We start from the raw sequence: 144,179 nt of genomic DNA, 5'->3' as shown, positions 1-144,179 counted from the left end.
GTAATTCCAGTAACAGAGGAGAGTATCAGGTATTGAGCCTCAGTGGAGAGGCTGGCCTTGACTAACAGCAGGGAGAATACATCCATGCTAACAGAAGAGAGGTGGGTAGGTGGGCAGTTGTGATAATGAGAGCCTGTGTAAGTTCTTTTTTGATTATCTACCGGATAACAAGCACAGCAGGCTGCGTGAGTATAAGCACTGAGTGATTGCTTGAGTGACTTTTGTGAGGGCTATGATTTCATCAGGAAAGTTCACTAAAGCAAAGAGGGAGCCAAGATGTAATTATAATAATGGAACTTGGAGCTTGAGCTGGAAAGGAGGCAAGAGAGGATATATCATTGGGAGAGATATCTCAGGGACACTGAGAGTATGGATTTTAGATCCTGGGGGATTGTAGAATTGTAGAATTTGGGATGAGGGAATGAGGAAAGACCCTGATGTTGCAAATAGGGAAAGATTGAAGGCAGGAGAAGAGGACAACAGAGGATGAGATGGGTGGATGGCATCAACAACTTAATAGACACAAGTTTGAGCCAACTCCAGGAGATGATGAAGGACAGGGAAGCCTGGCGGGCTGCAGTCCATGGGGTTGCAAAAAGTTGGACGTGACTGAGTGGCTGAACAACAACAAAGGAGTGAACGAGAAAGATGAGAGGCCATGGTCAGGGAAAGGAATATTTGAAATTAAGGTTTTGTGAGGGCAGCAGTTATTGGTAGCAATTAAGTGAAGGGTATGACTGTAGAAGTGAGTGGCTTAGGAAGAATGGCTGATGAAATCTTTGGAAGAGAAGTCAGGAACTGAGAGCACAAGTTAGTGGAAGGATCATCTCATTGGATACAAAAATGATTTAAAATTGAATAGGTGTAGTATTAGAGAGAGTGATCATTATCCAGACATTAAGATTTCACTAAGCAAGTGTTGAGTACAAGATTCAAGAGTGATGAGACAGACCTTTCATCTTTCATCATGTTTCAAAGAACATGAAGACCTTTCCTGAGGTTCCCACCTGACTGTCACTAAGGAAGCAGTTGTCCTTCATAGAGTGGTATGACTCAGAGCGAACACACAGATACTCTATTAACTTGAGCCAAGAAGAGGTCTTCAGTGATGTGGTCTTACATGGAGTGGGCTAGTTCCCTCTGAATTCATCATCGTAGAACCCAGTTGTTCTTTCATCTTTAATCAGAAGACCTCCTTAATTCCCTTTATCAGAAAAATATTTTAGTACTTGGCCCATCAGATTCAAACTTAACTGTGGAACTTATTATTGCATTTCATGGCGTTCTTTTGTGATCTTTGTTCCAGCTTTTCCCCACCTGCCTATTTATAAACCCTTTCTTGTTGCATGCATGCTAAGTCGCTTCAGTTGTGTCAGATCCTGTGACTCTATGGACTGTGGCCAGCCAGGCTCCTCTGTCCATGGCATTCTCCAGGCAAGAATACAGGAGTGGGTTGTCGTGCCCTTCTTTAGATGTTCTTTCTGACCCAAGGATCAAACCCACATCTCTGGCATCTCCTGCATTGGCAGGCAGATTCCTTACCACTATCTCCACTTGGGAAGCCCAAACTCTTTTGTGCTTCCCCATTTTTCTATCTTGTTTCATTCCTTCATGCAGTGAATGAATGAATAACTGTCCACATGCCTGTGACTTCCACTTTTCTTTGAAAGTACAGCATTCTCTCGTTCTGTACATTTTCTGAAATACTGGTCACCTACCAGTTCTGCACATCCTTGGTGCTCTGCATTCTGAGCTCGGTGAAGGTATGTGCTTTGCAAGTTCTAGTGACCTTCTCTTCATCCTGACCTTCTGTCTTTGCAAAACTCACTTGAGAACTGCATCTGAATCATAAATGACTCTTAACTGTTTCTAGGACACTTCTAAAGTCAACATTGTTTTGGGAGGGATGGTAATAGTCATACAGTATTTGGAGCCACTATAGTTGTTCAGCCATTGTATAGGACTAAAATGCAAGTTGTAATTAAATCTAAAGCCTTAGCCTTAGTATCTTTGAAAAGCAAAGCTGTTTTAGATTTGTGGTTTTAGAAGTGGCTATTTGGTTCTCTGTAAAATAAAATATATACATATGAAATAGATATAAATAGAATGGGATCACAATTAGTGACACACACCATCAGTACCATTGGGATTATTACAAATTATAAAATTGCTATTTCTCTTCTTTTCCTACAATGTAGAGATATTGCAAGGATTTTAAAGAGTAATATTTTTGTCCTTTTTATGGGAAGCAAATGCTGTGAATCACTGAAGAATACATGATTTAGATGAATGAACTTTTCTTAACAGTTAAAATCATTCATTATTCATTCACACCCATACCGTTGGTTATTTCTCATGCCCCACTCCAAGATTCAGTCTTCTTGTTATTCTCCTCAATCTCCCTTAATATGGTTCCCACCACCTGCAGTTTCTGAGGCAGTCTGATAGAGGGAAGAGCATAGGTTGTGGCATCAAAGCGTTGGTATTTGAATTCTGACTTTGTAACTTATCAGCTATACAGTGTCAAGGAAATTACAAGAGTGCTACTATCCTCTACTTTCTTATTACAGGGTTACCATGTTAATGATTGTAATGTATTTGAAAGTGCTAGGCATCTCACATAATCAGTAGGTGCTCAACACATATGCATTGATAATACTTTATCATTTGCTCCTTGATTTTGGACTCAGATGCTTGGTTTGTTTTCCTGTTTTATGTTTTTCTGGCCCCCTCAAGTCTTTACTCCTTTTTCTACTTAAGCACTTTTTTTTTGTCTTTGTTTTTGCTCGACTGGTGAGGTTGTACCATATTAGATTAGCTATATGATTGCAAAAGGAGATGTTAAAGAGTCTCTCTTTTTGGCAAAGAGGATCTGAAGGAAAGGTACTAATAACATGTATGACAAAATTAAATATTTATGAGGAAGAAGGAAAGATGACATAATGGGAATCTGAGTGTCAGCTGATGGTGTAAAATTTTCATACACCCAGAGTCTAGAAATGTTCACACTACCACAGGGTGAAAGTTTGGCAAATAACATTGACTATATTTTTTAGAATCTGTCAATCAATTCAATTAAATAATTTCCTATTGTTTTCATATAGCTATGAATACATAATTTAAGACAGGTAATTTTATTTCTTAATATGTCTTCCTCAGCACATAGGCACAGCATAGAATTAAGAAAACTCTCTAAGAATGTTTGAGAACTAAGAAGACAGAAATTGATCAACCAACAGCCAGAACTTAGTACCATAGTGTTTTGATTGTTTCTTTTTGATTCTTCATTTTTTTTAAAAAGTATTTTGATTCTTCCTTTTTTTTTAGACAATGAAAACAAAAGGGCAGGTGATTTGAAATTAACACTTTCCTATCTGGACTTTTTTTTTTAATTTGGCTACATATTGTTAGAGTCTTTAATCATGTATTATTGAATTAAAAACCAAACCAAGTAATCACCATCCTTACGTGATGAAATATGTGAAATGAAACTCTAAACAGAAGAGACAGTTGAAACAGATTAGTTTCCAAGCTCAGTTTTCTCGGTTGATATTGTCTTTTCAAAACAGTTGGGTATTCCATGTCATTAAAATAGCAGGGAAAAAAGAATATATTCTGCCTGACTGTGTCTCTTTGGTCATCTTTTCACACTCTATTAGAGGCTTTATCTGACTTTTGTATTCCAACTTTATTGTATTTTTCCGGTGCTAGAAAAAACTTCAATGAGGACATGATAAATGGCCATATTAAATTGGATCCCTCGCCCCTTTTTAATTAAATTCATTTAAAGTTAATTTTGTAATTTTACTTCAGTAAACCATCTGACTCCAGATGTTGGATGCACTTTTTCTTATTTCTGTTCCCACATAATTGTACCTGTAAAAGATTTATAGCTGCAGGAGACATTTTGGAACCTTTCAGAGCATTTTTGGCATATGTTTCATGGATGACTGGTAACATGAGCAATTAACATCCTAAAATGTTGTTCTGCTCCCCAGAATAATTTTAATAGGATAAGTTACTTTTATTAGCTTGAACTTTAAACAAATAATCATCTTAAAGGAAACATTATCATCAAAATATCTCAGTTGAAACGGAAGGCCAGCTCTCAAAGGAAATTGGTAAGAGTGGGGAGAAAAGACCCTCAGGCTAAAAGAGCCTTTAACAAAGACATAAATAAGAGGTGAGGATTGGCCTTTTGCTAAAATAAGAGCTATGAATTCCTGTTCCTTCTGATTGACACTGAGTCACTGTAATATGTATGTTGTACTGCATATATAATAGAATGATGGGTCACACCTCTGTCCTTGGGGAAGATTTAATCCTGGCTTTCAGTGATAGAAAATAGAGAACCACTCAAGCATCATCTACTTTGAAGGAGACCAAAGATGGAGATTCTCATAAGTATATTTATATGTTTAAGGAACATATAGTTGCCATGAAGCCTAGAACTCAGACTTTTTACTCCATTGATAAATGATCTTTACCACCAGCTCCTCTCAGGCATTCTGAAAACAACAAACAAGATCACTCATAGCTAAGCTTTCTTGTTATAAGAATTATTTGAATGCTTATGCTCATTCTGAATCTGCCTTCTTGCTTTCTTAGTCAAAACACATCTAATAACATAGTTGATAGCTCACCTGGGACCTTGTCTAATGAAATTTCTAGTCCTCATCAAAGAAACATAGATGACTACAATCTAACCTTTAGATGACAACTGAAGAAAAACAGCAACTACAAATCCACAGGATAGAGGAATCAATTTCTTCCCTCAAGTGAAAAATTATGCTTCATTTTTTTATATACATCATTGTGTCTTGATGTGTATGAAATATTCACACTGCAATAAACAAACTAGAGTATGGATTTTTGCCCAAACTTAAGGGATTTAGCGAGCAAATTATCATTCTTTTCTTTTACAGTCTTGCTTTGCCAGGGCAAGTATTTATCTGTGCATTGAGGGTGGGAGTTCTCTAAAAACGATGGTGTTTGACATTACTCATTACTGTCTCCGATTTCTCATTTTGCTTTGACTACCAAATGAGACTAAAACCATTTAAAAATAACACCAATCACTGGGAGCAGGAAAAAGGTGTTTGTCCATAATTGACCAACAAGAAACTCACAGTCTACCTAGTTTCTATAATAACATAACAAAACAAGCTCACAAAGTGATTGTTATTTCAGACTTTTACAACTTTACTAAATTTTAAATGGAAAATCAGTAAAGGCCTAGAGAGCAACCAACGTCTGAAGCAGCAAATGGCACATGGCACATAGAGTATTATGAAACTGTAAGTTACTCAATGCACTTGTTTAGAAAGGAACTAGACTAATTAGGAAAGTGCACTTAACAGATAGAGTGTGTAATGACTATTTACCAGTATGTCTGATTCCTGCTGGGAATTAAAAATATATGTCTACAATGGAACTATAAAGAGAAGAATTTGGAATACATATGAAATGTTAAAACACTACATACATTCTAAATAATAAAAAAGTAATTCATTTTGAAAAGTTTAACATGCATTATGCTTTCAGTTACTTCTGGAGATCATGCATGATGAAATAAAACAACTTTTAATGAAATACAGTTTTTACCTACCATAAATCTTGGTTAAATTAGGGCCTGGAGTAAATGTCTGAGATGCTATATCCTCAGTTTATTTTAAAATTTGTTTATTTATCCATTTATTCACCTACTATCTACTGTACACGTTTTGGATCAAGGCAAGTGGCAGAACTTGAAAACCCTGAAATAAAAATCAGAGATGGATCCTACTGCTCTCATCTGAATGAGAGAGAGGAGACTATAAATCATTAAACAACAATGAATAAATCTTTTAAGAAGAGGTTGAAATGAAGCGTTAGTCCTTTATTGTTACTTGGATCAATTTTCTAAGTACAAAGATTACTATAAGCTATAACCTGACATCTTATACACAGGCATTAGTTTAAAAAAAATGTCTACATATGAGAGATACCCCTCAACAATATTAGTCAATGTTAATCCTTCTCATCCCTTGGGAAGTTGGTACTGTTGCATTATGGTATAGGTAGAGTACATCTGAATAAGATGGATGAATTCTATCTTTAACTTCTCTGTTGGCCTACAAGGCTAATGGGGTAATGGAGTCCCCCTCCCACTAAGGAATGTTAATTCCTTGTTCTGTGCTTTAGCCCTTTAACCTCTTGGAATAGTACTGCTGTAGTTTGACATCCCTCACCTTCTCTTGAAATGCTACAGGAATTTATTTCACTGGACTCGAATAGTAAAGGAACTTGTCTTTCACTTCCAAGTTTTCACAGAATGCAAGGGACTTTGGGGGCATTTCTTCAGTGAATAATCCAAAGATCCAAAGTCTCCCTTCTAATTTTCCAGCCCAGTAAACACTTGTTCCAATTGCTCTTGGTCATTCTCTGCTGGAGATTTTTGTGTGTGTACTGGCTATTGGTAGGTGTTCCATAACAATTGGGGTTGGGAGGAAGCCCTATAAAAGACTCCATGTTTTTGCTATTATGTACTAATAAAAGGGCTTCCCTGATGGCTCAGGGGCCAAGAATCTGCCTGCCAATGCAGGAGATGCAGGTTTGACCCCTGGCTCCAGAAGATCCCCTGGGAGGAAATGGCAACCCACTCCGGTATTCTTGCCTGGAAAAACCCATGTACAGAAGAACCTGACAGGCTCCTCTGGGGTCACAAAGAGTCAAACACAACTAAGCAACTGAGCATGCATGTACTAATAAATGTTACTGTGTCTACCTATCTCATCCCTTGAAAGCCTTTCTGCAATTTTATGCTATGTTCCCAAATTCCAGAAGCATATCCACACTGATTTTTATATTACCTAAGACCTGAGGTAGCGTCGTGCAAGAGTTTTAACTGTAATATTTTTTTCTGTTTTATTTGATAGTGCTGTCTAGTGATTCCCCGTTTTGTCACATGGATTTGCAGAACTTCTGATGTAGAGGAAAAAACAATGGATTCAGTTTTGATCATCAGTACCCTGCATGGAAGTATTTGGATTAATTGAACCAACTCCATTCTGACCCTGTCATGTGGGACACATGAGGATGTGGTCTGTATCCAGAGAAAGATAAGGCCTTAAGACCATTGCTGCTAAAATCTTTTTTTTTTTTCCCCAAGTTAAAAGGCATGGAGATAGAGAAGGAAATATTTGAAGAAAGACTTGGGCCTTTTATTAATATTTTCTTTAACATATAAAAGCGTATTTGTGATGTGTGCTTCCTGCCGGGTAGGGAAACTCGATTTCTCTGTTCCACATACATATGTAATGCCAAGCATTTTTCCCCAAGTGGAGCCCAACACTAGCAAGGACTAGTTTCATATTTGCTTTGTAATATCCTAAGGGCTGCTGTGATTCTTATTCTCGTTGCCATTGTGGTAATGAACTGTATAAATTACACAGTTTTTCTCTGCCAGATGCAACTCATAAATCTGAAGAGAATATTTTCTGTTAAAAAGACATAATGATCATTTTACTCATAGAGTTTAAATGGTAGAAATCACACGCTTTTTTATATGGGTTAAACTATTATAAAAGTAAATTAATAACCAAAGTACCAAATGCAATTTCAAATGCCAGTAGGGTATAAGACATATTTGCATTTTCCTTTGTGGTCTTATTGAAGTAAGATACATTTTCAATGTATCATTTCCTTTAAATGATTTCCTTTAAAGACATGACATCATTTCCTTTAAAGACATGACATAGCAAGAATCCACAATAGGAAACACTTTAGTAGGGAGAGAAGAGATGCTGATAGAGATCAGAATTGCCCAAAGTGTGTGTCCTGGGACACAGATCTCAGGAGATATTGGTCAGTATAATGACCCATTGGTCATATAAGTTTGAGAAACACTTCTCATATTCCTGCTATATGCTACATTCTCTGCAGTCCAAAAGGTCTGGGAAATGTTGCACTCATGGAGAATCCCAACACACAACAGTATACAACAGTAGGTTAAATGCTCCGAGAAATATTGCAGCTTAACACTTTTAACCTATTGTTTCCCAAATTTATTGGACTTCTTTTGTTTCTGTTACATTTTATAGCATCCCATGGAATTATGATTCCGTGGAAAACACTTTGGAAAACATTGGTTTCAGTAATACTAGCTTTTACATATTATACGTGAATTACTTTAAAAGGAGAAGAAATACACACATGAGAAAGAACATTGAATGTGAGATTAGAAAACCTCAGTATCATGTAACAACCTCAATGGAAAAAGAATTTGAAAAAGAATAAATACATGTATATGTGTAACTGGATCACTTTGCTGTACCACTGAAACTATCACAGCGTGGTTAATGAACTCTACACCAATATGAAATACAAAGTTAAAAAAAAAAAAACTTAGATTTCTGCCTGCGTGTTGCTAAATGACGTTAGGAATATTTCTTAAGCTTGCTGTGAAGTGGGAATAGTGTTATCATCTCTTACTCACAGGGGGCTACTAGATCCAAATTCTAAAAGAAACAATACTCTCATTCGTGGCCTTACTACCACTGCTACTACTATTACTACTACTGTCTGCAAAAGCTATCCCTCAGAACTAGTCAAGAAATTCTTACTTATCCTGCTAGACTCCTTCCTGATTCCATGAACTGTCTTCTCAATTCTCTTTGGAGGCTAAGGGAAATTGTATATTAGAAAAAAAGAGAAACTGCATCTTAGAGAAAAAGAGAAATGGGGTGTACGAAACAGGATAATCAAATACGTTTCTTCCAGATAAATTACTTTGAAATAGTTAGCTCCCTAGGAGATGTACACGATTCAGATGTTTTATCAGGTTGCACAACAGACTTAGCTAAAAAATATAGAAAAAGAGAGAAGTTGAGTATTATATTAGCAACCACAATACATAGGTGAATTTAGATGTAATATTATTGTCCATCTACCTGCCCATATTGCAACCAATTTAAAGAGAACAGCAATTAATTAACCTGTGAAAATTTATTTAGCACATATGATGGAATATGAAATGCTCAGCACTATGGGAGATAAAGAGAATAATATAATTTTTGTGTGTTAATCAAAAACCTTGCAACTGCCCTTGGGGAGCCGTTATGAACACATGGTGTAAATACTGATCAATCAATCCCAGCTTTGCAGGAGACCAAAATATTTCCAGTTATGACTACATGCTGCATTTGCAAGAGCAAATGGAGTTTTAAGAATAGAGAGGCAGAAAAGTCTTCAGGAAGAGATTTGGGCTTCAGCTGGCCCTTAAAAATTGGGTAAGATGGCTGTCATGACTTGTCTTCCCATCACTTTGGTATCTGTGTACATTGAGTATTTTAGATACTCAGATACTCAATACAGATGTGTTACATAATTGGGTGAGTAGACAAGAGGAAGGAAGGATGGAAGGAAGGAAGGGAGAGAGGGAGGGAAGGAGGGAAGAGGGAGGGACAGATGGAGAACAGTTAAAATAGGACATTCCAGCTCTTGAAGATGTAGAGCAAGTACTAGTATATGCCAGGCCTCCTGTAGAGCAGGGGTCCCCAACCTCTAGGATCCGATGCCTGATAACCTGAGGTGGAGCTGATGTAATAATTGTCAAAATAAAGTTCACAATAAATGTAATGAGGTTGAATCATCCTGAAACCATCCCTCCACCCCATTCCATGGAAAAACTATTTTCCATGAAACTGGTCACTGGTGCCAACAAGTTTGGGGACCACTGCTGTAGAGGCTATGTGAGCCCAGAGCCTGCCCAGCCCTCAGGAACAAGCAAGCTGGAGGCAGCTGTGATACAGAGTAGACAGAACCGAAGTTACCATTAGGACTTGAGAGCTGCTCAGTCCCCGGCTCTGCCACTCCTACCTGTGTGGCCTTAGTAAAGCTTACATTTTCTGCATCCTCTTATACAACAATGTGCTCTCTTGTCCGGGTTCTTGTAAGAATTAAATCAAGGTCTGGGAAGTTCATTAGTAAACTGTTAGACAGCTGTGAGACAGTCTTGTTATATACGGAAGAGATGAAACTCCAGGAGGTCATGAAATATCCAATCTAACCAATCCTTCGAAAATCTGGTGTGAAGTTCTGAGGGATTTTATTTGACGTAGATTTGCAATATCTGTGAGAGGGGTGCTATTACTTTACTTCATATTTTTGGTAAGATAATATAACACTAACAAAATTGTGTACTTGGCTCTACAAGAAACCCCTGCCTGAGAAGGAGCATAGTGATGCAGACGGTATACTTCTGAGTGTTTTATGGTCAAGACCTCTCTGCTGGGTCTTGTTGAAGTCCATCAATAACTAAAATAGCTTTAAGAGGATTTGTTTTTAAGGTGTCTGTTCTTGGTCTCCAGGAGTTTTAAGGCTTTCAGATTTGTGGGACCAAACCCAATGACTTTCCCAATAATTAAAAAATTCAGAGTCTGTGGACCTAGTGGTCACTTAGCAGACATCCATGAAAAGGTTTGCTTACCTTTTTCGTGCCTTTGAATGATGTATCTCATATAAAGTGTCAAAAGTGTCTTGTGTGTTGGTTCGGAGCTAATCCCTATAAGGGGCCCATACAGCTGTATCTGACAGTGAGAGGCTCCTGTGGCCTGCTAGTGTGCTTTCTGACCTGATTCAGCAGCCACTCACCTGAGTATCTCCAGACTTTCACCAGGGAGGGGAAGTAGCGAAGATGCCGTGTGCCTGTGCCAGCTACTCTTTGATTTTAACATTAAATTCTTACTCTTCCTTCTTTCCCGCTTAACCCCATTCTCCAAGGAATCTCCTTCTTGGTATGCCAAACCATTTTCCCTGCTACAGAGAGAAAGAAAGAGAATTCCTTTTTGCTAGCATAGGAGCCTATGGCTAAGGAGGAGGGGAGCAGTCACATTTGGCCTGGGGCCCGTTTTTACTTGCATGATTACTGCCAACTTTCACTTCCTCAGTATGTGTTTGTTTTCTCCTTGTCTGTGATCATCCAGGAAGTACTTTTCTCTCTTTGGCATCTCATCAGGGCAGGGGCTGGTCTGGGAAAAACAAGTTAATTGTGCCTCCTCCAATATAAAACATGTATAGTTTTTAATGAGGCATATGGAAGGACAGAAAACTTGGGACAGAGATAGGCTAATGTAAGCAGGGTGTCCCATTTGGCAAGTCAGAGAGTTCAGTGTCTGTGCCTGGAAGTGCTAAAGCAGAGTGAAGAGACAGGGAGAAAATGTGTAAAATGCTGGTAAACAAAGAACATAGGTTTCCTTTCAAGGTTATAATTAGCTCCCCCTGCCTCTGTTCCCACCCCAGCCTTACACATGCCCAAGGTAATGTCTCAAAGTCCAGATGAATGTTGTTAAGATATGAAGATGGCTACATACCTTCTGAGATGTATGTATACATTGTTTGTTTGCTGTCTATAAAGATGCATTTTTTTTTTTTAAGAAAGACAAGCATAGAGAAGTTATAAATGCCATCTCTTGAGAAGACTACCAAGACTCTGTCAAATGCTGCCTCCCTCCCTCACTCTTCACCAACCCTCTGCCATTTCAGCAATGTGGCTTCTTGGATGGGCTGGGGGCGGGGTACTGAAATGCAGTATTGAGCACTCTTGCCTGGGAAGCCCAAGTCAGGCCCTGCAAAGCTGTCTCAGTCAGGAACCCCAACCACTGAGTCTTCTTGTGAAGCAAGTTACACAGGCATGTTCCGTGGATCACAGATTGATGGTCATTTCTGTAGCTATTAAAGAACTAATGGCCTGGAGAGAGATTAGACTCTGTTTAGGACTCAAGATATGATTTTTCCTCATCTTGGTTGAAACAAATTTTTACTTTAAAAAATTCTTTTTCTTGAAGAACACAGATGAAACATACTCGGTGCATGATGTGAACACCTGGCTATGGTGAGATACCTGTGGCTGTGAAGTTTGGGGATCACTTTTTCCACTACATCATTCTAGACCTCTGTTTTGAGAATAGATGGCTATTAATGTGCAAGACATTTTGTAATGTGAGTCTTAAGCCTTCTCTTTAAAATCTTTGATTTCTGATGCTTTTACCTTATAATTGGGTATCATCACGATTATTACTTTATTAAGTTAAATTTAATAAATAATAAACTAAAATTTCATTTAGAAGAATATCCTTCAAGTTAGGGCTTCCCTGGTGGCTCAGCAGTAAAGAATCTGCCTGCTAATGCAGGAATTGCGCATTTGATCCTGCATCCCAGGCCAGGAAGGTCCCCTGGAGAAGGAAATGGCAACCCACTCCAGTATTCTTGCTTAGAGAATTCCATGAACAGAGGAGCCTAGTGGGCTGCAGTCCATGGGTTCCTAAAAGAGTGTGACATGGGACATGATTGAGCGACTAAACAATAGTCCTTCAAATTAACATTTAAAAGCACAATTTGAGTATAACACCAGTTGAAACACTATCTTTTTCTGCTTCTAACATTGCTTACAGTCTAAATGGTTCCAGGTCCACGCTTTGCTCTGTATCCTCATTACGAACATAGTTTTCTCTCTGCTTCTCTTTCCACTGTTCAGCAAACTTGCATCCTCCCACGGCGATCCCAGATTGCCCACAAAGCATAGCTTCCTAGTTGGCTGGATGGAGCTGTGGGCTGGACATGGGGCTGGCTGGCAGCATTACCGCTGTGGGTAGCAGGGGTAGTTTTGTCATTGTGCCTTAAGGTCCAGCATGTGAACTGAGTGAATCATGCTGACCTCAATTCCAAGGGCATCCACAAAAATGCTTCTTGGGTGATGTTTTCAATACTCCCTCTCGATTCACATGCACATAAGAACTGAACAGTTTAGACAGATACAGTGCAGTTGAAAATGCCTCTGACATCAAGATACATCTTATGTGACTAAAAGATATCTTAGTGTGTCTGTTGAAATAAGGATAATAATTATGAATAAGCCTCTTATTTATTTCATAAAGGTGTGTATGCACAGGACTTTGTATTCATTGAGACAACCTTGATATGTGTTAAAAATATCAATGGCTTCTTTTTATTCATTTAAATATTTACCCCAACCATCATCAAGGTGACATGGCTCTGCTGGGATAGGTTTTTGTTGTGATGAGCAATGCCTGAGACTGTTGAGGCTTAAACAACATTTTCTCCTTTAAGAGGAGAGCTGCATGTTCACAAAATCATTAATGAGTCTAAAAAAGCCAAGAGTAATTTCAGACCTGGTAATGCCCTCAATGAAAACAACTGGCAGAAGAGCCAATGTTCACTCTACAGAACTATAAGTTTGATTTTAAATTCTCTATAATACAGAGATAAGAAGAGAGAGTAGAAGGAATTCCCTGACTGTCCTGTGGTTAGGACTCCATTCTTCCACTGCAGTGGGCACTGGCTCAATCCCTGTTTCGGAAGTAAGATCCGAAACAGGATCTTTTTTTTATGGGTAGCCAAAAAAAAAAAAAAAAAGAAGAAGAAGAAGAGAGTGGAGAGGGTAGGGGGATATTTCTGTGAATAAATATGGCATATAAATATAGACCAATAGAAACAAAGCAATTTATGTTTAGGTTGGTGAATTTTAGAAGGTGGGATCTTTTCTTATTAAAATCTGACAGCTTTCTGATTCATTCTCTCCTTACCTTCTCCCTCTTTATGTGTGTGTGTGTGTGTGTGTGTATGTGTGTGTGTGTGTGTGTGTGTGTGTGTCCACGTGCTTGTGTGCTAAGTTGCTTCAACTGTGTCCAACTCTTTGCAACACTATGGACAGTAACCCACCAAGCTCCTCTGTCCATGGAATTCTCTAGGCAAGAATTCTGGAGTGGGTTGCCATGCCTTCCTCCAAGGGATCTTCCCAACACAGGGATCAGACCCACTTCTCCTGCAGCTCTTGCATTGCAGGCAGATTCTTTACTGCTGAGCCACCTTGGAATCCCCCTTTATATTTCGTTATTGTTCAGTCGCTCATTTATCCAACTCTTCAGCTTCAGCATCAGTCCCTCTAATGAATATTCAGGACTGATATCCTTAAAGATTGACTGGTTTGATCTCCTTGCTGTCCAAGGGACTCCCAGGAGTCTTCTCCAACACCACAGTTCAAAAGCATCAATTCTTCAGTGCTCATCCTTCTTTATGGTCCAACTCTCACATCCATACATAACTTCTGGAAAAATCATAGCTTTGACTACATGAACCTTTGTTTTCAATATATATACACATATAATATATATATATATATATATATATGTAATGTACACATATACATAATGTATATTAGTTTGGTTCAGTTGCTCAGTCATGTCTGACTCTTTGCAGCCCCATGGACCGCTGCACACCAGGCTTTCCTGTCCATCACCAACTCCCACAGCTTGCTCCAACTCATATCCATCAAGTTTGTGATGGCATTCAACCATCACATCCTCTGTCATCCCCTTCTCCTCCTGCCTTCAGTCTTTCCCAGTATCAAGGTCTTTTCCAATGAGTCAGGTCTTCACATCATGTAGCAAAAGTATTGGAGTTTCAGCTTCAGCATCAGTCCTTCTAATGAATATTCAGGACTGATTTCCTTTATGATTGACTGGTTTGATATCCTTGCAGTCCAAGGGGCTCTCAGAATCACAGTTCAAAAGCATCAATTCTTCAGCGCTCAGCTTTATTTCTAATGTGTATTATATATACATATATTTTCACACACACACACACATGTATATAGGTGTATACATCCGCACACAGTTAGTAAGTAATCAGCCAAAAAAAAAAAGGCTGAATGACTTGACTTTGCCCAAGAGGAAACATAATAGGCAAATGTGCTGAAGAGATCATGTGACCACACTTGAGATGAAAAAGCAACTTTAAAACTAACCTCTCCAAATTATTAGTTGGTTTTGGCATCCCTTGTGAGGACTCCTGTGATTTCCACAATGAAACAATTCAGCTTAGAAAAGCTGAAACTCTAAATGATCAAATGTAAGTTCATTTTGCTTTGGTGAGAAGTGTACATTTTTTAGATGTGAAAAGTAATTTTTAAAACTATGAAATAAATAGGCCATCAGTGATTTCTCAAAAATATAATAGCTTATATTTAAAGAGTGGATAAGATGATTCATTTATTACTTGTGAATGGATTCTTCCAATGTTTGTAGGGTACTCAAAAAAAAATTCATTCATTCCACAAAAATTTTCTGAATCTTTATACCAGAGATTGGGCTAAGCGCTGAGCTATAGTGGCAAAGCACTATTTACAGGCTATAAACAAACTCTAATCTATAATTACCAATTGTGATAAATGCTATTTGTTCTTTAGTATTTTAGATATTATCACTTCCATCTTAATTATACTCAATTTCTTTTGCTAAGCTTTTTTCAAGGACAGTGCAGATGTAAGTTTGAGTCAGGCCTTGGGTTATTTACATTGCTGGAATACTAATAAAAGGTAGTACATTTATTGATTCTTACACATATATCCAAGCATCTTACCATTGTAAAGTGTGCCTTCTAAACAACAGCTTGTCATACAGAGTAACAGCAATAAAAGCAACAGTGGAGACTTCAGTGACATTTTATTAACTGATTTCTCCAGCTAGGATAAATAATGATTTTTTTTTGCCTCAAAATACCAGGGTTTAGATTTTAATAAATATCAACCCTTTGTATAGATGTTTGTGTGATTGCTGAATTTAATGTATCTTTTGCCTTGTTTTTCCAGAACATTTTTCTGTAGAGCACTGCAATTCAGTGTTTCATAGATTACACATTCTGGACCTCAATTTTAGTTGAGGTTAATGATTATTGAGAAAAAATAATTCACTGAAGTTGTGGAGTATAGGAAGAGTCTGATTTACATAGATAGGAGCATACTTTCACTACCTTGGAGTCCATGGGTAACTCTTAGTCTTCTGGCAAAACATGATGGAATAAACATAAAATATTACTTGGATGTCAAAATTAATTTCATTATAAGATGTGGAAAAGATTAAGAGAAAGAAATCATTAGCTCTGTGATAGTTTCATTCTATCCAGAGCTCCCTTAATGTTTTTGAAAATGTAACCTATGAGATGGGCATGCAGTGATTACATCAAAATTCTGAGTATTAAGATTGTTAGCAAGGACATAAGTTATTATCTCAATAAATACCAACATCCCAAAAAAGTAAACTAAAATCATAAATGACTATGTGAAGGTGGCAGACTAAAAGTGAGAAAGTCAAATATGAAGCAATGACAGCCATCTAGACTCGCAAGGATGAAGCCTCAGTTACGATGGTTAACAGAAAGGGAGAAAAGTTATGCAGTAAACCTTGGGCATAGTAGTTTGGTTTGGGGACTGAAAGAGAATAGCAAAAATAAGATAACTGTTGTTTCAAGTCTGGTAATGAATATTGAAAGGGCTGACAAAAATAACAAAGTTGGGATGAAGCAGTTTGAGAATAGGAGTTTAATCCTATTGAAATGTGTATGTTCAGGATTGCCCAGATTGACATATCCCACAGTTTGACAGTGACTTGACAATGAAGCCAAGGAAGAAAGGTTCTGGCTCTAAAGGAATAAACTCTCTGAATCAAAGCAGATACTTTTTTCTTCTTCCATCTTCTATCCCTCTGTCTCTTCTTGCTACATGCCATCCTGATCATTTTCTGCTGTTTTCCTTATTTTGATTGCCTTCAGGAGCAGTGATATATAAATATAACTTTGTTTTCCTCAGCCTTCAGAAAGATTAACTAAAGGCAGGTGACAGACTATTGGACTGAAGCTAATTCATGAGTCAAATCTGTGTTTGATCCAACTTTGTATCCTACGCAGCATGTAAGTAGTGTTTGGTATATAGAATTCATTCTGCAAATGAATAGTATGTGGTCCCACATGGCATAACTCCCTCTGAATCATATGTGAGGTCCCATTGACTAACCCAGAATCAATCCAAGGGCAAGGCCCAGTACACAAGAGGAATATGTGTGTTTATATCAGTGTGTTCTTTGTAAGAAATATGCCAGATGGGAAGAAGAAAGGAGCCTTCCTTTGACCTTTAAGAGGGACTAAACACAGCTGGTCATCAGAAACAACACACACACACATATACACACATAGACTACAGTTCTTTGACAGCTTTATCTTGATCCCAAAGAAAGATAATAAATGTTAAAAGTAAATCACTGGCTTGCAAGTTCATGGAGAATGGTCAGATTTTAAACTCAACTGTGTTGGAAACACCATGTTCAACTTTCAGTCCCTTTTTGTGCTTTGCCGTATTCTTCATAGATTTTATGGTTTGCTGTAGGTGGTAGGGAAGTGGGGCTTCTTAGAAGGTCATACTTAAAAAGACTGCTTCCCTGAATGAGGAAGAAAATATTCTAAATGACAGTCTGAAATTTCTGTGAGGTTGCTACAGTAGAAGCAGCCTGGTTTCTAGAACAGTCAGTCCCTGTCTTTGATTCCATGGATCCTTCAAACCATTAGTGACAGAGATGATGTTCTCCCTCTCCTGTCGCCTTCTTTCATGATAAAATTTGGCATTATGGTAGAAACTCTGTTTTCCACATGTACCTTCTGTTCTGTAATGTACACACTCACAGGCCATGGTGAGAAACAAAGAACTGCATATGGCAAATCTGAAGATGTGCGATTCCCTATGCAAGCAGGCCAGATTCATCTCCTTCTGAGCACGTTAGCTAAGAGAGGTGCTGAGGTGGGCGTCTGCTGACTCCTCAGAACGCTCTGGCTCCGTTTGCCTTAGTATGATCTGGATCTTGAGAGAGGAAAGCTCTTTCTGGATAGAAGCACTACTGACTGGAATAAGTCGATCCTTTCACCTGATTTTTACGAAGAAGTTCAAGGGTTTTTTGAAATGATTTCCAACCAACTTCTGTGTACATCTTAAAGAAGAATCATGCTGTGGGTTCTTTATAAACAGAAAGATGGCATAGAAAAGAAGAGTACTCACCAAATACTCCTTATACTTCCGAGTAAGTATCCTTGCAGTTTAGTAAGAGTGATATGATTGGCTTTGGCCTAAGGGCTCTCTGAAGGAGGTGGCATGATTCACTTTAAGGCTGAGGCAGAAAGAAGCCTATGCTCAATTAACCACTCTCTTATCACCAAGGAAGCTGAGTGTTCCAGCACTTTGGTCTCTGATTAACTCTAGAGAGGATAAGTCCCCACCATATTAGATAGCGTTGTTGTTCAGTTGCTCAGTGGTTTCCAAGTCTTTGCGACTCCATGGACTGCAGCATAGTAGTAGCAGTATATAAATAAAAGCTTCACTTCCTATGTTAAGATGCTGAGATTTGGAGGCTGTTTGTTACCACGTCACTGATAGCCTGACCTGGTTAATACAGATAATAACCATTTGTGATTCTTTAATAGACTCTAAATGATTGATACATATTTAAAATATTTATCTAAAGTAAAAATTTAATCTTTTCAAACCTATGATGTAGAAAAATACTGTGGAAAAATGATGGCTGGGAACCAGCATTAAAAATTGGTGGTTTGGTTGTCCCTCACTGAAACTTAAAAGAATATTCTTTTTCTCATCCTAAAAGAGGAATTTTCAGTAGTTCCTTAGTCAAATACCTGGTTAACCCATTGCCCTCTTGTGCCTATTCCAAATTGTTTTCTGTGCCTGTGCAGATTATTTTGAAGAACATCTAGTCTCCTTATCGGCTTGGAAGGCTTACAGTGATCTTGAAGACAAGGTCTTGTCTTACTATGCTTTTTATCACTAATAAAGTCCATGATCCTGTGGAGCAATATTAAACGTTTACTGTTGAATAAATCAACATGCCAAAATCATTGGTTTTCTACAAGTATGTAGGAAAGATTTTGAGTAATCAGTTCCAATCCAACCGAAAGTCAGTTGTATAGACTTCCCTTTGCACATTTACCTACTTAATATTAATTCTATTCCTTCATCCTAAATTATTTCCCACCTTCACAGTCTGAAATTAACAAAGGAACTAAGCAGTATCTAGTTATTTAAGTGGAAAAAGAAGTGATCTGCCACCTTGAATACCAACCTGGATGACTGGCTAGCTCTTAATCATTTTCATTCCCTCTGACTGAAGACCTGACTTCAGGAGGCCTGTGTAGCACTGATTTATACGAGTCAGAGCCCAATGCAAACAATCCAGCCAATCTGCTATAATTACTAATTTTCTTTATTCCTATAGGTGAGACAAAATGAAAACTTTGGGCCTGACTTTTGTTTTTTTTCCAAAAAATGTGCTACATTCCCACTCTTTCTGTTCTTTGCTTTGACACCATCACAGATAACACCCTAAAAATCTCTTTGACTCAAGAGCCAACTATAGTTCATTTTCTCACTCTGTGCCCTTGTTGTGACTTAAGCTTCTACCAAAATCTGCAATGAGTTAGGGGGTGACTTATAAAAGCTATTTCATTCTTAGGACTTCTAATTCATGACTGCTAACAAATTTGGGTAGTGTGAATGAATTGTCTGGCATCATGTATTCTAAACTGAATTTCCAATCTCTCCCCACCAAATTCATTCAACTTGTCATCTTCTCCATGTCAGTTGCCCAGACCAAAGTATCCTGGAGTTAAACTGTGATGTTCTCTGCTTTTATGTCTCACATATAATCTTTCAGAAAATCCTGTTGACTCTATATTCAGAATGTATCCTTAACACTACCCCTTCTCATTGCTACCACGGTGGTGCAATCTTTCACCATTCTTTTTTTCAAATTGGAATAGAGTTGCTTTACAATGTTGTTAGTTTCTGCTCTACAGTGAAGTGACTCAGCTATGTATCCCCTCCCTCTTGGACCTCTTCCCAATCCCTCTGCATCCCACCCATCTAGGTCATCACAGAGCACTGAGCTGAGCTCCCGTGCTACACAGCAGTTTCCCGATACCTACCTGTTTGACACATGGTAGTGTGTATATATCAATCCTATCTCCCAATACATCCCAGCCCCCTGCCCCTCCTGTGTCCACATGTCCATTCTCTACATCGATGACTCTGTTCTCGCCCTACTAATAGATTCATCTGTACCATTTTCCTAGATTCCACATGTATGTGCTAATATGCCATATTTGTTTTTCTCATTCTAACTTACTTCACTCTGTGTGACAGACACTAGGTCCATACACATCGCCTCAAATAACCCAAATGCATTCCTTTTTATGGCCTAGTAACATTCCATTGTATATATGTACTGTTTCTTCATCCATTCCTCTGTCCATGGAGTGCACTAACCTTCTGAATAGTCTCTCTGCTTTCTCTCTTGATTCCTCAGAACCTATCTCAGCACTACAACAAGAGTCATCTTTTAAAATGTAGTAAAGACCTTGTCACTCCTCTACTCAAAATGCCATAATAGATTTTCATCTCACACAAAGTAAAAGCCAGAATCCTTATACAGCCTATTTGTTCCTATAGGATTTAACTCCTTCTTATATCTCGCCTCTCCTCTCATAAAATCTCCCACCTCCTTGCTCATGGTGCTCCAGCCACACTGGTTTCCTTGCTGTTCTGAAGCCCTCTTTACATGCTCCTGCCTCTAGTCCCTTGTACTTGCTCTTCTTCCAACATGTACGTTATTTCCACAGATGGCTAGGTCCCTTGCCTCCTTTGCTGCTGCTGCTAAGTCACTTCAGTCGTGTCCGACCCTGTGTGACCCCATAGATAGCAGCCCACCAGGCTCCTTCGTCCCTGGGATTTTCCAGGCAAGAACACTGGAGTGGGTTACCATTTCTATCCCCAATGCATGAAAGTGAAAAGTGAAAGGGAAGTCACTCAGTCGTGTCCGACTCTTTGCGACCCCATGGACTGCAGCCCACCAGGCCCCTCCGTCCATGGGATTTTCCAGGCAAGAGTACTGGAATGGATTGCCATCTGCTCAAATAACACTTTTTATGAGGCCTACGCTGATCATTGGTCATTGTTCTCACCCCAAGTGTCCCTTATTTTGCTTATCCACTTAAATGTCTCATTCATTTCATTTGTTGTTAGCCTGCCTCCTCTAGAGTGTAAACTCCATGTGGGAAAGGATTTTTATTGTTTTGTCTTGCTGTTGTGTCTCAAATGCCTGCAACATTTTCTGTAACACAGTAGATGTACATTAATATTTAGTGAATGCATTTGATACGTGACTCTCTCCCAGCAATATTGTGCAGTAGGTAAACTGCTGGAGCCTGGGGTGGGGGCAGTGATCAGCAGGGAGAGAGTGACATTTTAGGAAAGAGTCAAAGGGGAGAGAATAAAAACATCTGAGTCTACCAGTTTAAAGAGAGAAGCTGAAAAGTAGACACCTGAGAACTGGAGCTTTGGCAAAATTTTAATTTCTGATTTCTGTTCAATGAAAGAAGGAAATCACCTTGTATTCTTTGCATGTTATAATTGGAGCACTGTGCCAATTAATTTGAACGTGTACTCTGGGAAGTATTGCATTAGCAGTGTTTTATTTCTGTAATCAAATAATAGCTATGTATCAAGATGTGAGTAGTTTGTGTACATATTTAATAATGTTTGTGAGTCAGAACACTCCTATTTAAAAAAGTCTGTATAAACTGAACACTTACAGTTTCTGTATTTATACAGATCAGTTCTTTAGAAGTCTTTAATTATAAGCTCTCAAGATTCTGTGCTTCTGTTTATATAGTTACTAGAAACAACTGATAGATTTGGGCCTGAGCTGTGCCAACACTACAATTTTGGCTGTACTTTCTTTTCTGAATGTGTGAACTCTCCTTTGCAGGGAGAATTTATCATGTGACCTAAGTGGTGATACGATCTGTACAATATCCTCTTGGCCATGGTGTATCTTTTCATTACAGGCTTTTCCGTGTGGGATTTCTCATTCACTTTGCAAAGGCAGAGCTAAAAGTAGACAGTGCGTTATTGACTAACCGCTGATGCTGTTCACACAAATGAACACTTTATACCTAATTTCTGCCCTGTGGGTTTAGAGGCCAAGTTCAGCAGACAATAAAAAATCAGATAAAAAGTAACTGTGAGGTCTCCAAAAAAAACTAGGCTCACTTAAATCTCTAAAAATCCTTCACCAAGATACCACTGAAAAATTTTTTTTCTGAAAGATCACAGTTGCCAAGAGGAATTTCAATACAAAAAGGATGCTAGTTTCATTTGACAGAAGTATTCCAAGCACTAATGAAAAAGAGGGAAAAATATAATCCATCCAAGATACACTCTCAAGTGACAGGGAATGTCAGCCTCTAACATTTATTGAGTACACACTTTATGACTGGAGAGTTACATAAAAGCAAGTTGCTCAGATGTAAGTTGAACTCTTGAGAACAAAAGGAAGGATGGAAACCAGGGGGTGGTCAGTATGCTAGATCAGTTGTGACTGTGTTAGAGATTGAATGAAGACAGCCATTTCAGAAATAAGAGAAGAAACATGTCCAAGACCTAAGAGTAAGATAAAAATATAGAGACTTGGCAGAATGGAGAACAGAAAATGAGAACTTAAAGATGGCCTCCTGTGAGTAAGGACACAGAGAGGCAAGAGATTATCCTCATCATCAGTAAAGCCAAAGAAAATGACATGAAAGGGAGCGTTTGTTGTAAACTGGGAATAGTGATTCTATAACGAACTTGGCTGTGGTTATATTTCACTTATTATTGGCAAGAAATCTGCGTGATGACAAGCTGTAGCCAATAAGAAATATTGGGCTGAGGATTGCATTGGGAGAGTCGGAGGCAAACATGGTTTGGGTGGGATTGTGGGAACTGCTGACTGGAAGGGAACAGAGCACTGAGGGAAAAGCAGTGCAGATGAACTTAGAAGAGAACATTCATTCATGCTTGAGGGAGGTGGGAGAGCCGGTTTTTAAGGATGGCTTCCACAGGCATCAAATTGGAAACGAAAAGAAGTGTACACTGTTTCTGAAGATAAAGTCAAGGAGATGGTGTCGAATGATATCTAAGATAAGAGAGGCTGAGCTCAAGAACAAAATGGGCAAATAAGTCAGGTCATTGGTGACCTCTGTGGACTTTTTGTTAATCAAAATGAAATGTAACCAGATTGTCTGGGATGAAAGACATGATGAATACTTAGAGGCAATTTAGTGAATACATGAAGGCCATTTAGAATATATGCATTCAAATAGCTTACCATGTAAAAAGAAAAAGAAAGTGAGAATTGTGATGAATTTTTGTGGAACCTGCAGAGAACCGATTGTTGGGATTCATATTAGTAATTCTTTTCTTGACCTTTAGGAGACCAAACATGACAACCATGCTATCTGTTTGTAGTCATCTTGGATATTACTTACTCCTTCTTTCTTTTGCCCTTGAAATTGCACCATCCTCTTATACTCTGCTTGACACTTACCTTTTCACGCTATCTTGTGAGATTAATCATAAATAATTTCCTATTAGCTTTTAGACACTCTCCTTGTGTGTGCGTAAGTCATTTCAGTCATGTCCGACTCTTCACAACCAATGGACTGCAGCCCACCAGGCCCCTCTGTCCATGGGATTCTCCAGGCAAGAATACTGGAGTGAGTTGCCATGCCCTTTTCCAGGGGACCTTCCCAGCCCAGGGATCAAACCTAAGTCTTCCTGCATCTCCTGAATTGGCAGGCAGGTTCTTTAACACTAGTGCCACCCAGGAAGCCCAGACACTCTCCTTACATCATACTCTTTTGCATCTCTTCAGGAATCTATTTTGGTCTTTCTTATGTATAAGTGAGTGATGTCATCTAAGTAGATCACATATTCTTCAAGACAGATGTCTCTATTTCCTGGTCAATTATGTCTAATCCCCAAATATGTTTTTTACCTTGCAGCAAACATTTAATGAAAAAATAATCAGGGAAGTGAAAGACAAATTAAACAGAGAAGGGAAATACCAAACAAATAATGCTGGGGAGAAACTATAGAGTGGACCAAAAGTCTGAAATAAAAGAAAAAAAAAAAGAAAGAAAGAAATTGTGATACAAATGGGGAAGATGGGAAGAAGGTATAGTGAGAAATGACCAATGCAAAGACAAAATGAACTGTTCTTGTAATAAGCAAGATAAATTATATGTTTATTACTTTAAAAGAATGTAGACACAATGTCATTTATATGATATCTTGATGTACCATTTGTCTTTTAAATGTTTATGGGCAGGAGTTTCAAAATGCACAGCTGTTTTTTCAGTCTTAGATGTTGCATGGTTTTTGGCAACAGCAGGTCCCAGTTGACTGGATAAAACTGGCCTTCAAAGACTCCATGTACTGAAAAGTTTTATAGAATCATAGCCAATACACTTTATTTTTTAAGAGGGTTGACTTGAATATATTCCAAATTTGGATATATGGGAATATCTGTTTATACAAAACCTTTCAATTCAAAGAATAAATCAGAGAAAGCATTTGTAGCCTGTCTAAGGCTGATTTCTGTATGGTCCCTTTGGTTGGGAGGGAGTATAGGAGTGGGACAGTCACATCTCTACACTGAGAGATCACTTATGGCCCTGAATTCCTTAGTTTATTACTGATATTTGTATACCTAAATAATTAGCCAAGTTTTTAGCTGACAGATTATTAGCACTTTCTATCTAGTTTACACACCTTTCTCATCATGTACAATTTGTAGCATTTTGAAAGCAGCTAAAATTCTCCCTAATTACATTCGGTATATTATAATTGGAGTAAATAGCTTGGAAAAAGATTCTGAATAACTAGCAAACCCTGAATTCACAATACATTGACAAGATTTCTGCTGAAGTTTGGTTAAAACCAGTTAATAACATTCTGTATATTATACACATCAAATTCTGAGAATCAACAATGTTTTCAAGGTTTGTGACTGTCTTTTTGATAGTCTTTGAAACACTAGAACCCCAAGATTTCCCCTCCCCTTCCTCATCCTTTGAGAGGCGTGAGCTATAGTCATACTGTCCTACTTTCAAAGGATACTCTTTATGACGTACAGAAAAGGGAGACTCAGTCACCTCGTCTGTGTCTCTTTATGTCTCTATGGCTGTGTCTCTTTAGCCATAGAAAATTTTACACCTATCCTACCCCACAATCCTGAGCAGGAAGAAATCCTAGCCTGCATTTGTTGGTCCTGAATTCCTATTTCTGCTTTCTGCCACCAGCTAGCCATATGACCTGTGCCACTAGATCTTCTTGAGCCTCTCCCATTTTTTATCATTCTAATGAGAGTAAACTTGCCTGCAGATTATGAAAATATCTGTGGAAGTGCTGCGAAAAGTTTATAGCTTTAAATATTACGAGTTGACATTGTTTTAACCACCTTTTAGGGCAGAAAGTGCTATAAAAATCTACAGTACTGTTATCAGCTAGATTAGAATGCCGAGACTAACAGTACCTTAGTTTTGGTCCTGTGCTGCACCAGGACAAAGCCAACCTTTTTTGGGTGTTGATTCATAAGCTTTGCTCTGAAGTAGGGAAAACCCTGCTTATATACAGCAGAACTGTAAAACCTATAAATCTCTAAGAATTCCAAATTGACTAGAGTTAGTATTTATTGTCCCTCGCCTCTAAGCCTTTTGTGTGTGTACCAAATAGCGTTTTCCAAAACTGAAACAGGAAGGATAATCCTTCACTAACTGGGTACAGTTTCAGATTTTTACAAAAGAGTTCACTCACTAGAAAATTAGCTTTCTTCTGCCAGTGATGATAGAAAACTGCTTTACAATTTAGCAAATGAATATGTTGTTAATCGCATAGAATACATTGACAAACATGTCTCCGTGTGACAGATGGTATTTCCAGAGATGGTCACGACTATATCTCACATCCAAACATTTCTCCCGATGAGAGGTGGGGTCTATGTTGTACCCCCTCCCCTTGAAACTTGGCAAGCTGTCATGACTGTGTTGGCCAAGAGAGAACAGTTAAAATGACCTTTTAAGCCAAGTTTTAAAAGACAATGTCATTTTCACCTAGCTCAGTGGAAGTAATTCCTTTAAAGCCTTTGGCTGCCATTCAAACAGTCTGGCTCTGACACTACCATGCTATGAGGAAACCCAAACTAGCCCAGGGGCGGTGACCACATGGAGACGTCCCGAGACTCCATGAACAGAAAGATGACCGACCAGCTTCTAGCTAGCACCTGCTGTCTCAGCTCCAGTCACCATCCAACTGCAGCCTCACAGAGACCAAGCCAAACCACCCAGCTGAGCTCTTCCCAAGTTCATGGGAGGTAATAAAATTATTACTATTTTAAACCTCCAAATTTTGGGGTATTTTTTACAGTGCTAAATAATTAAAGACATGGAAAAAATTAACATTTATGTTAAATTGTTGTTGTTAAAACCTTAAGGAAAAATCCTTTACCAACTTTGGAAGTTCTGCAGCTTTTTGAAGGTAAAGGGATACATTTGCACATTAGGTAGTTTAGGAAATTACTTAGTTATGGCCACCTGTCACGGAAGTTTGTCTTCTCAGAATATCTAAGAACATTGTCTTTATTAATAGCCCAGTTTCTAGATAAAAGTGAGTGCAAAAAAAGGAAATAGAGATGATAAACAGATGATCTAGAAGATAATCAGTGTCTTTGGGATGTGATCAAATTCCAGCTAGAGGCTCACTTACCTTTAACTTATTTTTTTATTGAGGTAACATTGGTTTATAATGTGTATAGATTTTTTGTATGCAAAGTTATATTTCTACTTCTGCATACCCTACAGTGTGCTCACCACCAAAAATTTTGTTTCCACCTGTCATCATACCGTTGATCCCCTTTACCCATTTCACTCTCCCCACCAAACCAAACCAGACCACATGCAAACAAACACATAGATGCAGAGAACAGAACAGAGGCTCACTTACTTTTCAGAGATGTTCACAGCCCCCATTCTGGTTATGATCTGCATCTGGCTGAGATGTGACTGTGCTGTTGTCTTTCTCACCAATGACTGTATCTTGGACCTTTCCCCCATACTTGTTTGCTATATGCAGGAGAATAACAAACTCTAATGGAGTTTATAATTAATACACACACACACATGTGCACACATACAGAGTTACTAACAATACAAATTATGACCCCCAGATAAGTAGTATTGATAGTTAGGCTGTGGATATTCAAAAAGGAGAAGATTCCATGTTAGCTAGAATGACTAAGGGTGACTTGTCAGTGGAGGTGGAATACATAAGTCTTCAATAAAGTACTGGTGAGTGAAGAATAGCTGAGAGTGTAGAGTTAGCTGATTTCTTTTAACTAAACTAAGATAATTCCCATGACACCAGGATAAGCTGTCAAGGTTGGAAGACTACTTCTTCACCCTTAGTCCTTTAAGTGTTAGAAGTACATGCCATCACAGAGATAATGGAGTAGATATTCAGTTTCCTCCAGAATGAGCTGAACCAGTTCATTTTTGGGGATAACTAGTGAGAATTGGACTGTGAAGAAAGCTGAGCGCCGAAAAATTGATGCTTTTGAACTATGGTGTTGGAGAAGACTCTTGAGAGTCCCTTGGACTGCAAGGAGATCCAACCAGTCCATCCTAAAGGAGATCAGTCCTGGGTGTTCATTGGAAGAACTGATGCTGAAGCTGAAACTCCAGTACTTTGGCCACCTCATGCAAAGAGTTGACTCATTGGAGAAGACCCTGATGCTGGGAGGGATTGGGGGCAGGAGGAGAAGGGGATTACAGAGGATGAGATGACTGGATGGCATTACCAACTCGATGGACATGGGTTTGGGTAAACTCCTGGAGTTGGTGATGGACAGGGAGGCCTGGCATGCTGCGATTCATGGGGTCGCAAAGAGTTCGACATGACTGAGTGACTGAACTGAACTGAATTGACTGAAAAGATTACCATACACCAGACAAAATTCATATTTACATCTCAGATTTTTAAAATATTTTAACTTATATGTTGTGCTATGGTCATATTATCATTATCTTATAATACTGTCATCAAAGAAAACCTGTGGAAAATAGGAAAAAGAGAAAGTACCTAAAACTCAGTCATCTTCCCACCACAGTGACATGTCAACTCTTTCACATCCAGGTCTGTTCAGGATGTACCCGTTCTTGCATCTGTTTTACATATTGGCAACTATGGTATATACCCATTTGTAGTCTATACTTGTTGATTTAGTGTGGTAATTTCTTTAGTACTCATTTAGTAGCTTAAATTTAGTAGCATAGTATTCCTTTATTCTATGTGCCATTATTGAGCCATTTCCCTTTTGTATGATGCTTAGATTATTTCCAGTTTAGTAAGAGGGTTATTTTTTCAGTTTTTCATTTTTACTATTCTGATTCAAATTTACAACTTAAAACAACAACAACAACAACAAAAAACCATGGCATTTCAGAAGTCAAGGCCTGTTCTCCTTCCCCTCATCTTATGTTCATTTCCGCCATTCAAGCTCCATATACATGACAATATCATTTTCAAAAGGTTATGTTCAAAGGGTGATATGGCTTACTCTGACACAAGTTATATCAAGAATGCTCTAGCAACACAATTTATACTTGGTTATAGATAAGTGTTAAACGTAAAAGTAGTTTGGTTCACAAAGAATGCACGGTGATTACCTTCCTCTTCCCTTCTCCTAAAGGAAAATAGGTGATCTTTGTGCAAGAGGAAATAAATAGGTGTGCACAACTGTTTTCTTTCCTACATGAAGATTTCCTCCATTCCTCACCCACCCTCTGCTTCTCACACTCCACTCAGCTCTGAGTGGAGTGATCGGCTTTGGGTGAGCAGCCTTGCTGGTCTCTTCCCTAACAGCCTGTCCCCATGCTTGGTGGAACAAAGAAGCAGTGATCATTTCCAGGAAAGGAAGGCCTCCTCCTTGACTTGTGTGGGGGTATCTAAGAGAAAGAGCCCCTAGTCCTTGGGACTGCCAGACTGCACCACTGGGGGTGTTCCTAGGATGTATCATTCTTTATGGGTCCCAGGGATGAACTTGAGTGTAATTTTCTTAGTGTATTTATTCTTTTCTTTTTTTCTTTTTAGCTTTTTTGGTGAGGCCACGTGGCATGTGGAATCTTCCCAACCAGAGTTTGAACCTGTGCACCCTGCATTAGAAGTGCAGAGTCCCAGTAACCACTGGACTTCCAGGGAAGTCCCGGTGTACATATTCTTACAATCTGTAATTGCATTGCCAAGTTATATGTATATACTATATCGATAAATTATGCATACATTTCAATTCTTCTGTTAACAGAATGGGTGTTTAGGGCATTTGTAAGATATGAGCTACTAATGTAAATATCTGTTTAAGACAGTAGTGGTCACTTACTGTTAAAACTTACTAGCAAGCCCCAATGGAGTTATAGCTAGTGTGTTCAATTAAATGTAACATTCCTAGTTTATTTGTAACAATGTTCCATGGAAGCATGCTGCGAGTGGGAATATCATATGTCATGTGTGTTGTAGTGATTTTGAGAACTGCTGTTTAGAAATACTAAGCAAAGTGATAAGGAGTTCAACAGGCCTAGTCCATTCTAAAATACATTTGCCTTCTTAAAAACCTTCAGTAATTTCTACTTGCATACAGGATAAAGCCCAGAAATCACAGCATGACACAGAAGGCTTTCCATGATCTTTTCCTTGCCTAAATGCCTGGCCTTTTTCTCCCGCCATATCACCACAGACACTCTGTGCTACAACTGTCTACTCAGGTCTCCATTTCTTTCATAAAACTTGATCTATTGTTTCCTTTACTGGAATATTTCACTTCCTTTAACATACCTGCACTGCCATTTATCCATCAAGACCCTCTTGGTTCTGTCAGCATTTCCTTTTTGAAGTATTCTCATCCAGCAGGGCTTCCCAGGTGGTGCTAGTGGTAAAGAACCCACCTGCATTTTCACTAGACATAAGAGATGAAGGATCGATCCCTGGGCCAGGAAGATCCCCTGGAGGAGGACATGACAACCCACTACAGTATTCCTGCCTAGAGAATCCCATGGACAGAGGAGCCTAGCTGGACAGAGGAGTCCATAGCGTCTGAAAGTGTTGGACACAACTGAAGCAACTTAGCAATCATGCTTCCAGCATAGTTGACCCCTTTTCACAGGTACCTCTATTGAAAATGGCATACATCTGCTTTCATACTTCTCTATTATTGTGAATTTAAACTTCTGTCACCCCCTCCATTATTTCAAGCTTTTTTAAGGCAGAACCTGTGACTTACAGGCCTCTGGTGCTATTTGTGGTTCATAGGATCACTCAGAGAATGTTTGTTGAGTGAATGAATGACCTGGCAATGTAGCTGGATCTTAAAGCCAATGGCCACACGTAGGTAAAATAACACCCACATCCAGTCTTTTCAAGTTACATGGAACACTTCCTTCTCCAAAAGAGTGTGACTAATGTCTTCTCAGGGTAGGGTTAAAACTGTAAAACACTTTCAGAGAAACCAAGAAATCCACCCAATTATACTGTGCTTGTTGAAGGACACAAAATTTTCCAAGCTAGGCTTCAACAGTATGTGAACTGAGAACTTCCAGATGTTCAAACTGGATTTAGAAAAGGCAGAGGAAACACAGATCAAATTGCTAGCATCTATTGGATCATAGAAGAAGCAAGATAATTCCAGAAAAACATTTACTTCTGCTGTGTTGACTACACTAAAGCCTTTGTGTGAATCACAATGAACTGTGGAAAATTCTGAAAGATAGGAATACCAGACCACCTTACCTGCCTCCTGAGAAATCTGTATGCAGGTCAAGAAGCAACAGTTAGAACCAGGCATGGAACAATGGACTGATTCCAAATTGGGAAAGGAGTACGTCAAGGCCGTATATTGTCACCCTGCTAATTTAACTTATATGCAGAGTACATCATGAGAAACGCTGGGCTGGATGAAGCATTAGCTGGAATGAAGATTGCTGGGAGAAATATCAATAACCTCAGCTATGCAGATTATACCACCCTTAAGGCAGAAAGCAAAGAGGAACTAAAGAGCCTCTTGATGAAAGTGAAAGAGGAGAGCGAAAAAGTTCGCTTAAAACTCATCATTTAGAAAACTAAAATCATGGCATCTGGTTCCGTCACTTCATGGCAAATAGATGGGGAAACAATGGAAACAGTGACAGACTTTATTTTTTTTGGACTCCAAAATCACTGCAGATGGTGACTGTAGCCATGGAATTAAGACACTTGCTTCTTAGAAGAAAATTATGACCAACTTAGACAGCATATTAAAAAGCAGAGACACTTTACTGACAAAGGTCCGTCTAGCCAAAGCTATGGTTTTTCCAGTAGTCAGTTGTGGATGTGAGAATTGGACCATAAAGAAGGCTGAGTACCAAAGAACTGATGCTTTTGAACTGTGTGTGGTGTTGGAGAAGTCTCTTGAGAGTCCCTTTGGCAGCAAGGAGATCAAAAGTCAATTCTAAAGGAAATCAATCCTGACTATTCATTGGAAGGACTGATGCTGCAACTGAAGCTCCAATACTTCGGTCACCTGATGCAAAGACCTGACTCACTGGAAGAGACCCCGATGTTGGGAAAGTTTGAAGGCAGGAGGAGAAGGGGACGGCAGAGGATGAGATGGTTGGATGGCATCACTGACTCAATGGACATGAGTTTGAGCAAGCTGTGGGAATTGGTGATGGAGAGGGAAGCCTGCCATGCTGCAGTTCATGGGGTTGCAAATAGTCGGACACGACTGAGCAACTGTACTGAACTGACTGAAGGACATAGAAACTACCCTTGTCATAGAGGCACTAACATTTGCTTCATGAACCCTGCCTTCCTGACGGTATGTGCTGTCTACTCACCTACCCCCTCCTACAGTTCTGTACTTCTTTCAACATATCCTCAGTCCAGGCCGAAAACCCAGTGTATCATGAATCCTGGGCCTTTCTTCATGTCTGTGTGGCAGCTGAGTGAAGAAGATGTGGCTGTTTTCCAGAAAATAGGCTGAGTATGACCTGAGCTCAGCCATGGGCCAGGCTGCGATGCAGGCTATGCTGGGAGGCCTCTGTTGCCTATGGCATGGCCTTGGCAGTGTTTGGAGATTCTGGGTGCTGGCACCTGAACCCTTAACAATAGGGCACACTCTTTAAGCAGACAGCCCTCCAAGGAATAATGCCAGATCAATTGGTTGTTTCTCAGCCTGGCATATTGATGGAACTCAATAACATTTGTCACATGAAAGGGTGCATGGATCTATTTATCACTGTGTCTTCCTGGTAGCAGGGCTTCACTGCAGAAAGAAATGAGGGCCATGGGACTTAATTTGGTGACCAGAGAGGGGAAGAGAAAGAAGCAAATAGGGCTGAAGGAAGGGCCCGGCTTTGGCATTTTGCTCGGTTCACAAAAGGATGCTTGTTGTGAAGGGACTTGTTCTGCTGTAGAAGCCACTGAGGTTGATACCTCCCTCCAGGGAGAGGACTGGAGTCTTCAGCTTTGTTCTAGAGCAGACCCTGCCAGTGACTCAGGCAGGGAGGATGTGACGAATCATCTTCACCCTACTATCCTACCCTTTCTGGGGGTCATGATGCCTTATCCATCCAGAATCTCACTCTAGCAAAGAAACAGACGAAAACTCACCCTCTGTCCCTTTACTTGTTGTCAGAGACAGTTGCTGCTGCATGCTGCCATGACTGCAGGTTTTGACTCCTGTCTGTGCATATGTTGAAGAGATCATTGGGAAGCAAAGAAAAATCCTAGACAGGATGCAGTGAGTGAGCATGCTTTCCAATCTGGGCTGACTTCTCCCAAACCAGGAGCCTGGTGATTTATTGACATGTGGAAAAAAGTATTAGCACTATGTATTCACATCTTGCTTAAAAATAAGACATGAATTAAGCTTTACTTATATTAAATATATATACTTTATGAAGTATTTTACTCCAGTATATTTTACTCCAGTATGTATACTGGAATAAAATACTTTAAAGCATATTTTGTTAATGGAACATATGATCAAAAATGCTGATATCCATTGTCTAGACAATAGTAAGGTGTATGTGTGTATAGCCAAAAGGATCTGACTGAGGAAGGGGCTGAAGAATCTGATGCAGAGATTTGGCACAGTCATCCATCTACATTTAAAAGAGGGTCCCATGTCCTACTTAGAATTGTAGGAAAATCTTTCTTTCACAAAATGCTTTGAACCTGGATGACCCAGTTCATGAAGATTGTGTTTGCCCATTTATGGGCTGACATGTGAGCAACTGTACTGCATTATTTATAAGGAAAAACAAAGTATGCTGAGCTCCTCCTCACATACTTTATCTTTGTGAAGAATGAGGCTTCACATCATATGGGGAATTTGAGATTCTCCATGGCTCACTGACAGTGTCTCATTACCATCTCTTATCAGACATCCTGGACAATCAGGAAAATATCATTAATTTTTTAAGAGACTGAACATATAATGCAATTGAGCACAATCCTTCCAAAGGAGTTATTATAAAGCCCTTTATTCATTGTAAGAAAATCCCTAAATATATATTTATAATATGTATTAAAATTCTCTAAAGCATATTTAGTCGGCAAGTTCTATGTCTAGCTATCCCAGAGTACTTGTTTTAAAATGTTACAAAGAATTAGTGAATCTCCCAGAGACAACACAGTTTCCACAATTATGAAGTCAGAGAAAACTGTTTTGAGAGTGGCTTACCTCTAGGGACCGTTTGGCACCATTTTAATTGTCTTTTTAAAAATAGAATTAGAAATGGATTAAAGAGAACACCTCTGGTACCCAGTGCACAGGCTAAGATCCTCCCAAGGTAAACTTACCTTAAATACATGTTTAATAAATCAGATAACCCTAGTTAAAATAAACCAAAATATCTAACTCATTCATTCCCCGTTCTGCCTAGGAAACAGAGGAAACAGAATTTCCCAATGTATTCATTCAAGCCATGGTTATTTATTGATTCCCTAGGATGTGCTAGATGATGCTGGGTATGATGCTCCTCTCATAGCCCCCACCACCCACCCCAGTATGGTGGGCACTCTGCTTGTCAGTGACACCTTGTTAGTGCGTTATAGTCAGCTGGTTCCTAAAGCAGGGTGCTGTCCTGGGAGCCCCCGAGAAAGGGGTTAAAGGTACAGGATTCTCTTCTCAGAAAGGGGTTCTTCCTGGCCATGCCAGATAGCTTCTCAGTTTTATGGGCTTCTCAAATGTCCCGATTTTCAGGTGTGTATGCAGGATATTTTATATGGTGACTTCAAGGGATTTCCCTGGTAGCTCAGCTGGAATCTGCCTGCCATGCAGGAGACCCTGGTTCAAATCCTGGGTCAGGAAGATCCCCTGGAGAAGGGATAGTCTACCCATTCCAGTATTCTTGGGTTTCCCTGGTGACTCAGCTGGTAAAGAATCCGCCTGCAATGAGCTAGTCCTGGGTTCGATTTCTGGGTTGGGAAGATCCCCTGGGGAAGGGAATAGCTACCCACTCCAGTATTCTGGCCTGGAGAATTCCATGGACTGTATTAGTACATGGGTTGCAAAGAGTCAGACACAACTGAGCGACTTTCACCAGCATACTTTATTTCAGTTATAGAAGGGAAAGGATAGTTTGACTTAAGGGACAGTGTTTTGGGATATGAAATCTTAGAAATTATAGACATTATCCAATCCAGTCCCTTCTTATTTGAAAGATGAGTGTATTGGGGCTGCCCAGAGACGTATATGACTTCTTCAACATAACACCCCCTCATAGCTATTGGGAGGGGGGAAAAGGACTAAAGACAACACTAGAATATCTTACATGGTCTTCATCCTTTACTGTGTTGCTGCTCGACAGGCCATACATCACTCCCTTCCTCTCATATCTTTTTTTCAGAGATATATTTCCTTATGTAACATACTGGGAAGGTTAAAGCCCACAGAATGCTTTGTAGAGAAAGTGCTAATGTAGAACATGATGCAGCAGCTCTCCTGGACCCTTTTGCACAGGTTGAGATATTTCTCCCTGGTATGCCCTGTGCAGGAAGATGCAGAAAAACACAAGGTTGTGGGAGGATTTTACTCTGAATACCAAGGACATTCTTTGGATACCAGGGACGGACTCTGGGGGCCCTGTGGACCACCTGAAATGGAATGTAGAATTGGTTCTGGGTGCATGTTATTAGGGAGAGAATCAAAAGCTTCCTCAAAGATATCTGTGATCCCCCATAAGTTTAAGAACTACTTGAGTAGAATCTTGGTTAGGGTTTATGGCTCTCTGGGATGGGATGCTGATTGGAGGTATCGGTTTACAGCTTCCCAATACAGCAGAGTTCTGCAGATGTCATTTTCCTCCTATAAATGTAAGCAATATATGGGCCTGAGGTTGATAATGGGACAAGGAAACCAAGAAATGACTATTGAAATGGAGGAGGTTTACATGGGAGAGCAGGTGGCTTCTCCTTTCCCTTCCCTACAAACCCAACTCATTTTTCCTTCCTTGCTTGGAAATTTTACTTAGACTTATAACCTGGATTTCTAACAGTTGGGAAATTTCATCTGATTTCAGTCTTCCCTTTTTTCTTGCTATTTCCATTACCTTCTTCTCTTTTCAAATTTTAAAAATCTTACCAGATCCACCAAAGTAGGGTGGTTATATGAGGCCATGGGTAGTAGGAGGGATTGACTGCAGAAAAGTTGGAGGGAATTCTAAGGGTGATTAAAATGTTCTTGATTATAGTGGTCACTGAAAAGCACACTGAAAGTGGATACATTTTATTTTATGCAAATTATACCTCAATGTAGTTGACTTAAAACAAAAACCCAAAATTGGATTGTTGTTCACCTGGGTTCCCAGCTGATCACTTCCTTTTGTGAAAGCCACTGGTATTTAGAACTGGTACCTTTGTTTTGTGCATACTTAGATCTTCTGTCTAAGTACATCCACTACTTCCTTTCCTGGCGCACCCCTGTGAGCCTCTCAGTTCCTTAGGGCACAGCCCACAACTTGCCCTTTTCACACTTCCTTGAGTTCTCCGTAGCTGTGAGCACTACATTAAAAAATGCCAGTCACTAATAATAATGATGAGGCAAATGAAAGAAGTCCTTCAGTGTCACTAAATCACATGGAAAATTGTCTTCATTGCATTTGCAGAAATTGAAGAAGGGTATGTTTCTTGATTAACCAAAGAGTGAATTCAAAGAAAGGCCAATGACTTGCAGTTAAGCCCCAGCTTTGGCAGTTAATCTATGTGTTTTGGGAAAGTTATTTAATTTCTCTGAGCTCTACTTTATATCTTTAAATGTAGGAATAAGAAATATTTGTGTTATCTACCTCTTCCAGACATATATATGGAGATACCTCCACAAATTATAAGACTATATGCAATTAGTGTTTTTATAGTGTGCAATTAGCTAATAACAATAATCTTTTCTTCTAAAAATAATTGTTTCTTTTTTCATTTAAAAAATATTGATCTTTTTAACAAAAGGAAGCTCTATTATTGAATTTTATTAGGGCAGTTTTAAAAAATATTTCCTAAAACTTCAGGAATACTTTTATTATGCGATTATGGAAGTAAGCATGAACAAGTATTTTAAGTTATAAATAGAAAATTCTGTTTGATCTGTTTCTTCATTTTGGCATATTTGGGAGATCTTTACTTAGTGTCATTACCATTAGAAAAATATTAATTTGGTCTACTCAAAAATGTATATTTCAATTTCTGTTCAGTTGATTTATTATGTTTATCAACATCAAATAATAATATTTATTAAATAACAATATGAACTTGTTTATATTTTTAAGTGAAAATATTTACAGTTGAAATCACCTCTATGGATGGTTTCTGTTTTAGTTGATTTTTATGATCTCATTATTTCTTAAATGTTACTCTCTTCTTTGTAATTCATTTAAAAAGAAAAAGTAAAGCTCAACCATAGCAAATAAATTTCCAGAGAATCATTATCATTTGTTTCAAATTTGGTTTTTGAAAATAAATCTGTGCTTTTTCAACTTTGTTCAGGATCTAAAACAACTCCAATGTTTGCCAAGTTAGAAAGTAAAATATTAGGAGAAAATTTAATTTCCAAGTTCCCAAAAGGTCATGTAGAAGCAAATGAGGAAGATAAATTTAATTCATTCATTTTAAATAAAAATGACTTAAATGCCCTTTAGAAAAAACACTGTTTCAATAAATGTGTTTTAAACGGAAGTGACAATATCTATTGCTTTAGGAACAGATATGAAAAAAGTAAATCAACAATGATAAGCCCCACATAATAATCCACAGTGAGTCAGTAGAGGTTATGACAACAGCGGCTTGAAGGGTACAAATCGACTATTAAAATGTCTGAGTTCATTATGTGTACAAAAGCTTTGTATCTACTGAGAGGAAAGACGTGGGAATGGTACTTAGGGTCTATCTGTATTTCATGTTCAGGATAGAGTGCACTTTTAAGTAGTAATAACATGTCTGTGAGTTTTCAGTTTTATTCCATGAACTAAAACAAATAGTCCCACTCCACAAAGAGGCAGAATCAAATGTCACTGATTTGATTTATTTTAAAAATCTTAATCACAGGAACCACTTCTAACAACTCTTTTCAAAAAGATGGCATGGGAGGGGGTGGATCAAGAACTACATAAGTCTCATCCTGTGACCCAGACTGATACTCCACACACAAGTTTGAAAACTATTGAAGAGGAAGCCACAACGTAGAGAAATCCCAAACAGAGATCTGTTGGAAACAGGAGCCCTTCTGAGATGAGACCCAGAGAGCCATACTCTGCGTAAAGCTCATTCCCTATTGCTAATCTCTTTAACCATGAGTATCTTGACGTCCTGGTGATTGTGGCCACCATTGCTTCATAGGACTACAGAACTAGTGAACAAAAGCACGCTGCTGCCCAACTAATGTTCTAAGTAATGCAAGGCCTATGCTGCAGCCAGTGGAGAACACACAGTTTTAAACAGTGCAGCTTTCATGCCTCATGCAATACAGCCGTAAGAAAACAATAACAAAACAGTACAGCGTTTTCATGTCCTTACTGATCATAAATAGCCTGGTGGGTGTACACTAGGCTCTATGCTAGTAAGATTCAAATATGAATCACAAGCTATGAATCTCTGTCTTCTTAGAATTTTATAAGATCTTAGGGTCTAGTTTTGGTAACTGAATTCTTGCCTATTAAAGATCCTGAAGCTGCTTTTTTTTTTCCCCTGGATGTAGCTTAACTTCTTCATTACATTCATGTTTATTTAATACCTTTTACTAAGCACGTTTTGGGGCAACAGATAGATCACTGCCCATGAGGACTGCCTGTTGTGCTGTGAAGACTAAATAGCAAGAAAGTAATGGTGAACTTTAAGGGCTGTGCCTTCTGAGAGTTCGACATTTCTGCATACTCTCTCTCTCTTTCTCTCTCTCACACGCATGCAGCTTTTTATTCACTATTTACACACAGGACATGCTGATGTTTATATGACATGATTTTTGTTTACCTCAGCCACTTAATATACCACCCTTTTATATTTCCTTGATTGTTGAAGGCTTTTCATTATACAGTGACACTTTCTGAAATGCTGATGCTCTCTAAAATTGAATCACTCCTGAATTTTATTCATACTACAGTAGGGTGGTGGGGTGACTAAATGGTTTTAAGCAGAGGCTCTGGAATCAAAATGCCTAAGTTTGTTTCTTGACACCACTACTCATTAACTGTGTGACACTAAACACATTTTCTATGGCCATCAGTTTCCCAGTCTGTTAAATGGGATGATGATAAAACCTATATCATGGGATTGTGTAAGGGTTGATTAAGATTACACTATAAAAAACAGGCCAGGGATTTTTATGGTGTTCCAGTGGTTAAAACTCTGCCCTACCAGTGCAGAGAGTGTGGGTTTGATCCCGCTTCAGGAACTAAGACTGTATTTTGTCAGGCATGCTGCCCAGACATGCCCATGTGGCCAATTTTCTTTTAATAAAATAAAAAAAAAAGAGAAACAACTCAGAGCCTGACACATAATAGCACTCAATAAATATTAGTATTCATATTGTTATTGTTATTTATTATCATCATTAGTTATCCACAAACACCCCAGATGGAACCAGAGACTAGCAGAAATAACACTCTAGAAATAGAGAATGTGTGTGTGCTGTCACTTCAGTTGTGTCCAACACTTTGCAACCTTATGGATTATAGCCCGCCAGGCTTCTCTGTCCATGGGATTCTCCAGGCAAGTATGCTAGAGTGGGTTGCCATGCCTTCCTCCAGGGGATCTTCCCGAACTAGGGCTCGAACCCATGTCTCTTATGTCTCATGCATTGGCAAGCAGGTTCTTTACCACTAGCACCCCTGGGAAGACCCAAAAAGGATAGGAAAGCATAATTAGAGGAAGGGTGACAGGAGTTAGCAGGGCAGTTGGAATGGCATTAAAGAAAAACTAAACACATCACTTTCCCTCGTCACCCTAGTATACTTGACTCCCCTACATCCTAGCATGAGAAACATTTGATTCAGTGGTTAAAAGTTAAAAAAATTTGTAGCAATATCCAGCTTTAATTTTTTTTTTTCATTCTCCCTTTTTACTTCATTTTTTCCCCCAAGAGATACTTAGGAAAAAAAAAAAACTTTCATTCATTGTTTTGATACATTTATGTGGAACATCCACTATATGCTATTTGCTAGATGGTGGAAATAGAGTGAGAAGTAACTTAGGCAGGGTCCTCTGTTTCCTATGCTGTCTGTCACTGGTTCAGTCTAATACATCTGTTGTTGGGAACATGGAAAATAAATCCCTCCAGGAGTCAAACACTCAGGCTGGGGCTCCAGAGATCAAGGCAAGGCCCCATAGTTGTCTTCTCCTGTCTTCACCACCTCTCCACATTTCCTCATACCATTACCTCCGCGTTCACAAGGACAAGGAGGTTACTCTAGCATCATGAATAAGTGATAAAAATTATGAAGGTGAAGAAGAGGAGAATGTCAGTTGGAAGCAGACTTACCATGAAATTAGTGAAGTTTAAGTTTCAGGCATCCTAGCTTGCCCAGGAAGCTTTTAGGCCCTAGGAAAAACCCTGATAATAGGTTCTTATAGTCATGGCGTTGGTGGTTTAGTTGCTAAGTCATGTCTGACTCTTGCAATCCCATGGACTGTAGCTTGCCAGGCTCCTCCATCCAAGGGATTTCCCAGGCAATGATACTGGAATGGGCTTCCTTTTCCTTCACCAGGGGATCTTCCTAACCCAGAGACTGAACCCATGTCTCCTGCTTGGCAGGCAGATTCTTTACGGCTGAGCCACCAGAGTTTTTCATAAAATTGGCAAAAGGAAAATACTTACTTGATTTTCCTTAAAAGAGAACCCTCATATTATATAAATTTCAGTCTCTCCTCCCAACAAAAATGGTCCCCCCATGATAATGACGCTGCTGATAGCTACTAGTTATCTTACTTGGGCTTACCAGGTGCCAAACACAATGGTAAATGCTTGTCCTGTTATCCCATTTAATTCTACTGTCTTCAGGCCCTCACTTAAAATAAGGATATAGAACCAACAGCAAGATTGAAAAACCAAGGTGTTAGGGCAGCAAATTCTATGAATCATGACTTGATCCCCAAGATCAAAGATTCAGAGAAATTTCTCTACAACAGTATTTCTTCTCAAGGGGTCCATATGATGTTCTCGGATATGGCAGGAGTCCATGAAGCTAGATAAACAAAATATATGTCTTTATTTTCACTAACCTCTGACTGAAATTAACATCCCTCCAATTATGAATATAGTATCCAAATCTATAGTATTAGCAGTTCTTATGATTTTGTTACCAATAGAAATTGAAAATATTTTCATAACACTTACAGTTGTTGGTATCTAAAAATATTAATTTTGCTCAACACTGCTTCAGATTTTGGAAATTATTAGACCAGATGCTAGAATTTTTAAATGTTTTAATGTAGAAGCACATATATTACTGTAATGCAATTATTTTAAAAATATTTTGATAAATGTGTCTCAGGATAATTGGTTTATTTTGTTATCCTATGCTTTAGTTGTATGAATTTAATAACTTTGTAAGAAGAATGCATAGATTTCACAAGCCTACTAATAGAGGTCATGACACAAAATGGAAAGAAAAGAATACTAGCTCACTTCCACTTCTGGTAAGAATGAAGGACCAGAGACTGCATTTCTTCACCTTCCTTCAACAACAAGAAATGGGCAACAGTTTTGAAATATTGGATAATAGGCAATGTAAGACAGTGATACTTTACGTAAAGGAAGAAAATGAGGCAAGTCCTATGGTAGTTTCAGTTTACTGCCTTAAGATTTTATAGGAAAGGGGACCCAGACAGTGCCCAGTAATTCTCACTGGACTGAAAAGATGGAGATGAGAATTCAGGGAGGTCAAAAGGTTCGAATTTGTAGGACAGAATATTGGAGAGAGCAAAGCAGCAGAGAGCAAGAACTTTTGAGATCTCCAAAGTTTTCTCCTTAAGTCATCTGCTTGATTCTGCTCACCAGAAGGATGTGATGAAACCACCATGTCCGGAGAAAGAGCTTGTAATGGACAGGTAAAACAGTTCCAGGATATCACAAAACACTCGTGATAATTTTTGTTCTTAAGAGCCAGGGTGGAAAATCCTTGTAATAAACAGGGCTTTGGGTAAAGTACTTAAAATTGTATTGCTTTAATAGCACTGAAAAATTAGCCTTAAGCTGAAGGACACTGTGTGTGTGTGTGTGTGTGTGTGTGTGTGTGTATGCTCAGTCATGTCCAACTCTTCTTTGATCCCATGAACTGTAGCCTGCCAAGCTCCTCTGCTTTCCCAGGCAAGAATACTGGAGTGGGTTCCATTTCTTTCTCCAGGGAATCTTCCCAATCCAGGGATTGAACCTGTGTCTCTTGCATTTCCTGCATTGTAGGCAGATTCTATACCACTGAGCCACCAGGGAATGCTCTGGTACCTCATAAAAAAAAAAAAAAAAAAAAAAAAAAACTTGGAAAACTTACCAAGTAATTTATTTGAGTGACAGAACAAAATTCAAGCATATATAAAAGAATATGAAAATATCCACCATCCCTCAAAATAAAATTCCTATCTCAAGCATCCAATAAACTGCAAAAAAGTGTAATATACCCATTATTAGAATAAAACATCAATACAAAAGACTCAGAAATGATACCAGTGAAAAAGCTATCACACAAGAATATTAAAATGATGTAGACGTATTTCATATTGTAGATGTAGATGTATTCATGTTTCATGATGTAGATGTTATAGATGTATTTCATATTTTCAGAAAAGTAAAAGAAAGCACAAGCATGTTAAGTAGAGACTTGGAAGACATTTGAAAATACCCAAATAAAGCATGAATATGAAAAAATAACTTTCTGAGATTTAAAAATACATAAAGAAGGCTGAGCTCCAAAGAATTGATGCTTTCAAATTGTGGTGCTGAAGAAGACTATTGACAGTCTCTTGGACAGCAAGGAGATCAAAGCAGCCAATCCGAAAGGTTATCAACCCTGAATATTCTTTAGAAAGACTGATAACTGAAGTTGAAGCTCCAATACTTTGGCCACCTAAAGTGAAGAGCCAATTCATTGGAAAAGACCGATACTGGGAAAGACTGAAGGCAGGAGAAGAAGGGGATGACAGAGGATGAGATGGTTAGATAGCATCAATGACCCAATGGACATGAGTTTGAGCAAACTCTGGGAAATAGTGAAGGACAAGGAAACCTGGTGTGCTGCTTGCAGTCCATGGGATGGCAGAGTCAGATATGACTTAGCAATTTAACAACAAGAGTGACATTGGCCACTGCAAAAGAGAAGATTAGTGAATTTGAAAACATGGCAATAGAAAATGATCATAATGAAACACACAGAGGAAAATAAAAGACTGAAAAATTAAAAACATGAACAGAGCATCAGTGAAGTATGAAAATTTTCAAACAGCCTAATATATTTGTTATTGGAGTCCTCAATATGGAGAGCGATACATAAAAAAATATTTGAGGAAATAAAGGGTGAAAATTTTATAAATTTGATGAAAAATATAAACCCAGAAATCCAAGAAAGTATTTCAATAAATATCAAGAACAAGAAGAAAACTTCATCAGGCATTTCATAAACAAATTTCCAAAGCTGTTAACAAAAAGAAAAAAAGTTTTTAAGTAACCAAAGGAAAAAAAGACAAAGTACATATATGGGTACATCAAGTACATTAAAAAGTACATAAAAATGTAAGAATGATTGCAAACTTCTCATTAAAAACAATGTAAGTCAGAAGATAGAGGAGTGGCATCTTTAAAGTACTAAAAAAGCAAAATTGTCAACCTAGAATCTATACTCAACAAAAGTATCTCTCACACATGAAAACCAAATTAAAAAATGTTTTCAGACAAAATCTGAAATATAAATTTACACAAAGGAATGAAAAGCACTGGAAATGATAAACATGTGAGTATTTTAAAACACTTTTTTTTCTTATTTTTAAAATACAATTGGTTACTTAAATAATGTTGGCATATTGAGGGGATTTATTATTTATATAGTAATAAAATATATGACAAAATAGTAAAAAAAAATGGGAGAGGTTGTAATGGTTGTAATGGTCTTATGTTCTACATGAAGTGACATGATTATTACTTGAAGTAAATGATACTATTTCAAAGATGTATGTACAGTTTTAGCTGTAGAGCAACCACTATAAAAAAAGAAACATCACTAATAAGCCAACAAAGTATATAAAGTAGAATAATTTAAAAATGCATTCCACTAACTCAAAAGAAAGCAGAAATAAAAAGATATCTTAGTCTGCTTAGAATTCCATAACAAAATACCATAGACCTGTAACTTAAACAACACAAATTTACGTCTTACTGTTCTGAAAGCTAGGAAGTTCAAAACCAAAGTGTCAGCTAATTCAGTTCCTATTGAGAGCTATCTCCTGACTTGAAAATGACCACATTCTTGTTATGTCCTTAAATATCCTTTCCTTGGTGTGTACATCATATGGAGAGAGGGAGGGAGATCACTTTCTCTTCTTCATCTTATAAGGCTATTAATCCCAACATGAGAGCGCCGCCGCAGCCCCCACCCCCATGACTTAATCCAATTTTAATTACCTCATGAAGGCTCCAATCACAAATACCATCACACTGTAGGTTAAGGCTACAGCATCTGAAATGGGGCGGGGCAGGGGGAAGGGCCTATTCAATCTGTAACAAAGGGAGAAAATAAATAAAGAAGAGATGAGACATGTATGAAAAAAAAGAATGGCCTGGTAGATTTAAATACAATGATACCGATAATTACACTAAATGGAAACAGTTTAAACACCCAATTAAAAATGAGAGATTTTCTAGACCTGAATAAAAAATTAAGAACCAGGATATGTTGCTCACAAGCTACTAGCTTAAAATATAAAAATTGGTTAAAAGTAAAATGATACAAGAAAGCAGAGACGTTACTTTACCAACAAAGGTCCATATAGTCAAAGCTATGGTTTTTCCTACTTTTGCATTCCAGTCCCCTATAATGAAAAGGACTTCTTTTTTGGGTATTAGTTCTAGAAGGTCTTTTAGGTCTTCATAGAACTGTTCAGCTTCATCAGCATTACTGTTCAGGGCATAGACTTGGATTACTGTGATACTGAATGGTTTGCCTTGGAAGTGAATAGAGATCATTCTGTCGTTTTTGAGATTGCATCCAAGTACTGCATTTCAGACTCATTTGATGACTATGATGGCTACTCCATTTCTTCTAAGGGATTCCTGCCCACAGTAGTAGATATAATGTTCATCTGAGTTAAATTCACCCATTCCAGTCCATCTTAGTTTGCCAATTCCTAGAATGTCGATGTTCACTCTTGCCATCTCCTGTTTGACCACTTCCAATTTGCCTTGAATCATGGACCTAACATTTCAGGTTCCTATGCAATATTGCTCTTTACATCATGAGAAACACTGGGCTGGAACAAGCACAAGCTGGAATGAAGATTGCTAGGAGAAATATCAATAACCTCAGATATGCAGATGACACCACCCTTATGGCAGGCAGAAAGTGAAGAAGAAATAAAGAGCCTCTTGATGAAAGTGAAAGAGGAGAGTGAAAAAGTTGACTTAAAGCTCAACATTCAGAAAACTAAGATCATGGCATCTGGTCCCATCACCTCATGGCAAATAGATGGGGAAACGAAACAGTGACTAATTTTATTTTTTGGGCTCCAAAATCACTGCAGATGGTGATTGCAGCCATGAAATTAAAAGACGCTTGCTCCTCGGAAGGAAAGTTATGATCAACCTAGACAGCATATTGAAAAGCAGAGACATTACTTTGCCAACAAAGGTCTGTCTAGTCAAGGCTATGCTTTTCCCAGTGGTCATGTATGGATGTGAGAGTTGGACTATAAAGAAAGCTGAGCACTGAAGAATTGATGCTTTTGAACTGTGGTGTTGGAGGAGACTCTTGAGAGTCCCTTGAACTGCAAAGAGATCCAAGCAGTCCATCCTAAAGGAGATCAGTCCTGGTTGTTCATTGGAAGGACTGATGCTGAAGCTGAAACTCCAATACTTTGGCCACCTGATGCGGAGAGCTGACTCATTTGAAAAGACCCTGATGCTGGGAGGGACTGGGGGCAGGAGGAGAAGGAGATGACAGAGGATGAGATGGTTGGATGGCATCACTGACTTGATGGACATGGGTTTGGGTGGGCTCCAGGTGTTGGTGATGGACAGGGAGGCCTGGTATGCTGTGGTTCATGGGGTTGCAAAGAGTCGGACACGACTGAGTGACTGAACTGAACTGAACTGATGGTTTTTACAGTAGTCATGGATGTGAGAGTTGGACCATAAAGAAGGCTGAGCACTGAAGGACTGATGCTTTTGAACTGTGGTGTTGAAGAAGATTCTTGAGAGTCCCTTGGATTACAATGAGATCAAACCAGTCAATCCTAAAGGAACTCAATTCTGGTTATTCATTGGAAGAAACTGATGCTGAAGCTGAAACTCCAGTACTTTGGCCACCTAATGCAAAGAACCAACTCATTAGGAAAGAACCTGATGCTGGGAAAGAGTGAAGGTAGGAGGAAAAGGGGACAACAGAGGGTAATATGGTTGAATGACACCACTGACTCAATGGACAGGAGTTTGAGCAAGCTCTCTTACCATCTCTCTGGGAGATGGTAAGGAACAGGGAGGCCTGGCATGATGTAGTCCATGGGGCTGCAAAGAACTGGACACAACTGAGCAACTGAACAACAAAATGATAGAAGAAATTATACCATGATAGCACTATTTATTAATAAATTTATTGATAATTTATTAATAAAAGAAAACAGAGTGGCTCTGTTGATAACAGAAAAAGAATATGTCCTGTGGATAAAGTGCATCATTTCATAGACAAAGAGGTTAATTTATCAAGAGAACATGACAATTCTAAATATTTATGCACTTAAAGATTCCAAATATATGAAGCAAATACTGATAGTATAAAAATAAAAGGAGAATTAGACAAATCAACAATCATAGTTGGAGATTTCAACAACCTTTTTTCAATAGCAATACAAAATGTACATTAAATTAAGCTATAGAAGACAACACTATCAACCAATTTGCCCTAATTGACATTTATGGAAGACTCTATCCGATAATTAAATGGTACATATTGTTTTTCAAGTGCTCATGGAACATTTACCAACATAGACAATATTCTGACCATGAAACAAGTCTTTTGAATTTAAAAAGGACCTTAGGTATTTTAAGTATATTCCCTGACCACAAGGGAATTAACTTAGAAATCAATAACAAAAGGTAACTGGAAAATTCCCAAGTATTTGGGAACTAACTAGTACACTGCTAGTTAACTTGTGTATCAAAGAAGAGATCAGAATGGAAATCAGGATGTTTTTGAACTGAATGAAAAGAAAAACATGACAAATAAAAATCTGTAAAATGCTGCTATCACAGTAATTAGAGGTCGATTTATAGCAACAACCCCCTTTATTAGGAAAGACTAACGGTCTCAAATAAATGGCCTACACTTTCACCTAAAGAAACTAGGAGGGACAAAAGCAATTTAAGTCAAAGTAAGCAAAAGAAAGGAAATAGTAAGAATATGAGCCAGGAATACTATTTAAAAACTGTAATAAATAATGTCAGTTATAATCTGACAGGAAGACCTTAAAGTAAGCCCCAATAATTCCCACCTTCTTGTGTTCAAGACTTTGTGTAATCTCCACCCCTTGAGTGTAGGTGGAACCTGTGACTTGTTTCTAACCAATTAAATAAGGTAAAGGTGATGGTTTGTCAGTCCTGTAATTAGGTTATGCTATATGACAAAGAGATAGGGTACAATGCTTATCATAATGTTGCAATATATAAAACTCTGTTTTATCAGACTCAAGCTAGAGACTCATCATAGGCTTGAGGGAGTAAGTTGATAATTTGGAGAAACCCATGTGGAAATGACATATAAACAGCCTCTCGGAACTTCTGGTGAACAGTGACCTGATAGCAGTCTTTAGCCAACTTCCAGCAAAACTCCAGTTCCCTGAGTCAAACAGCTGTGAGGAAATTAATTCTGCCAATAACCTGAATAAACTTGAAGTCAGATTTGTTTCAGTTGAGCCCCAAATAAGAACATAGCCCAGCAACTCCTTGATTGCAGCCTTGTAATATAGGTTTTGGACTGAGTTACTAGAACTTGCAGATGAATTGTATGTGGATGGAGTTATGGGAGAAAGAAGAGAATGAAGAGCGACCTAGCTTAATTTAGCACTAGGTACATGGTGACTTACTAAACTGAAGACCATGGGGTAATAAATGGGATACTGAGTGTGGGAATCAAGATTTCTATATTGACTGTACTAAGTTTGAGATACCCGTAATACCTGAAAGAGAAATTAAAACTTGTAAAATAACCAGAAGACAAATGATACATTTTCTTACTCTTTCCTGCAGCCTTTTATTTAAACCAACACTAGATTTTATTAACAATAGAGAGAAACTCTCTTAAATTCTTTTGAAGAAGATTTTGTCTTTGTGACAGTACCATGAATAACTGTCTGGGGGGACATGTGGAGTAGTAGAGAATATACTATATTTGGTGCTTCTGCTTCCATTTTCTAAATAACACATGAATTTATGAAATAAAATTCATTACTAAAAATCAGTTTCACTAGCTCTTCCACTGACCTTTTAAGTTCTTAGATCCCCATATTCAAATCCTCAAGTCAGAGAGTTTAAAAATCTGACACAGAGACTAAGAAAAATGTATGTTTTCTAGGTTTTGTTAAACCATAGTTAGGTAAGGTTAAAGTCTTCCTAATTAGCCATCCCACCGCTGTGTCTTCTCATTTGCAAACAAATGACATTCAGCTAAGAGGAGAAATTCTCCTTTTGTGAATTCTCAGAAATTATTTAGAAATTACTTAGAATCTAATTTTTATACCCAGGGATCCTAGTAAGTCAGTCTCATTACTACTTATCAGAAATTACTTTTCTTCTCAAGTCCTTTTTTACCCTGAAAGAGCAATTTTGATAAGGAGTGAAGATTTGAGTCAAAGAGAGGGGAAAATCATTGCAAGGAGTGATCAATGAAGTCCAGTTAGCCAGGCTTATTTAGAGTTGCTGAGAAATCTTCTTGCCAATGTCCAAATCTTGCAAAATAATAAGTACCCTACTCAAAATGTGCTTTGAAACCACTGGAGAAAAATCATATATCTGTTATGATTAAAGCTACATCATGATAGCATATGCTTGAGGACAGAGTATGTATAAGAAGGAGTAAAGACAACTGTAAACAGGTGATTTGTTAGTGTTACATGATTTTGGGCTTTGTTTCTCCGAGTCCAGCCTTTTGTGTAGATAATTCTGTGAGATGGGGATGGGAAACATTGAAATGTACTAAAATATCCCATAATTTTTATTTCTCCAAAGAAGACTTACAGATGGCCAACAAACACATGAAAAAATGTTCAACATTGCTCATCCTTAGAGGAATACATATCAAAACTACAATGAGGTATCACGTCACACAAGTCAGAATGGCCATCATCAAAAAATCTACAAACAGTAAATGCTGGAGAGGGGGTGGAGAAAAGAGAACCCTCTTGCACTGTTGGTGAGAATGTAAATTGATGCAGCCACTATGGCTACTATGCCATATGAAGCCACTATGAAGATTTCTTTAAAACACTAGGAATAAAACTACCATATGACCCAGCAATTGCACTGCTGGACATATACCCTCAGAAAACCAGAACTGAAAAAAGCACATGTACCCCAGTGTTCCTTGTAGCACTACCTACAATAGCTTGGCTGTGAAAGCACCTAGATGTTCATTGACAGATGAATGGATAAAGAAGTTTTGACACATATATACAATGTAATATTGTATGTGTGTGTGCTCAGTTGCACAGTCATGTCCAAGTTTGTGTGACTGAGGCCTGCCAGGCTCCTCTGTCCATGGAGTTTTCCAGGAAGTATATTGGAGTGGGTCACCATTCCCTTCTCCAGGAGATCTTCCCAACCAGGAATCAAACCCACATCTCCGGCATTGGCCAGCAGATTCTTTACCACTGAGACACCTGGGAAACCAATGGAATATTACTCAGTCATAAAAAGGAATGAATATGAGTCAGTTTTAGTGAGGTGGATGAACCTAGAGCCTGTTATACCCAGTGAGGTAAGTCAGAAAGAGAAAAAATATTGTATAATAATGTGTATATAGGTAATGTAGAAAAAGATACTGATGAACCTATTTGCAGGGCAGGAATGGAGATATAGATGAAGGGAACAGACTTGTGGACACAGCGGGGGAAGCTGAGGGTAGGACGAATTGAGAAAGTAGCGTTAACACATATACACTATCTTGTAAAATAGCTAGCTCCTGGGAACCTGCTGTGTAAACAGGGAGCCCAGTCTGGTGCTCTGGAACAACTGAGAGGGGTGATATGGGGTAGGTGTGGAAGGGGGGTTCAAGAGGGAAGAGACATAGGCATACTTATGGCCAACTCATGTTGTTGTATGGCAGAAACCAACACAACATTGTAAAGCAATTATCCTCCGATTTAAAGTTTAAAAAAAAAAATCTATTAATTATTATGCAACTTGAAATAGGGTCACCAAACTATGAAAACAGCAAATCTCAGTTTTGGTAAATGTTATATTTTTAGTAAATATTCAAATAAGTATCTAAAATCTAAAATGTTTGTTACCTGTGAGTATTTTAGTATATAAGAGCAGATAAAATAACCTAGAAATTAATTCAACTAAATGTGCCTGTATCTTAGGAAATTACTGTTAATATTTGTCCTAAGCAGGCACACTGAATCCTTTCCATGACCCACAAGGCCCCAGATGATCTAGGTCCTGCCTTCCTTTTCCTGCTTCTTCTCAACACTTCTCTCTCTCATCCTGCTTCAATGGTACTGACCTTCCTGCTTATCCTTGAACGAGCTCACTTCCATCCTAGGGCCTCTGTACTTGCTCTTTTCTCTGCCTGTACCACTCTACCCTTGATCTTTGTATCACCACCTTCACCCAGTTACTAGAATGTGATTTCCTCCAAGAGACCTGGGGTGACTACACCATCTGAATTGCACTCCCACTTCTGCCACCCCCAACAGTCCCTCTCCATCTCATCACTTCATTATTATTCCCACATAGCAGATACCGCACAATCTGAATTGCCTTAGTCACTGCACCATGTGTTTGTTGTCCGTCTCTCCCCAACACAATAACACACACACACACGTGAATGTAAACTCTATGTACACACAGACCTTATACCTTCCCTACCACCACCATTATATCTGCAATACCTGAAACATTATTTAGTATAGAGAAGGCATTCTGTAATATTTATCAGATAATGGTTAAATTGAATCTGGCAGAACACGAATCTGAAATTTGTCTGTCAGATTTGATAATCCTATGAAAATATAATAGATGGCATGGGACCAGGTTTTCATCACTACAACTTGTCGTAGTCATACTTCTATTACTCTCTGAGTAAATTCTTCTTGATAACGTGAGGTGTACAGGATATTAGGAAGAGGCTTCTTCTTGAAAATTTCATTGCTTTTTGTTCTTAGATGAGTCATTCTATTTGGAATGGAAAATCTGGTCCTTCTTTGTTAATTTAAGAAGGATGAACTAAGGTCAGTATAAACACACAACTAGTCCCAAAGGGATAAGATCCATAAGATTAGAACTTCCACATGCAGGACACATTTGTATAATATATGGAGAAAATATATGTTGCTGTTTCCATACTGACATTTATACTGTGTTGGAAGGAAAAGGCTATAAACTTGCACTGGTTCAAGTCAGTATAGCAGATTTGATCCAGCTGCGTGAGAAAGGCAGTCCTTGTATATTACCAGAGTATATTGACTATTCATAAGGGTATCATTTGGTGATTCTAGATATTGATTGTTTTTGGCTTTTTACATCCATCTAGCGTAATTCATTCCCAGTCTTGGTACTGATATCCAGACCACTCTAGTATGATATGTTCTCTCCATTTTTTTCTGACATCCTGTAGCAATTATTGATAATTAAACATGTCCTGTCTTGTGCTATTTTTGTTGTCTTGAACTCTTATTTGAGGTTCTTTCTGTTTCAATTGTTTGGGGGCTATTAAAATAATAAGACATCATTTCTTATCTACCCAACTAGAATTTTGGGGCAGAGAGGACACGTTTAGACCTTTTAATTCCCCAGTTCTGTGCCTTATGTAGCAGGAAAGCACTATTGTATGTCGCCTGACCAATGACTGGAAGGTGAAAGCCAGACCCCCAAATGCTCCATCTCGGCTTTGATCTTCTCAAGTGGCAAACGTATACTGTTTTTGCAAAAAGTGAACCTATTTCCTACGGTATCTCTGAGTATTGATCTTAGTGATGCTGTTATTACCTGGACATAAACTTAATTCTTGCTTCTCTGCCATGAGAGATTAAAATGTTAGCTGTAATGAGCTAGAGTTAAGACTACCAAATTGTTCAGATTCTCAGAGAAAATGAAAAACACATTAAATGTGGTGGTTTGTTGTTGTTTTTTCCTGCTTCTGTGAGCCATAGCAAATTGTAATTACTCTGTTTACAATGAATAGATAAAAGGCCTTCTTCTTCTTCTTCTTCTTTGTTAAGGTTAGGCAGGAATATAGGTAATTTTATCTCTCGTGAAGATGGCCTAATTCACCCTCAGTGGAGAGGGTAAAGTGCTGAAATAAAGCTAAAACTTGTTTTTTAAGAACCCAGTATTTGTGTCCCTGTATGTTGCTGGTCTGGTTTGTAATTCAAACTAAATCCCTTCGCGAAACAGATGGCGTTGAAAGAGGCTCATGGACAGAAAGAAAATGCCTGACCATGAAGGATGTAGATACAAAATTGATTCAGTAAATGACCTTGGATGTGGAAAAGATTTTTTTAAGAGCGGAATCTTCAGTAAGTAAATAAGAATACCTCAGATTCCAGAAGGGATAGTAACAATCCACTGTAGTGATAACAGAAACGACCAGGATCTAAATCTAATTAGGTTTTCATTTTAGTACAAGACTTCCAATTGCAAGCTGGCTGACACAGTGTACTCTGAATGGGGCTTGTAATTTTCCCCTTGAAATACTATTCAAACTGTCCTTCAGAGGCCCTGCAGTGTTCTACCTGGTCCTTCACAATTATCCAATTATGTGTATCATTTTTCTCATAACTCAAAATCTTCTCTGTCATATACTTTTTCCTGATCATAACAAGTTCTCTTGACTCAACTGTTGAAGCCTTTACATTTTGTTTAAATTGTAACATATATAGCAATTTTTAGTGATTTCCAAATATAAAGTGGTTTAGTGGTTTTGGCTAAAGTAGATGGTAAGAAGGTATCTTGAAAGACCCAAGAGCTGTATGGCTATGACATATGTTGATGGCATATGGGAGGCATCCCAATGGGCCCAAAGAGACAGATTTTAAAGTCATACAAACTTTGATTTGAAACTTCTCTCTTCTTCTCACTGGTTAATTGGGTAACTTATATTTTTTTCCTGTAGTTTTTAAAGCAAATTATCATAGACTGAGTGCTTTAAAACAAAAATGTATTTTCTCACAGTTCTGGAGGCTGAAAGTCTGAAATCAAGGTGTCAGCCAAGCCATGAAGGTTTTAGGAAGAATTTGTTCCTTGCCTTATCCAACTTCTGGTAGCTCCAGGCTTGTGACTGCATCACTCCAAACTTCTCTTCTGTGGTCACATTGCCTCCTTCTCTTCTGTTCGTCTTCCCTATGTGTCCATCCTGAAGTTCCCTCTACCTCTCTCTTATAAGGGTACATGTGGTTGTCTTTAGGGTCCACCTAGATAATCCAGAATAAACTCCCCCTCTCAATATCCTAAACTTAATCACATCTTTTGCCATATAAGTTAATAGTCACAGATTCTAGGGTTAGGGCATGGATGTATCATTTTAGGGGGCATATTTCAACCTATGAAAAAAAGAAGTGAAAGTGTTAGTTTCTTAGTCCTATCCAACTCTTCACGACCCCATGGACTGTAGCTCACCAGGCTCCTCTGTCTGTGGAATTCTCCAGGCAAGAAGACTGGAGTGGGTTGCCATATCCTTCTCCAAGGGATCCTCTCGACCCAGGAATTGAACCTGGATCTCCTGCCTTGTAGGCAGATTCTTTATCATCTGAGACACCAGGGAAGTCATTCAACTTATATGGTGCCCTAACAAGAGATTTTATTTTGGAGGGTTATAGTTCTTCATCAATAAAATAAGGACCATGGGCTTTCATTGTCTTGACTATTAAATATATTTTCTGTGTAAAACATGTCTTCCAGATTCACAGAAATATTAAATAATAAAAAGTATCAATGTGGATGGACCATTCGCTGCTCTTGTAATAAATTCAGCCTCTGTAGCATAGTGTGCCTAGGGGTGTCTTGTGTGCATGCATGCTCAGTCAGTCAGCCGTGTCCAACTCTCTGCGACCCCATGGACTGCAGCCTGCCAGATTCCTCTGTCCATGGGAGTCTCCAGGCAAGAATACTGGAGTAGATTACCATTAAGAGGTGTCTTATTTGCTCTGATTAAGAAATGTATTCATAATATTGAATAGTATTCAATATTATTCAGTATTCAATATTGGATATATATTCAATAAGTATTATTATTCAATAATATTCAATAATTATTCAATATTCAATATTATTCATAATATTGAAATTCAATATTGACTGGGTCAATATTGACTGGGTCAAAATATGACTGGGTCGAGAAGATATCCTGGAGGAGGGCATGACAATCCATACATTCTGCTTCAGTTGCTTTTGATGATACCTGTGTTCTTTGCTGCTTCTGCTAAGTTGCTTCAGTCATGTCCGACTCTGTGCGACCCCATAGACAGCAGCCCACCAGGCCCCCTGTCCCTGGGATTCTCCAAGCAAGAACACTGGAGTGGGTGGCCATCTCCTTCTCCAAAGTATGAAAGTGAAAAGTAAAAGTGAAATCGCTCAGTCATGTCTGACTGTTAGCGACCCCACGGACTGCAGCCCACCAGGCTCCTCCGTCCATGGGATTTTCCAGGCAAGAGTACTGGAGTGGGTTGCCATTGCCTTCTCCGCCTGTGTTCTCTGCATCATATCAAATCACCGACTAGTACTAGTGCTCAGGTTCATGCAAGGGCAAGCTTCCTGATACACCCCAGATACACCTGCAGTGTATCCCTCGGCCCTGTCTGATTTTCACTTCTCTGAGATTATTGGTTTGAGGAGCTGCTGGTATGCTGCCAACGCCAAGCTCTCAAGATGCCCAAGTTATAGCATATCCTTTGCAGTACTCCATCTCCACCCTGCACCCTTGCCAAAATGGAAACTCACTTCTCTGTCTCCCAAATTTAATTTAAATACCACTTTAAAAGACAAGTGCCATATACATGGGTCCATGCACAGTTAGATCAGGCCATAAACCAAAGTGACAGTCCCATGGGTTGCCCTACCCCACTGATAAATGAAGTCTTGTTGTGGACCAAGTATGTCTGTCTGAATTAGTACTCAAGTTTTTAAGTCTCTTGTGTAAATAGAAAAATAACTCCACAAGATACGCATGAATCCCACTGATTAATAACACTGAGACTCAAACTAGAAATCTGCCCTCCTCTCCTTCTACGTTTCCTCTTTGTCCTACCCCACAACCCTCACTGCTCACATATATACAAGAAATTCTGCTGCACAGCATCTGGGATATAGTAGGTTCTCAATAAATACAAGAACTTCACCTGTCCTATACCCCCAGAGCTCTGCACATGTTAAATAATCAATGCATATTCTTTGACTAGTGATATATGGGTCTTTATTGTATAAAAAATGGAAATATCCCTCATAACGCTATAATCACTTAAGTTGTGCCTTTAACTTCAACCTCTACCACTCTTAATTGTCTGGTTTTTAATAATAAGCCCCTAAACATAGACCTCTGTACATTCATAAGTGTGTAAATAATTGTCCACATGCCATTAAAGTTCTTATTTCTTGGACACTCACTTTGCAACATTGTTAGTGGTGCTAAGCTCTCTTATAGCCTATGAAAGAGAAAGGTACCTAAGTTTATGTTATAAATCCAGGGAGGAGTCTTGCCAATTTTACAGGAATATTTACTTAGTGGTTTTCTCCAGGAAAAAACATACTTTCCTGATATGTTTTTCTTTTGGCATACTTTGAAGATGCCAAAATGTTCATATTTGTAATTTTCATGGAGAAAATTCAAAGAAAAGAATTATGATCCTTGTTTAAAAAAGAAAGCCTGAAGACCTAGAAAATCGCTCGCATCAGGGAAAAAGCCTTGTGCCCTCCTTTTAGTTGGGATCCTTTTAGAAGTGGTGTGCCAAATTTCCAAGCATTTATTGTAATTTATGTTTCATGGACCAGTAATCATCCCTTACCCCTGAAATCGCTGTGGATTGACATACTCCAGGTCTACTGGGGCCAAGGGAATTAAAGTAATTATGGTGTAAACATACTGGTATTTATGCTAATGCTTGCTGGAAAATGCAACCTAGGGAAGGTGAGTTGACTCAAGGTCTTATATACCCGGTGTATTCTCACTGGATGTATGAAGGCTGGAAATGCAAGAAGGTTGGCAAATGTGAAGGAAAAAGCACTTTGAAAATGTTAGCTAAATGGTAGATTTAGAAGCAAAGGTAGGGATGGAGGAATTAAAAATGATATTTAATTAAGGATAAACTAATTTAGAGTCCATCTAGATATGTGGGAAATGGGAGTGGGATGTTTTATCTATCTCATCACATCCCTTTTACACAACATGACATTTTGCTTGTAATAAGGATTTTGTCCCTTTGCTTTCTCTAACAGGATGTTAAGGGAAATTTGGTGTAGTGTTTTTGTTTTTTGTTTTTATAATCATGGGTTTCTGTAGGACCTAACCCAGCAGCACTGGTACCTTTAGCAGATGTGCCTGCTAGAGTGGCAAGTAGGAGAAGACTAATTTGAACCCCATCTGTGGGCCTTAGTTTTCTCTCTCATCTGTAGTGTGGGAAATGATGACATCGACTGGGTTATTTTTAGATTCAGATTACACAGTTTCTGTAACAGTACCTGGTGAAGCATAGGCTTGTATACATGTTATTAAATAACAGGCTTGTGCCAGTGTTTGTCACTTGCTGCATTATACCTGGCTGCCTTCTAGTTGGAAATAGAATACAGACAAGGAAATCAGAAATTTCAACCTCCTTTCTAATTTAAATAATATGTGATGCTATATGCAGATATATATGTATACCTATACACATATATGGGGCTTCCTTGGTAGCTCAGCTGGTAAAGAATCTGCCTGTAACACAGGAAGACCCCAGTTCAATTCCTGGGTCAGGAAGATCCCCTGGAGAAGGGTTAGGCTACCCACTCCAGTATTCTTGGGCTTCTCTGGTGGCTCAGACAGTAAAGAATCTGCCTGCAGTGTGGGAGACCTGAGTTTGATCCCTGGGTTGGGAAGGTCCCCTGAAGGAGGGCATAGCAACCCACTCCAGTATTCTTGCCTGAGAATCCCAAAGGACAGAGGAACCTGGTGGGCTTTAGTCCATTCAGTCACAAAGAATCGCATATGACTAAGCACAGTACGGTCACCTACTTATTACTTTCATCATTTTTCCTCTATTGATATACCAAAAGTAATATTGTTTACTTAAATTTTTAAAAAACATTGACTCACTCTTAAATTTAAAATCATTTTAAAAGGAAGCACTTTATCTCTACCATAAGTAGAATGAAAATGAAAACTCCTATGGTTTGTGAGAAATATAAATGCAGTGGAAACAAACATGATTAATAAGAACTAGTTGAATCTTGTGATCTGCCAAGACCTATGTTAGTTAAAAGAGAGATTGGCAAAGTTAGAGACATACTTTAATCAAAATAAGACCTTTTCCTTAAACTCACCAGAACAGCTAAAAAGATATTAACAGTGTCATATGTGCCCTCATGTTACCTCACCCATGTCCTTGTTCTACCTAAAACAGTCATATTTCCTATAGTAACCATGTTGCATCCCTTCTAAGGTCCAGTACAAGGCTCTCGGCTCACATATTGATTCTGTGTGGAGAAATATTTTTGGGTGAAGCCCTTGAAGTGCTTAGATAAACTGGGATTATGAACTTAGTTCCAATTTATTTTCTGTTTCTTGAGTAAACTTTAGGCAATACATTTTCACTGCATTTGTAGCTATTTCAATGTCTTTTTATTTGTTTTCTTTAATTTCCTATAGAATGCAGAGCCCTGGATCTCTTGGCCAGTAATTGAGAGCCTGGAATCCTGAAGAAGACCAAGCCTCCTTACAGTAAGACATGGGTCTTTTGCAATTTTGTCTCTTCCACATGTGTATACGACTATTGGATTTGAGTTTGAACTTGGAAGTTTCATTCTTCTTAGGGAAATATCTGTCATCTAGTCTGGATTTGTGCCTCAACATTAGCACTGGACTAGCATTAACTAAGTGTTCAGCTTGGATTAGCTCTTTAGATTGAATCCTTGATACAGTATGGATCAAAATTCAAGTTTTATCATGATTTTTTAAACCTGCATTGCCAATTTAGGAAAAACAGAAATAGAGGAAGATAAGGATAAATAATAGAGGTACTGCTTCAAAGCATAACGTTTGAATAATAATCTAGGTCTGTTTGCTGCATGCCATAAGCTAAACATGTTTTACAGGGTTGTTTCCAAATTTAAATCAACGTCAAGTGCATTGGTTTCACAGCCAAATGTATATATTCTAACAGCCATGTCTGGTAGGCAGTTGATGGAGCAGAGCAAGTTGTGTGGTGTGCATAGGGGGAAATAGCTTCCCAGGTGGTGCTAGTGGTAAAGAATCCGCCTGCAAATTCAGAAGATGTAAGAGACATGGGTTCGATCCCTGGGTTGGGAAGATCCCCTGGAGTAGGAAATGGCAACCCACTAGTTTTCTTGCCTGGAAAATCCCATGGACAGAGGAGCCTGCTGGGCTACAGTCTCAGGGTTGCAAAATATTGGACACAACTGAGGAACTAACACTTTCTGTAGAGGGAAATACTCATGATTATGATCAAGTGACTCAAGAAGCAGCAATCAAGTAGCAAAGAAAGACGGTTAATTGGCTGGGACATGAGACCATTTTGTCTCTTGAATATCAGGGCAGGAAGCAGTTCTACTCAAGCAGTGACAGTGTTATAGGGTGACTGAGTAAGCATCTATTGGGTGACTGAGTGAGCACCATGGTGACTCAACATCTGTCCAGACACCAGGAGATATTGATAGACTGTGACAGTGATGGTGTTGAAATCATTGCTGACTCAGTGCAGTTTTAAGTCTTTTAATCCCATAAATGGGTCTCTATGATTCTAGTATTTTAAAGTTCCCACCTCAGTGGGGGGAAGAAAAATGATGGAATTCAGAACATTCAGGATTCCTCTCTCTCCCAAGGAACGTTTTTCTTATTTCTTGAATTAAGTGCTGATACATTATTTGCTTAAACTACAGTCTATCCAACCATTCTCTGGTTATTTCTAAGCTTCATGTCCTATGCAATCTGTTATAAAGACTGCTGCTCTGGTGGACAGGACCCTGTAATTTTTATGCCTGCTTTGTCAGTGAGGCCCTGTACCAAAGGAAAAGTTAATTCTCAGAAAAAGGCTGCCTCACCATGAGATGGCAGTAGAGAGAAGCCTGGAAGACAGGCCCAGGTTACTTGGTTTGGGGGCCAGATTAGGGGGCTGGACTTGGTGGGGGGGGCTAGATTTCCAAGGTAGGTGGCTTTTTATTTTGTCCTTCGTTTTCATCTGAGAGTGCCTCTCTGAAAAAAGTGCTCAGCACAACTGATAAGGAAAATCCTGATAGTAACATCTGAGGTTGAGAAATCAGGAGAAGGGGAGATAGTTCCAGAAATATACCAACCTTAGATGATCAGAGTTATGTTATGTTATGCTGACTTATGTTGTTATGTTATGTTATGATCAGAGTTATGTTGGACTGTCTGTCTCTCTCTGTCTCTTTCTGTCTCTTTCTCTCTCTCTCACACACACATGAATAAAGAGAAAGAGAGAGAAGAATAGAGAAGAGATGAGAAAAGAGAAGAGGATAGACATGTCTTGTCATTGGAAAGCAGGGCTAACTGAAACCAGCAAGAAGCCAGAAGACAATTATCACTGATGGAAAGCCTCTTGACAGCTCAACACTGAGGCCGTATACCTTGGCATTGCCTCTTCCTTGCTTTAAGAGCCCAAAGTGCCACTAGACTACACACTAAAGTGGGTTCTAATAGCCTGTGCATTTTGATATTGTACAGAGAAATCAGAAAATGTTAAATATGGATGTCATTTTAAAAAATCACAGCCCAGGAAGTGTCATGTCTTACCCAGGGTCATTTAGTTGACTAGTGGCAGTATTAGGTTTAGAAATTCATGTGTCCTAATTATCACTAGCCTATCATTTCCAAGTCATAAGAGCTGGGGAAATTTGATATTTTCTCTCAAATATAAAGCACATTAAGAATCTGAAATTCAGTCATTCTTATTTTCCTTAATTAAAATTTTGATCTATGAGACAAAATTTGGGCCACAGGGGAGTATGGGGTATCATCACTGATTGTCTAGTAAGTTAGCATGGTAATCGATTAATGTGCCATAGGATCCCTCAGAAATCTTATCCTTAGAAAATACCTCAGCAATCATATGTTGCTCTGCTATTATTTTTTCCTAAGCAGTAAGCCTGAAATAGAAGGACAAATGGGTATTGTTCTATGGTTCAGCTTTTCTTATCTTCAAGGAAAATCTTTCATGAAAACCCAATATGTAAAGCAGGTAAAGTAAATTTGGAAGAAATAATGAGAACACTTGATTAGAGTCTTACCTGCTTCCCAGTCATGCAATCCTGCTCCATCCAAAGTGGCTCCAGGAAAATATTGGGGGAATGTGAATCCTAGAAGAAAAGGAGCTTGTTGACTAAAGATAGCCACAGTAAAATCTTGCTTGCATCTTTTATAATCTGTGCGACACTGATCTTGTTATTTGACTTCTCCTTGAGCTCCAGCTTCCTCATCTAAAAATTATGAGTAACACCAATATAGTAAAGTTTTATTACAGATTAAATGAGATATGTATGTGTGTGTGTGTATATATATATAAGTAACATATGATAACACCTTCCCTTGTAGCTCAGTTGGGTAAAGAACCTGCCTGCAATGCAGGAGATCCAGGTTTGATTCCTGGGTTGGGAAGATTCCCTGGAGAAGGAAATGACACTCCACTCCAGTATTCTTGACTGAAGAATCCTATGAATAGAGGAGCCTGGCAGGCTGCAGTCCATGGGGTCACAAGAGTCAGACATGACTTAGTGACTAAACCACTTTATATATATATATATATACACACACTATATATATACAAAATAGTGCTGAATAAGAACTAGATTTTAACTTGATGCTGAAAAATGTTGATTTGATGATTAAAAATGGTTTCTGCAGTCCACATTAGAAAGTCAAATCATTTTTAAGATTATGTGTACTTTTGCTTTGTCAAGAACTACTTGCCTGGTGACTAATAATTATGCAGTCATAGACTGCTAAGAGATCCATATTTCTGGAGGAAGAGCCTCAGAGGACATTTCTGCCTTGTCTAGGACCTAGCATTAGAAACTGTAAATGAGTTTGACAGTGCTCTGTCCCCTTAAGAATCATGGGAACTTCCTAGGAAAAATGGATGCAGACAGTACCTCTTCTCTTAGGCCAGTTTAAGAAAAAGTATTTTGCTAATACTGTTGGCGGCCTTGAAAATGGGGGACATGGTTAGTAGAGGAGAGTAGCCAGTCACTCTTCCATAGAAAGGTATGGTGGCCTCCCACTGGCCACACAGACTGGACCTTTCTCATTGACTGCTTCAAAGGTAGCTTTAGTGCGAATCCAAAACTCGCCTTGGAACAGGTTTATGATTTTTGGAGCCCAGTGGATCCCGGATATACCCGGCCAAGTCAGAGAATCAGGACCACATGAGAGAGGTCTGTGACTGAGCCAGGCAAGTTTCTGGGCCAAGAGACACTAAGACTAACCTCAGAGGTGATCCGCACTACAGACCCAGTTCAGCAGTCATGCTGGAGTCCATGGGCATGTCGGAATGCAGTCTGCAGGGACGGCTGTCTCTAGCTGCTTTTTCACCCAGTCCCCAGGAAGTCTGCGTCTGAAACAGAAATCTCATACCACTGTCTATGTATCTTCATGAAGTATCAAATTTTTCATGTCTTAGAGTATTGGAGTTAATGTGCAAACAGAAAGCTTCTCATAAAATAAAACTAATGAAATGTGGCTTTGAACAGATTTCAGAAATACATCTTCCAGCCTGCCTGGTGTCCCTTGGAAGGAAAAGGTTTTCTCTGATTATCAGCAAACTATTGCAAACCATGACTACACTGCTAGAAACTTGCCATCGTCTTTCTTTTCCTTTGACCCAGAAATTCTTTCTTCCCCTTGGTCTCTTAAAACCTCTATTAGTGACCATTCTGTGACAGTGGCTTTGTAATCTCCCAGTTCTGGCTCTTGAGTAGAAAAGAAGGGTTTATTGGCAAGCTCACAGGGGTCTAGAAAGGCCGTTCCTTTCCCAGCTGGCCAGGAGAGCCGGAAGCCTGGGAAGGCTGTCCACGGGGCTGTCTGGCGATGGTAAAGGAAAGGGGAGGAGGAGGAGGAGGCTGAATTCCTAGCTGGCTGCATATTGGACGGTGGCCTCCTTTCTCTCTGGCATATAAGGGAGAATAGGAGGCCAAGAATCCTGGCTTAGTTCCTGTCAGCTTGTCGCCTTGTTTGTGGGCTTATGGAGGGAACCAAGTCCGGAAGAAGCCTGAGGGCTGCCTGAGACAGGCTTACAGCAGAGGCCAGAGGAAGGCAGACCCTCCCTGTTGCCACTGGGGTCAGAATCTCTTAGCCAGAAGTTTAGAGAGTGGATTGAGGAGTAAATGGCCTAATGAGTTGTGGAATGTTTGCTCAATACCTTGGGGATCTTTTCTATTTTCCCATGAAATTACCATAAACATAAACTAAAAACACTTTTATTTTTGTGCATCCCTAACCTAATTGTTGGAGAAGGAAATGGCAACCCACTCCAATATTCTTGCCTTGAAAATCCCTTGGACAGAAGAGCCTTGTGGGCTACAATCCATGAGTTCTCGAAAGAGTCAGACAGTACTAAATAGCAACAACCTAATAGTATGTATCAAAGGGTACATGGCATTAAGTCTTCAGCTTATGAGTGTATATATATATATATACTCATATATATATATGTTTTTTGTTTTTTGCAGCAACTGTTACATGACTCCAAAGAGTCATCTTGAAATATGATTATTCTCAAAGGGATTTGTGTTACCTCAATGAAATGCTCATATATGCAACATTACTATAGTAGGTATTAGCTTTATTAAAACCATTCAGTATCTATGCAATGTTCTACATGCAAGAAGGCACTAAATCTTAATCATGTTGGTTTTCTTAGAGTTGCTTAACAGAGTACTTGCAGCATTATCGAAATGTAACAGAGACATATTTAGTGCATACAATTTGATAATTTGGGACATATGCATGCACCTGCGATACTATCACCACAACCAAAGTGATAAAAATATCTGTTACTTCCAAAAGTTTTCTTGAGTTGTTTTGTTTTTTTACTGTTTCTGTTTTTGTTTTGGTGTAAGAACACTTAAAATAAAATCTACTGTCTTAAATTTTTAATTGTGCGATACTATATTGTTAGCAATAGGGACTATGTTGTACAGCACCTCTCTAGAACTTATTCATCTTGTGTAACTGTAAATTTATACCCATTGGAAAACAATTCCCTGTTTCCTCCCCCCATCCCCTGGAAACCACCATCCTGTTTTCTTCTATAAATTTGGCTATGATAAATGCCTCATATAAAGTGGCATCATGCAGCACCTGTCATTCTGTTACTGGCTTATTCCACTTAGCATAATCTCTTGCAGGTTCATTCACTTGTTGCAAGTGGTGGATGGACCACTTTTTAAGGGTCTTTTTAAAGGGCTGAATACTATTCCACTTATGAATATACCACATTTTCTATATCCATTCATCCGTTGATGAACATTTAGGTTGTTCCTGGTTTTGGTTATTGTAAATAATGCTGAAATGAGCATGGGAGTGAAATTATCTTTTTAAGGCCTTGATTTCTACTTTTTTGGTTGTATACCTAGATGTGGGATTGCTGGGTCATGTGATTAACAGGTGTGAAGTGATACTTCCTTGTGTTCTTGGTGTGCATTTCCCTGATGACTAGTAATCTCGAGCCCCTTTCCATATACCAGTTGGCCATTCATATGTCTTCTTTGGAGAAATATCCATGCAAATCCTTTCCCCATTTTCTAATTGGGCAGTTTTGTTTGTTTGTTTCTATTTTTTGTTTGCTATTGAGTTGTTCCTTATGTATTTTGGAAATTAATTCTTTGTCAGATATATGGGTTGCAATTATTTTTTCCCATTCCAAAAAGTTGCGTTTTCATTCTGTCGATCATAACCTTTGCTGTGTAAAAGCTTTTCAATTTGACGTAGTTTATGTTTGTCCATTGTTGCTTTTGTTGCCTATGCTTTTGGTCATATAGAAAAAATCATTGCCAAGACCAATATCTGGAAGCTTTTTTCCTATGTTTGTTCTAAAAGTTATATAGTTGAATGTCATACTCTTTAGTCATTAATCCATTTTAATTATGATAGAAGGGTCCAATTTCATTCTTTTGTATGCAGGTATACAATTTTTCCAACACAATTTATTGATTAGATTATTCTTTTCCCATTGTGTTTTCTTGTTACCCTTGTCAAAAATCAGTTGATCATTTATTTACAGGTTTATTTCTGGATTCTATTCTATTTCATTGATCTTTATATCTGTCTTTATACCGGTATCATACTATTTTAATTACTATGGCTTTATAATATATTTTGAAATCAGGACACAGCTTTATTCCTTTCTGTGAAAATTGCTTGGGCTATTCTGGATCTTTTGTGGTTCTATATTAACTTTAGGATTGTTTTTCATATTAATATAAACATGTCTTTGAGATTTTGATGGGAATAGTATTTAATCTATATATTGCTTTGGGGAGTGTGTCCATTTTAACATTACTTTGATAGTATTGAATGACAGACAGTAATGCTTAGCATTCCCTTTGTTCTCCTGTATTACTTGATCCTTCTGCAATTAAGCAAGGTGCTGTGACCAGTTCTGGACTCTGTGTGAGTGGAAGTGATAAGCATGTCACTTCTGGACTGAAAAAATGAAAGTCCATATGCAGTTCTTCATGATTTTACTGTGTGATTTAATGGCATCTTTTCTGGCCAAAAGCAGGCATGCGTTCTGGATAACATTGCTACAGGATGATGGAGTCACCATCAACTTGGATCCCTCAGTGACTATGTGGAGTAGAGTCTCTGCTGACCCCATACTGGATATAAAGTACAAGCAGGAAATAAACTTTTGACATATTAAATCAGTGAGATTTGGGGGTCAGTTTGTGACTTGCATAATGGAGCTTGTCCTGACTAATATGAGTGCCAAGCCAGTAGTGAGCACTTCCCTCAAGTTGCTCACAGTGATACTGCTAGACATCAGGGCTCTACTGTGAGTTTGTGCAGAGTATGGTTAGAACAAAGAGAATTGTTAGGGGGAGACCTGTACCACAGAGGAGATGACGTGTATCCTAGATCTTAAAGGAGACATGGGTGTGTTTCAAGCAGAAGGGGTAGGGAGGGCATTTTAAGGAAAGGCAGGTAGAAAAATGATCTGCATTTGAGATGTTGACACTTCATTCATTCATTCATTTAGCTCTCCTCTCAAGACTGGTGATTAAACAGATTTCACAGGATTGATAGAGAAATAAACTGTAATTAAAATCAGGTTGGGGGATGCATTGTTTATCTTGTTCTATTTATGGAGAATTCTAAATGAATTTTTTAACCTTAAAATCTAGGCTTTTATTTGATGAAAGAAGATGGACGTAATTATTTTCTCATCTTATGTATGTGAAGAATCTGAGAATTTGATATACCTTATTTTCAAGTTCAGTTCAATGTAAATCAGTCGTGGAGCTTAGAAACAGTTTGAGTTAGGTGCTGTTTCTTCCACCTATCTATTATTCTATCATTTCTTCCAAAACAAAACAAAAATCCTCCAAACCTGAAGTCATTTTAGAAACAAACGCTGAGATTATGGATGGACGAAGCACAACATGCCCGGCAAACCGTCTGACCTACCTCAGTCAATTGCTTAATTTTTTGCCCATGGACTGACCCCATTTATCCCATCCTAAGACAACTCCTGCTCCATTTCTTAGATTTTTCTTAATTCCAGACAACTTATTTTCTTAGTACACCCTCATTTCCCTGCTTCACCAGGAGGCCTTGGGCAGATGATATCTCTAAGTACAAATCTATTTTTCATTCCAAAAGATCTTGGCACTGGGAGATGAAGGAGACAGTAATACTAAGCAGTCTTGTAGAAAGGTCATATTGTATGATTAAAGGTTCATGGTGTGGGAACAATGTAGAAGAATCAGAAAACTGATTTTTCATAATGTGGACTATATTTTCTCTAGAATGTATATTCATTTAACCAAAATTTGTCCACTAGATTCACAAACTAGATAAGTCCCAAATTTCAGGAAAATGTGTCATTTTGGGGGATTAATTACAATATCTGGGTTCTTATTTCTCCAGAAAGTTGCATGTTTTCAAATACCACATGAACTTCTATAGGAAGCAGCATGTAAATTATATTATCAGTCCGGTCCTAATAACCTGGGTATAGTATCCAATAAGGAACACCTGGGTACGAATGACACCACCTTCTTGAGTTCACCTGGATAGATAACACATTTAAATTGTTTTTCCATAGCTACAGAGAGCCCACGGGCTCAGCCCTGGCCAACTCTCTCTCCATTGCCATTAGTTTACAACAGGGAAAGATCACAAATGTCCTGGCATAACCCATTTTCACCACAAGAGAAACACTCAGATCACAAATTCCAGTAATTAGGGATAAACATCATCATTTTATATTTGGAGAGCATATTGTTATCATTATGAAAAAAAAACCTAGTCTATTTGATGCTTTAATAAGCAAGAGAATTATGCTTGAAGTATCTGAACAGCCACAGAATTCAATGTTTTTACTTTTTTTTTTTTGTGGAAATTATGTAGTAAGGAGCATCTGACTAACCATTATCTATACATTTCATTTTTCTCAATCTTGCAGTTGACTTTACTGATAAAGCTGACCACAAGACAAAACTACAGAAACTATTTTTATACTAGATATTGTGATATAATCTAGTAAACTGTGGCAGAGAGAATATTGTCTTAGTCTCCTCAAAGTTCAGCTCTTTCCATGTAAATGCCCAATCAGGTGCTCATAAAACTGAAATTATGACCTTCATTTTCTATGGCTTGAAGTTAGAGCAAAAGTGTTCCATCAATAAAATCTTCAGTGCTTTTTCGATCCTCATAATATCACCCAGCAATTCTCTCCTTGAGTTGAGATAATAGCAGCAATTAGGCAGCTTTTATTTCTCAACCCCTTTTAACTTTTGCTGTCTTATAAATGAGCACACTGTATATATATGTAACCACTATAGAAAGAATGCCAGCCAGTGTCAGAGGCAGGAAAAACAGTTAGCCCATTCATGAAATATCCTTTATTTTTTACTTTAGCCCCAAAGGTTAAATGTGAATGTGAAGTGTTGCCTCACTTTCTATTTTGACCACATGTGAAAGCTTTGATGGAGTTCTGCAGAGAGTAAGAAAAGTAAGGTTTGTGAAAATCAAACGCACTTGCATTTATTAATGGTCACTAATGGCATGTAATTAAAGTAATTACAGGAAGGCAAACAGACAATTAACTTGTTGGAAGTGTAAAGAAGGGCAATAACAGAGTTTAAAGTTCTCATCTGTCTGGTTCAACTCTAAGTCCCACATATTTCATAAAGAAAGAGTAGTGCTGACCAGGAGGATTGGGCTAATATTAGACCTCTGTGAAGCCACCATGGGGCCTGTAAGGGAAAAGTCAAGGGACAAAGCCAATATGTTGGGGGTAGTGTGGAATGGAAGGAAGAGAACTTGAACCAAAACAGGCTTTGAGAATGAGGATGGCTTTATCAGAGCTTTGGCAAAGATTAATTACCACAGATGACAAAGAATGTCAATGTCAGACTTCCTGCTTCATCAATCTATGTGCTTCAGAGTTTGAACCACATTCTTCAGTCCCGATTGGTCTTGGTCAAAGTCATTTCATGTGTATATTAACTTTATATTGCTAATTGTCTTGTGGGCCAACCTTTTTATTTTAGGGATCTTCCTTGTGTTCTGCCACGCTTAGTATAGAGTTGAGTGTCATTTGTTGAAGAGGAGTCTCCTGAATTGCCCATCCACCATCCCCATTCCCAACTATTTTCTATATGCCAGGTTCAGTGGGCAGGGGCAGGAATAATGCTAAGTATTAAGAACCTCATCTCATCTATTGAGATTTACCTCTTATGAGCCCTAAATGCAGCCACTTAACACATAAGAACTCCACTAACATTGCTACTAAATGTGTAGGTATCAATTATCTTTTATGCACTACATACTTTATTCTTATCTTATCAGAACAACTCTGTAAGTTTCTCTCACAAGAGGTGGGGGGACTCTGATTTCTGCTATGTGTGTGTAAAATAAGTTGAAATTTTAGAGTATCGACTTGGAAACCAACCTTTAGTAAATTGGTAGTTCTTTTATTATTAACTGAATAATTGCTATACAGTAGCTGTAGAGACCATTTACAGTCAGAGGAGTACAGTGATAAGAAGAGAGCCCCTGTATCCTTAAATTAAGGAGAGACAATTGCCACCCATCTAGAGATAAATGCCAGCAGATTGCAATTCTGTTAAATCATACACTGCAACATTTCTTAAATTTATTATTTTCTTATCATTGTTACTGCACTGCCTGTCCTCTTTATTTCTCACCTAAAGGAAAGTACTGCCTTCAAAAAGTGAAAAAAGTGAAAGTCACTCGGTTGTCTGACTCTGCAACCCCATGAACTGCGCCTGCCAGGCTCCATTGTCCATGGAGTTCTTCAGGTAAGAATACTGGAGTGGGTAGCCATTTCCTTCTCCAGGGGATCTTTGCAACCCAGGGATTGAACCTGAATCTCCTGCGTTGGAGGCAGATTCTTTACCATCTGAGCCACCAGGGAAGCCCTTCAAAGCATGCTCCTTAATTCCATTTCCCTTTCTCCAATTTATCTGATGTTCTCCTGTGTAATGGGTTTCTCCTATCTAATGGGTAACTCTGATCGTGTTACTGTCTCACTCAAACACCTTCAACGGCTCCCCGAGGTCTGTATGACAAAATCCAATCACCTCATTCTGACAGTCACAATTACCCACAAGCTGGACCCAATTTCCTTCTGTAAGTGATCCTCTATTACTTTCCTTCAGACATCTTACGTTTCCAATTTAAATAGCACTCTTCACGTGCTCTCTACCTCCTTGAGCTTTCTAGCCTCCATTCTCTGGTTTACCTCAGCTGTTTTTTCTGCCCCCCAATTCTGTCTTTATTTCAAGACCTACCTCATTGTCACAGGAATGACACACCCTCACCTGACTTATCTCCCCACCCTCTGTCTCTGCCTCTCAGGTTTCTTATTGAGAGGCATTTTGTAGCATTTTAGTTTATATGTGTATTTCTAGATACAACCATCTCTATAATAACACTGTAACATTCTTGTGGAGGACAAAGTAGACCGTTGTCCTACTTCTCACTGTATCTTCATCATGAAAACCTAATAACCTAAATAAACACAAGTCCACCAACTCTACTACCTTCCTTCACCTAGTAAATTCCTGCTTAATTAGGAATACTCAGTTGGAATACACCTCTTGGAGAAAGTCCTTCTTAAGCCTTCAAGGCTTTTTGAAATGTTCTTTTTTGTGTAATTTTTTTTGTCTTTTATTCATATTTTCATCTTGAATCTAGATCATTATAATGAAATTATCTAATTATAGGCCTATCATCACTAGTAGACTCAAAATTCCCCCAAGGAATTATCTAGTATTGAATTTCCTGAGCCTTGAACATCATTGCTGCTATATTGTAGATGCTCAGTACTTTTCTAATGATGCTTTCAGGGATCAGATCCATGAAACTTTCTTCATAAGACTGGAGACAATAGATGAGGGCAGTTTAGATAAAAGTAGAGAGCCCTTTTTGAGGTGAATAGCCACAAAACTGCCAGCTTTCAGGTTTGTAAAATTGTGTTCAGCTTAGGCTTTGTCATCTTGAACTCCACAGCCACCCTCATTTACAGCTACGAAGTAACTCGGTACTCAAGGGCATGAAGAGGATATATACCTTTGACAGATTTGAAAAGAGTTTGGATGGAGTTTAGAAAGAAGCAAATGTTTTAAACTCTTAAGCTGTTTTAGACACCTGAGCTCCAACTATTGTACTGGGACATTTCCCATGCTTCTTTTTCTCACCCTGGCTATGACTGTTTTCAAGAATCTGAGACTGATGGAAACAAGTCTCTTTTAACTCACAAACACTGTAGTTTCCAGACACCTGGCCCTGAAGTTGGGCCACTGCCAACCCCAGTCACTTCCAACTTGCAAATCCACTGAGTTCCATTACTATGTCTGCAGAGCTCCGAAGAAGGAAAGTAGTGTGGCTTTGTCTGTAATTACTGTGGCCTATTTCCCTCTCTGGGTTTCCCTAGTGGCTCAGAAGGTAAAGGATCTGCCTCAACTGTAGGAGGCCCAGGTTCAATACCTGGGTTGGGAAGATCCCCTGGAGAAGGAAATGGCTACCCCCTCCAGTATTCTTGACTGGAGAATCCCACTGGCAGAGGCGCCTGGTGGGCTATTGACCAGGGGGTCCCAAAGAGTTTGACACCACTGAGTGATTTTCACTTTACATTTCCCTCTGTATGCTAAATCCTGACCCTAGTGCTAGGAAGGAGTACAGATACATGCTATGTATAGTTTAGCCTTGAAGGTATGTGTTTATGTACAAAACCATGTCAAAAAAAAGTAAAGCTGAATGTAGAAGTCCTGAGGTGGGTAGAGATGTGACCTGCCAGACATGGTTAATTATAGAAAACTTCCTAGAAGAAGCCATTTTTTTTCCTGAGAGATGAGGGAAGTATTTGGTAAGGAAAGGGAGAATAACCGTTACAGGTGCAGCACGTCATGTGGTGGAGGGAGACTTTAGGGCAGTGTCAAGCAGGACGTGCAAGGAAGCAGGCAGACCCTTTGGCTAGAGCAAGCATTCTGGATAGGTAAGTCATAAATGATTAAATCTCTGAGAATGGAGTTTCAGTATAAGTCTAGAATTTAGGTTAAACATAAGACTTGGCATGATGATGATAGGGAGTCATTATAAATTATTGAGTGAGGGGAAAGAAACATGGTAAAATATTTTTGTGAAAGATTGTTTTAAAACTTATTTTAATAAAGATATTAAAGAGAAAAGATCAAACACTTGGGCTCTGTGAAGGAGTTTGCTACATCAAGTGTGTGAGTTGATGAGAGCTTAGACCAGGGATGACACATCATCCTTACCTGTTCCATGACAGATATCCATATTTCAAAACAGAACACTTTCAGAATGGCATCAAAATCCTTCTCAACACAACTCTCTGGGAAGCTTCTACCAAGCAGTTTAAGTTGGCAAGCTAGGTGATGCCTAAGTGCTATTGCTGTTTTAGACTGTGGTATAATATGTGGAAGTGAAATAACAGGAGCCATCATATAGGAATGCTAACAGGAGCCATCATATAGGAATGCTAACAGGAATATGCAGATATGCTAATAGGATAGCATGAACATAGAGGATGAGGAAAAGGAGATGGATAAAAATAAAGAAATCTAAGGACTACAAGGGTTTCCCAGGTGGCTCAGTGGTAAAGAATTTGCCTGCCAATGGAGGAGATGCGGGTTCAATCCCTGGGTTGGGAAGATCCCCTGGAGATGGAAATGGCAATCCTCTTCAGTATTCTTTCCTGGAAAATCCCATGGACAGAAGAGCTTCACAGGCTACAGTTCATGGTGTCATAAAAGAGTCAGACACAACTTAGCAACTAAACAACAGCGATAAGGGACTACAAAGAGTTGTTCTAAGATTTTAGTAGAGAAACATGGGAGGAATTCTTGTTTTGATAAGAAAGGAGTTATTTATTAATCCATTAGGTTTAGGTCCAGATGAATGTAATTCACTAGATGAAAATGCATATGAAGAGGATGATATATAATATTGAGGTGGATAACATTATTCATTCAACACTTTTAATAAATATATTTTGAACAACTACTTTGTATCAGGTACATTTTGGGGTGTCCGGCTGCATCAGTGAATAAGCCTGGGGCACAGAGGGGAGACAGACAAACCATAATAGACACAGCAAATAATCAGGTAGTTTATTAGAAGATGATAAATATAGTAAAATAAAGAAAAATGTATAGCAACATAAGAATGATCAGGAATTCAGAGGATGTGTAGGGAATGAGGAGTCATTAATTTAGCCTCACCCTTTATCCTACCATCAGAATAGGTGTTAGGTCAGCTCCATACGATTTAAAATATTAACAATTAATTTTTACTCTGATTTTAGAGACTCACTGGCCATAGACCTTTCAGAATACAGAAATGTGTGCTCGGTCTTTTTTCAGAGATCAGAGATTCAACATCTTGACTCTTATACCAATCTTATACCAATCATAAAAGGAAAGAAAAGTCCAGGTAAACTCCAGTGATTGAATAGAGTGGGACATTTAGCCTATTGAATTTTCGTATTGCTTTCATGAATAAATTTATGTTCCAAAGTCTGGTGAGAGCAGATTGCCTGATTTTGTCCACCTAGAGTCTTAACTGTAATAGTCAAATACAGTCTATTCAAATTTCTGTCAATTATTATACCTGCAGGAGATTTTTAAACTCAGGAATTTTTGAGGACCATGGCAAGATTTATTGAGGGATTAAATCTACTCTTTGGAATGGAAACTAAATGCATTTTACTATTCAGTTACCATGAGAATGTCTTTACCATAAGATGATCATCAATAACAGTGGTGTTGAGATTTCCATCTTCATGCTCTTCTAGTTTGTTAAAATCTCTCGACTCTCATGAAAGAGTAATGATATCTATGCTAGTTTACTTTGAACTCTTTTCTTCTTTTGTTGTTCCTGTTTTTTTGAGCCTCTTTGGTTTGCTATATGTATATTTGCTTTGCTATAATACAAATGCCCTGCTTTATTTCCTTATACCAGGATATGGGTTTCTTATTTCAGGGTCTTTATTGATAGTTCTGGGGCTTCCTATCTGCAGAAACTTAAAGTTCACTTCACTTTGAACCTTTCCGGAGATTCTTGTTTAGGTCACCAAAATGCTGGCTGCCTGTTTTGCATGTTAGTATCATTAATGGCTTTGGTCTATTTGCTTGGCCCTGAAACTCCTCATACAGGAGGACTCCCTTCTCTTTCCATTCTTTTTGGCACAATCAGCATTTTCTCTGCATTTTGCAGCATTCTAAGTACTCTCTAGCAGCGGGAAGGGTATTTTCAGTCTCTTTTTGGCAGTAGGAGTCATCCTTTGCCTGGCACCAAGCTGAAAACATTCCCCGTCGTGGAGTGCTTCCACACTATCTCAGCAGTAGCAATGCAGAGGTACTTCCTGTATAGCACTATTAAATATCCCTTCCCCATCAACAGTCCTTCAGGGACATTTCCTGTGTGTAGTACTACTGAAATTCCTGCCCCATTAGTAGTAATGCAGGGATGCTTCTGTGGTTCTTTAGGGACACATCCTATGTAACAGCATTATAGTCCTTGCATCGAGCCACATAGCAACTCAGGATCCTTATTATTTACTTCATTTCTATAATATCAGAGTTCTTCACAAGCATATAAAATACTGTTACCAGTTAGTTAATCTAATATTTTATTTCCTTGTCAGAATCATTCAGGCAATGGATATTCAGGCATGGAAATGATGAAATCCAGTCAGTTTCCTTATTCCTTAACAGTCCACAATAAATACAAATACAGTCTAAATCCTATCATTGTCAACAGAGTAGTCAATTCAAAGAGAAGTTTCAAGTCGTGCAGCTGTGGGGAAGGGAGAAGAGAATGCCATGTGATTTCCTGTGGGATTAATTCTGACTCTGTTTAGAAAAGGTGTTTATTAAGCCTTTTCCATTTATTCTTCAAAGACTACAGGGATATCGATCTATCTATATGTGCATATACAAGGATATACATCACACTGAATGCACAAATCTTAGGATAATATAGTTATCTATGATTATTTATAAATATCCAATCTAGAAAATACACTAACTTGGAATTCATACATAGCTTTTATGCTATAGAAGATATAGATTCATCATGCTCTTAGATGATATAAATGCCATATCTTTATCACCATGACTAAATTAAATGTGATTAAATATATGGTCAAAATCTGAGTCACTCTGACCTGCAAAGCAGACACAGGAAAGATCAATATTTCTTGATTCACATTAAAGTAATGGGTCACACTGAATGAAACCAACCAAATTTTTTTTTGCATCACGTCCATGGTTCTTATGGTATCTAGCATGGTTTATTTTTGGAAGAAGGAGTAAACGTAAATAACAACAATTAGATAGACATAACCATGCCTCTCAAGGAAAAAAAAAAAAAAAGATGAAGATCATCAGGCACAAGTACACAGTAAAACATTTTGTACAGAGAGTGAAATACTCTGATTTAATTATAATTCAGTCTACACCAAAGAGAATAATACAACATTTAACCCAGAGAGAGTTGCATCAGACTCAATTTTGTTATCTATCCAGCTTTCTAGAATGATGTCATTAAGTTGGGTTAGCTTGACCACTGTACAGAACTGGTGTCACATGGAAAGGAACAGAGCAGAAAACCCAACCACACTAGTTTGTAAATCTGTCCTGATAGAGGCAGATAGGCACAGCACTGAGCCACAGGAGCGTCCCAGTCAGGTCCGTATTTTATGGAGACACGGGACATGTGGCATTGCTGTCTATAGAGCCCCTAATCTTTTATCAGGCTCTTTCATCAGGCTCAGTTAACATAATAGGAGAAGGCAATGCTGTTTTTCAAAGGGGGCCAGAAAGATTCAGTCCACAGGGCCAGCAACACTTTTAATGCAAGTCCACATTATTGGACTGTGTTTGTTTAGATAATGAAAGAAAAGAATTGCCAAAACACCGCTTTGTAGTGAACTAAAATTGGGCAGTAGGGCCAGGTATGAGGGTTGTTGTTAAATGTACAAAGAATCTAATAAAAGTCAGAGTCTGCTAAAGTTTGTCATTATGGCTAGTGAAAAAATAGGATTGTGTTTAGTTAATGACCAGAGCTAACAACTCATTTTTAGTTAAAGCACAGGCTATGAAAAGGACAGCTGCAGTCAATGTTCCCACTAATATTTTCCATCCGTGTACTGAGTGAATTTGTAATGTGCAACTGATGTCAAGAAAATAAACAGATGTGCACCACAAGCACGAACAACACTGAAAGAACTTGCCTGGGTTTTATGAAGATTGAGCTTTTGATGCTGATCCTGCTCGGTGAGGCCATATTGTTGGAAAAGGTCTGTTTGTAAAGTTGTTTTCTATTAAGGAAGATGAAGACGTTGATATGCTCCAAGAACCCAAACCACTTGAGTTCTTTCTGGTGAGTCTGGGCCAACTCTGAAACACCCTCTTACCCATTCCCATCATGAGCTCCAGTGCAAGCTTGCCAGACAGCTGGAAATGCCTAACAGTGAAGAAAAGAGGCCTACCAAAAAATCACATCTGTTATCTTGGCCTCATGTGCACCCTGCTGAAATCAGCTTCTCCACCTGGTCAAAGAGATAGGAGACTATAATTATATTTTAATTAATTCTTGGCATGAGAAAACTATATCTGAGTTTGTGCATGTTATAGGAAGAATTTACTCTAGAAATTTAATTGACATCAGTGCTAAATTTATACTACTGTTGACTATGAACGTACCACATGACTTCATACATCCTTCATAATTTCTCCCTATGTGTTTATCTCCTTTATTATTCCTTCCATTTCCCACACATCCTACAGTTGAGCCATATATGTGACTTGATATTCCTGTAACATATTGTAATTTTCAATTAAATATTCATTGAGCAACTATTATACAGTCATGGATCCTGTTTTCACAATGGTATTTGCCCTGAAATCTAATAGTCAAAAGAATAATAAATAAATATACAAATAGATATTTAAATCAAAGTGTGACATTTTTATACAAGTAACATATTAATAGGGGTTCCTTGGTGACTCAGCAGTAAAGAATCCACCTGCCAATGCAGGAGATGCGGATTCAATCCCTGGGTCAGGAAGATCTCCTGGAGAAGGACATGGCAGCCCACTCTAGGATTCTTGCCTGGGAAGTCCCATGGACAGAGGAGCCTGGTGGGCTACGGTCTACAGGGTTGCAAAGAGTCGGACACAACTTAGCAACTGAACAGCAGCATACCGGTAGTTGTTATTGTTCAGTTACTAAGTCGTGTCTGACTCTTTGTGACCCCATGGGCTGCAGTTCACCAGGCTTCCCTGTCCTTCACTATCTCCCAGAGTTTGCTCAAATTCGTGTCCATTGAGTCAGTGATGCCATCCAACCATCTAATCCTCTGTCGCCCTTTTCTAGAGCCACTACCCTTCGTACTGGTAGTGGCCCTAGAAAAAAGAGAATGCTTTCTTCTCTCACTGGTCATTTATACAATTTCAGGGAAAGACCCTGATATGGTCCTCTTAAATCTTAAGACCATCTTTACTAATCCTTGTGCAAGAGAATGCGTACTGTAACTGGCATCCTCATAAGAACCTTAGAAGACAGGGAGAAGAAAAGCTCCCTAAAGGCAAGTTGAGTGAATAGTTACTGATCAGGTAAAAGCTATAGATGCTCACCCCTCCAACTCCACTCTTCTAAAGAAGTCATTGCTGTAGAAGTTAGTTTTTGTTTCTCTAAACTTGTGTCCACACATTTCTAATACATGTAAATATATAAATTTATTCACACACTGTGCGTGTGCATGTGCATATTTTCATATGTGTATATATGCAAACACACATATATAGCTATGCATATATGTGTATGTTTATGACTTTCTTAAAAACATAAATTAGATTATATTGTATGTATTATTTTATAATATTCTTTACTTGGCATTATATAGTGAAGACTTTTCTGTGTCACCAAAAATTCTTGTATATTTTTCTAATATTTCCCATAATTTTGCTTTTTATATTTATCTCTTTTCTTCATCTGAGTTTTGATGATTGTTAGAGGCAGGAATCTATTATCTACCTCCCTAAGCCACCACCACAAAATTGTCAGCCACTTGCTTCAGCACCGTTTCCTGAAGAGCTGATCCTTTCCTGGCTGATCTGAGAGGTTAGAGACACCAAATACTAAATCTCAGATATGTGTGCCACTGTTTCTAGCCTTTCTGTTCTGCTCCACTGATCTATTTGTACATTCCTCAGTCATACTATGCTTTTTTGTTTCTGTCATTGCTATTTTTGTAACATAAGTAATACATAGTATTTTCTTTGCTCATAGTTGAAAGAATACAGAAACATCTAGAGGAAACATGAAAGACCCTTTTTTCCCCTCACTTTATGCCCCCCGCCTTCCTCCCAACTGTCAACAATCGAGAGTTATTATTCTCATTTCCTTATGTGTTTCCATATATACATAAAGCTATATAGACGTATCTGGTTTTGTTCTTTTTTATTTATGTAAATGTGAGCATGCTATACATATGATTTCAGCTTGCTTTTGTCACTTAACACTCTTGGAGATCTTTTCATATCAGTGCATAATCAGACCTTATTATTTTTTTAAACAACTGTTTAGGATTCCATAGTACTATGAGATATTTATGTACTCTTCTTTTTCTGAAGATACTAAAAGACACTTAAAAAATTGGAAAGCCACAAACTGGTGAGATGATATTTATAAAACAAACAATTGACAAGGGATTCGTATTCAGAGTTTATAAAATACTTAATCAGGCAAATAAGGAAAACACAAATGAAACAATTTAAAATGAGTTTAGGCATTTTAGAGAAGAATAAATATATTTGGTCAGTAAACACATGAAAATATGCTCAATCTAGTTAGTAATCAGAATTGCAAATTTGTAATACCATTTAACACCATTTCAACTTGAAAAATATCTGATAAATTGACAAAGTCAAGTGCTGGAGAAGATATGGTTCAGTGAAGTCTTTTTAAAATTGCTAGTGGAAATGTAAACCAAAACAACCACTTTGGAAATAATTGGGCATTATCTCATAAAGTTGAACGTTCAGATTCTCTATGACCTAGCAATTATATATATACACATCCATATATAAAAGGAGTAACATACACCAGGAGGCTTTTATAATAATTTTTCAGCAGTAAAATAAAGATACCTTTAATCTTGCCACCAATCCCCCTTCTCAAGTAAGCCCACTATTAGAAACAACCAAGATATCTTTTGACAAGAGAATCTGACAAGGTACTGGATAAATAACTTGTGATATATTCTCACAATGGAATATTATATGGAAATAACAGAATAGAAGCTAGAGTTACAGATAACACAGATGACTCTTAGCAAAATGGTGTAGAATGAAAAAGGAAGTCTCAGAAGACTGTATGATACTCTTATCATAAAACTCAAAATTAGGCAAACAACAATACAATAGTACTAAGCAATACATTATTTATGACATATGTGATTTCAAAACTATATTCTTTAAGAAGTAGGCAAGCTATAAACACAAAATTCAAGATATGGTTTACTTCTTAAGAGAGGGAAGGAATAAAGAGGTGCTCATTCATAGATTTAAGTAAATGCTAATGTTTTTAGTTCTTGAATTGGTATTTATATTTTAATTTGAAATAAGATGAAAGAGGGCCATCAATAATAGTATCTTATAAATAAAGATTAGAATTGGTCTAATTGAATCTGTCCATTTGAAGTTTGTATACATATATATGTGTGTATGTATATATGTATACCTATACACATGTACATTATGTGTGTGTATACATATGTGTGTATGTATGTGTATGTGTGATTCCATTTCAAAATGACCTTGGCTACTAATTTCTGCCAAAGAATCTCACCCTATAAAATTTATCTTCTCTTTGGTCAGTGCTCTAATTATTCCTCATTACCTGCTCCCTCCCTGGAACAGAAAGCAGTCATTAATTAAACAAAAAAGTAAACGCACTGGTTGAATTAATTCATATATCCATGCATTTGGGTTCTAATTCTTTCTATTAGAGTTAGTTATTACCTATATAAAAGGATGGATCTTGATAAAAAATACTGAGTATTAGACTTCAGAATTTTAGATTCTGTCATGATACACACGTGGAAATTCAAGAACATGATGATTTTCCATTCGGTGTCTATGACTGCACTAAAGGCAGGTCATTTTAACGTAAGAAAACATGTGAATAACTTTGGCTCTAGAAGCATAAGAAGATACTAATTAGAAATGTCCAATTCAAATACTATTATATGACGTTACTCAGAATGAAAGAGAAAAATCCAAATTAGATGGAAAACTAGGTACACTAAATTTGACTGAAATAAGGATAGAAGTAAAGCAAATAGAAATGTTTTTCATAAGATCCCACAGAGCCACAGTATTGAAATATAGAATTGTTTCTATAATTCCTGGCAAAGGAAGCAAAAATAAAGATGTGATTAATACTTAAAAAGTTCTCTCCCACTTCCAGTCCATGAGGGAAGGAAGTGCACATTTCTGAGGGAAATGTACAAAGTGCTCACTCGTTGCAACTCTCTGAACATTTGATCTTTAGCCAGGACCTTCAAATGTGTGTGCTTACCACACAGCCCTCGCTGTACTTTATACCTTCCCAAGCAATGTGTAATGATGCTTTGAAAAACTACTTTAAAACCTTAAGGTAGCTTTGTTTTTTTTAAGTTTAAAAAAAACTCTGGAAACACTTATTTAAAGTGCATTTTAAAAAATATACTCAGATCTTGAGATTTGTAATATCATACTCTGTATCCACTCTTTATCCCATTTTTGTAGGTGGCTTTTAATGCTTGGATACTAGGGGGTTTGTGATGAAAACAGTGGCATAACTTAAACTGATGTCCCTTGAGTGGGAAAGCACAATGTTAGAAAAAGTTGACAATGAACATTTTAAAAAGAAAAAGAAAAAAAAAATCATGTTTTACATATATTTTTTATGGTTGTTTTGTTCCCAACTTTTGTTTAGGTATTTGCCAAGTAAGACTCTTTGAAGAGTCCTCAGGGTATTAAATTCTTCCATATCCATTACCAAAGTCTTTTGAGGAGGGGAAACAAGAAAATAAACTAAGAACTATTCCTGTGTCCAACCTTAAAGGCTGAGCTTGGAAAGAAACCCACTTGGATTTCAAATTAAACATGATTGGTTGCAGAACAGGAATTGAATTAATATAAGAATCAACCACCACAGTGAGAGGTTTCCACCCCCTCATGCTCGGCGTTCTGTAATGGGGATGGTGACACATCAGTAGAAGGCATGGGTGAACAGTGGCCCATTCTCAGAGTTTGGTACTTACATGGGGACTATGCTCGCTGAAAACACAGCTCTGCCAGAAAAACATGTTACGTGAGACTTCATCAGCAACACTAACCTCTCAGTCTTTTCATCTTGTGGTCTTTTTGTTGGCAAGTAAAAGCATCATCAAGGTCAAAGGTGGATGTTTCTGTTTAGAATCAAAAAGTCATGTTAGTACAAGGGCTTCCCTAGCAACTCCGCAGTAAAGAATCTGGCTGCCAATGAAGAGACTTGAATTAGATCCCTGGGCCAGGAAGATCCCCTGGAGAAGGAAATGACAACCTACTCCCGTATTCTTGTCTGGGAAACCCCATGAACAGGGGATTCTAGTGACCTACAGTCCATGGACACAAAAGGGTTGGACATGACTTAGTGACTAAACAACAACTAACACAATATCTTAGCTAGAAAATGTCATTATATCTCAAGCAGTTACCAATGCTGTGTGTTGGAGCCAAATATACCCCAGACTTCACAGAGACGTTTGATAGGGAATTGATCAACAAACTGAACAATAGTTTACAGAAAAGGCCTTTGAGGTATGTGAGTTCATAAGTATACTATATAACAGTTTTTTTTTTCATTTATTTTTTTATACATAATAGTTTTGAGTGTTTTGTTTTATTTGCCAGAGTCTCTATTATCTGCTTTGTGTGTATTTTTTCATTTATTTCTCAGTATATCCCTGGATGGTAGAAAACACAATGATCTCACTTTAAAGGTGAGAAAACTGAAGCTTAGAAAACTGTGCTCAGAGAAACCAAGTAATTTATCTTAGAACAGTTAAGATTTGATCCCAGGTCCCCTTCCTCCAAAGTTCATCCTCAATCATCCCACTACTCTGCCTACCCTAGATTTTTGGTTTGAAAGTGCATTGGAGTTCTTTGTAAAATTCATGGTCAGATGTTAGAAATGGAGCATAGGTTGCAAAACTTCAACTTGTATAGAATCTGCAATGGAAAGTTCAAGTCTCAAGCTTATGCAACATGAAGTCTTCAATAAGACAAAGAAAGTCAGCCAGAATGGTGTTTCATATACTTCTGTAATATATTCTTCAAAGTAGGTTCCATTCCAAAAAGTAGAAAAACTGCTCACTTCAAAGTATATTGAGGATCTGAGTGCTTGCTTGTTCAGGCCGATCTACAGTTGACAACATGTGCTACCAGTTATTATAGTGGCCTGATGATCACCTTGCCACCGTCTTCTCTACAATTTACAAATGTCCATCAAACAGTAAATAGTAAGAATTACTATAAATAGCAGTAGTGCAGTTTCGATGGCTATGGCCTTCTGTATTCTAGAAATGTAATCTTACACTCTACCTCAAAATTGGATATAGCATATGAACTCCTTCAACCAAGCAAAAAGTGAAAATGTATATTATAGGCATCACTGCTGTCTATAAAACAGCTGATGAAGAGTCACAAAAGGAGTTTTAAATGTCATGGAGGAATTTCTAAGCAATGTTAAATTCACACATAGAGAATATAGCAGAAGTCTTTGTGTACTAGAAATCAGCCTTCAAAAGTTTTTGTTAAGTTGTATGCATTTTGGACATAATTTATTAATATATAATTTGAGGAGCTTTCAATTTATATGACCAGTGAATAGAATAGTTACTGTAACTTATTCTTTATGATAAACAGCTGCTGAAGAATTTGCCAATATCTTCTATTATAATTTTTTAAAAATACTTGGATTCTTTTCCCTTATTTTATTCTTATCCCCAAAGTGCAATAAAAATCTGGAGATTATGTAAATGTAATCTATTATATATATATATTATACTAATTATATTTTTTATACTTAATGATGAATCATTCTGCACATGATAGCAGGCCATTGTTTGATTGCTAGCATTTATATTTGAATTTGACCATAAACACAGTTGTTGGGAGAGTAACAGGGTTCCTTGTGGAAAAAGCTTTTTTGGCTTTGGGGTTTTGTAATAATGTTTGGCTGTTCCCACGCTGTGATTATCATACCAGTATCTCAGGGGAAGAAAATACAATGGACAGTCAATAAAAATACTGAATTTTTAAAAGGTCAACTACATAAGGGACTAAGCTTCTGATGCTTTACCATTTTTATTTTAAAAATATGCTGTAAATGGGAAATAGAAAAACTGGAAGCGATTCTTGTGACTGTACGTGATTAAAGGAATTGTACAAATAATAACAGTTCTTGCAGCTGTCCAGAGAAATGGTAGTGTTCCTTACTATAAATTATTTTTATTTAGAAAAAGAAAGAAAAGTAAAAGGAAGAAAAGCTCCCTGATTTTCTGTTTACTGAGGAATTTTATTCTCCCTTCAAGCCTATGTTAGGCCTTGATTGTAAATTGAGACCTACAGAGAGTAGACTTTGTTCCAATACCTTCCTTTCCTAACTGAGGGTGTAGAGATGAAGAAAGGTTAGCTGCTGCAACTCAAGGGCTGACTTCAATACTTTCCCTACTAGATCCATTACTATGTATATTAGAACTCTTTTTTCTAGGTCTTGTTAATGAATCTGTGAATCATAAATGAGTGTATTTAGAATCCCCAGTGGCTCAGTAGTAAAGACTCTGCCTTCCATGTAGGAGACACAGGAGATATGGGGCGGGGGGTGGGGGATGGGGGTTGGTCCCTGGGTCAGGAACATCCCCTGGAGGAGGAAATGGAAACCCATTTCAGTATTCTTGCCAGGAAAATCCCAGGGACGGAGGAGCCTGGAGGGCTATTAGAGTTGCAAGAAATCGGACACAGCTGAGCGACTGAACACACAAAAACAGAGAGAAGGAAGGTTCTAGGACTCTTTTTAAACATTGCTTCTATTGGCCTTTCCTTTAGCCTAGTATGGTGTATCATTCTCTTCATGAATAATTTAAAAAATTAAACAATTACTGAGTTATTTTTACTTCTGAGTAATCTTTAAAAAATAAGTAAGGTACAGAAAGAATGGCACATTTTAAAGTTCTGAATGTTAACTTTAGTCTTATAAATACCCAGTCCTCATAAGAAGTATTTAAAAGGTGCCCTTCATTGAACATAAAAGTATTATTTAGCTTGGTATAGTTTAAAGATCTACCTAATGCTCTTAAAAGGTTAATCAAGTTTAATGAGATTGTTAAACTAATCAATAATTCTTTTATAGAGACTTTTTTCACTTGGATTCCAAAAGGAGATAGATAGAAACAATGTTCTTTATGAAATTGAGTATTATGAAAACACTAGTATTATGAAAACTCACCTCCATTTTTCCATTAAACTTCTTTTTTATATTTCTGATTACAGATGCTAATGTATCCTAATGGAACACAGAAGCCAATTTATTATGCTTTCAGATTCAATATTTTTTCTAGTTGGTCCAAGACTAAGCATATGATTTCCATGATTAGACCCAACCCGTATTTTGTAGTGTTTGAGGACGTTGATACTACCTTGTCAGAGGCTATCCAACCACTGATTCAATCAATGAACTGAAATGTTTGTTCTTTGTATATTCATAACATCTTCATTATTTCATTGATTCATCAACACTTTCCCAATTTCCTCAGTGACTTCAGAACCCAACTCTTAGTTACCCTGTCTACTTGGAGCTCATCCTCCTCCCTAAATTAAATATCAGTATTTACTCCTCTGTTTTTCAGTTCAAGAAACACATTTTTCATTCTACTTCAGAAACCAGTGATTTAGTCAACATCTTAGATCCCATATTTGAAATGGTCCTAGTTCACCTCTGGTAAAAAGTCCCTACCCTTTACCTAAACCCGATTTTTATCCTCAACATCCTTTCTGGTACTTGAATCCTCACTTTCCTATATTTTTTGTTTGTTCAGTTGGTTGGTTGTTTTTTGCTTTTTTCTTAGCCTGAATTCTCTTTCAGAAAATTCAACATCCTAATCAGAACTTGACCTTCTACGTTCCCACCTTGCTGATCTCCAACCCAGAAGATCTTTGGATGTTTTGATTGCTGGGCAACTGAAAACAACTGAGAAAGCCTTTTTCTCTCTCTCCTCTCTTGGGCCATTATGGCTATATTGCAGTCTCTTTATTCACCACTAGTTGGCATCAGCCAAACTCGTGGCAGTGATTTTAAACACTCTCCATTGACTCACATTCCAGTCCCAGTTCTTTCTCCACACTTTCAATAGATAAACTCAGACCTGGCACAATTTCTTTAGTTCTGTCCTATGCTTCATGCGTAGTCACTCATTTGCAATCTTTTCTGTCTCTGTCTGTGAAACAGAGGCTTCCTATTTATTGCCAGAATTCATCTTTTCTTCCCTGTATCTAATTCCATTTCTTACTGCCTCTGTTAATCTCTTGCTCCATAAACCCTTTCCTTATTCTGGTATTTTCAACATAATTTTAATACTGTCTTCCTCCACACTAAAAAAAAAAAAAAAAGCTTTTTTCAAACTTGTTGCTTTCCCAAAATGGTATCTTATTTTTTCTCCTCCTCCCCTTCAGTGTCAAGCCAAAATCTTGGCTCCTCTTCTTTGTCCTTTTTTATTCCAGTGATCTTTTTTTTTTTTTTTTTTTACCTTGACACTGTTATTTGGTTCCTTTCTGAAATTTCTACTTTCCTGTCATTATTGTCTCTAGATTCTCTTCTTTGACTACTTTTCTCCTTTAAATATGCAGTTTCCTTCAGCAAATTAATTTTTTTCCTGGTGGCAAGTATCTCCGTAATAGATGACTCAAGTATATTTGTGGGCTTCCTTGGTGGCTTAGATGTTAAGGAGTCTGCTCACAATGGGGAAGAAATGGGTTGGATCCCTGGTGTGGGAAGATCCCTTGGAGGAGGAAATGACAACCCACTCCAGTATTCTGGAGCATCCCATGGACAGAGGAGCCTGGTGGGCTACAGTCCTTGGGTTGCAAAGAGTCAGACACGACTGAGCAACTAGGCACACACACACAACCTCCTTAACACAGTTCCAGATCTCCATTCCCAATGCTTCTCGATCATTTCTGTAACAGCCTTCAGCACCTCAGCCAGTTGTGTAAAATCAAGCCTGCTTTCCACTGTAAACTACTGTCTTTTAATTCTACTTACTGTAGCACCTTACTCACAATTAACTTCCATTGAAGCCTTGCAGCCGTCCTAATCTTCCTGCTCTTTCTCATGCTTCTTTCTTTGACCTCTAGTCAGTTTCTAGTTGGTTCTATTTCTGCAGAAGTTAACTCTCTTCTTCTGATACAAATGCTACATCAAAACTTCAAAGCTTCCCCTAGGAACTATTGTACAATAAATCTCCTCTCTGATTTTCTCTCTTTGTGCAGTGCTGTCGGATTATTTTATTAAAGCATGACTCAAGTACCACTACAGCCTTCATTGATTCCCCACTGCCTTTCAAACTAAGACCATATTCCAGTGTGTAAATCATTGTCTTCACACTTTGGCCCATTCTATTTTAACAACCTTACTTCCCATGTGTCTGATCATTACATGGATTTCAATCTTGAGGTTATCATTTCAGATTCCCAAGACTTAGCAATGGAGTGACATAGACTTCCCAAAGAAATACCTCCCACTATCATGAGGACTAAGAATTATATACCGGCCAGAAGAAAAATTGAAAAACAGGTAAACTCGATGTGGCACCTCTTACCGTCTTTTCTGTATCTTTCACCAAGCTTGATAACTACATCAGGCTATCAAATCCATAGCCTTTAAAAAGGCTACTAGATAAGAAGTCTTTGAATGGGAACAGGAGGCCCTTTATGGGATCTTATTTTAAAATGAGGAATCTCAAGACCCTGAGTCCCTCTAGGTTACAGGTGTCCAGAGTTTTTTCAGAGATAATAATACTGTCAATTAAGGTCAATCAAAGTACATTTTAATCTCCCTATCACCATAAATTATGAAAACGGATAGACATACTTTCACCAAATTTGGAAGATACTCTTATCAAAAGCCAAATCAAGTATATGTTATAAATATTGGGAAAGATTTACTTTGGGGACCCCTGAAAAACACCTCAAAGAAATCGATGTTATCTTTCTAACAAGTAACCTGATATACAAGAGACCCTCATGACTGCAGACTCAGAGAGTCTTGATATGGTCAGAGAGAGGACAGTGACCTCAAATATGAGCTGGCAATTAAAAGTTATAGGGCTGATATTCCAGGTAGATTTGTAGTTGTACTGCTCATTACACTGTTACGTGTTTATACTATGCACTGTAGTTTGCAGCAACAATACACGTAATTATATAAATTACTGTTACCAGTTTTTGTGTACTGCTGCGCACTTGACTTATCACTTTCTATGCATCATTTTAATTTAGCTCTTAAAACTATTTCATGTGGTTATTATCTTTGACGACTTTCAGATGAGAAGACTGGAGGTCATTGTCTTAGTCCATGTAGGCTGCTATAATAAAAGTCACAGTCTCAGTAGTTTATAAAACAACAGAAATTTGCTCTCAGTTCTGGAGATTGGGAAGTCCTCGATCAAGGTGCCGGCATGGTCAGGTTCTAGTGGAGGCCCTCCTCCTGGTTGATAGCCAGCACCTAGTTTGTCCTCCCATGGTGGGGGTGTGAGGGGTCTCTCTGGATCCTCTTATTTATTTATTTTTAATCTGGACTCTCTTTTATTAGAACACCAATCTCATTCCTGAGGGCTTCAGCTTCATAATTTAAGTACCTCACAAAGACCCCACCTGCTAATAGGCATACAATAGGATTTCACCATTGGAATTTGGGGTAGGGAGGTCACAAACATTCAGACCATAGCAGTCATAAAGATTAAGAAACTTGTTCAAGGCTGCACAGCTAGTCAATGATGGGACCAAGACCAAGTCTAAAATTAAAGAGTTCTTCTTTGCCAAACCTCTTGTCTGTCCCAGAAACAGTCTGTCTTAGCTTTCCACCCTTCTCAGACTCATTGCTTTGAAAATCCCATGGACAGAGGAGGCTGGCAGGCTGCAGTCCATGGGGTCACAAAGAATCAGACTTGGCTGAACACCCACGTGCACACACACACACACACACACACACACACACAGGCTCAGTCACCTAAGACTTGCCCTTCTTCCCTCTTCCAGGTTCTGCATATCTTCCACAGTTTATCTGCAAAGCCAGATAAGACCAACCACAAGATAAAATATGTGTGTCATTTATAAAATTTAAAAATTAATTAGCAGCTTATTAATGTGTAGCTTTATCAAATTATTACTCATAGTAAACATTTGATAGGATTATTAATGTCATTGTGATATTTTGTATTTAAATATTCTGCTTCATAAAGTATGATGAATAGATCATCTTTCAGGGTTAATTTAAGATAATGTCAAAGCTTTTAGTTACATGATTTTAAATCATGTATTTCTCAAGAATATGTCTGTTATGAAACTTGGGGTTCAGCTGTGTTTATAAATTGCTTATAGTTTCTTGGATGGGAACAAAAGGTTGTTTAAATAAAAGATCAAGCTATGTCTGTAAGGCTTCAAATTGCAGTTCTAAAGCTTCTGCAGGTAAATCATGTGTTTATAGCCTGTTATTTTTCCCCGATACAGCAGCATGCTCACAGATGGTGATATGAGTGATTGTCCCAATGATTCAAGCTTTCTTTTTTCTCTGGTGAATAAGGGCAGCACCAGTCGCTACCTGCAGAAATTTTTGACATCAACATGGCTACTTGAAGGGCAGTTGTTCATGGTCTGGCTCTTAACCCACCAATGATAAACCCAAACCCTCTTCCCCAGTCAGAATTCCTTTTGTGCTGTAATACCACCACTGTTTCTGGTTCCCTGAGAAGCTATTTTCATAACTAGTCAGGGAGGACACTAGTAGAATGGCTCTTCTCATGGAAGGAGGTGGTTTTGACTGGTTAGGAGCCACTCTGCCCTTGAGAAAGCTCTCTTGATAAGTGGTTGATGGTCATGCAGAACCTGATTATACTCACACACTGCACTTCTGTTTCATCTGTAGCTATTCAACAAATGCAACCAAATGTAACTGGGCAGCTGAGTTACAAGTGGTAAAATATAAAGACACCAACATCTGCTGACAATCTCTAAATTGTGTGTTTCTATGCCTAATAATTGTGATGATTGCATATATTTGTATAATTTAAAATAATTAAGACATTAATTTGAATTTATTACATATGAATTTATTACATTTTATATCAAATAAGCAATTGAAGCAATTTTATATTAATTTAATAAAACAGATATTATTCTAATCCCCTTTCTCACTGCTTTCAAATATCCCACTAGCTAGGATTACACTTCAGTAGTTTAAGTAGTTGTTAGAATGCCTTGGAGAATTTTAGTGTGTAAGTTCTAACCACCAAGGCTCTGGTGTAATCAGTATAAAATTGAACCCAGGTAAGGGTGTATATGTATTTTGGGTTTCCCTGGTGACTCAGATGGTAAAGAATCTGCCTGCAATGCAGGAGACCTGGGTTTAGTCCCTGGGTCAAGATCCCATGGAGAAGGGAATGGCTACCCACTCCAGTATACTTGCCTATAGAATTCCATGGATGGAGGAGTCTGGCAGGCTACAGTCCATGGGGTTACAAAGAGTTGGATAGGACTGAGTTGGACATGACTGAGTTGGACATGGCTAACACTTTCACACCTTCACTTTCCGCTCTTCTAAATCTATTCAGAGGTTTCCTTTTGCCAGGCCTCACATCTTCACCTAACATTCAGTTTGTTAAGATTTCCATTCAAAAAGATAAACTTGCCTACACTTACATATAGATGTTATTCAGAGGTGAGATAGTCTTGAACCATTATTAAACTTTCCTTTTCATTTTGCTTTGCAAAAGTCAGCTTACCACTTATGCCTCAGTTTTTTACATCTGTGAAACAGGTATACCATTTTGTATGAATAATTCTGGTTGACTTATGTTGTAGAATTACTTCCAAGCAGTAGAGGGAAGTATTGACCTGAGTATTTCTAGAACACGGCAATGCAGGGAATTGAAATAGCTTCTGGCACCTGGGCAAATGAGAAATCCCATCAACATTTTTTCCCCCTCCTCATCAGTTCATAAAAGCTCCTCAGTTCTTTAATTTGCATTGGAAATCTAGCTTTCAGGGTTCCAGGCTTGAAATTAAATAGGGCCTTCTCTAAGTATTAGGAGATATATCACTGTCTAGAGTTCTTTTGAGACTTCCCAGGTAGGTAAGTGTGTAAAGAATCTGCCTGCAATGCAGGAGACATGGGTTTGATACCTGGGCTGGGAAGATCCTCTGGAGGAGGGCATGTGACCCACGCCAGTATTCTTGCCTGGAGAATCCCATGGACAGAGGAGCCTGTTGGGCTATAGTCCCTAGGGTTGCAAAGAATCAGATGTGACTGAGTACACACACACACACACACACACACACACACACTCACAGTTCTTTTCAGAGGTAGAATTTTCTCTTTCCATCAAGTTTCTGGCTAGTTTTTCACTTCCCTTCTTTAATCTCATGTATTACTTTATTCTCTACTTCTTTTGCAAAGAAAGTGTAAGAAATTATGAGTAGGAGAAAACCTGAGGACTGACCAGGGCAATATCTTGGAATGCATTTAGCGTAAAAGATCCTATGTGAGACCTACATAGATTTTCTCTAACATCTTGAAAATGAGATACCATTCTGTCTTCTTACTTTACAAGTTCAGAGTTGTTTGAGATGTAGGGTCTAGTTCAGAAACTAGATCTATATTTTCACTAGATACATTGGATCAAGCTTGTCCCTTCCTCTGAAAGTTAGGAGGATGGTGTAGTCAGCAGAGGGTGCCTGAAAATTGTTAACAGCATTAACATAATGAACTGGTTACCCAGCGCCAAGGAACAGTATATGAGTTCCTTAAAAAGCCAGTATGTGATGCAGCAGCAGAAATTAAATTATATCACTTAAATTATAATAATTGACAAAGCAATTAGCAAGCTGTTCATAAAGCCCAAAGTAGCCAATCATTATAAATTGTGGCACCACCTGCTGGCTGGAGGAGTTTTTTTGTTTCTGTTTTTCTTACTATAAGCTTCATTTATATCATTATTTCTCCAGCCACAGTCAGGCATCTGGCAGTAGATGCTCCTGTCACTGAATTGCCTTCTTGGCCATCAGTTACTCTGGTTCAAAGATCAGAAGGTAATTTTGGCTTTTAGCTCGCTGAACTCAGATTGGAATAAAGAAAACATGTCCCCCGCTTTCCTCAGTATTTTAGTATCCACACTAACAACAATTTCAATATTTACCCAGAGACAGATGAAATAATGAGCCTAGCAAATCTGTGCCAAACACATATTTCAACAGTGACTGTAAAAAGACATCACACTTATCACATTCAGCTCTGTTCCCAAAATACATTTTTTGACAGAAGACAAATTAGACCATCGCACTGCATGGTGATGGGATCCATCTCTCTACAAGGATGTGATTAAATGCCTTTGACCCGTGTCATTGACCGCAGAAAGGAGAGAGAGAACATAAATAAATTCTGTGATTTAAAAGGATATACTACAGAAAGTGGGCTTCTCTGGAAATCTGGAACATTCAGCCGCACAGTCTTTGCACTGTGTTTTGTCCTGCCCCCAAATGAAAGGGCTTCCTGGGATAAAGTCACATGGGAAGAAAGAAAGGTGCCACCCTTCCACCTCTGGCCTGAGGTGTGAATGGAAGAAAATTGATATGAGATGGAGAAGTCTAAAGGCTATGTGGTAATTAATAAAATCTGTGACCCAAATCACTTGAAGATGACAGGAGCATGTCACATCATCTTTGAGAGATGGTTCTCTTCTACCCAAATGAATGGAATATCTTTTGCAGCAAGTTTCCAAATCCATTTGGACCATAAAAATGTTCACTGGTTCATGAAATGTCTCTTGACACCACCTCCACGTATCACTGCTGTCCCTGCCTTCCACCATTCCTGAGTCCTGTGACCCAAACTGTTAGGTCAAAGACACTACATGTGTACATTGATTTTTGAGAATTGTTTTCCTCAAACTGTATTCTCACTGTGATTTCCCCATAAAAACTGAGATAAATAGAAATGAAAAAGAAGGGTTCACTGTGACCTTCTCCTACCTGTCCACCTAACCTCATTTTTGTTTAAAACCAGGCGTCATTTTGTGTTTCTATCTTGACACATGATACAAAATATCAGTAAAATCAGTAATTATGTTTATTGTTGTATTCACATACCTTTAGAGTCGATTCAGTTTTTTTCTGCCTTGAATGCTATTTTATTGACTATACAGTTTGTTATACTTGCTTTCTTCAAGTAATATAATACAAAAATCTGCACTAACTAGATTTTTAGAACTCATATTGTATGTTGAATATCTTAGAGAAGCTTGATCTTTAGTGATATCTTATGATGAATTCTGAGATAAAGCTCTAATATCCTTCTGCTGATACATCTGTTTAGGGGGAAAATGTTTTTCTTTTATATGTTGATTTTCTTTGAAATGATATATACCTGAGTTACCATCCATCATATTCATTCCAAGTGTAAACCCTTCTTTTGTAAGAATGAAAAGTAAAGCAAGTAGAACCACACCAGATCCCTATAAATCTGTTGCTCATAGAAATTATGAGGTTGTCATTCTGGTGAACTCAAAAGAGGATGGATTTTGGATTATTCCAACTAATCTGTCATTCACAAGCGAGACGGCCTTGGGCAAGTTGAAGTTCCCATATATTTAAAATGGGGATAGTAAATAATATTGGTAGACTTTTTGTTAAGATAAAATAAATCATCTTTGCTTGATTCTTGCCACTTGCTAAGTGCTTAATAAAGGGAGTAAATATTTTATAAATTGATATCAAGGGGTAAGAATTGCTTAATGAAGAGCTAGCTCTTCATTATATGGGGGCCCCTGACCAGGGCAGTATACCAAGAACCCTCCTAACTGTAGATCATTACAGATGTTTTTCAGACTCAAGCTTTCTCATATATGAATATCCTTTACATTGGAAGATGCTGACCAGATATGGGAAGTTGGAGCCTCTGCTGGTTCAACTTTTATTTCAGAGACACATCTGCGTTATCTATTTACAAGTGTCCACAGGCTAGTTTGGGCTTCCAGGTGATGCTAGTGGTAAAGTACCCACCTGCTAATGCAAGTGATGTAAGAGACTCAGGCTCAATCCCTAGTTCTTTCCCAGTCAAGAATACTGGAGTGGATAGCCATTTCCTTCTCCAGGGCATCTTCCCGACCCAGGGATCAAATCTGGGTCTCCTGCACTGCAGGTGGTTTCTTGCATGGCAGGCAGATTCTTTGCAGACTGACTCACCAGGGAAGCCCTTTCTTTCACATGATCGTGCAGAACTCAGATCCCTCTCATTCTAGCTAGAAAGCCTGGGCTTTAGGCATAGGTTCATTTTTATTTTTTTGCATCCCCTGCTAACTGCCTGTGGAAGAGAAGAACCCTGGGTCATCAGGGACCATAAAATAAAGAATGAAATGGGAGCATCACAGGGAAAAAATAAACAAAATGGCATTCGCAAAACAAATTGCAAGTGTTCAGCATTTAGCTGAATCTGCACCTTTTTATCATGTTGATATACACAGACATACATAGTTACAAACATGAGCACATGTACAGTCTATGTGTGCAGAGCCTGTGTGTGGTTTTGGCTTCTTCTGAAGACAAACTGAAATCTTCCTCTTTATGGTATCAAGCTTAGGAGAAGTTCCATAACTAAACGAATGCCACCGGGCAGCAAAAATGCATTAACTTAGTCACAGACTGCACACTTGAGTTTTGAAGTCTTGTAAATTACCACAAAATTTCTACGCCTCCTTTGTTGTTTGCCATATATGCAAGTATGATAGAAATGCAAGATTTTGGTCCTTTCTATATAATTTAGAGTATTTGATGAGCAGAGGGAGAGCATAATGTTTAAAAGTTTAATCATGTCTGTCAAAGGTCCATGTATCAAACTGTTTTTCAACATGCCTTAATAGTTTTAAACGTCCAGAAAGGCAATTTTCTAACTCTGTATTAATACAGATATTACATAAAATTGAGAGTTTTTGTTGGAAAACTTCCCAAGTTATTAAAGCCTCAAAAGCCTCCTTTGAAGACGTCCTCAGATAACCCATGTCCCTGGCATCACTGACCCACAAAAATTCACACAGAAGACAATGGCAGATACTTTCTGGTTAATTCAGAAATCTAATCCAGGCCATTCAATTATGCAGATGAGAAGCAGAGGCCCAGTAAAGCTTTTTGCAATGTAACAATTGATTATCATTGATAAAGCACTACCCTCAGCTCCAACCAACCAAATTATGACATCCTCAGACAATAGCACAGGATAGTCTTTATTGTTATCTTATAAGTGAGGAGAATGAGATTTAAGGAAGTCAAGGAACTGATCCAAAAACATCAAGTTAACAGGTGACAGAATTGTGTCTAAAACCCCATGCTGCGGCCTGGATGGAAGGAGAGTTTTGGGGAGAATGGATATATGTATGTGTATGGTTAGGGCTTCCCAAGTGGCTCAGTTGTGAAGAATCTGTCTGCCAATGCAGGAGACCCGAATTTGATCTCTGGTTTGGGAATATCCCCCAGAGAAGGGAATGGCAACCCATGGCAGTATTCTTGCCTGGAAAATCCCAAGGACAGAGGAGCCTTGTGGGCTGCAGCCCAAGAGGGTTGCAAAGAGTGGAACACGACTGAATGACTGAGCACACACATATGTATGACCGAGTCCCTTCACTGTTCACCTGAAATGCTGTGCTTCAGTTGTGTCCGATTCTTCGAAACCCCATGGACTGTAGCCTGCCAGGCTCCTCTGTCCTTGGAATTCTCCAGGCAAGAATACTGGAGTGGGTTGCCATGCCCTCCTCCAGGGGATCTTCCCAACCCAGAAATTGAACCAGGGTCTCCTGCATTACAGGCAGATTCTTAACCAGCTGAGTTACCAGGGAATCGGCTATACCCCAATACAAAATAAACAGTTTAAAAAAATACATTAAAACCCCATGCCACCAACCTGCACATCCTGCTGTCTCACACTCACAAAGATGTAACCTGTCTACCCTTTTATTAGACGCTTGTCTTATGCCATGCACTGTGCTAGTCCTGTGATCATAGGGTCTCAAAAGCTTAACTTGAAAAATAAATCCATGTGTCCAAGCCTGCTCAGCACACCCAGACTGTCAGTGATTCTAGTCAGGACTGAGGGAGCAGACCAAGGGCCTTGGGTCGTTTTGCTCATACTTGCTGGGAAGGAAAACACACGTGTGTGTGGTGGTGGAGGTGGAGATGGAGGTGCCGGTACACACTATATTATTCAAGTGATGGCAGCCATGTAGAGATGGCATAAACATTGAGCTGACTATCCTTGGGGGAAACAGCAGCATCTTTGCTTATATCTGTAGGTGTGCATGCACTCACATACACACACACACACACAAACTCACATCATACCCCTATGAGTAACAGGTCAAGGCCTAGACAGTTCCACCTGTGTTTTGAATATGGTATCTTCCTTTCATTTCTTCTCAGGCTCAGAGATAAACCAAACATCATTCAGCATAATTTAACATCTTAGTGACGTAAGCAAAAGGCTGAAAGACCCCAATCCTTATATTTTCTACTACTTCACCTTCTTCCCATCCCTAAGCCCCAGCTAACAACAGCCATTTTTTTTTTCTTTATATCTAAGGGGAAGTCTGTCCTAGAAGGGACTGCTCCAGTCACCTCCTAGTGAAGAAGTCCATGCGTCTCCAGAAAGCCCAGTAGGAACGTCAGTTCTCAGTTCCCATAACAAAAGCATCCGCCCTTGGCAGCTGGACACAAAACTTCTGCTGCTCCTACTGTGGTCCTGCAACCTCCTACCCTAACACCAGAGATGATGCTTGGCTGGCAGTATCAGCCAGATTTGCCCTTTCATCAGAGTTGAAAATGAGACTTTGCTGTCCATCTTTGTCTTCTGTACACCTGCTTATCAGAATCACAGACCTCTCCTCCCACTTCTGAATTCTTCCAAGGAGTCTCCCAGCAGGCCAACTGGCTGGGGCCTGTGGCTGGCCAGCTGCTTCTGTCCCCAACACCGACCCCCCACTGCAGTGGCCCTGAGTTGTCCCCATTGTCCCACAATGCAGGCCACCCCCTGTTTCCCTTACCAGGGAAGAGCTCGGTGCAAGCTCGGTGTTCGTTCCACCCAATGGCCAGGGCAGTGGGAAACCTGTGCTGCTCTATTATGGTTAATGCTCTGATAGAAAAGTTGGGGATTCAGAGAGCCAATAAATAAGACCCTTTTGCCCTCCTGAGATGGAAAACAGCACAGAATTGCAGGCATCAGACAGATAAACATCAAAATAGCAGCTTTATTTTTGATGAAGCCAATTAGAGAATGTACGAGGGCTTTGATGCACCACCCAACAGGCACTTTACACTGCCCTCTAAATTGAACGTGTCTCCCTAACAGCACCCACCACACACACAGACACACAGAGAATGCTGTGAGTGTGTATGCGCGTCTGCTCCAACAGGCGGCTCAGAGCAAAAGAGGAAGGAGTTGCCTGGGCATGCTCGCATTTGTCCTCCAGTTTTCCTAGTCACTTCACAGAGCCTGCATGAGTCCGTTAGAGTCTCCCCATAACTCTTCTCTTTGTGGGGGGGCATGAAATTCCCTCTTCTGTATGGCAGTGGTCCCCAAATTTGGCCATTGTCATGGAAGACAATTGTTCCATGGACCAGGGGAGAAGGGAATGGTTTGGGGATGACTCAAGCCCATTACATTTGTGGCACCTTTTTTTTCTGTTATTATTACATCAGCTCATCTTCAAGCATTAGATTCTGGAGGTTGGGAATCCCTGCTCTACTAGAAAAAGAAGAGTGGGGAGTAAGGGCTTGCTCCTCTCAGGAGAAACTGTCTCCTTCCTGTCATCTGAGCCTGGGAAGACACAGTAACCAGGAAGATGTGTGGATGGAGTGCGGGATTCCAGTGGCTCTAAGTGACTTTTGCATGAGAAGTGGGGGTCAACCAGAAGTAAGAAAATAAGTCAGGGCTTGCCTAAGCTAGCGGTATGGTGTGGAGGAGCTAAGATGAAGGGAAGAGAAGGAGCCATACATGTTCTCTTCCGCCCCTTTTCCTTGGTTGGCCCCAAGTCGAATGTCTTCTCTTTAGCAGGTAGGCCATCCAACATCTTCATTCTTTACCTGTTTAGTAAGGATAAGAACATAAGTCTTAAGTATGCCCAACGATGTTTAGGAACACTGGGGAGGTAGCAAAAAGGATAAGACTTAAAGCAGTAGGCACATTCTGCAGAACCACTGGCCCAGACTTCCCTAAAGATCGATATCATACATTAAAAACCTATACAGATGCTGTGAGACTGTTGGGAAAATATGAAGATTGGCTGTATGTTAGTTCATCATAGAGTATCAAGGTTAAATTTCCAACATATGGTGATTGTATTTGTGGTTATCTAGGTAGTATCCTCATTCTTGGGCTTCCCAGCTGGCTCACTGGTAAATAATCCACTTGTCAATATGGAAGACAATATGGAGATAGGGGTTCGATCCCTGTTGGTCCTTTAATGGACCGGAACCTGGTGGTCCGGAGTCGAGGATAAGAAAGTAAGGGAGAGAAAGAGGCTGATAGCGCTTGTTGGTCCTTTAATGGACCGGAACCTGGTGGTCCGCAGAGTAAGAGAGAGAAAGAGGCTGATGTCCCCTGGTTTACGCGGAAAGCCAGTAGAGCCCTGTTCTTAGGGCTCGCGCTGCTGCACGTAGGCACCAGGCGCCCTCTCGAGTGGGTGAAGGCACAGTGCGCCTTCTCGAGAGGGTCTTAGAAGCCCGGGCAAGAAAGTGAGCTCAGCGGGCCTCTGCGCTCCAAGGAATTAGCCAGAAATAGAGAGAGAAAGACAGGAAGAATAGAAAGAAAGAAAGACATGGGGACCAAAGCTCTGATGGAGCAAAGGTGTTTTAATCAACATGGCGTGGGCATGTATACTGTAGTTATTCTCAGCAAAGATAAAGATTAAAATTCCAGACTTACAAAACATAAGACATCCCTGTTAAAGTGAGAGTTGCAAACAATCACCTTTTACCGTATGGCTCATAAAAAGGAAGAGGGTACTTATCACCCTAATGAGAAATGCCTGGACTCCTCAGCCCCAGGAAAGGCGTGCCTCTCCTCTTAATTCCTGAATATTCAGGATTCAATAAGAGCCAGAGGGTTCCTGACAGATCCAAAACAGCACACAGGAAGCCTCTAGGTTAAATGCTTCCTGACAGATCTCTGGGTTGGGAAGATCCCCTAAAGTAGGAATTGGCAACCACTCCAGTATTCTTGCCTAGAGAATCCCATGAACGGAGGAGTCTGGTGGGGAGTCCATGGGGTCACAGAGTTGGATATGACTGAGCAACTGAGCACACACACACACACACACACACACACACACATCCTTATTCTTTGGAGATACACGTGGAAAAACTTAGGAGTCAGGATGTCTAACTAACTTTCAAATAGTTCAGCAACAAAAGCAAAAATAGTCCTTATATGTATGCATGCATGTGCACGCGCGCGCACACACACACACACCCATAAAGAAAGAGAAAAGGAAAAAGAAAGTAACTGTGGCAAGATGAGAATAATTGATGATTTGAGGCAAAGGCTTTAAATTTGTTCATTGCTCATCATCTTATTCTTGCAACTTTTCTGTAGATCTGAAATTTAAAAAATAAGTTGTGGAAAGTGGGGAAGAAGTACTAGAAATTCTGATGGGCCAGTCAAGAGGAAAGGTGAAGTGGGATATTACTGCCAGGTGATCAAAATCTCAAGGAGCAGGGAAGTGGTGGTCAGGATGGCAGTGCACAGAGGACTTCGATCTGCTGGGGACCGCACAAAGTCAGAGAGAAGGAGCTGGGGAGGGGAGCAGTAGGATTCCAGTGGGGAGCTGGGCAGCCTTCTTGACCTTTTATCACTGATTCCTGGCCAAAAGTCTACGAGAGTGTAACCCTGGGCAGCTACATCATGTACTCTCAGCCTCAAAAGAGAACTTTCCCATATAAAAATTTAAATATGTATACAATGGCCAATTTTATCCCTTTGCCTTAACATTTTTTCCCACCTCACGCCATCAGATCCCAGAGAGGCACCTTTGAGTTTCTTTGTCTTTTCCTTAATCCATCAAGTAACATACCTTCATGTTAGATTTTAGAATCGTTTTGTGACTGTGGTGGCACCAGAGAAACCTTTGCTAAATTTAGCCTTGTTGCTAATTAGGAACAGAGGACATGTTAAGCTTCAGGCTTAAATACAGAACTTGGCAGGCTACCAAAATATGGAATCGAATCGTCGTTTCAGGCTGGGGGAAAATCCAAGGCTGAATGATTGTGGTGGGTAACCTCATATATTGTCATTTTCGTCTTCCAGACCTCCTAAACTGTGCAGGCATCTGCATACACACACACACACACACACACACACACACACACATCATTGTTGACTGTCCTACTCAGTCTCCAGAATTCCCCATGCCTCCTTTTCTAAATAAAAAGGCAGTGGATTCCAGGGATAGAAGCAGGGTTAGAGAAAGAGTGTCTATGTTGACTTTATACTGGAAGCTATTATTGTATGGAGTGCCGTGTATAATGACATGCCATTCCCATTGAGAAGAGGCACTGACCACATTCTCAGTTACGCTACTGCAAGAGTTGCATTATTCCTGTTGCCATATTTACATCACTTTAGATCCAGACAGTGACTGCAACCACAATAGCTACACTCATCCTCTAATCCAAGCATAAAGTAGGTCTTTCAAGTCAGGCTTTAGGCATCTACACAGCTGTATCTAATGCTACAGTGCTGCCAGTATTTAAGGAAAAAAGGGAGCAGTGCCTGAGATGTTTGTCACTCTCGGTCTCTATCGTTTAACCAAAATAACTTGAAAAGGGTGTTGTTCTCATCTCTTAGAGTCACGTGCATTTCCCCAGGGTGTTAGGGGGGATCTTGGAACTGTCACTCTCTACCCTTCCTTCCTCCTTCCTAGATCTCACCATATTAGAATGGTGATGGGAAAACTAAGTAGGGAAATAGAATGGAGAAGAAATTATAGGCAATAGAATAAAGAGAAATTGCCATTATCGCCCTTGTCTTGTATTTTTCTGCCCTTCCACCCAGGCAACTAGCTCTTCTGGGTTCTCAGGTAGGATCCTCCTGGTATTTGTTGACTGAGTGCAGAAGCTGGCTGGGCCCAAGATTGGCTTTTGGTCCCCACTGCAGAATTGCCGCTCCAACTGGGTTTCTAAGTGCCAGAGATGGAACAAGAAAAAGGCAATGCGCTGAAGCCAGGCTTGCCCCTCCTGTGTTGTTCTCAAGTATGTCTATGGAGGAGTATTTATCATAAAGGAAGAAAACAGTAATAGCCCAGAACTGTCTGTTTGTTCAACTCCAACTTGAATGCTACCAAAGATTAAATCTTGGTTTCCAATTGTTTCATGCCAAGGCTGTTATATTTAAGGTCCAAATATGTGCACCATATGTCATACTGTAGCTTGACAATTACCTCAACAGGCAGTGTCAGACAGATGGTAAACATTACTACCAGGCATACGTACATTTAGAATTAGACATTTAAATAAATTCAGGCCTGTCTTAAGCTTATTAAAAGGATTTGGGTCTGTAAAGCCATTTCAGGCATCTGCATATGTTAAAGTGTCTTTTGCATCCTGAACAGATTTGGTTTGATTCAGGCACCTTCCAGCTACAGATGGCAAGTGACATGCATTCTCTTTGAGCCCAGTACCTGCAATTAGGCCAATAATAGCAATTAAGCAGAATATAAAGAGATTGAAAGTTCAGCTGTTAGTATCGCAGCCATGCATTCCTGCCCATGAAATGACAGAAAATCCTCTGCAGGGAACATCACCGACCTCTCTTAAAAGCCCTGAACTTCAGAGAGAGAGATTAGAAAGCTACAAAGGTACCTGCCTCAGGACCAAGTCGAAATCTCTCTGGTTTAAACCTCAGGCTACAGCAAGCTTTTGACATGAATCTCACAAACTGAAAATAAAGGTTAGCATTCCTTGAGAGAATTGAAAGAAGTCTTCAGATGAATGTGTTTTAAGATATTTTTCCCCCATAACTATATAAAAGCCCTCTTTATACTCTCTTCTTCCAGGAGGTTTTGAATCCTATTTGGCATTGCAAAGAGCTTCAGTATGGTTTGTGATAGGAAACTAAATGAGGCTGAGAATGAGGTCCTGAAATTTATTAAGTTGCAAGTGTAGCCAAAGCTGCACTCTGAGAGGGTGGCCTCGTGGAGTGGATTGATCTTTGGAAGCCCCTGTGTACTGGCCATGCACGCAGTTCACTGCTAAAATTATTTCTCTGCTTAGAATAGTTTCTTCGCTCCACTTTTAAAAAAAGCAACAGTCTATGTGCAGTGTGCCTGATAAACCATAGGTGTTCAATAATTTGAAAAGAAAGGGAGGAAGGGAGGACAGAAGGGAGCGAAGAAGAAACGAGAGACAAATCAAGACTTTAGTTTTCAAATACATGTGTAATCTTAGGAACCTTAGCCAATTGATAGGGCAAAGCTGATGTAGTGGTTTAACCCACAGATGCTGATAGCTGGCCTTTCTGAGCTCATATCCTGATTCCCCTTCTTAATAGCTGTGTGACTGTGTCACGTTTCTTGACGTTTCGGAGTCTTGGTTTACTCATCTGTAAAACGGGGGTAATAGTCGTCTCTTTGGGGAGGATTAAATGACATAGCGTATGTATTGTATTTAGAACACTGGTATTATGTGTTGGTTATTTTTATTTTGGGAGACAGAGCTCAAACCTATTTTTTTTTTCTTTCTTTCAGACAGACTTAGAGGGTTCAGTACAATTTTCCTCCTTTTTAGGTCTGCTTCGTAGATCAAGTTATCATCCTGGACAGCTCCTAACTTGAGTAAAAGAACTATCTTACCCTGTGTGTTTTGTAATGCTTCCACACCCATGCATTTAGCACTGGGGCTAAATCCTAGTTTCAGAGCTACAGACTTTTATAGGTATATGAGGAGGAATGTTCTAAATTCTAGTGTGCCTGTGTGTGTGTGTGTGTGTGTGTGTGTGTGTGTAACAAAAGCAGAATCTCTAGGCTCTGGGGATGGCCAAATGGAGACCTTTGTCCCACTTACTCAGATTAGCTCTAGAAACATATGGAGCAGCTTTTGGAAGAACACCTGTTCTATCCCCCTTAATAAAGACAGATTGGCTTAGTGGCTTAATTATCAAGCCCTCTTGTCCATTACTCTATTGTCTCCTGTTGTCAGCCTCTTCTAGGAATCTGTATTGTCTTTCTTTGTTCTATTTACATTTGTTTCAAATTTTTTGGACTCTGTATTCTCTATTGCCCAATAAGTAATCCCACGTTCCCTGGTATGACATTGAAGCCCTCCAAAATAGAGCCCCTCAATCCTGGTAGTCTTAATGTTTTTTTTTTTTTTTTAGAAAGCTGTTTGACATCCCTTAAACTTTGTAGGTGCTCCCACATTTCTCTCCCTTTTGTCATACTGTTTCTTTGGCCGTGACCTCCCCCACTCCTTTAAAGCAGGTGAAAGTAACTGCTGAAATGCTTTTTCACTATTTGGGGCTTATTTGCCCTTTGGGTTTCCCGAGTGGCTCAGCAGTGAAGGATCCACCTGCAGTGCAGGAGACCTGGGTTTGATCCCTGGGTTGGGAAGCTTCCCTGGAGAAGGAAATAGTAACCCACTCCAGTATTCTTGCCTGGGAAATCCCATGGACAGAGGAGTCTGGAGGCCTATAGTCTGTGGGGTTGCAAAAGAGTTAGCCATGACTTAGCAACTAAGCAACCACAAAAATTTGGCCTTTACCCCTGTGGTTCTCACGTGTTGCTGCTGAGTGAGGAACTAGCTCATCACCAGGGCACTAGTGGGAAATGCAAATGTTCAGACCATTTCTAAACTAAATAAGAAACTCTGGAAGTGGGGCCCAGCACGATGTGCCCTTCAGGTGGATCCAGTGCATGCAAAATTTTGAGATCTACACCTGAGCCCGTCATTTGAAATGAATTGCTCTCCTCTTTGATTGCAAAACAGTTTGTTCTTTTTTCTTTCCATTATCTTTGTGTCTTCTTGATTGAGGATGTGTCTTTCTTTTCTTTCCCTTGATAAATACTTAAGACGGATATTCTCTAATCCATTGTTGTATCTCCCAACCTGGCCCATAGTAGAATCTCACAAATCTATGAAATTGATTCCCTTCAAAACGTATTTCTTGAGCATTAAACATATGTCAGCCTCCAGTGTCGGGTCCTTGAAAAGATAAAGGAGCAGTTCATCATGGGAACTGAAGGAGTTTACAATCTAATTGGATGTCAAGAGCTGCATATATGTGATGATTAGAGAGAAGCATAAAGTGGTCAGAATGCAGAGTGGCATCATGAGGTGCAGGCAGGAAGAGCCCAGCAAACCAGGAAGAGGAGAGACTGCCGGCTGGCTTGATGGGGGCTGCTGCTAAGTCGCTTCAGTCGTGTCTGACTCTGTGCAACCCCATAGATGGCAGCCCACCAGGCTCCCCCGTCCCTGGGATTCTCCAGGCAAGAATACTGGAGTGGGTTGCCATTTCCTTCTCCAATGCATGAAAGTAAAAATTGAAAGTGAAGTCACTCTGTCATGTCTGACTCTTCGCGACCCCATGGACTGCAGCCTACCAGGCTCCTCCATCCATGGGATTCTCCTAGCAAGAGTACTGGAGTGGGGTGCCATTGCCTTCTCCCTTGATGGGGGCTACTCACAAGCAATGAAGTTCAAGCTGGGCCTAAAGGGCAGAGGGTGTCAGTGGGCCAAGATGAATAAAGATTCATTTCCTTGAATGAGAGCAGGGAGATTCATCTACGAACCTCACACCATCCTCTGACACCACTTTCCATATGGCACTTAGTTCTTAGAGGGCTGAATCAGATCCATAAATACTTTATTTTTATGACTCAGATTAATGTGATATTAATACCTTGCTAGAATTAATCAAGTGCATTATAATCTAATTTATGAGAGGAAAATCTGGGTGTATAATAAGCATTCACAGTACCACCTTCTGAAAGAATGCCAACATGTACTGCTTCCAATTTCCTTAGGTTTTAAATGGTAACCATGAAACCACCTCTTCAATTACACATGGCCGATGTGTGAGCACCTTCTTTGTATGAAACATTCATCTTCCTTCAGAGCTGCCCTGGGGCAAATGGTTGAGGAGGTGGAGTCAGTTTGGGATATTCTTCCACCGTTGTTAGAGATTTCTTTAATATCAGTTTAGTCTGTATCCCTGGGCTATCCAAAGATCACCACTGTGGGACTACACGCTGAAAATGCATCAACTTCCAGATTTATAGTCTGCAGTTTTAGAGATAGAAAGTGCCTTAGAAGTCATCTCACCAACCTCCTTCATCTTCACAGTTGAAAGGGCAGGTGCCCAGGCTCATAACATGGTTTCACCAAAGCTGCACAGTTGGCAAGTAGTCTAACCTCTCCTGCCTCTCAGATTGCTTTCCTCTCCCCCCAGCCAGTTTTATTAGGTTGTCCCTATGTCTTGATATTGGGCTTCCCTGGCGACTCAGATGGTAAAGAATCCACCTGCAATGTGGTAGACTTGGGTTCAATCCCTGGGTTGGGAAGACCCCCTGGAGGAGGGCATGGCAACATACTCCAGTATTCTTGCCTGGAGAGTCCCCAAGAACAGAGATGCCTGGCAGGTTACAGTCCATGGGGTTGCAAAGAGTCAGACATGGCTGAGCGACTACGCACAGCATGGCACAGAGTATCTTGACGTTATGGTCTCCTTTCCTTCCACCCACCTGGCCTGAGACATACCACTTCAGAAACTTACTTATGAACCATTGAGTCAATCATGCCGACTTGTGTTAAGATAAATACCCAAGTAGGCTTCCTAGATCAAGTTTTTTGGAGGAGGTCCGAGAGGACAATGAGAAAATTGAGTAGGGCTCCAATTCAAATAAACCTGAAACCTGGTTTTAATGTTGAGGAGGTATGCTCTATGACAGGGGGAGGAGGAGGTGATTGAAAGCAAGAATGCCTGCACATCTTCAGGCTACACCCCAGGCCACCCATGGGCTCCAAGGACCATTGCATCTGAAATATGTACTATCATTTAGGATTAAGCCACCTGTCCTGGGCAAGCAGTTTCAATCAAGGAAATTTTAATTCATTTTTCTGTTAAATTATTTAACATTATCAAATGTTTGAGATTAGGCATACTGCCCCACTTTTTCCCTTTGAATCTGAACCTGTTATTAGGTTCCAGCTAATGTTTATATGGGGCTTCCTTGGTGGCTCAGCAATAAAGAATTTGCCTGCCAATGCAGGAGACATGGGTTCGATCCCTGGGTCGGAAAGATCCCCTGGAGAGGGAAATGGCAACTTGCTCCAGTATTCTTGCCTGAAAAATTCTGTGGACAGAGGAGCCTGGCAGGCTATAGTACCTGGGGATATGGCTTAATGACTAAACAAGTATAAATAACAACAATAACAACAAAACATTTATCTGGCTTTAAATCAGGAATCTGAAACTTAAATGCTGATGATATGTTCAATACTGATGCATATGCTGATCACCACTTAACTTGCTGTGCGCACAATCACTTATTAATAGTTGTGGTCCCAGGGTGTCAGGCAGTAGTTACCATCAGGATCGCCGCATGGTACAACTCCAAGGGGCGCCATTGATGTTGCGATGCCCTGTACCTCTCAGACGTTGCATATGTTGCACTCTGCGATTGAGCCAAATGTAATCTGTACAGTGGTCAGTAGTGGCTTGGGTTAGTGTTCTTTATTCTCTTGCATATGTGTACGTGATAGAGCAAGTACCATCCATACATCCATCACTCCCTGCGTCCACACAGTTAAACCATCAACAGCAGGTGGATCCAACAGGCAGTGAGTGTGGAGGGTCAGATGCCAAACACTGTGTGGTCCTGGCAGATGGGCAGAGCACAAAGCTTCATGTGGGATCATCAAGCAGGTAAACATGCCAACAGGTAGCATCAGGACACACTGGCGATTCTGGGGTTTGGGGGAAAGGATTCCCATCCCTTGGGCAGAGACCCTGGGATAAAATGACAGGAAATATTCCTAGCAGGCTGAGAGTACTGGGAAGGTTACCAAGTTGGGCACTTTGATACAAAAGAGTGAGACAAAGATTTTGCCAGAACTAGGGTACAAAGTGGGAAACTCATCTGAGAAATAAAACAGAAGCTCAATTAGAGAACTGGGTCATGTGGTCTTACAGAACTAGCAGCTATGGTGATTTGATTCAGAGTCACTTGAATGTTGAAGGAGAACTCTTTAAATCATTGTGATTAAGATAGGGTTGATGCTAGAATCTGAGACAGGGCTTGGTCTATGGGTGGGAGGAATGTGTCCCCGGCAGTAAGAGGCGACAGGCCGTGGGAGCAGGAACCAAAGTAGGCCTTGACGGATGTCTTCTTCATTGTCATTTGCCAGTGATGCATAAAATGCTATGTCATTACCCCCAGGAGGTAGCACATTCTAAAATGTCAATAGCTTCAGGAAAAATATAGATAAAATTCATGGATGAGGGACCCAGAGTGTGGGTTATTAATAGAAACTAAGAAGTTTTAAGGCATACACTTAACCTTTGGGTGGATATCAGGGGATGTCAATCGTTTCCCTCTTTAAAAAAAAAAAAAAAAAAAAAAATGGTGCCATAGTCTGAGGTGGAACACAAGGCAAAATGGACCAAAGGGCCATGAGTTACATGATAGTGTCTGCTACTAACAGTCCACTTCTGTGTGTAAATCAAGATATAGAAGCACATATACATACTCTGGCTCATTTTTCAAGCAACCTTAATGCTAATCTCTGTTACTGTTACACCCTAATTTTCTTACGGACAGTACCTAAATATCTCCAGTCCTGAAAGAGCAGAGGTTTACAGCTTCACCTTCTGTGGGCCTTGAGAACTGCTTCTAGCCTCAAGCATGAGTAGAAGTGAGCCAAATATATAATCCAGGAAAACAGATGAACCTAAAATTCCATTAGCAAGATGACAGGTAGTGAAGGGATAAGTCTGCAGCAGAAGTTTGGCCAGATGGAATGAGCAGGTTCAAGAAGTGAATCCAAGATAGATTCCCAGGCAATAGATGGTGTGTGTGTGTGTGTGTGTGTGCATGCACATGTCTGTGTTTAGTACATAAAGTATCTTAAGCCAAGCTCAGCTGTTAGGAATACTGAAACAATTAGATTAGTAATACCCACAAGTGATGTTCTCCATAGTTTCTATTTTGTTTACACCAGTATTTACACATCGTGTTGCTCACTCTTTGTTGTTGAATGAATAAGTAAATATTTACACTGCTACTTCAAATGGGTGTTTGTTCTTCATGTGTTTCAACAAACTGGAGAAAGCTCCAAGGTGTTGACCACTTGAATGATAATTCATGCAGATGTGGCTTCATCATAGAGACTGAGTTTGTAGAAAGGAAAAGTACACCTTTTCACTCTCCACATTTGTCCAGAAGTCATTCCTAAAGGCTGTGTTACCTGCATGACGGAGCTGTGGGAGACCCGAGGAGACTCTAGACACTCAGGTCACATTGGAAGCACACTCAGGTTCCCTGCTTCCAGGAAACCCTGAGAGAGAATTCTCTTTCCAGGCGTCTTCTGTGTTGTCTCCTGGGGGCAGGAGATCCCTGACAGAACTCCAGGAGGTGAGTGCCACAGGGCTATTCTGTCTACACTCGCTCTTTGGGTGATCTCCTCCAGTCGTAGGACTTTTTGTATCTTGTGTCAGCCACTCCCACATTCATCTCCAGTCCAGTCCTCTCTTCCAAGTGCCAGACTCTGCCTTTCTAACATCACCAAATGCATTATATGCAAACCAAACTCATATCTACTTTCTAAATCATGTTCCACCTGCAGCAGTTTTCCCATTTCAAGTGGATGGTCACTCCGTTTTCCAGTTATTCAGGTCAAACACTTCAGTATCAGCTTGGTTCCCCTCTCTCTCACATAGCTTCTAACCCATCAGAAGATCATTATAGTTCTACCTTCAAAACATGTCCAGAATCTAACTGCTTCCACTGAGACCTCCTTGATCCAATCATGCTTATCTCTTGCCTGTGTTACTACAATAGCCTCCTAACTGGTCTCCCTTCTTCTCTCCTTTTCCTCCACCACAGTCTTTCCTCAGTAGTTTCAAAATCTTCCAATGGATCCCCATTTTACTCAAAGTCATTTGACAGCGGTCAAAAATTCTGCTTCTTAAGGTGTGGGCCATTCAGCAGCAGCACGAGAGGCAACTAGGAACTTGAGATACAGCATCTCAGGTCCTACCCCAAATCAAGTAAATAATGACTGTTCATTTTCACAAGATCCCAGGTGATTAACATGCACCTGAAAGTTTGATAAGCACTGCTCTAGGAGATCCCACGTGATCTGGACTCCTATTACTTTTTGATCTTCTCTCCTACCCTTCACCCATCCCTCTGCAGTCATGCTAGAAAGGCACACACTGTTCTCTTAGACTTTCTCAGACGTGGTGGCATGCTCCTGACTTCCTCGCTGAGTGTTTTTTCTGCCTAAAATGATCTGCCTCCAAACATCAGTATCACCAGTTATTTCACCTCCTTCAAGCCTTTGCCCAGACATTACCTTCTCCAAGAGGCCTACAGATCTCCCCTATCCTAAAATTGATAACTGCATTTCTCCCACAGTTCCCACAATCACCCTTATCTGGTTTTTAATCTTTTATTTCCTAACCCTTATCACCTTCTAATACTACCATATTCTATAATTTACTTACTATTTCTGTTTTCATCATTTGTCTTCCCACTGCCTCCTGTTCTGAATGTCAGCTTCACAAGGAGCTTCCCTGATACATCAAGTGCCTAAAATTATCCCTGGCACATAGCAGGCTTTCAATAAATACTTGTTGAATAAATTAATGAATGTAGTAGAAATATCCTGTTGCTTGCTAATCTGCAGATGGATTTACATTTCTGCAACAATCCTCCTGTAATCGTAGGGGCTCATCCCCAGATAGAGTACAAATGTCTATGTGTATAAAGAAGAAGATAGGACCCCTTCCTAGAAGCAGCCCCAGCAGAAATGGGGTTTGCCCAGAGACTTTTCCTTTCCTCTTAGAGAGTCCCTGAGGAATCAGAGCAAGTCTATCATGTCACTACAACATGGTCTACAACAGGCTATTGGGGGCATATGTCTTCAGTTAGTGGAAGGCATGAGCCACACATAGGACATCTTTTCAATGAGGCTTTCTTGTGTCATATTGATATATTTTGACTCTGTGGGCTAGCCTTGGAACAGAACCAGCAATTACCTTTCAAAAATACATTTTTCACTATGCAGTCATTCTTCCAACCTTTCTTCACAGCCGGAGCTGTAGTTTGGGTGGATCTGAAAGGGAAGACAGAGGTGGAAAGTTACTTTTGGAAAGCAGAAAACCACAACTCAAATTGTGGGCAACAGGTTGGCTGCAGAAGGGAACCTTACACTTGCTAGCTACAGTACTGGATTATACTTTACAGTGACCTCCATTGAGCCATGTGGAATCAGTGGCTTTTGTACGGTAGCAACACAATCATTTATAGTGACTTCACAGACTCTAATTTTGGGAGCGCCAGAGTAATTTTGTAATGGTGTGAGTGGTATCAGCACCCTGTTACCATCATGTAAACTGAGCTCATTATCACACTGAGCCCCCCGGTACTTCAGTTCAGTGCCACAATATGGGTAGTCAGGTCTCACAACAAATTTAAGTGAAATTACAAAAGGATCTTCTGAAATGAAATGGTGCGCCTTGTCTGTTTGCTCTCAGATGATCACAGCAACCACAGGCACATCAAAGTGACAGAATCAACTTGCTTTTCAAATGCCATTGATGTCCCAATTTTGAATTTAACCATTACTGTCAAGCTGAGTCTATTTAACAAAAACCTAATTTACTATCTCATCAACCTGTTGTACCTTTCCAGAGAATAGAAGGGAGACTAGAATACTAACTGTTCAGAGCTCTCCCCCACTGCTCTTTTATGGACAGACAGCTCAGGGACAGGAAGGTCCCACCTGCTTGGTGGGGACACTGTGAATTAATATCTGTCCTAGAACTGTGCCCCTGGCTACAGCTTTACCAAGCTAACAAGTGCGGTGCCTCGCCTCACTTCTTTAAAGAAATTAAAAGGGGACATCATTAAAGTGATAAGTATTGATGAGTCGTAAGACTTGCTCATGCAAAATAATTGCCAAGTGCCAAAATATTCTCCTAGCAGCTGATCCTGAGCATTGGGTCTTTAGTGAAGCAAGGAGTCCAGACTCAGAGGTAGCTGTTCTGAATAATACATTTTGTTTAATTTCTTTAAAGAGGAAACAATTTTTTTTTTAATAAACTTTAAGTGCCCAAGAAGAATGAAGGTTTGTCGAGGGATGTGCTGGACTGAAGCAGTCTCATTGGGTACACAGCAATGCTTTCTAGAAAACTACTTGTTTCAAGAGCCAGTGCTACTTTCTAATTTTGTAGCTTTCAACTGCAGTTTTGGGAAAAGTAATATCTTGGTCATAGAATTTTTAGGTCTTTAACTTTATAATGAATGAAGAATAAACTGTCATCTATTATCCATACATATTCAGGGGAAAGACACTGTTCTGGGTAGCTGTATGGAAATCCCTGATTCCCTGAGTGCTTGATTTTTCCATTGTGATCACATTGTTGGTTATTGCTTACCAGGAGTTTTCAAAGTGGGTGTGTTGGAAATTAGATCATAGACTCTCAGATTGGAAGGCAGATGTCTTCGAGGTCAGACAGTCTCACTCTGAAATCCGCCTACTTGAAGGATTCTGGCATGACAGCTGAGTTGTTTTTTTATAGAAAAAAACCTATTTGCTCCCTTCCATGCTTTCATTACACACCTATATTGTGGTACAAGGAATGCAGTGAATTCTATTTCAAGCTTTCCTTTTTCTTTTTTAGAGGTACTGCAGGACACTGAGACTAGGAGCAAAATATAGCCTAAAATAAACATAAGATGGAGAGGTTCTGTGTGTCTGCTGCTCTTGTTTATTTGTTGCCTTCCCTTCTATCTCCCCCTCCCCAGCTCCCACTGGGAAATTTTTATCTGGGAGATTCTTCTCCTGATCTTGGAATGACCCTTACCTGTTGTAGTTCCTTCATATCACTTCATTTTTTGTTGTTGTTTTTAAAGACGGGTGACCTACAGGCAATGCCTTTGGGGTCTTACCCAAAGCCTCCTTAACCCCTCATCGGCTGGCCTCTACCCTAACAGCTAATAAAACTGCTTTATTTTTTAGCATCAACAAGTTGGGGGTGCTGTTTTTTCTTAATCTCCGGGAAATGTCTTGAAACCTTCTCCTCTTTAGGCTTCCTGCTTATTTTCCTCTCTGAGTGCACACCGATCTTCTGCTTGTTTTCCTAGCTGGGCCATACCAACTCATTTCCAGAAACATTTGCCCCAGGGCAAAGACTTTGGCTTGCTACAGCTCTTTCACTAGTTCTGACTCTTGAACTTCTGTTTAGTTCAGTCACTCAGCTGTGTCTGACTCTTTGCAACCCCATGGACTGCAGCAAGCCAGGTTTACCTGTCTATCATCAACTTCCGGAGCTTACTCAAACTCATGACCATCGAGTCAGTGATGCCATCCAACCATCTCATCCTCTGTTGTCCTCTTCTCCTCCCATCTTCAATCTTTCCAAGCATCAGGGTCTTTTCTAGTGAGTCACTTCTTTGCATCAGGTGGCCAAAGTATTGGGAATTTCAGCTTCAGCATCAGTCCTTCCAATTAATATTCAGGACTGATTTCCTTTAGGATAGACTGGTTGGATCTCCTTGCAGTCCAAGGGACTGTCAAGAGTCTTCTCCAACACTGCAGTTCAAAAGCATAAGTCCTTCAGCGCTCAGTTTTCTTTATAGTCCAACTCTCCCATCCATCCATGACTGCTAGAAAAACCATAGCTTTGACTGGATGGACCTTTGTTGGCAAAGTAATGTCTCTGATTTTTAATATGCTGCCTAGGTTGATCATAGCTTTTCTTCCAAGGAGCAAGCATCTTTTAATTTCATGGCTGCAGTCACCATGTGCAGTGATTTTGGAACCCCCCAAATGTAAAGTCTTTCACTCTTTCCATTGTTTGCCCATCTATTTGCCATGAAGTGATGGGACTGGCTGCCATGATCTTAGTTTTCTGAATGTTGAGCTTTCAGCCAAGTTTTTCACTCTCCTCTTTCACTTTCATCAAGAGGCTCTTTAGTTCTTTGCTTTCTGCCATAAGGGTGATGTCATCTGCATATCTGAGGTTACTGAAATTTCTCCTGGTAATCTTGATGCCAGCTTGTGCTTCATCCAACCCAGCGTTTCTCATGAAGTACTCTGCATATAAGTTAAATAAGCAGGTTGACAATATGCAGCCTTGATGTACTCCTTTTCCAATTTGGAACCAGTCTGTTGTTCCATGTCCAGTTCTAACTGTTGCTTCTTGACCTGCATACAGATTTCTGAGGAGTCAGGTCAGGTGGTCTGGTATTCCCATCTCTAAGAATTTTCCACAGTTTGTTGTGATCCATACAGTCTTTGACATAAGGCTTTGACATAGCCAATAAAGCAGAAATAGATTTTTTTCTCAAAGTAGATTTTTTTTTTCCCTCAGAAGTAGATTTTTTTTTTTTTTGCTTTTTTGACAATTCAGCAGATGTTGGCAATTTGATCTCTGGTTCCTCTGCCTTTTCTAAATCCAGCTTCAACATCTGGAAGTTCACAGTTCACGTACTGTTGAAGCCTGGCTCGGAGAATTTTGAGCCTTATTTTGCTAGCGTGTGAGATGAGTGAAATTGTGCTGTAGTTTGAACATTCTTTGGCATTGCCTTTCTTTGGGATTGGAATGAAAACTGACCCTTTCCAGTCCTGTGGCCACTGCTGAGTTTTCCAAATTTGCTGGCATACTGAGTGCAGCATTTTAACACCATTATCTTTTAGGATTTGAAGTAATTCAACTAGAATTCCATTGCCTCCACTAGCTTTATTCATAGTGATGTTTCCTAAGGCCCACTTGACTTCACATTCCAGGATGTCTGGCTCTAGGTGAGTGATCACACCATTGTGGTTTTCTGGGTCATGAAGATCTTTTTTGTACAGTTCTGTGTATTCTTGCCACCTCTTCTTAATATCTTCTGCTTCTGTTAGGCCCATACCATTCCTGTCCTTAATTGTGCCCATCTTTGCATGAAATGTTCCCTTGGTATCTCTAATTTTCGTAAAGAGATCTCTAGTCTTTCCCATTCTATGGTTTTCCTCTTTTTCTTTGCATTGATCAGTAAACTTCTGAGGGCTCATTAAATGTTGAGAGCAGTAGTGAGATGAGGATGATTACAACTGCCAGGGATATGGCTATTTATTTATTTTTTAAACTGGAATTTTGTGTGAATCTGAAAGGTATGATTTAGAACACAGAGAGGAATTTAATTTTTAATCATAAAGGGGAAATAAGGAAGACTTCGAAGGACAGAGGGAGTGAGAGGCCGAAGGAGAGAGGGCGACATTTAGGCTAGAGCAGCCTTGGGAAAAGACTTTGTTTTCCTTGTTTTTAAAAACGTAGTGACTCATCCTAAGCAGTGCTTTCTCCCATTCTTTTTAGACACAAAAAGAACCTGAGAAGAAGCACTCAGATGGCAAGCAGGGACTGAGTGAAAAGTAGTTGTTTACCTAGATGACTATCAGAGGGTTAAGGGGAAATCCAATAATCACCAGTTTGTGGAAACCAGGTTTTATGCAGTAAAAACACATCAGGATGGCAAAAATGACTTTCAAAATATGAGACTCGACAGGCTTTCACCAGTGATAAATGGTTGTCCAAAGTGCCATTTATAAAAGTCAGGTGCACCGACTTGTCGGGAGGCTCCAAGGGGTGTAGCTTCTGGCCTGAGATTGGGCCAGGTCCCCTCCCTACCTTTTGCTGTAGCTGCTGTTTGGTTACAAGGGGCAACAGACAATTCATAAGGCTCTAGTTCAATCTGATGACTCCATCTACTCCTCCATTTGTATCATATTAGTCCCTGCCCTCTTCCTCCCTCATGGGGCAGTGGCAAGAATGATTAATGTGAGGCCCATGAAATTTTTTGAGCTTCTTTGAAGAAATGCAAGAATTGTCCTTATTATCATCATCACAGATTGTGAAAATGTTTTCACAATGTACCTTATGCTAGGACAGACCCTGTTCTCATCACTGGATTCTCAGCCTATGCTAATCTTTCTTCATGCTACTGACCTTCCAAGTGAAAAGTAAAAGTGTTAGTTGCTCAGTCGTGTCTGACTCTGTGACTCCATGAATGGTAGCCCACCAGGCTCCTAAAATACTGGAGTGGGTAGCCTATCCCTTCTCCAGTGGATCTTCCTGACTCAGTGATTAAACCCGGGTCTCCTGCATTGCACGTGGATTTTTTACTGTCTGAGCCTCCAGGGAAGCCTGACGGACCTTCTAAGGTCTTCCCTAAAGGAGTTGAGAGAAGATGGAGAAGAATTTCTTAATTAAACAAGAGCTTTCAGAAAATGGTAAACAGAATTGCCAATCTTTTTTTTTGCCTGTTTTTGTGTGATTCTGTGTCTTCATGAAACCTGGGCAGTTCTCACCAGGTAAGACAATGGAGAAATCAGTGTATGATACAAAATCAATTTTCCCTGAGTTTTAAAGTATAGTTTAAATTTTACTTTAGAGAGTGATGCTGTGGGAATTTATTCACACATAATAAATCCTAATAGTAGGAGAGAGCAATAAGGAAATGGAGACCCAAGGAAGCTAAGGCCCTGGGACCTCAGCCATGGGTAGAGTGATGGGTGGAAACCAGGTCTCCTGGGACAAGAAGTAATGCTCCTTTCTTTCTCATCATATCACATGCTCTAACCCTGAGAGGACATAAGATGGACAGAATGTGCTTTAACACCTTTTTACTCATGTCTTGGGCAAGACCTGTATAATGTAATAGAAGGCTGACTCTGAAAATGTTCCCTCCAATTGCAGCTGTCAGAATACAGTACAAAAAAATAGCTAGAAGAAGAGATATGCATTTTTCATTGGTTTCAGAAAATTCTTGAAGATAGCTATTTCTGAGAAGTATCCCATGAACACCTGTGATCTCAACCACAAACAGTAGGGCCTTGTGGGGATAGTGTGAAATAGAGGAGTTGGGTTGAGGGGAGTCAAAGGTCATTTGATGGGATATGACAGTGGAGAATCTAATATCAAGTACCAGGCACTTTTTCTTTTTTGCTCTGTGGAACTAAAGCACAGGGAAATGGAAGGTACCAGAGAGGAGCCAACATCTAACGAAGGTGAATGTGCCTGCTCATGGTATCTCTGTGCTGGCTGTGGTTTTGAAGCAGAAGAGAGTCTCCAAGGACTGAAGATAAAACTTGGATTTTGTGTTTTTTGAGCTTTAATTATACTGCTTCAGGCAGAGGGAATGAGGCCACAGTCAGGGTTGGGACAGTGGAAACACTGCCTTTTTTGTGCACTACACCAGTGTAGAACGACCTCCTTGAGCAGGTTTGGCTCAGAGGTGCCCCGCCAACAAAAGCAACTTCATGCTGTTCATTGGTCTGTCTTGTGAGTGCATGGATCAATATGGGCTCATTCTGTTTTGCCTTGATGCATGTAGACTGGCTGGACAGAGGTTGTAGTGCTCTTTGGGGGCACTTGGAAGAGAAAGAGATGACCTAGATGAGGTGCTGGGGGACAGTCGTGGAGATAGTACTCTGGGCTCTACAGGTGTCTCCAGATCCTTGTAGAGGAGACCTTTCCCCCACCTGCCGTTGCTCAAGGCCAAGGGCAGTTGCTCTGCTGAGGGTTCCTTCTTATCCTGCCTTTACATTCTAGGCAGTTTCCTCAACTAAAATGTAAAATTTTCAAGGCCTTTCTTGCCTTGTATCTATCTTTGTATCCCCTGTGCCTGTGCCAGAGATGACAAATAGCAAGCATGCAACCAATGTTGGCTGAGTGAATGGATGACTCCTTCCATGATTGTTCCTTGATACCAGTAAGAAGAGTCTTCTTTTCTTTGAGTATAACATCACTCCAGATTGCAATCTCTTTAGAACACTGGGCAATAATAAATTATTTTAACTAAAAGAAAATCCTTCCTCAAGCCTAGAAAACAAATATATCATAAAGATTCATTACCGTGAATGTACTTTAGTGGGACTATATCCCTTTATCTACCAGTAATCTAACTACACTTGTCCAGCTTGTTCCAAACCACAGGTAGCTAGTGCAGCTTGGTGGGCATCTGGTAGACTGTACATTGTGTATCCTGTGGAGCTGCTGTGAAACCAGGGAAAGTATGCACTTGGGGTCTGGACGGAGTCTCAAAATATCCTGTGCTTTCCAAGAACAAAGCAAAACAGTTGTAACTCTATTTCAAAACCAAGTTTATTAGGTTTTTTTAAAAATACAGAAACCCATATAGGAAATAGTTTCATCTATAAACTTTAGGATATTTCAGAAATCTCTTGACACCATGCATTTTTCCCTTGCACCATTTTCCACAATTATAAATTATCTGTCTTGTTTATAGTCTGATTTCCCAAACTGGTCTATAGGCTCTATGTGGTCAGGGACCATGCCTGTCTTGTTCACACTCTGCCTCCAGGGGAAAGCATGGAGCTTCAATATGTGTTTGTTAGATGATGAATAAATGAAAATTTAAATGTGTCAGCCTCTTCCCCAAAATGTTTAATGGTATCTCCTCTTAAAGAGGAAGCAAAAGGGGTCTTTAGCTGGTGTGAATAGTGACTCCAACTAGTGGTGGTGCAGTCCACCCAACAGGGTGGTGGTGGTAGTAGTGACAATGACTTTGTGTGGTCTTCATTATTCATCATGGGCAGAATTAGGGAAGGCAGTCACATCCATTAAGGTCCCAGCAGGAAACAAGTGAAAACTTTCAAACCAAGTAATTAGCAAGAATGTAATAAATTTACTCTTATGCACAAATCAAGAGAAACCTCTAAGAGATGATGAGGTCATCTGTACCTCACAGTGAGCAGAGTCATGGAGTCATAGTGCTGTCGGAAAAGACTTGCCAAGAGGACATGGTCTTCCAATAGCCACGTCTTCCACACAGCCAACCTGTCAAAAGAGAGTGAGGATTTGGTATGTGGACGTGAATATCCTCATCTCACTCTCATCTTCCATCTTCCGATGGTTTCCTTCTATGGCTGAATCCAACTGAAAGTCAGAGGGCATGGGCACCTTGGAGACAGGGAAGTCAGTTTCCCAGGACATGGAACAGGGTGCAGAAAAGTAGAGAATAGATCTTGAAGGGTAAATGGAATATCCAGAAAAAGGGGGGCATGGCAAAGACCACAGATCTGCTGGAGAGAACTTGTAAATAGCTTTCTGAGCTTAAAATAAAAAGCCCCAAACAACAAATTTGAACAGCAAAGCAAAGTCCTGTAGTTTGAATACGCTCTTTCAGTATTCTTTCAGCAAACACTGATTGAATATCTCCTCTGTACTAGGCATGTGGGGGCTGCTGGGGACAAAAAAATGAATGGATAAAGCATGGTGCCTACCTTCAGGAGGCTCCCAGTCTAGTGGACAGAACTGTGCTTTAAGAAGACCCAGGTGATAAGGTTGCCGAAAGGGGACTCCTCCAAATTTCAGGCTTCTTTAATGAGCATTTCCCAAAGGAGACTAACATGAATCATGTGAAGCTGTGATTCAAGGCTGGGAAGGGGTCAGCGTGGAGTAAAGGAAGATGGGAGGAGTGGCTGGGGAGGAAGGCAGCTTTCCAGGTGGAGGAAATGGAATGTGCAGAGTCAGGAAGTAGAAGAGGACATGATTCTTTCTGGAACTCTTGAAGTGATGCCTATACCTAAACAGGGTGGCTTGATGATTCTCAAGGTTGGATATTTACTCCACAAACCTGCTCCCAGTTTGCTCTTAGGAGAAAGATAAAAAAGACTTGATGGGTTCACTGCACGTTTAGAAAAGCCTGATTTTTATGAGCATTCCCTTTTGTGGATCAACCAGAACACTCCCAGATACCCACTCAGTGATGACTGTCGTCTCCTCTATGTGTAAAAGGAGCCAGAGTTTCTGCCTATTATTTTCAGATTGCTTCCTGTGCAGGAAATTGTGTCAATTTATTTGGACTTTTGTGGTTTCACTGTACTCCCCAAGCCATTACATCATGATGTGGTAACTCAGAACTCCAGGGGCAAGTTTATCAGAGACGACTATTTCTGGAAGCCAGGAGATAACAAACAAAGCGGCTTCATTTGGCCTATAAGCATGTTAAACACCCTCAGCAGTGGAATACAAATATGCCTTCCTCCTGACTTTTATCAAGGAGAGGCGAGAGACGTGAAATAGATATAAATTATGTGCCCTGCGCAGCGTAGGATCTATCATAAAATCTATTGCCACCAATACAAACTGGCTTTGGCCTATAATTTAGTGACAGTTTTGTGCATTCTGTCTCCATGCTGACAAGATTGCTGCATGGTGAAATGTTGCCGTATCTAGGTATGGATGGAACTGCCTAGGGATTTAAGCTATTTTATTCCATCCTGAATTAACATGCTCAACCTAATCCTCATCTCCCCGGGAGACTGCAAACCGTGCAGGAGGTTGAGCAGAAGGCTTTTCATGCAGGTGGCTGGGGCCTGTGTTTCCACTTGCCTGCATACCATTCCCTCTTGTGAAGCTGCTGATTGAAACTTACTTGAAGATTACCTTGGTAATAATTTGAGCCTTATCGGGAAAAAAACACAACAAATTAATGAGTTTTCTGCCGATAAAAAAAAATATAAAGGGCTTACTTTCCTAAAGATGCCTGATACCATGGATAAATCACAGACAAATAGAAAACTTGCTGTAGTTTATGCCTAATTATAAATGACTTAATACCTAGTCAGAGCCAAAAGATTCGGGAGTGTGATCATTCTGAAACCTAATTAGTTACAGGGAGACGGTACTACAGTATCAAGATTTCTGTTAATGCAAGGAAGTCTCTTTTCCACTCATACTTAGCATTATCCCAGTGGCAAATAAGGAAATTTATCTTCCTGAGTAGATGAATTCGACTCAGTCTACTGAAGTGTATTGCTTAGTAATTGTTTTCCTGGACTAGGCCAAAGCAGCAAATGTTAGGGCCTTTCCTAGGACCAGCGATCATAGAAATTGTCTTAGTCATTTCAGGCTGCTGTAAGAGAATACCATAGCCTAGGTGACTTAGACAGCAGGTATTCAGTTTTCAGTTTTAGAGGCTGGAAGTCCAAGATCAGTGTGCCTGCATGGTCAGATTCTTGGTTAAAGTGCTCTTCATGGTTTGCACATGGATATCTTCTTGTTATATCCTTACATAGTGGAGAGAGAGCCTGCTCTGCTCTCTTTCTCGTCTAATTCGATCATAGACACTCTCCCTGTTACTATCTTGTTCAAATCTAATTGCCTCCCTAATTTCCCACTTCCTTATATCATCCCATTGGTGTTAGGGTTGCTAAGATGACTTTTGGGGAACATAAACATGCAGTCCATAGGAGAAGTCATGTGTGTCTAGCAGAAACCAGGTAGAAATGAGCATAATGAGATGACAAAGTATCTGCTCGTGACAGTGTTAATGGACCAAATTTTCGTAATAGTCATGGTGACTTGAGCATCTCTCCAAGCTGTTCTCTTTGCGGAGGGGGGCTGCCTGTGGAAGAAATGGACTCCCTGTTGCTTCTCTCTTTTCCTGATCACAGAGTGTCTCTCCTCCTGCCCACAACAATGTCTTCACATGTCATTCTGCCATGTGGCTTTGCCTCCGGCCACTAATTCAGTCTCTGTCCTTCCCCCCCCTTAGGTGATATGGATCAATGAGAATAGATGATTTAAAGAGATAGAGAAGATGAAAAATGATTGCCTCTAAGGGAGCAGAAATAAGGGATATATACTTGTCTGAGCACAGCCTCAGCACAGCCCTTACACCATGGGCCTTTTGTGTAAACCTAACTGAAGTCCTCATGTTTTTACAAGCAACTGCTTCATAAATGAGACCTAGAGATTTCAGGTCAAGCCAGAGAGGGATGTTAGCTACTCAGTTGGTTATCTAAAGAAAGTCTTCTGAGCTTCTTGGACTTTGCAAATTATTCTGCGAACTGAGTAAGTAGCCCTTCCACTTTCTTACTCTATCAGTCTCTCCACCCTCTCCCCTTTCTCTTTTATCACTGCTTGCTTTTCCGACTGGATTTTTAAAACTCATCTAAAAAGAAGGGTCAGAAGTTGAAAATAAGTATTATCATTTTAACAGGGAGCCTCACTTCCAAAATAATTGCTCTCTATGACTCATCTGCTTGAGGAGGTTAAGGAAAGGCCTGGAATCGGCTGGAGCTTGATTTAATATGCTGTCAGACATCTGACCCCACCGAAATATCCTGTAATTCTGTCTGTACAATTTCAGCTGCCAACAGGGGAGTGAAGGCAAAAGAGCATCACCAGAGTCTCTGCAATCAGATAGACAGCTTCCTAGGCCATTTATTCTTACAGCCACTTAAAACAGTCTTTAAAAGACAAACAGCAACAACAGCAGAGTAGTCCAGTGGTGTGAAAGAGGGTAAGAAGCAGACCACCTACTATAGAAGCTCTTTGCATTTATGGGGAGGAAAAGCCAAAGAACACGCACATTGTAGTCAGATATGACTGAGCAACTCACACTTCCACTTCCTTTCTTCATTGAGTTGTAGGATTTCAGCAAACAATGCAGTAAGAAATGAAAATTTGTGCTTTTAAACTACACTTTAGGCTCTTCTCCAGAGTCATTATTTGGCATCTTTTTACCTCCAGTGTCTGTATCTTATTTTTTTAAAATTTCTGTCCTTGTTGCTTCCCTCCCTGCTACCAGCTGGCAGCCCATTCCTACAGGACTGTGCCCTCAACCAACTGCCACATCCATTTTCCTTATTATGAACTACTAAAGGCCTATTGGCCACTCTTCTTAATACAGTTTGCCTTCTATTAGGAAACTTGAAAAAAGACCTCTAATCTTCCTCTCAATCATGTAAGATAACAGAGAAAGAACACTGAATGGGAGAACTTACTGAGGACTGATTGCCCGGAGCAGCACCTCTAAAAATGTTCCATGGAAGTGAACATCTATCTATTCATAAAAGACTGGTTTCCAGATAGGCTGCAGCTAGAGAAGCATTACTGGGGACCTGAATGTTATTAATAGTCCTCCTCGAGGATTGTCATTGAGATCAAAGCATCTAGCCCATCCTTTGGAGACATGGCCAATATTCAGCAATGCCTGTTAGACTGTGATGTACCTTTTAATTTTAAACCTGTAATCAGTAGATATAATCGTTATGGCAGTGGGCAAATAGCTGTCCTGGACTGCTAGAATTGTTCTTTGTTTGTGGTTTGGGTTTTTGCTCCCCTGGTCGGTCTGTGGTAAAGAGTCTGCCTGCCAATGCAGGGGACACGAGTCTGATCCCTGGGTTGAGAAGAGCCCCTGGAGAAGGAAATGGCAACCTGCTCCAGTATTCTTGCCTGGGATATCCCACAGACAGAGGAGCCTGGTGAGCTAGTCTGTGGAGTCACAAAAGAGTTGGATACAACTTGCGACTAAGCAACAAGTGTATGTTTGGCACCAAAATAGAACTAGTGATTCTTAATTGGACTGTCCTTCATTCACTCAGTGTCTCAGGACTTTGCTTAAAACTAGCTTCTGGCAGGAATTATCCCCAAGAGAGGACTGTTTCCCAAGTTCTTTAAAATCCTGTCAGATTGAGTGGATGCAAACTGGGCTTGAACAGCAATGGTTGTGCTTTTCTAATAAAAAGGCAGAAACAGACAAAACAGTCCACTACCCCAAAAGTGATGCTCTAATTTTCAAACTGGCAAGTGACACAGGAAATATATTCATTTTCTAAGAGAAAATTTTGAAAAGAATACATGTTTTGTTTATATTATCCAAGTGTTTTTAAAAATGTATGCAGGGGATTTTCCTGGGAGTCTGCACTTTCACTGCTGTGGCCCCAGGTTCAATCCCTGGTCAAGGAACTAAATCTCACAACTACTAAGCATGGCCAAAAAAATAAAAAACAAAGTATGTATATCTTGGGTATATATTTTGGCAAAAGAGTGCTCTGACCAATAATTGTATGGAAATGCTAAAAAAATTTGTGCTACCACGTATAGATTGTTCTGGAGTTTGTTACAGATCTGGTTCCAAAGGAGAACAAGAAAACCAACGTCTCAAAGGTTTTCTGTGAAAGTAATTGATGAAAGGTGTTCTTATGTAGGTGTGTTTTTGTGCTGGATTTCTTTTCCTAGAGAAAATAAAGTGTTTTATTGAGTTCACAGCACAGAATGAGGAAGGCAATTCTGTATGCCAATCTTATAAAACTCATAGCCTTACTTTATTTCCCCACTACGTTTGTTCCCTTTAGGGCATTCTGAACAGTGGGAGAAAAAAAGAAAGAAACTAAATTTATATTCCTCTTTAGATGCTTCCTGAAGAAGGGGAAAAAATACTGGAAAATGCATGTGGATTTATTTCATGAAAATTTCTGTAAAATAATCCACTGTTGAAACTGCTAACAGCTGTTTTTCTACACCCTGTAACCCCCAGCAGGTAGGAAAACTCCTGCAGATTTCAAGAGATTGCATGTCAGTGTAGTAAAGCTCAATTCTTTATTATTATTTTTTTAAGACCTCATTTCCAGTATTCCTTCAACAGGAAAAGTTCCTATGCTGTGTGGGTAACTGTTTCCTAGCAGACAAAAGGTAGTATCATTTTATTGCCAGCTAGACTCTGGGTGGGAGGATCAGCATTTCAACCTCTCATGCTTGACTGCACCCAGAACAAAGCTGAGGAAAGTGGAAGACACCTGGTTGATGTAATCCTGAGTCTCTATTTTAAACTTTAATGTGGACACTGCATTCATTTTACCTGAGTAAGCATAGTGCATCTTCAGTTCTCCCCACATTGTTTCACTATATACAAGATCAGAGGAATAACCAATTCCCATGTAGTTTTACTTTTGTTTTTACTTAGATAATAACTAAGGAGATAATTCTCAAGAGAAAAGTCTGACATATCTAAATCTTTCTCATCCCTCCATGCCTCCTAAGGTTAGACTGTCCAGTCCTCCTCTCAAGGTAACTTAGAGAACAGTCCTCAAACTCAAGGAAGAGGATCTCAACTTGAAAAATGCTGGAAACTAAAAAAGCCTCTCTGCAGAACCATTTAACTGTCTTTTCTTTATCATTTTATTCCCCTCCATCCTTCTCACTTGGGCAGCGTTTTAGGAGACATTTTATTTTAAGCCTCAACCGTAATTGTGGGATGAAGGAATATTTTCCTATAGAGAGGTCATTTTTAATATGTGTAGTCCAAGAAGGCTGACCACTATGTAACAGGATGGAGGATGGGAAAGACCTCTTCTGTAAGGTTACAATACAAAAATTTAAGGTATATTTTCCTCTCTTATCTCATTGGCCAGACCTGGGCAATATCTAGCTGCAAGGGAAGCTGGGAAAGACAGTCTATCCTGGGTGTCTATGTGCCCAGCTAATAACTCTATGTTATGCAATAAGGAAAAGGAGATATTGAGTAATAAGACTTGAGCTAGTAGGGAAGGCTTGGAGGTGGGAGGACAAGAGAATATAGCCTTCAAAATAGGCTGTTATCTACTTACCTAAGGTTAACTCATTTGCTTTCAGAAAAGAGTTTTCTATTCTTCAGGGTCTTTCCCTATTTTAGCCCCAAGTCTCTAACACTAAGAAAAATCAGCCTTCCTTTGAGGTATATTGTTTTCCTTTTCTTAACTTATTTTCTTCATCTTTAATTAATGATGTCTTCAGTTGCCTTATTTGGAAAGAGATTTTTGTTCCACAAATGAGAATCATTGGTATATAAGCCTTTTGGAAATGGTATGGTTTGGGGAAGAATAGCACATTTATTTCTTCAAAGCCTACGTTTTTCTTAATCTTTGTTATTTCATGTGAAGGGGTGATTGTTCCATCAATTTGCTGTGAGTTTGGAAGACCGTGTTCCAGGAAGATATTTAAAGCCTCACATATTTTGTCTTCATTCTTTGGGTGATAGTCTGTCTGAAATGCAGCTCCCACTATAAGTGGTAAATCGATTGTGAGCTTACGAAGCTCTGGAGGGAGGAGGAGATTGTTTCTATAGCCCTGATAGGCTGTCAGGACAGAAGCAAAGGGATCGCATATCTTGATGTCTTCCCTTGCTTTTGGACCAAGAAAATGCTCCTTGGTTGAATCTCCTAGGCCCTGAATTTCACGGCAAAATGGGTGAAGCTGTTTGCTGTGACAGCGTACACATCAGAAGGGCAATTCCAGTTCAACAGAATCTCTGTAAGGAAAAGTGAACTTCATATTTTTAAAATCTTTCCCACATCCTTACCTGTCATGAAAAATTCCTTTAGATAGAACATCTAACTTCTGAGTGATCCAAAGAGACTTGAACAGATGCATTAACATGTTTCATTCTGAATGCCCAAATGCCCTAATTTAAAACCACAAAATTAGGCACTTCATAATTAGCCAATGATCTCCTAAACTGGGCCATTTGTATGAAAACCTGTTGTTATATATAATGTACAACTAAACTCAAACTCCTTCTGCTCCTTTAAAAATATCATCTAGGATTATTTTTTTGACATAGTTAGATTGTTAGTTTATGTAATTAAGATCACAAGACATTTAAAGAGACCTTGGATGGATTTTGAATGCAGTGTGTGTACTAAAGGGCATTTCTAAATGTTACATGTCAGAGTAATGTTTTTAAGATCCATTTTCCCAAAATAAAAATTTAGGCTTAAATCATCCTCCTTTAATTGGATCTATCTAGAGAGAAGCAACTCAGTAGTGCTGATGGTAAAGCTGGAAGACAGGCAATTTGGTTGAATCTTGCCACTGCTGCTCATTAGCTGGATGATTCTGGAGGATATTATAAAACTTCCCATAGCCTTGGTTTCCTTAATTACAAGATGTGATTAATGAATGATGCTTATTCCACATGATTGTTGACAAGTTCAATTAAATAATTCAAGTTAGAAACTTAGCACGCTATCTGGCCAAGGTAAATATTCAATAATTGTACATTAAAAGTGAAAGTGCAAGTCGCTCAGTCATGTCCAACTCTTTGCGACCCCATGGACCATACAGTCCATGGGATTCTCCAGGCCAGAATACTGGAGTGGGTAGCCTTTCTCTTCTCCAGGGTACCTTCCCAACCCAGGGATCGAACCCAGGTCTCCCACATTGCAGGTGGATTCTTTTCCAGATGAGCCACAAGGGAAGCCCGAGAATACTGGAGTGGGTCGCCCATCCCTTATCCAACAGATCTTCTCCACCCAGGAACTGAACTGGGATCTCCTGCATTGCAGGTAGACTCTTTACCATCTGAGCTATCAAAGAAGCCCAATTGTACATTACTATTGGTATAATTATTTAACTTCACATATTTATATGTAACAACAAACTTATACAAAAAGTTAAAAGTAAGCCAAAGTGAATCATGAAAGTCTATCCAGTTTGCCTTTATACAGCCAAAACAAAATCTATGCGAAAATAAAAATAGGTCAAAGATGTGTACTGTTTATGTGTGTGTGTGAAAAGTTTCCTACCAAATTAGACTCTGGTGAAGGAAGCTTTGTATTGTCAGTTTGCTATAAATACCCATGTAACAAACAGACACTTTACAATTATATGTGCAAAATATATGCCTGGCATTAAGATTGTGATTTGAAGTGTACAGAAAACTAGGATTCCAATAGAAATCTTCATGATAACCTCATTTCTGCTCCTTGCCTCCATATGCATAGACAAATTATATTTGGGCTCTCATTATATGGCCATACACACCGAACTCTGTAACATAGTTTTGACAAAAAGTATCAGGTATTACAAAGGAGCTACAATTCAGAAGATGCTATTTTAACTAGCATTCTGTATCATTGCATGTATTCTCAGGCTAAAGGACATAAGCATGTATGTGTATGGATTTATGCACCTCTTCCTTTGCCAAGTCAATCAACAGTTGAGCCAGAGAAGGAATAACCTACCTACTCCAGTATTCTTGGGCTTCCCTTGTGGCTCAGCTGGTAAAGAATACGCCAGTATTCTGGCCAGGAGAATTCCATGGACTTTGTAGTCCATGGGGTCACAAAGAGTCAGACACGACTGAGTGACTTTCATTTTCACTTTTTCCTCTCTGGATGTTCATTAGAACAGGTATTGATGAGGCTAGATGAGACTAGGGGATAACAGCTTTTCAAAAAAACTTACCCCTGGGAAAAAAAATGGCAGTGAATAAAAGCATTAATTCAAAGGCTACAGTAAAGTCTCATAGAATCCAGTTTCATGAAGTCTGAATGTCTTGCCCCCTCTTTCTCTGGGTTTGCACTGTTGTTCACCTGTGTTGCACATTGGCTCTTTTCTTATCACTGCACACTGACTTTTCTGAAGGCTCTTAGATCCAACTCTTCATCACTTTGGGTTTCATGAAGCTCTGAGTCGTTATGGCACTGATTCTGACCCCAAACCTTTATCAAATGTCAGAGTTTCACCCTACCTTGTTATTCTGGTTCTCTCAGGTAAAATTCTTAAGAAGGAATGCTTAATTGGTGGCTGGTCAGTGAGTGGATTGAGTCTTCCTGAGTCTCTTGTCCATTCCTGGCCTAATCAACAGGGGCTGGTAGAGATCCTGTGAAGATGTGCCCTTCAAGGCTATTATCTGTGGCCAGTTAAACAAGAAGGGTAAGTTGACTATGCCTGACAAATTGACTCAGTATCTTGATTTCATTCTAATCTTCTATTAAGCTGAACACTTCAAACCTCAATAATTCTGGATAACATAAGTTCACTGTATACACATTTCAGTGTTCTCATTGCTTATTTCAGTTGGCATGGCTTTAAAGTGAAGTGTATATCATTCAGCACAATGCCGTTCCATTTTGATCCTTTAATAACAATTGCTTGAAGATACCTATGATGATGATAATGATGAGATTGCTAAGCCTGAGGAGGAATAGGCCCATCTTGTATGTCACATTCACAAGTAAAATAGAAAAAAATGTCCTCAGATGCCACTAATATTATATGTATTACCACTGGTAACCCACAGATGACTATGATAAGATTGAGAAGCCCTGCAGTGCAGGAGACCCCAGTTTGATCCCTGAGTCAGGAAGATAACCTGGAGAAGGAATGGTAACCCACTCCAATGTTCTTGCCTGGAGAATCCCATGGACAGAGGAAGCTGGCAGGCTACAGTCCATGGGGTCGCAAAGAGTTAGACATGACTGAACAACTAACAGTTTCACTTTCACTTTGTATCGAAACTTTCTTATTCCTGAGATAATGTTGTGTTTTCTTTTCCTATCTGCATAATAGAACTGTAGATGATAAGAAATTATAAAGATCACTTGGTTGAAAATTTGCAAAAAAGAAAACTTGAATCTACTTCAGTAGATGTAGCTGTAAGTCAATAAACCCAATAAAAAAGTATCACAAGGGAACAGAGAGCTGTACTGTCTTCTGAAAATTGTTAACATGACCTTTAAAATATTTCTTAGAAAATCCTGAAAACACAGGTGACAGTAAATTGAACACAGTATTTATTTGTAAAGCATATTGTGGACTTTATTAAATTAATAATACTATTTATGACTATTTCATTTTTGGAAATATAGAGGGTAGTCAGCAGAGAGTTTTCATTAGGTCATTTTCTTTAAAGCTCAAAATAAAGTCTGTAGATTTGCTCTCTGTCAGGTGTGTAGAAAGTATAGGAAGTGACAACTGAAGATCAGAAAACTGACGATCACTGAGCTGAGATGAACTGTAAGGGGAGGATGGCTTCCTGAGGGGCGAGGGCTATTAGTGCTACCAAAGCGGCGCCCCTTGACTTTGCCCACACTCTACCATTATATTTTATTCGTGAGAGGACAGGGAGCCAACTGGAAAAATAATGTGCAGAGAGAAGTTCTTTGAATTCTTCAATGGATGGGAGATGGATGGAAATTGTTTATTGAACTTAAAATAGAAGCCAAAATTGGGATGTCACATAGACTTGTGATTCTCAGGCTGAATATTCCTTGATCATTCTAATTGGATAAAAGACTTAAAATTCAAAATGGCAGAATTGTGTCAGATTTGCAAAGAACGTAAGTGTTTTTAAAACTTTTACTGGAAAATATTACTGAGACGTTACCTTTAACTAAGGTACAAAGACATAGCAGTATGTATTGAATATTTGATATTAAATCATCACATATGAAATCAGTCCAAGGTTATATAGTCATTTGTGGGCAGAGATTGTCAGGGGTGCTTATCACCAGGAAAAGGAACAGTGCAGAGAGAAAAATGTTGAAAAATGCTAAGTATGTGCCCATCTGTGTACCCACTAGCATAAATGCATCTAAGCCAACAACTATTCCTTAAAGCTAAATGCTAAAGTGGCCTAATAATTTAGTTTTCATTGAAAAGAAATAGAATAGTTACTAATGTTAATATACTAATTATACGTTCATGTGTTGACTGTGACAAACAAGTAGTCTGGGCTGACAGTATCCACTGTTGAAGAAACCATGTAACACTTCTGAAATTTCTGATTCTTCAAGAAGTTTCCCATGTGGAAATGATATTTTTTCACTCAGCCTGAATTTTCCCCTATCACACCCCCCCTTACCTGTACACACATACACAATTCCTTTTGTATTATCATTTCTACCACAGTACTGTGTCTTCTCTATCTCCCCTGGCCATACCAATTAAAAAATTTGCATATTATAGATCTACCACTTTGTTCTATATGTGGACATTAGCTTATGCATAATAAACGTAAATGTAGCTATTTGTAATATTAAACTGGAAATAAACTTGTTATGGAATAGAACACCTAAGGGGGAAAATAATTCAATACCATATTGTTCGGTGTCATGCAACTGAGAGGAATGAGAGGAAAAAATGTGACAGGAAGTCAGCCAGATGAAGGGGAACAACCTTTCAGAAAATTAGTAATGGAACCTGAGAAAACTTCTCTGAGGATTTGGGCTAATGTGTATATGATAGTCACATAGTACCAAGGACTACTGTTACTTGGTTCTTTAGGTTCTTTATATGAAGGTGAAGTGAAAAGAGAGAGCCTCTCTGGTGACTCAGGTGGTAAAGAATCTACATGCAATGTGGGAGACCCAGGTTCGATACTGTTTTAGGTTCCTTATATATTACTCATTAAATTCTAAACCCTATGCAGTAGTTGTGAGTGTTACCACATTCTTCAGATAAAAACATGGAGGCAGACAGAGGTCAAGGAACTTGCTCAAGGTCACTGGCTAGGAAGAAGCAGAGATGAGATATGAACGGAGTCACTTTGCTTCAGGGTTTATGCTATTAACTACTAGAGTAAACAGCCCCTAGTCCTTATCTCTATAATGAGCAGAGAATCTAGACGATTCTGAGAAACAATTCTATTAAAATTCAGCAAATGCTTTTTAAGCACCTACTATGCATAAATATTAGATACCTTAGGGAAATAAACAAAATGTTAGGCCACTACCCTAAAGGGAATTAACATGACTAGGACCACCACTCTGATATGAGGTAGAATGTGAAATAAACTTTTTTTAAAAAAGGAAGACATTAATAGTCTTCTATTCAACATACATTGAACAGTATGGGAGTTGTTGAAAAAGAACAATTAATTTTTTAGCTACTAGAGGTTAAGGAATGTGGGTAGAGAGGAAAGGATATGCTATAAACCTCATGAAGGGGACATTTAGAAGATGAATTGAATGTAGATATGTGAAGGTTGAAATATTCAGGGAAGAAAAAAACAGAAAAATTGGGTTGGATACGAGGAGCAGAAGGTAGTTTGTTAGTCTGTGTTGTCTTCATGAAGAGAAGTGGACAGTGAGGCAGGAAAGTTTGGATTAGGTTCAGGCCATGAAGAATCTTGAATGTCTTATTAGAGTATTTAGATTTTATCTGGTTGGGAACTATGAAAAAATTTTCACCTATGCTTTGGGAAGATTAATCCATTATTGAGAATGGCATGGTTACTTAAAATGCTGATGTCTAGGATCAATAAAGTTGTTCATCTGTGTTCAGTTCCATGGAAGAAACAGTTATCTAGAACTTCCTAGGAATATGGTGTTGTGGTGGGTTTGTGGAATATAGAAATAAGAACATATTATTGTTGACTTTGAGGAGCCTTTTACAGGATATGCAAAGTTCTGTGAGGGCCAAGAGGAATGGTATGTTAATTCTGATGGGGGCACAGTGAAGGTTTGTGCAGGATTCACTTGTGGCTAGCCTCTTCTGACTGTCTTAGCCAATGCAAGCTCAGTCACAGTTGTCAGACTGTACAGTTGACTTCCAGCTTGGACCAAATGACATGGCCTCACTGAGGGACAATTTGGAAGAATTACTGGATGTGAACAAAAATCAGTAGTGATGTCCATTTCTTCACATAGAGTGCACATCTCATTATTGGTCCCAGGATGTATTTCTAGGATAAATATTGATTATGACTATCAAAAGAACAATCAGCGATTTAACATCTGTTTAATCCAGGCAGAATGGATTTAGGTTTCTAATTCCCAATGGCTGTATTATTCTACAAAGCAGAAGTCATGGAAGAACCTGGCAAAGTGGAAAACCCTGACAAGGTGGAAAAACCAAGAAAGTTACTGGGCTCAGATGAGCCATCTCTGAACACTTAGGGAATTATCTCCTCATGTACAAGCCCTGAATGCTTTTTAAAACTTCATATTGCTTTATCTTATAAAGTATCTACTTGTATTTACTTTTTCTAATACTCTGTATCCACTTTGTATTCCCCAGATCAAAACAGGAAATTCTTTGGAACCATTTTGATTTCATTATCAAATATCTTTATTGCTTACAAAGAGTATAAGTAATTCAAGCCATTGTAAATTGTCTAAGTTAAAGAATCTTCATGATACATTTAAATAACAGTGCATGGAAGCATTTAATTAAGAAGACATCAAAATGATGCATCTATAAACATTTAGATACAAAAGTCACAAAGGTTCAATTTGTGTAAGAAGCATCTTTTATGAGTAGATCCTGTGACAGGGAAGACTAGTCATCATAATCACTTGGAGGTGGTTCATAACTTAGAAAATCACAATAAATATGAATTAATTTTACCTTTAAAAAGGACAAAAGCAAACATTCTTATTTTCATAACTAAAATAATACCAAATAAAGCTGGACAAATATATCATGGCTAGTAGGGATGGATTTAAACAGATTATAAAACAAGAAAGTGCACCTAAAGAAAACATCCAGTCTGTGTGGGTTAAGAGGATAGGGAAAGATATTCTCAGGTCAGGAAACATGGCAAATCAAAGTACAAGACAGAAGGTAGAAATCAGTCCAGCATCAGAGGGAGGCAGTGGGGAGGGAGATTGTTTAACTAGGCTAGGCAAAGCATTTAGACAAGATACCTTAAGGTATTGGGAGCCATTGTAAGGTCTTAAAAAGGAGAAAGTCATGTTTAAAATTTAATTTATGGAATATTAAACAGATGTTTTTAGAATATATTGATGAGAGAGAAGTCCCAGAGCCAGGGAGAACAGACCAAAGACTGTGCCGCGTGTCAATCTTAAAACCTTGTTGGCCTGGGCCAGGATGTTGAATGAGAAGATGGAGTGAACTTGAGTGTCATCTCAAAGTCATGGGACTTGGTGATAAACTGACTATGAAGGCACAAGGATGCAAGTATTCAAGGATGACCAAATCATGCCTCAATGTTTCTACTTTTGTGTCTGGGACAATACACGGCCATTAACAGAACTAAGGATGCTGGCTGGAGATCCTGTAGAGAGGGAAGAGTGTTTAAGTTTATATTTAGATGCATGGAGGTAGAGTTGCTGACAGATTATCCAAATTAAAAGTAAGAAACTGTTGTAGTACAGGAAAGCAGTAGGTTTGAAAGTCAATGATATGGGTGTGGTCGTGAAAACTCCTCTTCATGGGGGTGATTCTGGAAGAAGCCTCAACCAAAGCTTGAGGGCACATGCAAAACTGGGGCCCACATAGAGAGCCAGAGGAGATGGGATCAGATAGGTAAAGAGATAAGTATGATGAGATGTTTTCTCAAAAATTCTAGTCATTTGATAGAATCATCTATCTTCTGACTGCTCAAAACCCAGAACATTCTGAATACAGTCAATAGTCCAAACTGCTACTTCTTCTTTTAATCCAGACCCCTCCTGATTCTCATTTTTCAACATATTCATCTCTGTTCTGACCCTTTCTCTTTTATGAATATCACCCTGTTCCTGTCTCCTCACCACCACAAAACCCAGATGGTGTGAAGATCCAGATGGTGAAGTCCATTGTGAGAAGTTCTAGCAACTGTACTTTCCTTCATGTGTCTAACCCCCACCTTTCTTTTCTTCCTTCCCTTTTATTTCTTCTTCTGTCCTTCTATGTTTCTCTCTATATTGTCTCATATTTTCCCACTTGTCCTAAACCCTCAGCCCTTTATGCTAATCTTCTTAACCCTCCTCATCTTTCTACAGTAGAGTGACTAAAATTCATTCAGTTGCTTCCTGTTTAGATCAAATTTGTTATATACTTTTATCAAATCATATTTCTCTCCTTGGAAGAATCTACTGCAGGTGAAAAGTTTTTAGTATGATTGTCTTAATACCATGGTTTCTTCCATTTGCTCCTGAGTTACCTGGGAGCAGTGAATGCATAGTCTCATAATATGTTCCTCACATCTGACACAGTGACTAGCCTATAAATATTTAGCAGAAGAAAAGTATGAAGAACCTGAGAGTTGTCACAATGGGATTAGAGATCTTTGCCGTGTGTCTCAACTTCCTCCCGAATTCCCATAAGACCCAGGAGCAGATCAGGCAAGTTGAAGGCGAGGAGAGCCCCAGGTATTTTATAGCTAAGTGAAAAATTCAAATCAAGGCCTAGTAGTAAACATGAATTATATCAACTTTAGAAAAGAAAACCAACAGCTTGGCAAGGATATCTTGTAGAGTTGAACCAATTATCTGTACAGGATCCACTGGTCTGTTGACAGGGGTGTGGAATGAGCACAACAGCTATTGACACTTATCATAATATATGAGAAGATGATTGTTTAAAACAGCAATGAATAGACTTAGGTCAGGCAAACTTTAATGTTCTAATAAAGAAGTGGTTTTTTACTGCACTTAATAACAAACTTTTCAGGATTTTCTAGTTGTCATAAAATCTATTAAAATTATTATTTGGTGTCAGTGCATGACACTATTTTGATATATGACAAAATCTTAGCAAATAAACTTTTGAAAACTTAATTATTTAGAGAGGAAGAAAACACAGATACACCTTTAACAACCATGCAGACAATGTAAACCCAGAGGAAGAGAGGAAATAATTTCCTTGGTATCAAGAAGATCTACTAGAACTCATGGGATAAAATTGAGAAAAGGGACATTAAACCAGCAATCCTGAAAAAAAATAACCTCTTCTTACTGAATATGTTCAAGCTGTGACTTAAGCTTCAGGGAAACTGATAACCATGTCTTTCTTGGACAAGGTGTTAGAAAGCATATTGTAAGAAATATCCTGCTTTGCTGCATTTTATGATCTAGCCAGACAATTTAGGATGTACAAAATTTATTTCAGTGTTTCTTATATTGTGATATGCTTGTCATCACCTGGTACTGCCATTGAAATTTCTAACATCTGCTTACAACTATGTCACTAGCTACCACATACCATGGTGACAATTAAAACATTGTAAATTTATTCTCAAAAGAAATGGGCTCACATAATCAAGAGACTAATAATATTATAATAATGTAATTTTTAATGCCTCGGAGACACAGGCCATTCATCCTGTAATGCTGGGCTCAGTTTTTTTATGAAGGAATTAAATATATTAAACAGGAGCAAAGAAAGGAAATACATCAGTTGATTGTGTGCTTAATTAACCCCATGGAAAACACAGGTACAACTGCAGAGAAGTGTAGTCAAGAAGATAACAGACAGAAGACCTGAATCCAGGTTTGATTCAGGCAGCTATGGATCTGGGCCTGTCAACTTGGATCATTATCAAGTTGCATTTCACTGGTCAAAGCATTGATCCTATTGATTCCTATTTTCTCATCTGAAAAGGGGATGGTACAAGCTTCTGTAGTTTTATAAAATGTATAAGGCACTCTGGAGAGTCTAAAGGACTGTACCCATGTAAGAGATAAGTAGGAGCATGATCTCAAAAGCTTTTATATTTAACTATGTGTTGTGCTTTTTTAATTTTTTGTGCTTACATTTAAATCTGGATGTGTCTCTGATGCTCTTGGAATTCACAACACTTCAAGCCATATAATGCAGCCACACTGTGAACACTTAATTAACTTATAGTAGGTGCTAATTCTTAAGAACTTTAAAACGTGTTTTATTGTGAATAAACCATAATTCAATTAGAATCTACTATAGCTTAGAAAGATCCACTTTAAATAAGATCTGAATAAAACATCTGGAAACTTTATTTCCAGGTTTCTATGGTGAGTGACTGATAAATGTGAGATAATATTTCAAAATTAGAAAAGCATCCTTTGTCACCAATAGACAAGTTATTAAGTTATTCCATGAACTTGAATTAAAAAACAATAGTTGATTCATCCATCCATTCATATATTCTTTCATCCATTGAATCTCTGCTCATAAATGGTAAATGGGTCTATGAGAGCTGCTGATGCTGGTGGTACAAGAACGCTGCACTCAGTCAGCATGGCCCAGCGCACACGAACGAGGCATGTGTGGCTGGTGTCCTAATTGGCCAGTGCCTCTATATCACTTCTGAATGCAGGAATGAAAAGGCAAGGCTCTGGCCCCAGGGAGTGTTCTATCTCATTGAAAGGCAGTATGATCAATCCTATATTGAAGTAATTCACAGTATCCTCAAGAAGAGCAGAGAAAAAGACATGTAGCACTGCCCTGCGGAAGTTAAAGAAGACTTCAAACGAAAGGTCATAGTGAACAAGAAGGAAAAATGGAGGAGCCCGGGCAGAAATGGAGAGCATATTCCAGACAGAGGAAAAAGTTTTCAGAGCAGAGACATGTGGGCTAATGCGAAGTGTTGCAAAAAAACAAGTGTCCATTGTTGGCTGAGAAGAAAACTCTTGAGTAGAGTGCAGGAGGTAAGACTGAAAAGGAAGAAAAGTCAAGTGTGAATCATAAGATTTATGACAAAGATAAAGAAAAACCATGGAGGAATTTTAATGACATGATCACATTTGTGATGAGTTTAGGCAAGGATGCTGTGTGCAAGAAATGTAGATGGTTTCTTAGGGAGCTTTCTAAAGTTTGGACATGATAAAGCACTCAAGTGCAGTATACTAAAGAAAATTGCAAATAAGAAATATTCAAGTGTATGGTTCTTTAAATGCTATTAGTGGTGGTGGTTTAGTCACTAAGTCATGTCCAACTTTTGTGACCCCATGGACTATATGGCCTGCTAGTCTTCTCTGTCCATGGAAATTTCCAGACAAGAATATTGGAGTGGGCTGCCATTTCCTTCTCCAGGGGATCTTCCTGACCCAAGGATCGAACCCAGAATCTCCTGCATTGCAGGCACCTTCTTTACCAATTGAACCATCATTAGGTGGACACAAAATGGAGACTGAAAGTTTTCTAGAAAGATATGTTAACTCCACTACGCTAAAAATAAAGGAATTTGACCCCCATAACTTCTAAAAGTGTTTCCATGAAGACCATGTGAACATAAACAATTATCCAAAGAATTTGAGATGAAAGAATCCCTACAGTAAATAAAGAACTTTTATTCCCAAAATAATCCAGATTCTCTGTTATTCTGAGCCTCTAAAAATTGCTTGATCTCAGTTGGTTTTGTGTAGACTTTTCCGAAACTGATGTTTCTAACAGCAGTTTCTATGGAACTCAGTAAAATTGTGCCAGAGATACAGGAGAGAAAAGGTAAAGAAAGAAAAAGGAACTGTGAACGAATTCTGTTTGCAATGTTGGCTTTTCTTCAGAGATGGCCATGGTCTTTTCCCTTTGCAAAATAGCATTTAAAAACAGAATCCTATATCTACAGATGATCTGAGGGAGTAGCCCAGCTGTGCTTTTCATATATGTACCTAACTTATTTCAATGGTGTTTTTGTTTTATTTTTACAGCTGCAAAGTGTTAGCAATCCAAAAAGAGCTGCCAAGAGTACAATCAGATGAATTAGCTTAGGGCTGGTTTTCGTGGTATATTCAGGGATGTTCTAAATAAGTTCCCTGTGCAGTTTCTGAATACCCTGAGTGATCAGATCTGTTTCCCAAACAGAGTTGGAATGGTCATTTCCCCATTTGCAGCTGCTTATTTGATTTTTAAAAAGACCCCTCGAAACATTTTCACATTCCCTTAAAAAACTGTTATATAGGCCTATATATGAGTGAGGTTGCTGTGTATAAACTGGAGACTGACAGTCAGTGAAATCCTCATGAAGACCAATCATAGAGCTGAACTGCAGGTGCACCTCAGTTTATGGATATGTTATAATAACCAGCCAATCATAAATTCAAATAATATTACATGCTGTTTTCCTCTGACTTCCACCATAATATTCAAGAAATATTCATCTCCAAAGTGAAATAACCCATGGGTCTGACAGGAATAAACCTTGGAGAACTTATATAGCTTCCTGAACTTGGCAACAAGTCACCACCCTTTGGATCTCCTTTCTGCTATAGCTGCACTTCCTTTCAGCTGACCATAGAGATACATCTTTTTCCTGATCCTACACATGCAGTTCTTGGACACTAGCTCTTGTGAAAGTGCTTGTTTTGCCTGGTGACTTACAACAATTGGTCAAACCTGTGTGCGATTCACTAGTAGCGACACATTGAACATGTGACCTATTTTGGCTTCACATCTTACTAAGCTAGAGGCATTGGCCCTCCTACTTTTCCTTCATATCCATTCTGAAAGTGTAGAATACTATTTTTCTTAAAGCAGTGCTATTCTTTTTTCTGAGCTATTTGGGGTTTTCTTTAAGTCAGTCTTTTCTGCTGGTTATAGTCAATACCCTGTGGAGAAGATCACTAGAAAGTCACAAGAGGACTAGTGTGACTTTGGGGGAAACATAACCAGTAAGTCAGATGTTCTTCTCTGCAATGATTCCATGTGTCTGTTAGGTTAGCCCTGGAACTTAGAAGAGAAGCCTCAGCTCAGGTGTTTCCTCTGACCTCAGATTGAGTTAGGTGCCCTGCTAAATGGTTCAACAATGCTCTGTCTTTTCATATTGCTGGGAGTGATATGTCTAGACATTTGTCACATGTACTAGATTGTGAGCGCTTTTGAGAGCTGGGGCAGTGCAATAGGGCATCATCAACCTAGCGCTGTCTTGTGTTCCTGCATCACCGAGGTTTTAGCAGTGTCTGACACATAATAGATGCTCAGTAATAAGGGTTTTGAATGAATTAATAATGAATACTATGGATGAACAATTATGCTACAGAAAATTTCTGAAGTAGGAATTAGTGAGCCTAAATTCTAAACTAAACTTGCTGTGTCCCTCTGGATGATTTATTAAGTCAAATCTGTTATTTCTACTTATAAAGGGTTTGGACCAAATTATCTCTAGTGTTTCTTTCCAGCTCTGAAATACTATGATTGTTGCAGGGTTGTTTCAGACCTATGAGTCTATGCTATGATAAGATGTTAACCTAGTAAAATTGATTCTGGGTACTGTCACATTGTCAAATTTGGGGGCTTTCTTCTAAACAAGTAAAAATAAAGCAAAAATGATGCATGTGAGAGATCAGAAAATTTAGAAGTTGCCATGCTAGAAGAAGAAGTTATTCAAATAAAGAAACTGTGGTTGGTTGGTAGGCTTGACTTGGATATTCAGAAGTCTACTACTGGTTAGAAGCTTCACTGTGCATCTGTAACATACCATGTGAGTGTGTGCTAAGCCGTCAGTTGTGTCTGACTTTTTATGATTCTATGAACTGTAGTCCGCCAGGTTCCTCTGACAACGGGAATTCCCAGGCAAGAATACTGAAATGGGTTGCCATGGCCTCCTCCAAGAGATCTTCTTGACTCAGGGATTAAACCTGCATCTCTTGGCATTGGTTGCATTGGCTGACAGGTTCTTTCCTACTAGCGCCATCTGGGAAACCCCTAAAACATAGTATCAATAAATAAAGTATATTTATAATTTTGATCATTGGACTCAACCAAACTAAAGAAAGTGGGCTCAAAGTTTAGGTTTAAGTCAAATAAAACATTTTACTGCCTGCTAAATGAATGTAAAAAATAATTATTATTTAATAATAAAATATATTTGTGTGAAATTGATTTTATTAGCCTTACCTTTGATAGTCCAGGCATCTAATATCATGCAGAATTCAGCATATCTTCTGGAGTAGCCTAATCCCCAAATACTCCTACAAGTGTGCTCTGAGTTTTGATAACACTATCATCTTAAACCCTTTTGTGTTAAAACTTTGAAGTTCCTTGTTAGAATGCTAATAAGTATCCTTATTCATTAATTCAACAAATAGCTGTTGAATACTTATCATGGGCTCAAAATTGAGGACTAAACTATTTGCCTGGCATTGTGCTGAGAACTTAGGTCTCAAAAGTAAGTTAAAATAATATTGTGGTTCATTCTTAAATTTTAAAATACTGATGCATTAATACCTTAGGTCATCATCTTCATCGCCCATTATTTCTTTCTAATAATTCAGGTTAGTTTTTCTCATCAAGCAGTTCTGGGAGGATAGAAACTTGTGATGAATAAAGCCTTGTTTAAAAAAAAAAAAGGAAGGTATCTAGAACATGAAGGACCTTGGAAATACAGAGCAGAATAGGATTCTTATATATGTGGTTCCATAGACAACAGCTTTAAGAACTCTAGAAGAATCAAACAGAGGGAAAAACATATGGGCAGGGGGACTTGTATTTCCTTTGGATAGCCTCCAATACAGCTACAGCCTGAAGTATGTTTTGTTTTAAGAACTTAGATCAGCAATCCATTAAGTGACCTGAATGGTTGTGCCAATCAGTAAGTGGACAGACACTTCTTAACAACAACTGTATGGAAAAATCTAAACCTGGAGGAGAGCATGTTGTCATTAAAACTGTAGATTTATCTAAAACTTTCATAATAGGAAATTATTATGTGTGAATTGGTTTCTTGGCAAGAAAACATGGGGTGGAGGAAGAGGAGGTGACCTGTATTTGTACAAATGGGTCAGTAAACCAACAAATCTATAGTTCAGAGCTTGCCAGGAAAATGTAGACATATACCAAGGAGCTGACTTTATTTCTAAAATAAATGATGCTTTAGGAATCAGAAGGGATGTGGGGCAACACTTCAATCTGCTCTGATTGAAAATTGATTAGCACTTTGGGGGAAAATGTGTAACCAATTGAATTGCAAATTAAGGTAAATTAAAATAGGCTGCTAAGTTATTCATCACTGGGTGAGTACAGTGGACACTTATCGATCTGCACTCTATCTACCAATACGTATTCCTCTGGATTGCATGGTCAATAACTAAGGGTGTTGGTGGTCTGTACTGAAAGATATTCCTTAGGCTATAATATGTCATCAGATTAGAATTTGCTTCACGCTATGTTAGCCTTACTGCAGGACAGTAGCAAGATGTTGCATTTTCTTGATATTGAGCTATTAGCTCAGAGTATCAACATGTATTCCCAATTTATTAGTTTCTGAATTGAATTGAGTTTTCTTTTACTTTGTATGTCCATGAATAGGTTACTCTAAATCTACCTTCTGAGATTTAAATAAACATGATCAGTTTTTAATATATATATCCATAATATCCCTCTCATATTTTATGAAAAGCTAGGGGATGAAAAGCATATATCTTCTGCCATTCAGAGGACAGAACAAATGGAAGTGTTGAGGAGTGAACATCTGAGGACCTTCTGTCCTTTCCCAGTTCTAAATGGTCTTCTGTCCTTAGTGTGACTCCATCTTTTCCTAGCTCTTCTCCCTCATTTTCTTCTCCCTGCCCCCTGATGTGGCGGCAGTGCTGGGCTGTGTGAAAGGTCCCTTCCAGACAGAAGCAGAAAGCTGCATACGACTCAAGGTGAGAAAGTATAGGGGCATGGAGATAATAAGTACTGCCTGGAGCTCTCGTGGACAACACATTACACCTGCGCACACACTCACTACATTTGTATAGAAGTTAGGAATGGAGGTGATTAAAATTGACCCTGCTGGGAGGGGTAGGAGAGTGTTCAAAGTTTGTTATTAATATACATAGGGAGTTTTCATTTAAGGAAATGTAAAACCATGTGAGAAGAGTGGAAAATAATCTGAGGAAGGAGAAGGAGGAGTTTGGAGTATCACCAAGTGGGAAAAAGACAGTTAGCAACCATTTTCAATGTTATGGTTTGGGAAACTGAGGTTCAGTAAATTGTTTAACTTTCCCAAGGTTATTCAACATAAAGTAGTATGAAGTTGAGATTCTAACTTAAAGTTGACTCCAAAGTTACATTTCTTTTTTTATTGCACTCTCTTGCCTTCCTAACTAAATGAAATCTAGCTAAGAAACCCATATTGGATAAGATGTAGTTGCGTATCTGTAAATATATGACATTTTTCAGTATTTTGAGACAGGATTCTCTCTCAGTGCAGAACATGGTTTCAAATTACAATCAAACCTTGGCTTAAAAGTTCCAATATGGGTGATCTAGAAATTAATGCCATGGAACCCAGAAGAGCTTTCTTTTCAACCCCAACCATTCCTTTACATTTAGACCTTATTACCATCACCTTGTGGCTGTGAAGGAGAAACCCACAGTGGTGTGACGTGTGCATTTGATGTGTGTCTCAATGGACTTGACTGATCATGCCAAACCATTCACACTTGGATTTCCCTTGAGATCTACTGTATGCAGCTCACAGTCAGATGACCTGGGGGCATCTGTGGCCCTAGGATACACTTATATCCTCTGTGCAAAACTGATTGGTATCCAGCGTGTGACCTTGGCCCCATCACTCCACGTTCCAACCCAATTCTGTCTAGTATTTGTGCTTCAAGAGCCAGACATCCTAGCTGACAGAAATAACGTATTCTTGGCTTAGCCTGCTCTGGGGAGAGTCAATGGTGGGATCATTGCTTATAAAAATACACACACACAGAAATAACTCAGACTTTATGTGCACTTGTGAATGACACTATTTTTACATGTAAATCAAATTATGATACATACACATAAATACCTGGGGGATTGTTATTATTTCTGGGGGATCCTGATGTACATGAAGGGGCGAAATGAGGAAAATACACTGTCCATATCAAAATCCACCAGTTTACAAACCCTCATACCACACAAACCCCTAATCTCCTTCCAGAAATATTAGCAACAATTCTGTTAGCACTAATCGCAGAACAATTGTTATGGGGCTAAATTAATCTTTATTGCTTAGTTTAATATAGCTCAAAGCCTGAAAAAGACCTTGCTGCAGACTGAAATGCCTTGTTTTCAAACTTTCCTAGTATGGTTTGTGAAATATCTTGACTAGTATTTTTGCTTTTGTTCTTGTTTTAAACATCAAATATTCTAGCCACTGCTCCAGTTTCTGTGCTATATTGGTTTTCAACTTTTTTTTTTTTACTTTCAAGATTTGGTAAGTCCCAATAAAATGGAAGAGAATGTGTTCATCCATCTTTGTTCTTCTTTAATAGAGATTTGTTTCAATCATGTTGCTATCTGCACTTGAAAATAACAGGATCATAGAATTTTAGTCTGAAGTTCAAAAATGTGCAAACAGCATAAAGGAAATCTTAGAAAACCAGCCACGTTTGCCTAAGGCTTCCAAAACCCTTATAAAAATGTATTTCTAAAACACTATTAACATCCATCTCCTACCTTCATGAAAGCAATCAAAATAAAGTCTGTTTCAGCTCACTGTGGCTTTCACCTATATTAACCAGATAAAAAAAGAAAAGGAGAGTCCATTTTTCTCACCTACATGTCTGCTAAGTTCAGGTCCAGAAACACAGAAGACCCTGGAATTTCCTTACCTTTGAGGTTGTTTCCCCCCCAAATATGTAACTGCTGACACAATCTTTCTCTGATTCAATTTTATCCATGTCCTTTTATTTGCCACAAACCTTTTGAGGAAAATGATGTGCTTACCATAAAACAATATTCTCTGCCCACCACAGTTGATGGGAACTAGTGTTGAAATCAAGAGCTTTTCAAACTTTCTTAATTTAGTAGTTGGGAATTCCCAGTGACAGGCTGAGTAGAAAGAAGATCAAATGGTTGGGAACACAAAAGTGGGTCTGCTTAGTTTCTGAAGCCAAGAACACTTCCAAAGCAGGCTTTAGTAGGCAGTGTGGAGAGGCAGCTGCTGCTCAGCTGAGGGGACTGCTGGTTGCTACATGTTTTTATTATCTTAAAATCCTCGCACCTGCCAGAAACACCTCCCTTTGGAACAAGTTCAGCTCTTTCTTGGCCCTTTCCCTCCTGGAAGCAAACACAGAAACAGGGAAGTATACAAAGTATAGGCAAGGGAATTTGCACATGTTCAAAAATATGGGAAGAGCCATTGCCCTTTCGGTGTAGCTTTCATGGAACTCTCCTGAGTCATCCCCGTTGCCATTTGGACCTTCTTCAAAGCAGCACGAACACTCCTAGGACAGCACATTATGCTTGCAAAAATGGTTGTCAGAATAAAAGAATTCGCTTCAGTATGATGATTGATACATATATCACACATACACATACACATGTATATATATGAAGATTATCACATACACATATACATGTAAAATTTTTTTTCTAAATCTAAAATAACGTGTCTGTTCTAAACATTTAGAAAAATATAGGAGCGTGATCCCATAAAATTATAATGGACTTTCCTGGGTCACGAGGACTCCTTATTTATTACTGTCATCATTATTATTAATTATATGTCATTATTATCATCAATATTATTAACAGCACCAAGCATGGAGCATGAAGCATGGCATCCATGTTTTTCAAGCCACCTCATGAGTCATAAGGACATACTGCTATAGATCATTACCCTTTGATCTGAATCAACTCATTCAACCCTCGGGGCTGAAAAAATACATGTTCACTTAACTATGTCTATCACAGGGTATTAGTCCCCAGCCCCTGTGAAGCCAACTACATACTTCTTTCCCACAGCAGCGGGCAAAGGATGCTTGTGGAAGGAGCGCCTACAGGAGCGAGAGTGGGGGCCCCAGCCAGGATTCCTTGCTAGAGGAATCCTAGGGAATTTTGTGCTAGCTGTGTGCATGAAGTGAAGCTGCTCAGACTCTGGCAACAAAGTCAAGGTACTCTCGAGAGTCCTTTGCTTTCCCTAGTACAGTCTGCTGATTTCCTGTGATGCTACCCTCAGATGAAGCCACTCTATGACAAGTCTGTGGTGGTGTCAGATTCTCCATGACTACAGCGCTGTTCCATGTCATGCAGCTTTTATTGAGGTCAAATTCACTTAATCCTATCTTACAGGAAATGGAAGAAATGTTTTAAATATGATTTTTAAAAGTCTAGAGTATCAGTGAATTTTTCACTGTGGGTTTTATGCACAGAAAATAAATTTGTGTGCTACCAAATTGCATAACCAAAATCAAAGTTAGTTGTAACTAAAGAGACTCTTGGAGAAGGAAATGGCATAACCAAAATCAAAGTCAGTTGTAACTAAAGAGACTCTTGGAGAAGGAAATGGCAACCCATTCCAGTATTCTTGCCTGGAAAATCCCATGGATGGAGGAGCCTAGTAGGATACAGTCCATAGGGTCACAAAGAGTTGGACACAACTAAGAGACTAATACAAAGAGATGAAGATGGAGATTATAAACATTTATAGTACTGATTTGTATAACCTGCCTCTCCACCCCAAGCCTTAACGTAACCCTAACCCTAACTCTTCATAACTAAGAAAATGAAAGGGATTCCAGGGATGTGAAAGTAGTTCTTTCTTCACTGTGAGTGAGTGAGTGAAGTCGCTCAGTCGTGTCCGACTCTTTGCGACCCCATGGACTGTAGCCTACCAGAATCCTCAGTCCATGGGATTTTCCAGGCAAAAATACTGGAGTGGGTTGCCATTTCCTTCTCGAGGAGATCTTCCCGGCCCAGGAATCAAATCCGGGTCTCCCACGTTGTAGGCAGATGCTTTACCATCTGAACCACCAGGGAAGCCCTTCTTAAGTGTTATTCACCCTTGAGAGTCTCACTCTTTTTATTAAACTTGCCTAAAGTTGCCAATACTAGCCTGAAGTTGCACAGGTGATGTGACAAAGGTCATTGAAATCTGGATTGCCCACTTGGTGTTCTTTCTTCCTTAAAGGACTCTCTGGGCAATCTAAGTTCTCATTAAGGAGACAGAAGAAGTGTGTCACCACCCACATGCTGGTTTGTTTAAGAGAATATAGAGCACATTGTTATGGTACATTATAAACCTTTCAAGAGACTTTTTTGGGAAGCTAAAAATGAAAAGAGTGAGCAAGTGAATGAAAAAACAAATTTTTGAGCCATGGTTTCCTCCTTCCAAGTTTTTCTTTTATGATGTTTATTTCTATTTATTTATTTGACTGTACCAGGTCTTAGTTACAGCACATGGGAGCTTTAGGTGCAGCATGTGGGATCTAGTTCCCCAGCCAGGGGTCAAATCCAGGCCCCCTGCATTGGGAGCATGGAGTCTTAGCCACTGGACCACCAGAGAAGTCCCTCCCTTCCAAGTTTTGAAGTTTTGAGCAAGGGGAAGAATGGCCAATCATCTTTTCTGAGTTTGGTTTTGAATATTCAAGATGTAAAATAAAACAGAACTCAAATACTCTTCTAACACAGCAGGAGAGGTAGGGAAGGCAGAATTATCACAGAAGAGGGAACAAAAGAGAACTATATCAGATACAGTGTTCTCTTTCACTTCTTTCCGTTAAAAAATAAGTAACTCCATGCTATTTGCTCCTGATTTCAGTTCATTTTGTATGTAGATCTTGATAGAAAGAACCTCTTTTTTATAAGGTGCAAAATATGTCCCCTAGTGTGAGAACCAAACTGCTATAGCAAAAGAATCTGGAAATATGCTCATGGAGAATCTCTGTGACTGAATTCATCTCCACTGTTGAGCTGATCCCACTGCTTAGTGGAACCCATCTAGCCATTCCTGCAGGGCCCATTCTTAGCTGCAATAGACAAGTGAGCATCGTCTTCATCAGAGGTAAGAACAGTTCTTTTTTCAAACTCAA

Source organism: Muntiacus reevesi, chromosome 7, assembly GCF_963930625.1.
Source record: "Muntiacus reevesi chromosome 7, mMunRee1.1, whole genome shotgun sequence".
Lineage (NCBI taxonomy): Eukaryota > Metazoa > Chordata > Mammalia > Artiodactyla > Cervidae > Muntiacus > Muntiacus reevesi.
This window is presented reverse-complemented; position numbering follows the sequence as displayed.